The following is a 141,099-nucleotide window of genomic DNA, read 5'->3' on the forward strand; positions in this document are numbered from 1 at the left end:
TGGTCTAACCAAGGTATGTGGAGACCAGAACTGTGCACAGTGCTCCAGGTGTGGTCTAACCAAGGCATGTGGAGACCAGAACTGTGCACAGTGCTCCAAGTGTGGTCTAACCAAGGTATGTGGAGACCAGAATGGTGCACATTGCTCCAAGTGTGGTCTAACCAAGGTACACGGAGACCAGAACTGTGCACAGTGCTCCAAGTATGGTCTAACCAAGGTATATGGAGACCAGAACTGTGCACAGTGCCCCAAGTGTGGTCTAACCAAGGTATATGGAGACCAGAACTGTGCACAGTGCTCCAAGTGTGGTCTAACCAAGGTATGTGGAGACCAGAACTGTGCACAGTGCTCCAAGTGTGGTCTAACCAAGGTATATGGAGACCAGAACTGTGCACAGTGCTCCAAGTGTGGTCTAACCAAGGTATATGGAGACCAGAACTGTGCACAGTGCTCCAAGTGTGGTCTAGCCAAGGTATATGGAGACCAGAACTGTGCACAGTGCTCCAAGTGTGGTCGAACCAAGGTCCAATACAAGTTTAAGACAATGTATCAATATCAACCACCTCCCCTGCTGAGAGCCCGGACCAGTCATTGGATGTAACGGTCGGACAAGTGGTGGTGGACTCCGATATCGCAGCCAACCGACAGGATGCTCGACCTTGGTGGGCATCGCAACAATGGACCTCTCACCCCACAATGCACTGCTCCACCCACAATGCACTGCCTCACCCACAATGCATCACACCACCCACAATGCACCGCTCGTCTCCCAGGACTGAAGCAACAGAAAAACGTAAAATATAAAACCTCAACTAATGATTGAATATCGCCCAATCTACTAATCTAATCTCACTCCGTCCAATGCGATCCGGTATAACTTCTCATTCGAAAGGTAACCCCTCCGACAGTGCAGCCCTCCCTCAGTACTGTCCCTCCGACAGGGCAGCCCTCCATCAGTACTGTCCCTCCGACAGTGCAGCGCTCCCTCAGTACTGCCCCTCCGACAGTGCGGCGCTCCCTCAGTACTGTCCCTCCGACAGTGCGGCACTCCCTCAGTACTGTCCCTCCGACAGTGCGGCACTCCCTCAGTACTGCCCCTCCGAAAGTGCAGCACTCCCTCAGTACTGCCCCTCCGACAGTGCAGCACTCCCTCTGTACTGCCCCTCCGACAGTGCAGCGCTCCCTCAGTACTGCCCCTCCGACAGTGCAGCGCTCCCTCAATACTGCCCCTCCGAGAGTGCAGCGCTCCCTCAGTCCTGCCCCTCCGACAGTGCGGCGCTCCCTCAGTGCTGCACCTCCGACAGTGCGGTGCTCCCTCAGTCCTGCCCCTCCGACAGTGCGGCGCTCCCTCAGTACTGCCGCTCCGACAGTGCGGCGCTCCCTCAGTCCTGCCCCTCCGACAGTGCGGCGCTCCCTCAGTGCTGCCCCTCCGACAGTGCGGCGCTCCCTCAGTGCTGCCCCTCTGACAGTGCGACGCTCCCTCAGTCCTGCCCTTCAACAGTGCGGCGCTCCCTCAGTACTGCCCCTCCGACAGTGCGGCGCTCCCTCAGTACTGCCCCTCCGACAGTGCGGCGCTCCCTCAGTACTGCCCCTCCGACAGTGCGGCGCTCCCTCAGTACTGCCCCTCCGACAGTGCCGCGCTCCCTCAGTGCTGCCCCTCCGACAGTGCGGCGCTCCCTCAGTACTGCCCCTCCGACAGTGCGGCGCTCCCTCAGTACTGCCCCACCGACAGTACGGCGCTCCCTCAGTACTGCCCCTCCGACAGTGCAGCGCTCCCTCAGTACTGCCCCTCCGACAGTGCGGCGCTCCCTCAGTACTGCCCCTCCGACAGTGCAGCACTCCCTCAGTACTGCCCCTCCGATAGTGCGGCGCTCCCTCAGTACTGCCCCTCCGACAGTACGGCGCTCCCTCAGTACTGCCCCTCTGACAGTGCGGCGCTCCCTCAGTACTGCCCCTCCGACAGTACAGCGCTCCCTCAGTACTGCCCCTCTGACAGTACGGCGCTCCCTCAGTACTGCCCCTCTGACAGTGCGGCGCTCCCTCAGTATTGTCCCTCCGACAGTGCAGCACTCCCTCAGTACTGCCCCTCCAACAGTGTGGCGCTCCCTCAGTACTGCCCCTCCGACAGTGCGGCGCTCCCTCAGTATTGTCCCTCCGACAGTGCGGCGCTCCCTCAGTATTGTCCCTACGACAGTGCAGCGCTCCCTCAGCACTGCCCCTCCGACAGTGAAGTGCTCTCTCAGTACTGCCCCTCCGACAGTGCGGCACTCCCTCAGTACTGTCCCTCCGACAGTGCAGTGCTCCCTCAGTACTGCCCCTCCGATAGTGCAGCGCTCCCTCTGTACTGTCCCTCCGACAGTGAAGCGCTCCCTCAGTACTGCCCCTCCGACAGTGCGGCGCTCCCTCAGTACTGCCCCTCCAACAGTGCAGCGCTCAGTACTGCCCCTCCAACAGTGCGGCACTCCCTCTGTACTGCCCCTCCTACAATGCAGATCTCCCTCAGTACTGCCCCTCAGAATGTGCGGCGCTCCCTCAGTACTGCTTCTCCGACAGTGCCGCACTCCCTCAGTACTGACCCTCCGACAGTGTGGCACTCCCTCAGTACTGCCCCTCCGACAATGCAGCTCTCCCTCAGTACTGCCCCTCCGACAGTGCGGCTGTCCCTCAGTACTGCCCTTCCGACAGTGCAGCGCTCAGTACTGCCCCTCCGACAGTGCGGCGCTCCCTCAGTACTGCCCCTCCGACACTGCAGCGCTCCCTCAGTACTGGCCCTCCGACTGCCGCGCTCCCACTGTACTGCCCCTCCAACAGTGCGGCGCTCCGTCAGTACTGTCCCTCCGACAGTGCAGCGCTCACTCAGGACTGCCCCTCCGACAGTGCGGCATTCCCTCAGTACTGTCCCTCCGACAGTGCAGCGCTCCCTCAGGACTGCCCCTCTGACAGTGCGGCACTCCCTCAGTACTGCCCCTCCGACAGTGCGGCGCTCCCTCAGTACTGCCCCTCCGACAGTGCAGCTCTCCCTCAGTACTGCCCCTCTGACAGTGCGGTTCTCCCTCAGTACTGCTCCTCCGACAGTGCAGCGCTCCCTCAGTACTGCCCCTGCAACAGTGCTGCGCTCCCTCCGTACTGCCCCTCCGACAGTGCGGCGCACCCTCAGTACTGCCCCTCCGACAGTGTGGTGCTCCCTCAGTACTGCCCCTCCGACAGTGCGGCGCTCCCTCAATACTGCCACTCCGACAGTGCAGCACTCCCTCAGTACTGCCCCTCCAACAGTGCAGCACTCCCTCAGTACTGCCCCTCCGACAGTGCAGCGCTCACTCAGGACTGCCCCTCTGACAGTGCGGCACTCCCTCAGTACTGCCCCTCCGACAGTGCAGCGCTCCCTCAGTTCAGCCCCTCTGAAAATGCGGCACTCCCTCAGTACTGCCCCTCCGACAGTGCGGCGCTCCCTCAGTACTGCCCCTCCGACAATGCAGCTCTCCCTCAGTACTGCCCCTCCGACAGTGCTGCGCTCCCTCGGTACAGCACCTCCGACAGTGCAGCGCTCCCTCAGTACTGCACCTCCGACACTGCTGCGCTCCCTCAGTACTGCCCCTCCGACAGTGCAGCGCTCCCTCAGTACTGCCCCTCCAACAGTGCAGCGCTCCCTCAGTACTGCCCCTCCGACAGTGCGGCACTCCCTCAGTTCTGCCCTTCCGAAAGTGCAGCGCTCCCCCAGTACTGCCCCTCCGACAGTGCCGCGCTCGCTCAGTACTGCCCCTCCGACAGTGCAGCGCTCCCCCAGTACTGCCCCTCGAACAGTGCGGCGCGCCCTCAGTACTGCCCCTCTGACAGTACAGTGCTCCCTCAGTACTGCCCCTCCGACAGTGTGGCGCTCCCTCAGTACTGCCCCTCCGACAGTGCGGCGCTCCCTCAGTACTGACGCTCTGACAGTGCGGCGCTCCCTCAGTACTGCACTGGAGTGTCAGATTTTGCTGCTCCAGTCCCTGGAGTGGGATTTGAATGCACAACTGTTTGACTCAGAGTTGAAGGTGCCACGGCTGAACTGTGCACAGTGCTCCAAGTGTGGTCTAACCAAGGTATGTGGAGACCAGAACTGTGCACAGTGCTCCAGGTGTGGTCTAACCAAGGCATGTGGAGACCAGAACTGTGCACAGTGCTCCAAGTGTGGTCTAACCAAGGTATGTGGAGACCAGAATGGTGCACAGTGCTCCAAGTGTGGTCTAACCAAGGTACACGGAGACCAGAACTGTGCACAGTGCTCCAAGTATGGTCTAACCAAGGTATATGGAGACCAGAACTGTGCACAGTGCCCCAAGTGTGGTCTAACCAAGGTATATGGAGACCAGAACTGTGCACAGTGCTCCAAGTGTGGTCTAACTAAGGTATGTGGAGACCAGAACTGTGCACAGTGCTCCAAGTGTGGTCTAACCAAGGTATATAGAGACCAGAACTGTGCACAGTGCCCCAAGTGTGGTCTAACCAAGGTATATGGAGACCAGAACTGTGCACAGTGCTCCAAGTGTGGTCTAACCAAAGTATATGGAGACCAGAAATGTGCACAGTGCTCCAAATGTGATCTAACCAAGGAATATGGAGACCAGAACTGTGCACAGTGCTCCAAGTGTGGTCTAACCAAGGTATATGGAGACCTGAACTGTGCACAGTGCTCCAGGTGTGGTCTAACCAAGGTTTATGGAGACCAGAACTGTGCACAGTGCTCCAAGTGTGGTCTAACCAAGGTATATGGAGACCAGAACTGTGCACATTGCTCCAAGTGTGGTCTAACCAAGGTATATGGAGACCAGAACTGTGCACAGTGCTCCATGTGTGGTCTAACCAAGGTATATGGAGACCAGAACTGTGCACAGTGCTCCAAGTGTGGTCTAACCAAGGTATATGGAGACCAGAACTGTGCACAGTGCTCCAAGTGTGGTCGAACCAAGGCCCAATACAAGTTTAAGACAATGTATCAATATCAACCACCTCCCCTGCTGAGAGCCCGGACCAGTCATTGGATGTAACGGTCGGACAAGTGGTGGTGGACTCCGATATCGCAGCCAACCGACAGGATGCTCGACCTTGGTGGGCATCGCAACAATGGACCTCTCACCCCACAATGCACTGCTCCACCCACAATGCACTGCCTCACCCACAATGCATCACACCCCCCACAATGCACCGCTCGTCTCCCAGGACTGAAGCAACAGAAAAACGTAAAATATAAAACCTCAACTAATCATTGAATATCGCCCAATCTACTAATCTAATCTCACTCCGTCCAATGCGATCCGGTGTAACTTCTCATTCGAAAGGTAACCCCTCCGACAGTGCAGCCCTCCCTCAGTACTGTCCCTCCGACAGGGCAGCCCTCCATCAGTACTGTCCCTCCGACAGTGCAGCGCTCCCTCAGTACTGCCCCTCCGACAGTGCGGCGCTCCCTCAGTACTGTCCCTCCGACAGTGCGGCACTCCCTCAGTACTGTCCCTCCGACAGTGCGGCACTCCCTCAGTACTGCCCCTCCGAAAGTGCAGCACTCCCTCAGTACTGCCCCTCCGACAGTGCAGCACTCCCTCAGTACTGCCCCTCCGACAGTGCAGCGCTCCCTCAGTACTGCCCCTCCGACAGTGCAGCGCTCCCTCAATACTGCCCCTCCGAGAGTGCAGCGCTCCCTCAGTCCTGCCCCTCCGACAGTGCGGCGCTCCCTCAGTGCTGCACCTCCGACAGTGCGGTGCTCCCTCAGTCCTGCCCCACCGACAGTGCGGCGCTCCCTCAGTACTGCCGCTCCGACAGTGCGGCGCTCCCTCAGTCCTGCCCCTCCGACAGTGCGGCGCTCCCTCAGTGCTGCCCCTCTGACAGTGCGGCGCTCCCTCAGTGCTGCCCCTCTGACAGTGCGACGCTCCCTCAGTCCTGCCCTTCAACAGTGCGGCGCTCCCTCAGTACTGCCCCTCCGACAGTGCGGCGCTCCCTCAGTACTGCCCCTCCGACAGTGCGGCGCTCCCTCAGTACTGCCCCTCCGACAGTGCGGCGCTCCCTCAGTACTGCCCCTCCGACAGTGCCGCGCTCCCTCAGTGCTGCCCCTCCGACAGTGCGGCGCTCCCTCAGTACTGCCCCTCCGACAGTGCGGCGCTCCCTCAGTACTGCCCCACCGACAGTGCGGCGCTCCCTCAGTACTGCCCCTCCGACAGTGCAGCGCTCCCTCAGTACTGCCCCTCCGACAGTGCGGCGCTCCCTCAGTACTGCCCCTCTGACAGTGCAGCACTCCCTCAGTACTGCCCCTCCGATAGTGCGGCGCTCCCTCAGTACTGCCCCTCCGACAGTACGGCGCTCCCTCAGTACTGCCCCTCTGACAGTGCGGCGCTCCCTCAGTACTGCCCCTCCGACAGTACGGCGCTCCCTCAGTACTGCCCCTCTGACAGTACGGCGCTCCCTCAGTACTGCCCCTCTGACAGTGCGGCGCTCCCTCAGTATTGTCCCTCCGACAGTGCAGCACTCCCTCAGTACTGCCCCTCCAACAGTGTGGCGCTCCCTCAGTACTGCCCCTCCGACAGTGCGGCGCTCCCTCAGTATTGTCCCTCCGACAGTGCGGCGCTCCCTCAGTATTGTCCCTACGACAGTGCAGCGCTCCCTCAGCACTGCCCCTCCGACAGTGAAGTGCTCCCTCAGTACTGCCTCTCCGACAGTGCGGCACTCCCTCAGTACTGTCCCTCCGACAGTGCAGTGCTCCCTCAGGACTGCCCCTCCGATAGTGCAGCGCTCCCTCTGTACTGTCCCTCCGACAGTGAAGCGCTCCCTCAGTACTGCCCCTCCGACAGTGCGGCGCTCCCTCAGTACTGCCCCTCCAACAGTGCAACGCTCAGTACTGCCCCTCCAACAGTGCGGCACTCCCTCTGTACTGCCCCTCCTACAATGCAGATCTCCCTCAGTACTGCCCCTCAGAATGTGCGGCGCTCCCTCAGTACTGCTTCTCCGACAGTGCGGCACTCCCTCAGTACTGACCCTCCGACAGTGTGGCACTCCCTCAGTACTGCCCCTCCGACAATGCAGCTCTCCCTCAGTACTGCCCCTCCGACAGTGCGGCTGTCCCTCAGTACTGCCCCTCCGACAGTGCAGCGCTCAGTACTGCCCCTCCGACAGTGCGGCGCTCCCTCAGTACTGCCCCTCCGACACTGCAGCGCTCCCTCAGTACTGGCCCTCCGACTGCCGCGCTCCCACTGCACTGCCCCTCCAACAGTGCGGCGCTCCGTCAGTACTGTCCCTCCGACAGTGCAGCGCTCACTCAGGACTGCTCCTCCGACAGTGCGGCATTCCCTCAGTACTGTCCCTCCGACGGTGCAGCGCTCCCTCAGTACTGCCCCTCTGACAGTGCGGCACTCCCTCAGTACTGCCCCTCCGACAGTGCGGCGCTCCCTCAGTACTGCCCCTCCGACAGTGCAGCTCTCCCTCAGTACTGCCCCTCTGACAGTGCGGTTCTCCCTCAGTACTGCTCCTCCGACAGTGCAGCGCTCCCTCAGTACTGCCCCTGCAACAGTGCTGCGCTCCCTCCGTACTGCCCCTCCGACAGTGCGGCGCTCCCTCAGTACTGCCCCTCCGACAGTGTGGCGCTCCCTCAGTACTGCCCCTCCGACAGTGCGGCGCTCCCTCAATACTGCCACTCCGACAGTGCGGCGCTGCCTCAGTACTGCCCCTCCAACAGTGCAGCACTCCCTCAGTACTGCCCCTCCAACAGTGCAGCACTCCCTCAGTACTGCCGCTCCGACAGTGCAGTGCTCCCTCAGCACTGCCCCTCTGACAGTGCGGCACTCCCTCAGTACTGCCCCTCCGACAGTGCAGCGCTCCCTCAGTACAGCCCCTCTGAAAATGTGGCACTCCCTCAGTACTGCCCCTCCGACAGTGCAGCGCTCCCTCAGTACTGCCCCTCCGACAATGCAGCTCTCCCTCAGTACTGCCCCTCCGACAGTGCTGCGCTCCCTCGGAACAGCACCTCCGACAGTGCAGCGCTCCCTCAGTACTGCACCTCCGACACTGCTGCGCTCCCTCAGTACTGCCCCTCCGACAGTGCAGCGCTCCCTCAGTACTGCCCCTCCAACAGTGCAGCGCTCCCTCAGTACTGCCCCTCCGACAGTGCGGCGCTCCCTCAGTTCTGCCCTTCCGAAAGTGCAGCGCTCCCCCAGTACTGCCCCTCCGACAGTGCGGCGCTCGCTCAGTACTGCCCCTCCGACAGTGCAGCGCTCCCCCAGTACTGCCCCTCGAACAGTGCGGCGCGCCCTCAGTACTGCCCCTCTGACAGTACAGTGCTCCCTCAGTACTGCCCCTCCGACAGTGTGGCGCTCCCTCAGTACTGCCCCTCCGACAGTGCGGCGCTCCCTCAGTACTGACGCTCTGACAGTGCGGCGCTCCCTCAGTACTGCACTGGAGTGTCAGATTTTGCTGCTCCAGTCCCTGGAGTGGGATTTGAATGCACAACTGTTTGACTCAGAGTTGAAGGTGCCACGGCTGAACTGTGCACAGTGCTCCAAGTGTGGTCTAACCAAGGTATGTGGAGACCAGAACTGTGCACAGTGCTCCAAGTGTGGTCTAACCAAGGTATATAGAGACCAGAATTGTGCACAGTGCCCCAAGTGTGGTCTAACCAAGGTATATGGAGACCAGAACTGTGCACAGTGCTCCAAGTGTGGTCTAACCAAAGTATATGGAGACCAGAACTGTGCACAGTGCTCCAAATGTGATCTAACCAAGGTATATGGAGACCTGAACTGTGCACAGTGCTCCAGGTGTGGTCTAACCAAGGTTTATGGAGACCAGAACTGTGCAAAGTGCTCCAAGTGTGGTCTAACCAAGGTATATGGAGACCTGAACTGTGCACAGTGCTCCAAGTGTGGTCTAACCAAGGTATACGGAGACCAGAACTGTGCACAGTGCTCCAAGTGTGGTCTAACCAAGGTATACGGAGACCAGAACTGTGCACAGTGCTCCAAATGTGGTCTAACCAAGGTATACGGAGACCAGAACTGTGCACAGTGCTCCAAGTGTGGTCTAACCAAGGTATATGGAGACGAGAACTGCGCACAGTGCTCCAAGTGTGGTCTAACCAAGGTATATGGAGACCAGAACTGTGCACAGTGCTCCAAGTGTGTTCTAACCAAGGTATACGGAGATCAGAACTGTGCACAGTGCTCCAAGTGTGATCTAACCAAGGTATACGGAGACCAGAACTGTGCACAGTGCTCCAAGTGTGGTCGAACCAAGGTCCAATACAAGTTTAAGACAATGTATCAATATCAACCACCTCCCCTGCTGTGAGCCCGGACCAGTCATTGGATGTAACGGTCGGACAGGTAGTGGCGGACTCCGATATCGCAGCCAACCGACAGGATGCTCGACCTTGGTGGGCATCGCAACAATGGACCTCTCACCCCACAATGCACTGCTCCACCCACAATGCACTGCCTCACCCACAATGCATCACACCCCCCACAATGCACCGCTCGTCTCCCAGGACTGAAGCAACAGAAAAACGTAAAATATAAAACCTCAACTAATGATTGAATATCGCCCAATCTACTAATCTAATCTCACTCCGTCCAATGCGATCCGGTATAACTTCTCATTCGAAAGGTAACCCCGCCGACAGTGCAGCCCTCCCTCAGTACTGTCCCTCCGACAGGGCAGCCCTCCATCAGTACTGTCCCTCCGACAGTGCAGCGCTCCCTCAGTACTGCCCCTCCGACAGTGCGGCGCTCCCTCTGTACTGTCCCTCCGACAGTGCGGCACTCCCTCAGTACTGACCCTCCGACAGTGCGACGCTCCCTCAGTACTGCCCCTCCGACAGTGCAACACTCCCTCAGTACTGCCCCTCCGACAGTGCAGCACTCCCTCAGTACTGCCCCTCCGACAGTGCAGCGCTCCCTCAGTACTGCCCCTCCGACAGTGCAGCGCTCCCTCAATACTGCCCCTCCGAGAGTGCAGCGCTCCCTCAGTCCTGCCCCTCCGACAGTGCGGCGCTCCCTCAGTGCTGCACCTCCGACAGTGCGGCGCTCCCTCAGTCCTGCCCCTCCGACAGTGCGGCGCTCCCTCAGTACTGCCGCTCCGACAGTGCAGCGCTCCCTCAGTCCTGCCCCTCCGACAGTGCGGCGCTCCTTCAGTGCTGCACCTCCGACAGTGCGGCGCTCCCTCAGTCCTGCCCCTCCGACAGTGCGGCGCTCCCTCAGTGCTGCCCCTCTGACAGTGCGGCGCTCCCTCAGTGCTGCCTCTCTGACAGTGCGACGCTCCCTCAGTCCTGCCCTTCAACAGTGCGGCGCTCCCTCAGTACTGCCCCTCCGACAGTGCGGCGCTCCCTCAGTACTGCCCCTCCGACAGTGCGGCGCTCCCTCAGTACTGCCCCTCCGACAGTGCAGCGCTCCCTCAGTACTGCCCCTCCGACAGTGCCGCGCTCCCTCAGTGCTGCCCCTCCGACAGTGCGGCGCTCCCTCAGTGCTGCACCTCCGACAGTGCGGCGCACCCTCAGTGCTGCCCCTCTGACAGTGCGGCGCTCCCTCAGTACTGCCCCCTCCGAAAGTACAGCGTTCCCTCAGTTTTGTTCCAACGACAGTGCGGCACTCCCTCACTACTGCCCCTCCAACAGTGCAGCGCTCCCTGAGTACTGCCCCTCCGACAGTGCAACGCTCCCTCAGTACTGCCCCTCCGACAGTGCAGCACTCCCTCAGTACTGTCCCTCCGACAGTGCAGCGCTCACTCAGGACTGCCCCTCCGACAGTGCGGCATTCCCTCAGTACTGTCCCTCCGACAGAGCAGTGCTCCCTCAGCACTGCCCCTCTGACATTGCGGCACTCCCTCAGTACTGCCCCTCCGACAGTGCAGCGCTCCCTCAGTACAGCCCCTCTGAAAGTGCGGCACTCCCTCAGCACTGCCCCTCCGACAGTGCGGCGCTCCCTCAGTACTGCCCCTCCGACAATGCAGCTCTCCCTCGGTATTGTCCCTCCGACAGTGCGGCGCTCCCTCAGTATTGTCCCTACGACAGTGCAGCGCTCCCTCAGCACTGCCCCTCCGACAGTGAAGTGCTCCCTCAGTACTGCCCCTCCGACAGTGCGGCACTCCCTCAGTACTGTCCCTCCGACAGTGCAGTGCTCCCTCAGTACTGCCCCTCCGATAGTGCAGCGCTCCCTCTGTACTGTCCCTCCGACAGTGAAGCGCTCCCTCAGTACTGCCCCTCCGACAGTGCGGCGCTCCCTCAGTTCTGCCCTTCCGAAAGTGCAGCGCTCCCCCAGTACTGCCCCTCCGACAGTGCGGCGCTCGCTCAGTACTGCCCCTCCGACAGTGCAGCGCTCCCCCAGTACTGCCCCTCGAACAGTGCGGCGCGCCCTCAGTACTGCCCCTCTGACAGTACAGTGCTCCCTCAGTACTGCCCCTCCGACAGTGTGGCGCTCCCTCAGTACTGCCCCTCCGACAGTGCGGCGCTCCCTCAGTACTGACGCTCTGACAGTGCGGCGCTCCCTCAGTACTGCACTGGAGTGTCAGATTTTGCTGCTCCAGTCCCTGGAGTGGGATTTGAATGCACAACTGTTTGACTCAGAGTTGAAGGTGCCACGGCTGAACTGTGCACAGTGCTCCAAGTGTGGTCTAACCAAGGTATGTGGAGACCAGAACTGTGCACAGTGCTCCAAGTGTGGTCTAACCAAAGTATATGGAGACCAGAACTGTGCACAGTGCTCCAAGTGTGATCTAACCAAGGAATATGGAGACCAGAACTGTGCACAGTGCTCCAAGTGTGATCTAACCAAGGTTTCTGGAGACCTGAACTGTGCACATGCTCCAAGTGTGGTCTAACCAAGGTATATGGAGACCTGAACTGTGCACAGTGCTCCAGGTGTGGTCTAACCAAGGTTTATGGAGACCAGAACTGTGCAAAGTGCTCCAAGTGTGGTCTAAGCAAGGTATATGGAGACCTGAACTGTGCACAGTGCTCCAAGTGTGGTCTAACCAAGGTATACGGAGACCAGAACTGTGCACAGTGCTCCAAGTGTGGTCTAACCAAGGTATACGGAGACCAGAACTGTGCACAGTGCTCCAAATGTGGTCTAACCAAGGTATACGGAGACCAGAACTGTGCACAGTGCTCCAAGTGCGGTCTAACCAAGGTATACGGAGACCAGAACTGTGCACAGTGCTCCAAGTGTGATCTAACCAAGGTATATGGAGACCAGAACTGTGCACAGTGCTCCAAGTGTGATCTAACCAAGGTATACGGAGACCAGAACTGTGCACATTGCTCCAAGTGTGGTCTAACCAAGGTATACGGAGACCAGAACTGTGCACAGTGCTCCAAGTGTGGTCTAACCAAGGTATATGGAGACCAGAACAGTGCACAGTGCTCCAAGTGTGGTCTAACCAAGGTATACGGAGACCAGAACTGTGCACAGTGCTCCAAGTGTGGTCTAACCAAGGTATACAGAGACCAGAACTGTGCACAGTGCTCCAAGTGTGGTCTAACCAAGGTATACAGAGACCAGAACTGTGCACAGTGCTCCAAGTGTGGTCTAACCAAGGTATATGGAGACCAGAACTGTGCACAGTGCTCCAAGTGTGGTCTAACCAAGGTATACGGAGACCAGAACTGTGCACAATGCTCCAAGTGTGGTCTAACCAAGGTATAGAGAGACCAGAACTGTGCACAGTGCTCCAAGTGTGGTCTAACCAAGGTATACAGAGACCAGAACTGTGCACAGTGCTCCAAGTGTGGTCTAACCAAGGTATACGGAGACCAGAACTGTGCACAGTGCTCCAAGTGTGGTCTAACCAAGGTATACGGAGACCAGAACTGTGCACAGTGCTCCAAGTGTGGTCTAACCAAGGTATATGGAGACCAGAACTGTGCACAGTGCTCCAAGTGTGGTCTAACCAAGATATACGGAGACCAGAACTGTGCACAGTGCTCCAAGTGTGGTCTAACCAAGGTATATGGAGACGAGAACTGCGCACAGTGCTCCAAGTGTGGTCTAACCAAGGTATATGGAGACCAGAACTGTGCACAGTGCTCCAAGTGTGGTCTAACCAAGGTATATGGAGACCAGAACTGTGCACAGTGCTCCAAGTGTGGTCTAACCAAGGTATATGGAGACCAGAACTGTGCACAGTGCTCCAAGTGTGGTCTAACCAAGGTATATGGAGACCAGAACTGTGCACAGTGCTCCAAGTGTGGTCTAACCAAGGTATACGGAGACCAGAACTGTGCACATTGCTCCAAGTGTGGTCTAACCAAGGTATACGGAGACCAGAACTGTGCACAGTGCTCCAAGTGTGGTCTAACCAAGGTATACGGAGACCAGAACTGTGCAGTGCTCCAAGTGTGTTCTAACCAAGGTATACGGAGATCAGAACTGTGCACAGTGCTCCAAGTGTGATCTAACCAAGGTATACGGAGACCAGAACTGTGCACAGTGCTCCAAGTGTGGTCTAACCAAGGTATACGGAGACCAGAACTGTGCACAGTGCTCCAAGTGTGGTCGAACCAAGGTATATGGAGACCAGAACTGTGCACAGTGCTCCAAGTGTGGTCGAACCAAGGTCCAATACAAGTTTAAGACAATGTATCAATATCAACCACCTCCCCTGCTGAGAGCCCGGACCAGTCATTGGATGTAACGGTCGGACAAGTGGTGGTGGACTCCGATATCGCAGCCAACCGACAGGATGCTCGACCTTGGTGGGCATCGCAACAATGGACCTCTCACCCCACAATGCACTGCTCCACCCACAATGCACTGCCTCACCCACAATGCATCACACCCCCCACAATGCACCGCTCGTCTCCCAGGACTGAAGCAACAGAAAAACGTAAAATATAAAACCTCAACTAATGATTGAATATCGCCCAATCTACTAATCTAATCTCACTCCGTCCAATGCGATCCGGTATAACTTCTCATTCGAAAGGTAACCCCGCCGACAGTGCAGCCCTCCCTCAGTACTGTCCCTCCGACAGGGCAGCCCTCCATCAGTACTGTCCCTCCGACAGTGCAGCGCTCCCTCAGTACTGCCCCTCCGACAGTGCGGCGCTCCCTCTGTACTGTCCCTCCGACAGTGCGGCACTCCCTCAGTACTGACCCTCCGACAGTGCGACGCTCCCTCAGTACTGCCCCTCCGACAGTGCAACACTCCCTCAGTACTGCCCCTCCGACAGTGCAGCACTCCCTCAGTACTGCCCCTCCGACAGTGCAGCGCTCCCTCAGTACTGCCCCTCCGACAGTGCAGCGCTCCCTCAATACTGCCCCTCCGAGAGTGCAGCGCTCCCTCAGTCCTGCCCCTCCGACAGTGCGGCGCTCCCTCAGTGCTGCACCTCCGACAGTGCGGCGCTCCCTCAGTCCTGCCCCTCCGACAGTGCGGCGCTCCCTCAGTACTGCCGCTCCGACAGTGCAGCGCTCCCTCAGTCCTGCCCCTCCGACAGTGCGGCGCTCCCTCAGTGCTGCACCTCCGACAGTGCGGCGCTCCCTCAGTCCTGCCCCTCCGACAGTGCAGCGCTCCCTCAGTGCTGCCCCTCTGACAGTGCGGCGCTCCCTCAGTGCTGCCTCTCTGACAGTGCGACGCTCCCTCAGTCCTGCCCTTCAACAGTGCGGCGCTCCCTCAGTACTGCCCCTCCGACAGTGCGGCGCTCCCTCAGTACTGCCCCTCCGACAGTGCGGCGCTCCCTCAGTACTGCCCCTCCGACAGTGCAGCGCTCCCTCAGTACTGCCCCTCCGACAGTGCCGCGCTCCCTCAGTGCTGCCCCTCCGACAGTGCGGCGCTCCCTCAGTGCTGCACCTCCGACAGTGCGGCGCACCCTCAGTGCTGCCCCTCTGACAGTGCGGCGCTCCCTCAGTACTGCCCCCTCCGAAAGTACAGCGTTCCCTCAGTTTTGTTCCAACGACAGTGCGGCACTCCCTCACTACTGCCCCTCCAACAGTGCAGCGCTCCCTGAGTACTGCCCCTCCGACAGTGCAACGCTCCCTCAGTACTGCCCCTCCGACAGTGCAGCACTCCCTCAGTACTGTCCCTCCGACAGTGCAGCGCTCACTCAGGACTGCCCCTCCGACAGTGCGGCATTCCCTCAGTACTGTCCCTCCGACAGAGCAGTGCTCCCTCAGCACTGCCCCTCTGACATTGCGGCACTCCCTCAGTACTGCCCCTCCGACAGTGCAGCGCTCCCTCAGTACAGCCCCTCTGAAAGTGCGGCACTCCCTCAGCACTGCCCCTCCGACAGTGCGGCGCTCCCTCAGTACTGCCCCTCCGACAATGCAGCTCTCCCTCGGTATTGTCCCTCCGACAGTGCGGCGCTCCCTCAGTATTGTCCCTACGACAGTGCAGCGCTCCCTCAGCACTGCCCCTCCGACAGTGAAGTGCTCCCTCAGTACTGCCCCTCCGACAGTGCGGCACTCCCTCAGTACTGTCCCTCCGACAGTGCAGTGCTCCCTCAGTACTGCCCCTCCGATAGTGCAGCGCTCCCTCTGTACTGTCCCTCCGACAGTGAAGCGCTCCCTCAGTACTGCCCCTCCGACAGTGCGGCACTCCCTCAGTACTGCCCCTCCAACAGTGCAGCGCTCAGTACTGCCCCTCCGACAGTGCGGCACTCCCTCTGTACTGCCCCTCCTACAATGCAGATCTCCCTCAGTACTGCCCCTCCGAATGTGCGGCGCTCCCTCAGTACTGCTTCTCCGACAGTGCGGCACTCCCTCAGTACTGACCCTCCGACAGTGTGGCACTCCCTCAGTACTGCCCCTTCGACAGTGCGGCTGTCCCTCAGTACTGCCCCTCCGACAGTGCAGCGCTCAGTACTGCCCCTCCGACAGTGCGGCGCTCCCTCAGTACTGCCCCTCCGACACTGCAGCGCTGCCTCAGTACTGGCCCTCCGACTGCCGCGCTCCCACTGTGCTGCACCTCCAACAGTGCGGCGCTCCCTCAGTGCTGTCCCTCCGACAGTGCAGCGCTCACTCAGGACTGCCCCTCCGACAGTGCGTCATCCCCTCAGTACTGTCCCTCCGACAGTGCAGCGCTCCCTCAGTACTGCCCCTCTGACAGTGCGGCACTCCCTCAGTACTGCCCCTCCGACAGTGCGGCGCTCCCTCAGTACTGCCCCTCCGACAGAGCAGTGCTCCCTCAGTACTGCCCCTCCGACAGTGCAGCACTCCCTCAGTACTGTCCCTCCGACAGTGCAGCGCTCACTCAGGACTGCCCCTCCGACAGTGCGGCATCCCCTCAGTACTGTCCCTCCGACAGTGCAGCGCTCCCTCAGTACTGCCCCTCTGACAGTGCGGCACTCCCTCAGGACTGCCCCTCCGACAGTGCGGCGCACCCTCAGTACTGCCCCTCCGACATTGCAGTGCTCCCTCAGTACTGCCCCTCCGACAGTGCAGCGCTCCCTCAGTACTGCCCCTGCAACAGTGCTGCGATCCCTCAGTACTGCCCCTCCGACAGTGTGGCGCTCCCTCAGTACAGCCCCTCTGACAGTGCGGCACTCCCTCAGTACTGCCCCTCCGACAGTGCGGCGCTCCCTCAGTACTGCCCCTCCGACAGTGTGGCGCTCCCTCAGTACTGCCCCTCCGACAGTGCGGCGCTCCCTCTATACTGCCACTCCGACAGTGCGGCGCTGCCTCAGTACTGACCCCCCAACAGTGCAGCACTCCCTCAGTACTGCCCCTCCGACAGTGCAGCACTCCCTCAGTACTGTCCCTCCGACAGTGCAGCGCTCACTCAGGACTGCCCCTCCGACAGTGCGGCATTCCCTCAGTACTGTCCCTCCGACAGTGCAGTGCTCCCTCAGCACTGCCCCTCTGACAGTGCGGCACTCCCTCAGTACTGCCCCTCCGACAGTGCAGCGCTCCCTCAGTACAGCCCCTCTGAAAGTGCGGCACTCCCTCAGTACTGCCCCTCCGACAGTGCGGCGCTCCCTCAGTACTGCCCCTCCGACAGTGCAGCTCTCCCTCAGTACTGCCCCTCTGACAGTGCGGTTCTCCCTCAGTACTGCTCCTCCGACAGTGCAGCGCTCACTCAGTACTGCCCCTCCGACAGTGTGGCGCTCCCTCAGTACTGCCACTCCGACAGTGCGGCGCTCCCTCAGTACTGCCCCTCCGATAGTGCAGCACTCCCTCAGTACTGTCCCTCCGACAGTGCAGCGCTCACTCAGGACTGCCCCTCCGACAGTGCGGCGCTCCCTCAGTACTGCCCCTCCGACAATGCAGCTCTCCCTCGGTACTGCCACTCCGACAGTGCGGCGCTCCCTCAGTACTGCCCCTCCGACAGTGCTGCGCTCCCTCAGTACTGCCCCTCCGACAGTGCGGCGCTCCCTCAGTATTGTCCCTCCGACAGTGCAGCACTCCCTCAGTACTGCACCTCCGACAGTGCGGCGCTCCCTCAGTACTGCCCCTCCGACAGTGCGGCGCTCCCTCAGTACTGCCCCTCCGACAGTGCGGCGCTCCCTCAGTACTGCCCCTCCGACAGTGCAGCGCTCCCTCAGTACTGCCCCTCCGACAGTGCGGCGCTCCCTCAGTACTGCCCCTCCGACAGTGCAGCACTCCCTCAGTACTGCCCCTCCGATAGTGCGGTGCTCCCTCAGTACTGCCCCTCCGACAGTGCGGCGCTCCCTCAGTATTGTCCCTCCGACAGTGCAGCACTCCCTCAGTACTGCCCCTCCGACAGTGCGGCGCTCCCTCAGTACTGTCCCTCCGACAGTGCAGTGCTCCCTCAGCACTGCCCCTCTGACAGTGCGGCACTCCCTCAGTACTGCCCCTCCGACAGTGCAGCGCTCCCTCAGTACAGCCCCTCTGAAAGTGCGGCACTCCCTCAGTGCTGCCCCTCCGACAGTGCGGCGCTCCCTCAGTACTGCCCCTCCGACAATGCAGCTCTCCCTCGGTACTGCCACTCCGACAGTGCAGCGCTCCCTCAGTACTGCCCCTCCGACAGTGCGGCGCTCCCTCAGTACTGCCCCTCCGACAGAGCAGCATTCCCTCAGTACTGCCCCTCCGATAGTGCAGCGCTCCCTCAGTACTGCCCCTCCGACAGTACGGCGCTCCCTCAGTACTGCCCCTCTGACAGTGCGGCGCTCCCTCAGTACTGCCCCTCCAACAGTGTGGCGCTCCCTCAGTACTGCCCCTCCGACAGTGCGGCGCTCCCTCAGTATTGTCCCTCCGACAGTGCGGCGCTCCCTCAGTATTGTCCCTACGACAGTGCAGCGCTCCCTCAGCACTGCCCCTCCGACAGTGAAGTGCTCCCTCAGTACTGCCCCTCCGACAGTGCGGCACTCCCTCAGTACTGTCCCTCCGACAGTGCAGTGCTCCCTCAGTACTGCCCCTCCGATAGTGCAGCGCTCCCTCTGTACTCTCCCTCCGACAGTGAAGCGCTCCCTCAGTACTGCCCCTCCGACAGTGCGGCACTCCCTCAGTACTGCCCCTCCAACAGTGCAGCGCTCAGTACTGCCCCTCCGACAGTGCGGCACTCCCTCTGTACTGCCCCTCCTACAATGCAGATCTCCCTCAGTACTGCCCCTCCGAATGTGCGGCGCTCCCTCAGTACTGCTTCTCCGACAGTGCGGCACTCCCTCAGTACTGACCCTCCGACATTGTGGCACTCCCTCAGTACTGCCCCTCCGACAATGCAGCTCTCCCTCAGTACTGCCCCTCCGACAGTGCGGCTGTCCCTCAGTACTACCCCTCCGACAGTGCAGCGCTCAGTACTGCCCCTCTGACAGTGCGGCGCTCCCTCAGTACTGCCCCTCCGACACTGCAGCGCTCCCTCAGTACTGGCCCTCCGACTGCCGCGCTCCCACTGTACTGCCCCTCCAACAGTGCGGCGCTCCCTCAGTACTGTCCCTCCGACAGTGCAGCGCTCACTCAGGACTGCCCGTCCGACAGTGCGGCATCCCCTCAGTACTGTCCCTCCGACAGTGCAGCGCTCCCTCAGTACTGCCCCTCTGACAGTGCGGCACTCCCTCAGTACTGCCCCTCCGACAGTGCAGCGCTCCCCCAGTAATGGCCCTCTGACAGTGCGGCACTCCCTCAGTACTGCCCCTCCGACAGTGCGGCGCTCCCTCAGTACTGCCCCTCTGACAGTGCGGCGCTCCCTCAGCACTGCCCCTCCGACAGTGCGGCGCTTCCTCAGTACTGACCCTCCAACAGTGCGGCGCTCCCTCAGTACTGCCCCTCCGACAGTGCGGCGCTCCCTCAGTACTGCCCCTCTGACAGTGCGGCACTCCCTCAGTACTGTCCCTCCGACAGTGCAGCGCTCCCCCAGTAATGGCCCTCTGACAGTGCGGCACTCCCTCAGTACTGCCACTCCGGCAGTGCGGCGCTCCCTCAGTACTGCCCCTCCGACAGTGCGGCGCTTCCTCAGTACTGACCCTCCAACAGTGCGGCGCTCCCTCAGTACTGCCCCTCCGACAGTGCGGCGCTCCCTCAGTACTGCCCCTCCGACAGTGCGGCGCTCCCTCAGTACTGCCCCTCTGACAGTGCAGCGCTCCCTCAGTACTGCCCCTCTGACAGTGCAGCGCTCCCTCAGTACTGACCCTCCGACAGTGCGGCGCTCCCTCAGTACTGACCCTCCGACAGTGCGGCACTCCCTCAGTACTGCCCCTTCGACAGTGCAGCGCTCCCTCAGTACTGCCCCTCCGACAGTGCAGCGCTCCCTCAGTACTGCCCCTCCGACAGTGCGGCGCTCCCTCAGTACTGCCCCTCTGACAGTGCAGCGCTCCCTCAGTACTGCCCCTCTGACAGTGCAGCGCTCCCTCAGCACTGCCCCTCCGACAGTGCGGCGCTCCCTCAGTACTGGCCCTCCGACAGTGCAGCGCTCCCTCAGTACTGGCCCTCCGACAGTGCAGCGCTCCCTCAGTACTGCCCCTCTGACAGTGCTTCCCACTGAGCCTGGACTGGGAGAGTGTTGGGGGTTGGTCGGTGCTCGTTCTGTGCAGTTCTGCTGATGGTTTTTGTCCTGCGATCTGCCAGGTGTTACTGCGAGGTGATGTGCGCGATAGAGCACTGCCTGCGGATTTGGGCCTGTCGATGGAGACTGATGCACCACAGGCTGCTGCTGGCTGTCTTCCTGGTCACCCTGTTCATGCTGTTCTACAGTATCTCCACCGCCAAGTGAGTGAGTGACAGGCAGAGTGGATCGGGAGCAGAGGGATGGAGTGGGGAGGGGAGTGAGAGAGAGGGAGGGAGGGAGGGGAGGGCATGGAAGAGGGAGAGAGAGGGGGCAGGAATAGAGGGAGAGACGAAGGGAAGAACAGGATGGAGGGAAGGAGAGGGGAGAGAGCGAGAGGCAGGTAAGCAGGAATGCCTGACGGAGAGACTCCCTCTTTAAACAGGGTCCCTGACGGAGAGACTCCCTCTTTAAACAGGGTCCCTGACGGAGAGACTCCCTCTTTAAACAGGGTCTCTGACGGAGAGACTCCCTCTTTAAACAGGGTCCCTGACGAAGAGACTCCCTCTTTAAACAGGGTCCCTGACGGAGAGACTCCCTCTTTAAACAGGGTCCCTGACGGAGAGACTCCCTCTTTAAACAGGGTCCCTGACGGAGAGACTCCCTCTTTAAACAGGGTCCCTGACGGAGAGACTCCCTCTTTAAACAGGGTCCCTGACGGAGAGACTCCCTCTTTTAACAGGGTCCCTGACGGAGAGACTCCCTCTTTAAACAGGGTCCCTGACGGAGAGACTCCGGCCTAGAAATTGGGTTTTGGCGCAGCGACGGCTTTAGCGCCGGAAGTTAGTGCCGGAGCTAAGTCGCGCTGGGCGGGCCAAAAATTCACTACTTCTGCGCCCAAACGGCTGCCGGCGCTGCTGAAAGCTGTTAGCGCCTGAAAACTGGCGCTATGCGCTGAATTTCGGCGCTATTCCGGCGCTGCGGCGCCCGCTGCGGTGCGGCAGGTTCGGGAAGTGCAGGCCTCCTCCTTCCCTTAAGGAGGAGCTGCCTGCACCCGGCCGCGGCCCGCGATAATCTTTTTAAAAATGAGCCCGGCACCTCGGACAAGTGCCGGGCTTGCTTCTGTTCCGGGGGGGGGGGGGGGGGGGGGAAGTCCGGGGAGGGAGCTGCGGCCAGGCGGGCGGCGGGAAGGCGGCCGGCCGCCGCGGGGCCTTTAATGCGCCGGCGCAACGTTCTGTAAGGCACCTCTGCCAGAACGTTGCTTGCGGCTGCCACGGGCGAGGCGGCCGCAACTCAATTTCCGAGTTCGGGCGGGTTACCATGGCAACCGGGACGCTGCGCACACCGATGACGTCATCGGTGCCGGCGCAGCGCTACCGGCCTAACGCCGATTTAGGGCCCCTGTCAATTTCAAAACTGGCCATAACTTCGCCGCTAGGCCCTCTAGCGCCTCAAAAGCGGCGCTAAGGCCAGTGAATTTCTAGGCCATCCTCTTTAAACAGGGTCCCTGACGGAGAGACTCCCTCTTTAAACAGGGTCCCTGACGGAGAGACTCCCTCTTTAAACAGGGTCCCTGACGGAGAGACTCCCTCTTTAAACAGGGTCCCTGACGGAGAGACTCCCTCTTTAAACAGGGTCCCTGACGGAGAGACTCCCTCTTTAAACAGGGTCCCTGACGGAGAGACTCCCTCTTTAAACAGGGCCTCTGACGGAGAGACTCCCTCTTTAAACAGGGTCCCTGACGGAGAGACTCCCTCTTTAAACAGGGTCCCTGACGGAGAGACTCCCTCTTTAAACAGGGACCCTGACGGAGAGACTCCCTCTTTAAACAGGGTCCCTGACGGAGAGACTCCCTCTTTAAACAGGGTCCCTGACGGAGAGACTCCCTCTTTAAACAGGGTCCCTGACGGAGAGACTCCCTCTTTAAACAGGGTCCCTGACGGAGAGACTCCCTCTTTAAACAGGGTCCCTGACGGAGGGACTCCCTCTGTAAACAGGGTCCCTGACGGAGAGACTCCCTCTTTAAACAGGGTCCCTGACGGAGAGACTACCTCTTTAAACAGGGTCCCTGACGGAGAGACTCCCTCTTTAAACAGGGTCCCTGACGGAGAGACTCCCTCTTTAAACAGGGTCCCTGACGGAGAGACTCCCTCTTTAAACAGGGTCCCTGACGGAGAGACTCCCTCTTTAAACAGGGTCCCTGACGGAGAGACTCCCTCTTTAAACAGGGTCCCTGACGGAGAGACTCCCTCTTTAAACAGGGTCTCTGACGGAGAGACTCCCTCTTTAAACAGGGTCCCTGACGGAGAGACTCCCTCTTTAAACAGGGTCCGTGACGGAGAGACTCCCTCTTTAAACAGGGTCCCTGACGGAGAGACTCCCTCTTTAAACAGGGTCCCTGACGGAGAGACTCCCTCTTTAAACAGGGTCCCTGACGGAGAGACTCCCTCTTTAAACAGGGTCCCTGACGGAGAGACTCCCTCTTTAAACAGGGTCCCTGACGGAGAGATTCCCTCTTTAAACAGGGTCCCTGACGGAGAGACTCCCTCTTTAAACAGGGTCCCTGAGGGAGAGACTCCCTCTTTAAACAGGGTCCCTGACGGAGAGACTCCCTCTTTAAACAGGGTCCCTGACGGAGAGACTCCCTCTTTAAACAGGGTCCCCGACGGAGAGACTCCCTCTTTAAACAGGGTCCCTGACGGAGAGACTCCCTCTTTAAACAGGGTCCCTGACGGAGAGACTCCCTCTTTAAACAGGGTCCCTGACGGAGAGACTCCCTCTTTAAACAGGGTCCCTGAGGGAGAGACTCCCTCTTTAAACAGGGTCCCTGACGGAGAGACTCCCTCTTTAAACAGGGTCCCTGATGGAGAGACTCCCTCTTTAAACAGGGTCCCTGACGGAGAGACTCCCTCTGTAAACAGGGTCCCTGACGGAGAGACTCCCTCTTTAAACAGGGTCCCTGACGGAGAGACTCCCTCTTTAAACAGGGTCCCTGACGGAGAGACTCCCTCTTTAAACAGGGTCTCTGACGGAGAGACTCCCTCTTTAAACAGGGTCCCTGACGGAGAGACTCCCTCTTTAAACAGGGTCCCTGACGGAGAGACTCCCTCTTTAAACAGGGTCCCTGACGGAGAGACTCCCTCTTTAAACAGGGTCCCTGACTGGGAGACTCCCTCTTTAAACAGGGTCCCTGACGGAGAGACTCCCTCTTTAAATAGGGTCCCTGATGGAGAGACTCCCTCTTTAAACAGGGTCCCTGACGGAGAGACTCCCTCTTTAAACAGGGTCCCTGACGGAGAGACTCCCTCTGTAAACAGGGTCCCTGACGGAGAGACTCCCTCTTTAAACAGGGTCCCTGACGGAGAGACTCCCTCTTTAAACAGGGTCCCTGACAGAGAGACTCCCTCTTTAAACAGGGTCCCTGACGGAGAGACTCAATACAATACAATACAATACAAATCGCTTTATTGGCATGATAAGGTACATCTTATGTTGCCAAAGCATCAAAATACATTTATGGTTGAACACATAAACGCGGTTCCATTCATACAGTGTATAAACAGGTATATCCCTGAGTTTATAAATATATTTTCGCCTTGTTTATATATACTCTTGTCTTAGTTTACTGGTTGTCCCTCTGTTCATGGCAAGCTGTAACATAGTGTGCCGCCAGTGTTACACAGCTTCTCTCCTCTCCCAGTAGGAATGGGAGTTTTTGGTTGTCAGTCAGATTTCTGAATTCAGGGCATATTTGTGAGAATTTTTGATAGAAATTCTCTCTGATGCCCTGATATTTTCCACAGGCTGTGAGGAAGTGCATCTCTGTCTCAACTACTCCCTGACTGCAGTGAGAGCATATCCTGTCTTCTCTTGGCAGCCTGGTCTGCCTGTGTCTGCCTTTTTCGATCGCTAGGCTATGTTCGCTAAGTCTGTACCTTGTCAAGGTTCTTCTCAGTTTGTTATCCTTTACCATGGTCAGGTAATCAGCTATGTTGTATTGTCTGTTTAGGGCCAAGTAGCAATTGAGTTTGCTTTGGGTTTTTGTTGTTTCTGCCCAATATGACAGATATTTTTCCTTTTGCTTAGCGACGATTGTGTTGGGTCGAATTCTTTGTGTTACCCTGTCACTGTCCTGGGGCTGGTTATTGTTAGTATTGTTATTAGTTACTTTATTGAGTCCCAGGACTAGTTGACTGAGGGTATTCTTCTTTATGGTCAGCTCTTGGCATTTCAGGGCGTCGTAGTGATAGCATTGGGGGTTGCTCATTTGTAGGTGATTCCAAAATTTGGTGGCTCTTTTTTGGATAGTGATTATTAATGGGTATTGGCCTAGTTCCGCCCTGCATGCGTTGTTTACTGTTTTCCTTTGAGTCCGGAGGATACTTTTACAGAATTCCACATGTAGGATCTCAATTGGGTGTTTGTCCCATTTTGCAAAATCTTGTTGTGTTAGTGGTCCCCAGACCTCACTGCCATAGAGTGCAATTGGTTCAATTACTGATTTGAAAATTTTGAGCCAAATGCTAATTGGGATTTCTATTTGGATTGATTTTTTGATGGCATAGAAAGCCCTTCTTGCTTTCTCTTTCAGTTCATTCACAGCCAGTTTGAAGTTTCCCGTAGAACTGATTTTTAAGCCCAAGTATGTGTAGTGAGTGGTTTGTTCAATTTTGGTTGTTCCTACTGTGAAATTTATTGTGGGTCCATGTTGTTTGGATCTTTGCTGGAACACAAGGACTTTGGTTTTTTGGGGATTTATTGTCAGGGCCCAAGTCTGGCAGTACGACTCCAGCAGGTCCAGGTTCTGCTGTAGACCCTCCTTAGTTGGTGACAGCAGAACCAGGTCGTCGGCATAGAGGAGGAATTTAACCTTGGATTCATATAGGGTGAGGCCGGGTGTTGTAGATTGTTCAAGTAGTTTTGCCAATCCATTAATGTAAATATTAAAGAGTGTCGGTGAGATTGGCGAGCCCTGCGTCACCCCCCGCCCCTGTGGGAAGTATTTTGTTTGTTTGTCTCCAATTTTAACTGCACATTTATTGTTTGTATACATTGATTTAATTACATCATATGTTTTACCTCCTACCCCGCTTTCGATAAGTTTCAGGAATAAACCGTCATGCCAGATGGAGTCGAAAGCCTTCTGGAAATCTACAAAGCATGCGTAGATTTTGCTTTTGTTATGGTGAACGTGTTTGTCAATTAGGGTCTGTAGGGTGAAGATATGATCGGATGTTCTATAGTTTGGCAGGAATCCAATTTGGCTTTTACTCAAGACATTGTGCTCTTCAAGGAAGTTTATAAGTCTTTTGTTTATGATGCTACAGAATACCTTCCCCAGGTTACTGTTTACACAGATGCCTCGATAGTTGTTTGGGTCGATTTTGTCCCCACTTTTGTATATGGGTGTTATGAGTCCTTTGTTCCAGATGTCAGGGAAATAACCGACACTCAGAACCAAGTTGAAGAGTTTTAGGATAGCCAGTTTCAGTTTGTCGTCTGCGTGTTTAATCATCTCGTTTAGTATGCCGTCTGTCCCGCAAGCTTTTCCTGGTCGCAGGTCCTTGAGTTTTTCAAGAAGTTCTTTTTCTGTTATTATGGCGTCTAGCGGGTTTTGGTTATCTTTTATGGCCATTTCAAGCTTTTCAAGTTTTTTGCGTATTTGGTGTTGCTCTGGTCCTAGTGTGTTTTTCTGGTATAATTTTTCAAAGTGGTTTACCCATGTGTCCCCATTTTGAATGGACAAATCGTCGTGTTGTTTTTTGTGTAGTGTTTTCAAGTTGTCCCAGAAACAATTCGACTCAATGGATTCCTCCATGGAGCTGAGTGTATTCTTAATAAATTGCTCTTTTTTGGTCCTGAGTGTGTTTCTGTATTGTGTTAGCGTCTGACAATAAGTAAGGCGTAATTCCTCGTTTTCTGGATGTCTGTGTTTTTGGTTTGATAGTTTTCTAAGTTTTTTCCTCATGTTATGGCAATCATGGTCAAACCATTTTTCATAGTTTTTTGTTTTGGGTTTGTTCTTGCGAGCTTTCAAGTTTGCATTTGTTGCCAAATTATCAAAAATATTGTTTAGTTTACTAACTGCCCGGTTTACGCCGCCTTTATTGTGAGTGTATATGTTATCCAGAAAGGTGTCTAAGAGAGCTTGAGTTGATGCATTGCTAATTGTTTTCTGGTATTTTTCCGTGTCGTTTTTGGCCCATCTGTACGATTTTTTGGTGTTGTACAGTTTACTGGGTTGTGTTTCTATGTTGTTTGTTTCTGTCTTTTTGAGAAACATAGTAATTTGACTGTGGTCTGACAGTGTTTGTGGTTTGACTGTGAATGCTCTGAAAGAGGATGGGTCCAAGTCTGTAATCATATAGTCTACTGTGCTGCAGCCAAGAGGTGAGCAGTAGGTCGATCTTCCTAGGAGGTCTCCTATGAACCTACCATTGACAATGTACAGACCCAGGTTTCGACAGAGCTGTAGTAGCTGTTTACCGTTGGTATTTGACTGCTTGTCGCAGTTATGCCTGTATGGAAGGGAAGGGATGTCAAAGTGGTTATTCCCGAATACGTAATTGTTTCCCTGATTATTGGTGAAGTCTGGTTCTTCGCCCGTTCTTGAATTGAGGTCCCCACAGATCAACACGTTCCCCTGGGCCTGGTATTGGATAATTTCCCCCTCCATGTTGGAGAAGGTGTCCTCTTTGTAGTACGGGGAATCGATTGGAGGGATATAAAGTGCGCAAATGTAAACATCTTGGGTGTTTGAGATAATCTCCCTCTCAAGTTTGAGCCACATATGGTTTTCGCCCTTTTTTATAAATTTGATGTAATTCTTAAGTTCTGTTTTAAACCAGATCAGTATGCCTCCGGAGTCTCTGCCTTGGGTTACACTTGGTAATTTATTGGAGGGGACCACTAGCTCAGTGTACCCTTGGGGACAGCCGGTGTGTCCTTTTCCTTTATACCAAGTTTCCTGTAAAATGATAATATCTAGATCTTTAGTTTCCTCTATGAACTCTGGGGTCCTACTCTTCACTTCTCGCAGTGAAGAGCGTAGACCTTGGATATTCCAGGTCGAAATATATAAGGATTTCATGTTAAGTTTTATCTTTTTCTATGATAGGTTAAAGAGTGGTACGTGTTTGTCGTGTCTAAGTGTGGGGAAAAAAAAAGATCACCCCAGTTGTCTACAAAAGTTAATACAATTTGGTTACAGTTCTTTCTATTAATTAGTCCTTGATCCATAAGGCGGAAGTAGATGCTGCTGCACATCTGCTTATTGTCTCTTAATGGATTGTTTCTGTCTGAGGTATTGCGTACGTCCTGTGCATCTCTCCCTCTGTCTGGCTGGTAGCGGTCCTATTCCCCTGTGGGACAGGAGTGGTGCAGGTCTGATAATGTTGTTTTGCATGGGGATCCTCTCCGGTCTCGGTTGGTGTGGTGGTGGTCTTTGTAGTGTTCCTGATATGTACCCCGCTGATCTCTGGTGGTCGGGGGGGGGTCCTCTTGGAGTCTGGGTATGGACCCGGTTAAAAGCGACGTCCTTCAGGGCTTTAGCAAAGATCGATATTTTTTGCCTTTGGATGTGGACGTGGTCGTAAAGACATTCTTCATCGAGGGTGGGGTGTTGGGCCAGGTGTACGTTGTGGTTTGATTCGCATTCTGTTGCTATGCTGGCATTTATCTCATGAATTGTGTTGTTGTTGAAGTCTGTTCTCGGCAATATTGTGGAAACAGTGATTCTAGTGTTTGGAAATGTACTGCTTGCCTTCCTAATCATTGCTCTGAGCGATGTTGCTACCTCTTTCTGTTTGGCCTTTAGGTCATTTGTGCCCGTGTGTATTATTATGTGTTGGGGGGAGCCTAATCTGGCTTTGGTCAGCCATCCCATGGCTCTGTCTGTTGTTGGGCACCAAATCTTTTCTACTTTACTTCTAGGGAAGAGCTTTTTCTCCCATAGAAATTTCCCATTTGAGTCTATGAGTATTACGACGTCAGCCTTGTTTGTGTTTACTGTCTGGTGGCTTTCGCCTGGACTCATAGTGTGTGTGCTGGGCTGGGGTGTCTGGTGTGTGCGTACCTCTTGTGAGCGGCTCGCTTGTGGTTCCATGGTGGTGGGGGAAGATTGCGAGTCAGCATGCTGGTCGGTCTGTGTGGCACCCCTTGTATTGTGTGTCTGTTGCTTTTGTTCCGTGTGGGAGTGCAGCCGTTCCGTCCGGCTCTGTCTTGTCTTATCTCTAGTCTCTGGTTGCTGGTCTAATGGTGTTTTCTCTCCTCTATGGCTCTCTTCTTTTTCCTGCAGCTCTTTCACCTGATTCTTAAGTAGATTCACCTGGTTATCAAGTCTATTCAGCTCTCTCTTGTGTCTCTCCCTCTCCTGCTTTTGTTTGTCATTCAATTTGAGGACCTCCTCTCTAAGTTTAACCATCTCTATCTCTAATTGATAAAATTTATCTTTTGGTTGTATCTGGCTGTGTGATCCCGGGGTATGTGTCTGGTCGGCCCTGGAAGGCTCACTCACTTCCTGGCTATGCTGCTCTTCTCTTGGTGGGCTGGGAATGGTAGGGGAACTATGTGTGGCTTCCTCCGTGGTAGTTATGCTGGGGTTTGTCAGTTGTATCGTGTGGCTGTGGTTCCCCGGGGTTAGTGTCTGGTTTGAACTGTGTGGCTCGTTCATCCCTTGACCATGCAGATTTTCTCCTGGTAAGTTGTCAATGTTGGGGGGAGTGCGGGCCACTCTGGGGCTGTTCATTCCCCTCATAGTTGATCTTTTCAGTGTCCTGAAGGCCGTTGCAAATTTGTCGAGGTTGCCTTGCACTAATATTGTTCCGGTATTGTACGCGTTGACAGTCGTGATTGAACTGTCTCCTGGTGTGTTAATTTTCATTATGGACCCATTTGCGGTATTTTTTAGCTTAACACTGGTATAGTGTGATTTTATTGCTCTGATCCAAGCCGCTGGCTGATCTGAGTAGAATATGAGGTTACTTTTTGTCCCATTGTTGTAACAGTCAGTAAAGAGAGTTTCTGGTTTTTCTCTCATCTGAGCATGCTTGATCGTTTTTATAGCTTTTTTTGTGGTGTTGGGGGGAATCTGGAAGCGGGGCTGTTGTGGATCTTCTGATTCGCTCATTTTTGGTAAAGTATTGTTGATCTTAGAATAAGCTTTTCTGGGGCCCCGGGTTTGGTGTTACCCTCTCCCTGTTCGCGAACTTTCCCGGTCCCCCTCTCCGACCCCGTGGTCCCTGGGCCTCGGCTCCTGGGTTCACCCTTCTCAGGTCTGAGTCTGTGAGCCACTGTTTCCCGGTGCCTTCGGGCTGTTCCCCTCCCCCTCAGAGGTCTCTGGGCCTCTGTTTCGGCCTGGCTCCTCGGGCCTTTCCCTGGGCCTCCCTCCCTGGGCCCTGTACTCACGGTCTTGGTTGCGAGCCTTCTGGTTGCTCTCCTTCTCCTCAGAGGTCTCTGTGCCTGCTGGCCTGGCTCCTCGGGCCTTTCCCGTGCTGGATTGTTGGGCTGTGGCCCGAGTCCCCTCGGCTGTGCTGATTGCTGGATTTCCGGGCTGCGTTCCGAATCTCCTCGGCTGTGCCGATTTCTGCGATGCGGCCCGAGTCCTCTCCGCTGTGCTGATTGCCGGGCTGCGTTCCGGATCTCCTCGGCTGTGCCGATTTCTGGGATGCAGCCCGAGTCCCCTCGGCTGTGCCGGTTGCTGGACCGCTGGGCTGCGGCCCGAGTCACCTCGCCTCCTTGAACTCGGTCCCGATGCCGCCGACTCAACCACCGCTGCTGAAGCCCCGTGTGGCTGCCGTTCACTGGTTTGTGTAGTTCTTCTCTTGTTTCTTTTTTTTTTTGCTTTGGCTTTTTTTTTCCTCTATTTTCCTCTGGGTTTTTTTTTTTCTTTGGTAGTCTTTCTGGCGGTCTTTTCCTTCTCTACTTTGTCTAGACTAATCTAAACTTAAACTAACCTAAACTAAACTAACTTAACTAGAACTAAATTTAATTTTAAAACATTTTTAAAAATTGATACGAAATGAAACTTTTTTTCCCCACTTTAGACACTAAAAACACTAAAATCTCAGCAGCCCATCTTCAGCATGTGTATTCACTCCGTCTGCAATTCTCTCTTTAAACAGGGTCCCTGACGAAGAGACTCCCTCTTTAAACAGGGTCCCTGACGGAGAGACTCCCTCTTTAAACAGGGTCCCTGACGGAGAGACTCCCTCTTTAAACAGGGTCCCTGACGGAGAGACTCCCTCTGTAAACAGGGCCTCTGACGGAGAGACTCCCTCTTTAAACAGGGTCCCTGACGGAGAGACTCCCTCTTTAAACAGGGTCCCTGACGGAGAGACTCCCTCTTTAAACAGGGTCCCTGACGAAGAGACTCCCTCTTTAAACAGGGTCCCTGACGGAGAGACTCCCTCTTTAAACAGGGTCCCTGACGGAGAGACTCCCTCTTTAAACAGGGTCCCTGACGGAGAGACTCCCTCTGTAAACAGGGTCCCTGACGGAGAGACTCCCTCTTTAAACAGGGTCCCTGACGGAGAGACTCCCTCTTTAAACAGGGTCCCTGACGGAGAGACTCCCTCTGTAAACAGGGTCCCTGACGGAGAGACTCCCTCTTTAAACAGGGTCCCTGACGGAGAGACTCCCTCTTTAAACAGGGTCCCTGACGGAGAGACTCCCTCTGTAAACAGGGTCCGTGACGGAGAGACTCCCTCTTTAAACAGGGTCCCTGACGGAGAGACTCCCTCTTTAAACAAGGTCCCTGACAGAGAGACTCCCTCTTTAAACAGGGTCCCTGACGGAGAGACTCCCTCTGTAAACAGGGTCCCTGACGGAGAGACTCCCTCTTTAAACAGGGTCCCTGACGGAGAGACTCTCTCTTTAAACAGGGTCCCTGACGGAGAGACTCCCTCTTTAAACAGGGTCCCTGACGGAGAGACTCCCTCTTTAAACAGGGTCCCTGACGGAGAGACTCCCTCTTTAAACAGGGTCCCTGACGGAGAGACTCTCTCTTTAAACGGGGTCCCTGACGGAGAGACTCCCTCTTTAAACAGGGTCCCTGACGGAGAGACTCCCTCTTTAAACAGGGTCCCTGACGGAGAGACTCCCTCTTTAAGCAGGGTCCCTGACGGAGAGACTCCCTCTTTAAACAGGGTCCCTGACGGAGAGACTCCCTCTTTAAACAGGGTCTCTGACGGAGAGACTCCCTCTTTAAACAGGGTCCCTGACGGAGAGACTCCCTCTTTAAACAGGGTCTCTGACGGAGAGACTCCCTCTTTAAACAGGGTCCCTGACGGAGAGACTCCCTCTTTAAACAGGGTCCCTGACGGAGAGACTCCCTCTTTAAACAGGGTCTCTGACGGAGAGACTCCCTCTTTAAACAGGGTCCCTGACGGAGAGGCTCCCTCTTTAAACAGGGTCCCTGACGGAGAGACTCCCTCTTTAAACAGGGTCCCTGACGGAGAGACTCCCTCTTTAAACAGGGTCCCTGACGGAGAGACTCCCTCTTTAAACAGGGTCCCTGACGGAGAGACTCCCTCTTTAAACAGGGTCCCTGACGGAGAGACTCCCTCTTTAAACAGGGTCCCTGACGGAGAGACTCCCTCTTTAAACAGGGTCCCTGACGGAGAGACTCCCTCTTTAAACAGGGTCCCTGACGGAGAGACTCCCTCTTTAAACAGGGTCCCTGACGGAGAGACTCCCTCTTTAAACAGGGTCCCTGACGGAGAGACTCCCTCTTTAAACAGGGTCCGTGACGGAGAGACTCCCTCTTTAAACAGGGTCCCTGATGGAGAGACTCCCTCTTTAAACAGGGTCCCTGACGGAGAGACTCCCTCTTTAAACAGGGTCTCTGACGGAGAGACTCCCTCTTTAAACAGGGTCCCTGACGGAGAGACTCCCTCTTTAAACAGGAACAGTTGTAGGACTGGAAGAGATTACAGTGGTAGGGAGGGTTGCAGGGGTTGGAGGAGATTACAGAGATAGGGAGTGTTGTAGGGCTGGAGGAGGTTACAGAGATAGGGAGGGTTGTAGGAGCTGGAGGAGGTTACAGAGATAGGGAGGGTTGTAGGGGCTGGAGGAGTTTACAGAGATAGGGAGGGTTGTAGGGGCTGGAGGAGTTTACAGAGATAGGGAGGGATGTAGGGCTGGAGGAGGTTACAGAGATAGGGAGGGTTGTAGGGCTGGAGGAGGTCACAGAGATAGGGAGGGTTGTAGGGTCTGGAGGAGGTTACAGAGATAGGGAGGGTTGCAGGTCTGGAGGAGGTTACAGAGATGGGGAGGGATGTAGGGGCTGGAGGAGGTTACAGAGATAGGGAGGTTTGTAGGGCTGGTGGAGGTTCCAGAGATAGGGAGGGCTGTAGGGCTGGAGGAGGTCACAGAGATAGGGAGGGTTGTAGGGGCTGGAGGAGGTTACAGAGATAGCGAGGGTTGTAGGGGCTGTTGGAGTTTACAGAGATAGGGAGGGTTGTAGGGGCTGGAGGAGGTTACAGAGATAGGGAGTGTTGTAGGGGCTGGAGGAGGTTACAGAGATGGGGAGGGTTGTAGGGGCTGGAGGAGGTTACAGAGATGGGGAGGGTTGTAGGGGCTGGAGGAGGTTACAGAGATAGGGAGGGTTGTAGGGGCTGGAAGAGGTTACAGAGATGGGGAGGGTTGTAGTGGCTGGAGGAGGTTACAGAGATAGGGAGGGTTGTACAGGCTGGAGGAGGTTATAGAGATAGGGAGCGTTGTAGGGGCTGGAGGAGGTTACAGAGATAGGGAGTGTTGTAGGGGCTGGAGGAGTTTACAGAGATAGGGAGGGTTGTAGGGACTGGAGGATGTTACAGAGATAGGGAAGGTTGTAGGGGCTGGAGGAGTTTACAGAGATAGGGAGGGTTGTAGGGGCTGGAGGAGGTTACAGAGGTAGGGAGGGTTGTAGGGTCTGTTGGAATTTACAGAGATAGGGAGGGTTGTAGGGGCTGGAGGAGGTTACAGAGATAGGGTGTGTTGTAGGGGCTGGAGGAGGTTACAGAGATAGGGAGGTTTGTAGGGCTGGTGGAGGTTACAGAGATAGGGAGGGCTGTAGGGCTGGAGGAGGTCACAGAGATAGGGAGGGTTGTAGGGGCTGGAGGAGGTTACAGAGATAGCGAGGGTTGTGGGGCCTGTTGGAGTTTACAGAGATAGGGAGGGTTGTAGGGGCTGGAGGAGGTTACAGAGATAGGGAGTGTTGTAGGGGCTGGAGGAGGTTACAGAGATGGGGAGGGTTGTAGGGGCTGGAGGAGGTTACAGAGATGGGGATGGTTGTAGGGGCTGGAGGAGGTTACAGAGATAGGGAGGGTTGTAGGGGCTGGAAGAGGTTACAGAGATGGGGAGGGTTGTAGGGGCTGGAGGAGGTTACAGAGATAGGGAGGGTTGTACAGGCTGGAGGAGGTTATAGAGATAGGGAGGGTTGTAGGGGCTGGAGGAGGTTACAGAGATAGGGAGTGTTGTAGGGGCTGGAGGAGTTTACAGAGATAGGGAGGGTTGTAGGGACTGGAGGATGTTACAGAGATAGGGAAGGTTGTAGGGGCTGGAGGAGTTTACAGAGATAGGGAGGGTTGTAGGGGCTGGAGGAGGTTACAGAGGTAGGGAGGGTTGTAGGGGCTGTTGGAGTTTACAGAGATAGGGAGGGTTGTAGGGGCTGGAGGAGGTTACAGAGATAGGGAGTGTTGTAGGGGCTGGAGGAGTTTACAGAGATAGGGAGGGTTGTAGGGGCTGGAGGAGGTTACAGAGATAGGGAGGGTTGTAGGGGCTGGAGGAGGTTACAGAGGTAGGGAGGGTTGTAGGAGGCTGGAGGAGGTTACAGAGATAGGGAGGGTTGTAGGGCTGGAGGAGGTTACAGAGATAGGGAGAGTTGTAGGGCTAGAGGAGGTTACAGAGATAGGGAGGGTTGTAGGGGCTGGAGGAGGTTACAGAGATAGGGAGGGCTGTAGGGGCTGGAGGAGGTTACAGAGATAGTGAGGGTTGTAGGGGCTGGAGGAGGTTACAGAGATAGGGAGGGTTGTAGGGGCTGGAGGAGGTTACAGAGATAGGGAGGGTTGTAGGGCTGGAGGAGGTTACAGAGATAGGGAGGGTTGTAGGGGCTGGAGGAGGTTACAGAGACGAGTTGATGATTACGAAGGGTAGAAACTGCGAGGCTGGTCAGCAAGAGCGTTTGGGAATAAAAATGGGACGTTTGTTTGTTTTTTGTCTTTCTCCCCCCAGCGACCCACTCCCCAAAACCTGCTCGCGCCAAGCCAAGTCTGCCGGTGACCAGACCGCCGCCCGTTGCTACCCGCACTGGGACCTGATGTTCCTGAAGATCCACAAGACCGGGAGCAGCACCCTGCTGAACGTCCTGCTCCGCTACGGGGAGAAGCACCGGCTGAAGTTCGCCTTCCCCGCGGGCGGGCGCAACGACTTCGCCTACCCGGCCCCCTTCGACCGCCGTTCCATCTCCGGCTACTCCCCCTCCGCCTGCTACAACGTGATCGCCAACCACCTGCGCTTCGAGCCGGGCGAGGTGGGCAGCCTGCTGCCGCGGGAGAGGGTCTACTTCACCATCCTGCGCCAGCCCGCCAGCCTCTTCGAGTCTAGCTTCCACTACTACGGCCCCGCCGTACCCTTGACCTGGCGCATCCCGGGCCGGGACAAACTGGCCGCCTTCCTGCGCGATCCCTGGGCCTACTACAGCCCGGGAGCCTTCAACGGGCACTACCTGCGCAACCTGCAGTTCTTCGACCTGGGCTACGACAAGGACATGGACCCCCTGGATCCCCTGCTGCCGGGCATCTTCCAGGAAATCGAGGCCAAGTTCTCCCTGGTCATGTTGACCGAGTATTTCGACGAGTCCTTGGTCCTCCTGAAGGACCTGCTGTGCTGGGAGCTGGAGGACGTGCTCTACTTCCGCCTCAACGCCCGGGCCCCCTCCGACGTGGCCCGCCTGTCCCCAGCGCTGGAGGCCCAGGCCCGGTCCTGGAACCGGATCGACGCCCTCCTCTACGCCCACTTCAACCGCACCTTCTGGCGCAAGGTGGAGAGCTTCGGCCGCCGGCGCATGGCGTGGGAGGTGGCCGAGCTGCGCTGGCTCAACTCCCAGATGGCGGAGGCCTGCATCGAGGGAGGAGGGCCGGTCGAGGCCGGTCGGGTCCGGGAGGCCGCCTTCCGGCCCTGGCAGCCGGCCGGCAAGCACAGCATCGTGGGCTACAACCGCAAGGCCAACGTCGCCGAGCCTTACCGCGACCTGTGCGAGGCCATGCTCAGCCCCGAGATGCAGTACATGGGCAAGATGGGCGCCAGCCTCTGGAAGATGAGGCTTTGGGCCTACTTCCGCGACCTCGTGAACTGGTAGGCCGCGGGGACGGGGGGGGCGGGGGGCGGGGGGCCGGGGGAGGCCTCTTGGGGCCCACAATGGAGGTGGGAGTGGCACAGGAGTAGGCCCATTCGGCCTTCCTCTCTCTCTCGCCCTTCACCATAGGAACAGGAGTAGACCCATTCAGCCCTTTCTCTCCCTCTCTCTCGCCCCTCACCATAGGAACAGGAGTAGACCAATTCGGCCCTCCTCTCTCTCTCTCTCTCTCTCACCCCTCACCATGGGAACAGGAGTCGGCCCATTCGGCCCTTCCTCTCTCTCTCGCCCCTCACCATGGGAACAGGAGTCGGCCCATTCGGCCCTTCCTCTCTCTCTCACCCCTCACCATGGGAACAGGAGTCGGCCCATTCGGCCCTTCCTCTCTCTCTCACCCCTCACCATGGGAACAGGAGTAGGCCCATTCGGCCCTCTCTCTCTCTCTCTCACCCCTCACCATGGGAACAGGAGTCGGCCCATTCAGCCCTTTCTCTCCCTCTCTCTCACCCCTCACCATAGGAACAGGAGTAGGCCCATTCAGCCCTTTCTCTCCCTCTCTCTCGCCCCTCACCATAGGAACAGGAGTAGACCCATTCAGCCCTTTCTCTCTCTCTCTCTCGATCCTCACCATGGGAACAGGAGTAGGCCCATTTGGCCTTTCTCTCTCTCTCAGCCCTCACCATGGGAACAGGAGTAGGCCCATTCAGCCCTTTCTCTCCCTCTCTCTCGCCCCTCACCATAGGAACAGGAGTAGGCCCATTCAGCCCTTTCTCTCTCTCTCTCTCGATCCTCACCATGGGAACAGGAGTAGGCCCATTTGGCCTTTCTCTCTCTCTCAGCCCTCACCATGGGAACAGGAGTAGGCCCATTCAGCCCTTTCTCTCCCTCTCTCTCGCCCCTCACCATAGGAACAGGAGTAGGCCCATTCAGCCCTTTCTCTCCCTCTCTCTCGCCCCTCACCATAGGAACAGGAGTAGGCCCATTCAGCCCTTTCTCTCCCTCTCTCTCGCCCCTCACCATAGGAACAGGAGTAGACCAATTCGGCCCTTCCTCTCTCTCTCCCTCACCCCTCACCATGGGAACAGGAGTAGGCCCATTTGGCCCTCTCTCTCTCTCCCTCACCCCTCACCATCGGAACAGGAGTCGGCCCATTCGGCCCTTCCTCTGTCTCTCTCACCCCTCACCATGGGAACAGGAGTAGGCCCATTCGGCCCTCTCTCTCTCTCTCTCTCGATCCTCACCATGGGAACAGGAGTAGGCCCATTTGGCCTTTCTCTCTCTCTCAGCCCTCACCATGGGAACAGGAGTAGGCCCATTCGGCCCTTTCTCTCTCTCTCTCTCGATCCTCACCATGGGAACAGGAGTAGGCCCATTCGGCCCTCTCTCTCCCTCTCACCCCTCACCATGGGAACAGGAGTGGGCCCATTCGGCCCTTTCTCTCTCCCTCTCACCCCTCACCATGGGAACAGGAGTAGGTCCATTCGGCCCTCTCTCTCTCTCTCTCACCCCTCACCATGGGAACAGGAGTCGGCCCATTCGGCCCTTTCTCTCTCTCTCACCCCTCACCATGGGAACAGGAGTAGGCCCATTCGGCCTTTCTCTCTCTCTCACCCCTCACCATGGGAACAGGAGTGGGCCCATTCGGCCCTCTCTCTCCCTCTCACCCCTCACCATGGGAACAGGAGTAGGCCCATTCGGCCCTCTCTCTCCCTCTCACCCCTCACCATGGGAACAGGAGTGGGCCCATTCGGCCCTCTCTCTCTCTCTCTCACCCCTCACCATGGGAACAGGAGTGGGCCCATTCGGCCCTTTCTCTCTCCCTCTCACCCCTCACCATGGGAACAGGAGTAGGCCCATTCGGCCCTCTCTCTCCCTCTCACCCCTCACCATGGGAAAAGGAGTCGGCCCATTCGGCCCTTTCTCTCTCTCTCACCCCTCACCATGGGAACAGGAGTGGGCCCATTCGGCCCTCTCTCTCCCTCTCACCCCTCACCATGGGAACAGGAGTAGGCCCATTCGGCCCTCTCTCTCCCTCTCACCCCTCACCATGGGAACAGGAGTAGGCCCATTCGGCCCTCTCTCTCCCTCTCACCCCTCACCATGGGAACAGGAGTGGGCCCATTCGGCCCTCTCTCTCCCTCTCACCCCTCACCATGGGAACAGGAGTAGGCCCATTCGGCCCTCTCTCTCCCTCTCACCCCTCACCATGGGAACAGGAGTGGGCCCATTCGGCCCTTCCTCTCTCTCTCACCCCTCACCATGGGAACAGGAGTAGGCCCATTCGGCCCTCTCTCTCCCTCTCACCCCTCACCATGGGAACAGGAGTGGGCCCATTCGGCCCTTCCTCTCTCTCTCGCCCCTCACCATGGGAACAGGAGCAGGCCCATTCGGCCCTTCCTCTCTCTCTCTCTCGCCCCTCACCATGGGCACAGGAGTGGGCCCATTCGGCCTTTCTCTCTCCCTCTCACCCCTCACCATGGGAACAGGAGCAGGCCCATTCGGCCCTTCCTCTCTCTCTCACCCCTCACCATGGGAACAGGAGTAGGCCCATTCGGCCTTTCTCTCTCTCTCACCCCTCACCATGGGAACAGGAGTGGGCCCATTCGGCCTTTCTCTCTCTCTCACCCCTCACCATGGGAACAGGAGTAGGCCCATTCGGCCCTTCCTCTCTCTCTCTCAGCCCTCACCATGGGAACAGGAGTAGGCCCATTCGGCCCTTCCTCTCTCTCTCGCCCCTCACCATGAGAACAGGAGTAGGCCCATTCGGCCCTTCCTCTGTCTCTCTCACCCCTCACCATGGGAACAGGAGTAGGCCCATTCGGCCCTCTCTCTCCCTCTCACCCCTCACCATGAGAACAGGAGTCGGCCCATTCGGCCCTTCCTCTCTCTCTCACCCCTCACCATCAGAACAGGAGTAGGCCCATTCGGCCCTCTCTCTCCCTCTCACCCCTCACCATGGGAACAGGAGTAGGCCCATTCGGCCCTCTCTCTCTCTCACCCCTCACCATGGGAACAGGAGTAGGCCCATTCGGCCCTCTCTCTCCCTCTCACCCCTCACCATGAGAACAGGAGTCGGCCCATTCGGCCCTTCCTCTCTCTCTCACCCCTCACCATCAGAACAGGAGTAGGCCCATTCGGCCCTCTCTCTCTCCCTCTCACCCCTCACCATGAGAACAGGAGTCGGCCCATTCGGCCCTTCCTCTCTCTCTCACCCCTCACCATCAGAACAGGAGTAGGCCCATTCGGCCCTCTCTCTCTCCCTCTCACCCCTCACCATGGGAACAGGAGTAGGCCCATTCGGCCTTTCTCTCTCTCTCACCCCTCACCATGGGAACAGGAGTGGGCCCATTCGGCCTTTCTCTCTCTCTCACCCCTCACCATGGGAACAGGAGTAGGCCCATTCGGCCCTTTCTCTCTCTCTCGCCCCTCACCATGAGAACAGGAGTCGGCCCATTCGGCCCTTCCTCTCTCTCTCAGCCCTCACCATGGGAACAGGAGTAGGCCCATTTGGCCCTTCCTCTCTCTCTCACCCCTCACCATCAGAACAGGAGTAGGCCCATTCGGCCCTCTCTCTCTCTCACCCCTCACCATGGGAACAGGAGTAGGCCCATTCGGCCCTCTCTCTCCCTCTCACCCCTCACCATGAGAACAGGAGTCGGCCCATTCGGCCCTTCCTCTCTCTCTCACCCCTCACCATGAGAACAGGAGTAGGCCCATTCGGCCCTCTCTCTCTCCCTCTCACCCCTCACCATGGGAACAGGAGTGGGCCCATTTAGCCTCCCATCTCAAGCCTGTTCTCACAGGAACAGAAGGAGGCCATTCAGCCCCTCGATACTGCTCCGCCATTCAATTAGATCATCCGTATCTTAACGCCATCTACCCGCCTTGGTTCCGTAACCCTTAATACTCTCACCTAACAAAAATCTACCAATCTCAGTTTTGAAATTTTCAATTGACCCCCGGCCTCGACAGCTTGTTGGGGAGAGAGTTCCAGATTTCCACCAGCCTTTGTATGAAGAAGTGCTTCCTGACATCACCCCTGAACGGCCGGGCTCTAATTTTAAGGTTCTGCCCCCTTGTTCTGGACTCCCCCCATCAGAGGAAATAGTTTCTCTCGATCGAACCCATCAACTCCTTTAATCATCTTCAACACCGCGATTCGATCACCCCTTAATCTTCGACACTCGAGGGAACACAGGCCCAGTCTGTGCCACCTGCCCTCGGAATTTAACCCTTTTAGCTCCGGGATCATTCTGGTCAATCTTCGCTGCCCCCACTCCGAGGACAGTATATCCTTCCTGAGGTGCGGGGCCCAGAACTGAACCCAGTTACTCCCGATGGGGGAAGGCCAGAGCTTTATTTAAACTGTAACGTCATTTCCAGCCCTCTTCAGATGACAGCCAACGTTCCATTAGCCTCGTCGATGATACTTCCTACCGGTCCACTGGCTTGTAGTGATTTCAGTTCTTGGGCCCACGAAATCTCCCCGCTCCTCCGCCGTTTCCCCGTCTCTCGCCACTTGGACCAGACTCTAATCTGTCTTTCTTGGAGCCTAAGTGGAGGACCTCGCACTTTCCCAATGCCGCAGTTTTTGCCCACTCACTTCGTCCATCAGGGTCCCTTTGCAACTTTCTCCCCCCCCATCTTATGGTACTTACTGCGCCGCCTAACTTGGCGTTGTCAGCAAGTTTGGATATACGTCTCGCTATTCCATCATCGAAATCGTTAATAAGAACACAAGAAATAGGAGCTGGAGTCGGCCGTTCAGCCCCTCGAGCCTGCTCCACCATTCAATGAGATCATGGCTGATCTTCTGCCTCAACTCCATTCACCGGCCCTATCGCCATATCCCTTGATGCCTTTACTAGTCAGAAATCTATCGACTTCTGTTTTGAATATACCCAACGACTGAGCCTCCACAGCCCTCTGGGGTAGAGAATCCCAAAGATTCACCACCTTCTGTGTGAAGAAATGTCTTCTCATCTCAGTCCTGAATGGCCGACCCTTTATCCTGAGGCTGTGGCCCCTGGTTCTAGGCTCCCCAGCCAAGGGAAACATTCTCCCAGCATCCACCCTATCAAGCCCTGTAATAATTCTGTATGCTTCAATGAGATCCCCTCTCATTCTTCTGAATTCAAGAGAACACAGGCCTAGTTTACTCAATCTCTTCTCATACGACAGGCCCGCCATCCCAGGAATCAATCTCGTGAACCTTCGTTGCACTCCCTCTATGGCAAGTATATCCTTCCTTAGGTAAGGAGGCCAAATAAATACGGTGAATAATGGTCACCTCAACACAGATTCCCAGGGGACATCACGAGTCGCCCCCTGCCAAACTTGAGTATGTGCCCAGGAACTATGGAGGTCCAGAGAGATTATGGGGTCCACGTACAGATTGGACTGGTAGTTGGGTATGAAAAAAATAATCTAAAAGGCTCATAGAAACATGGAAAAATAGGAGCAGGAGTCGGCCATTCGGCCCTTCGAGCCTGCTCCGCCATTCAATATGATCATGGCTGATCCTCTATCTCAATACCATATTCCCGCTCTCTCCCCATACCCCTTGATGCCTTTTGTGTCTAGAAATCTATCGATCTCCTTCTTAAATATATTCAGTGACTTGGCCTCCACAGCCTTCTGTGGTAGAGAATTCCACAGGTTCACCACCCTCTGAGTGAAGAAATTTCTCCTCATCTCAGTCCTAAATGTCCTACCCCGTATCCTGAGGCTGTGACCCCTCGTTCTAGACCCCCCCAGGAATGTTAGCCTTTATAACTCGAGGGCTCTAATATAAAGGGGAGGAAGGTTTTGCTCGAGTGATACCAAAGCCCCGGTTAGACCACAGCTGGAGTACGGTGTACAGTTCTGGGCTCCGCACCTTCGAATGGATGCACTGGCCTCGGAAGACGTGCAGCTCAGATTCACCAGAATACATAAGACAGTAGGAGCAGGAGTCGGCCATTCGGCCCCTCGAGCCTGCTCCGCCATTTAATGAGATCATGGCTGATCTGATCTTGGCCTCAAAGCCACTTCCCTGCCCGCTCCCCATAACGCTCGACTCCCTTATCGTTCAAAAATCTATCTACCTCCACCTTGAATATATTCAATGACCCAGCCTCCACAGCTCTCTGGGGAAGAGAATTCCAAAGATTCACGACCCTCCGAGAGAAGAAATTCCTCATTTCCGTTTTAAATGGCCGACCCCTTATTCTGAGACTATGCCCCCTAGTTCTAGATTTCCCCACGAGGGGGAAACATCCTCTCTGCATCTACCCTGTCAAGCCCCCTCAGAATCTTTTATGTTTCAATAAGATCACCTCTCATTCTTCTAAACTCCAATGAGTGTCGGCCCAGCCTGCTCAACCTTTCCTTATAAGTCAAACCCCTTCATCTCAGGAATCAACCTCGTGAACCTTCTCTGAACTGCCTCCAATGCAAGTATATCCTTCCTTAAATAAGGAGACCAAAACTGTCCGCAGTACTCCAGGTGTGGTCTCACCAACGCCCTGGAGAATGATACCCGGGCTCCGAGGGTTAGATTACAAGGAGAGATGACATAAACTAGGCTTGTATTCCCTGGAATATAGAAGGTTAAGGGAGTGAACCGATTGAGGTCTTTTAGGAATTTTGAAAGGAAGTGATAGGGCTAGACAGAGAGAAAGGTTTTCCACTGGTGGGGAGAGTCTCGGACAAGGGGGTCAGAACCTTAAAATTCAGGATGGAAGTTAGGAAACGCTCCTTCAGGCAAAGGGTGGTAGAAGTGTGGAACCCTCTCCTACGAAAAGCAGTAAGACGCTAGCTCAATGAATCGTTTTAAATCTGAGGTCGATAGATTTTTACTGGACAAGGGTATTCAGAGATATGGAGCCAAGCCGGGTGGATGGAGTTAGGTCGCAGACCAGCCACGATCTCATTGAATGGCGGAACAGGCTCGAGAGGGCTGAATGGGCCTCCTCCTGTTCCTGTGTAACGGGCTCGAGGGGCTGAATGGCCTCCTCCTGTTCCTGTGTAACGGGCTCGAGGGGCTGAATGGCCTCCTCCTGTTCCTGTGTAACAGGCTCGAGGGACTGAATGACCTCCTCCTGTTCCTGTGTAACAGGCTCGAGGGGCTGAATGGCCTCCTCCTGTTCCTGTGTAACAGGCTCGAGGGACTGAATGACCTCCTCCTGTTCCTGTGTAACAGGCTCGAGGGGCTGAATGACCTCCTCCTGTTCCTGTGTAACAGGCTCGAGGGACTGAATGGCCTCCTCCTGTTCCTGTGTAACAGGCTCGAGGGGCTGAATGACCTCCTCCTGTTCCTGTGTAACAGGCTCGAGGGACTGAATGGCCTCCTCCTGTTCCTGTGTAACAGGCTCGAGGGGCTGAATGGGCCTCCTCCTGTTCCTGTGTAACAGGCTCGAGGGGCTGAATGGGCCTCCTCCTGTTCCTGTGTTTTCTGTCTCCTACTGCCCAATCGACTCCCTGTCAATGGATTGCCTCCAATTCCACGTCCATTAGCTTTGGGGATACGTCGGTGGGGATGGGGAACAGTTGACGATCTCCAATTGCCCCAAGAATGGTTCAGTGAAAGTTGATTGCCATTAGGGGGGGGCGGTGGGGTTGGGAGGGATAGATATTCCTAAATGTTCCGCAATGAGGGATGAGATAACCAAACTCTATGGATATATGTTGGCTTCTCTTTTGTATCCAGTCACAACTCCCCAAAAAAAAACCTCCCCCAAAGTGTTGTTTGAGTTTATGATCAATAAAAAATGTCAAAATTCAACTGAGGCCTTGGTTTTCTGGTCGGCGAGTTAATCCGTAATAATCACCGCGCCCGACAATTGCGTTGGTTCCTGTCCCAATCCTTGCGATCAAGGTCAAATTCAGGCCCGTGGGAATGGGACCAGAGGTCAAATTCACGCCCGGGGATGGGGGCGGTGAGGGTAGGGGACCTGGGGTGCCCACTCAGTTAGATTCGAGATCACCCTGAGTGCAATTGCTGCATTATACACACACCCTCTAGTGTCCAATCACCAATATGCACGTACAACACACACACCAGCCGGTGGGGTCCTGGGTGAGTGGCAGTTTGTGTGGGCATCATTCGATTCGAGGTCACCCTGAGTGCAATTGCTGTATTGTACACACGCCCTCTGGTGTCCAATCACCAATATGCAAGTACAACACACACCAGCCGGTGGGGTCCTGGGTGAGTCGCAGTTTGTGTGGGAATCATGCGATTCGAGGTCACCCTGAGTGCAATTGCTGCATTATACACACGCCCTCTAGTGTCCAATCACCAATATGCAAGTACAACACACACCAGCCGGTGGGGTCCTGGGTGAGTCGCAGTTTGTGTGGGCATCATTCGATTCGAGGTCACCCTGAGTGCAATTGCTGCATTATACACACGCCCTCTAGTGTCTAATCACCAATATGCAAGAACGACACACACACCAGCCGGTGGGGTCCTGGGTGAGTCGCAGTTTGTGTAGGCACCATTCGATTCGAGGTCACCCTGAGTGCAATTGCTGCATTGTACACACGCCCTCTGGTGTCCAATCACCAATATGCAAGTACAACACACACCATTTGTACCCTAGCTCCTGTCACTGACGGCTCGCAGGGTAAAGGCTACCCAGAGGTGAGAGGTCAGCGCCTGACCTTTACCCCGCTAATGAAATCAGGTATTTATCTTTTAAGACAAGTATTTTTATTGACAATTTTTTTAAGCAAACATTTTCTATCAAATGGTCACGTGATATTCAACAGCTATTAACGCGCCCACACTCAGCCTCTTAACACGGAGACTACACCTTATCGACTGTCTCAACCTCAGGTGCCTAATCTGATCGCAGGGTCAGGGTTAGGGTACAGAGGGAATCGTGGGATCACCCTGTGCTGGGGGTCAGCCTGTACCCAGTGCTGGGGGTCAGCCTGTACCCTGTGCTGGGGGTCAGCCTGTACCCAGTGCTGGGGGTCAGCCTGTACCCTGTGCTGGGGGTCAGCCTGTACCCAGTATTGGGGGTCAGCCTGTACCCAGTATTGGGGGTCAGCCTGTACCCAGTGCTGGGGGTCAGCCTGTACCCTGTGCTGGGGGTCAGCCTGTACCCAGTGCTGGGGGTCAGCCTGTACCCTGTGCTGGGGGTCAGCCTGTACCCAGTATTGGGGGTCAGCCTGTACCCAGTATTGGGGGTCAGCCTGTACCCAGTGCTGGGGGTCAGCCTGTACCCAGTGCTGGGGGTCAGCCTGTACCCAGTGCTGGGGTTCAGCCTGTACCCTGTGCTGGGGCTCAGCCTGTACCCAGTATTGGGGGTCAGCTTGTACCCAGTGCTGGGGTTCAGCTTGTACCCAGTGCTGGGGGTCAGACTGTACCCAGTGCTGGGGGTCAGCCTGTACCCTGTGCTGGGGGTCAGCCTGTACCCTGTGCTGGGGGTCAGCTTGTACCCAGTGCTGGGGGTCAGCTTGTACCCAGTGCTGGGGTTCAGCCTGTACCCTGTGCTGGGGGTCAGCTTGTACCCAGTGCTGGGGGTCAGCCTGTACCCAGTGCTGGGGGTCAGCTTGTACCCAGTGCTGGGGGTCAGCCTGTACCCAGTGCTGGGGGTCAGCCTGTACCCAGTATTGGGGGTCAGCTTGTACCCTGTGCTGGGGGTCAGCCTGTACCCTGTGCTGGGGGTCAGCCTGTACCCTGTGCTGGGGGTCAGCCTGTACCCTGTGCTGGGGGTCAGCCTGTACCCTGTGCTGGGGGTCAGCCTGTACCCTGTGCTGGGGGTCAGCCTGTACCCAGTGCTGGGGGTCAGCCTGTACCCAGTGCTGGGGGTCAGCTTGTACCCAGTGCTGGGGGTCAGCCTGTACCCAGTGCTGGGGTTCAGCCTGTACCCAGTGCTGGGGGTCAGCTTGTACCCAGTGCTGGGGGTCAGCCTGTACCCAGTATTGGGGGTCAGCTTGTACCCAGTATTGGGGGTCAGCCTGTACCCAGTATTGGGGGTCAGCCTGTACCCAGTATTGGGGGTCAGCCTGTACCCAGTATTGGGGGTCAGCCTGTACCCTGTGCTGGGGGTCAGCCTGTACCCTGTATTGGGGGTCAGCCTGTACCCAGTATTGGGGGTCAGCTTGTACCCAGTGCTGGGGGTCAGCCTGTACCCAGTGCTGGGGTTCAGCCTGTACCCAGTGCTGGGGGTCAGCTTGTACCCAGTGCTGGGGGTCAGCCTGTACCCAGTATTGGGGGTCAGCTTGTACCCAGTATTGGGGGTCAGCCTGTACCCAGTATTGGGGGTCAGCCTGTACCCAGTATTGGGGGTCAGCTTGTACCCAGTATTGGGGGTCAGCCTGTACCCAGTATTGGGGGTCAGCCTGTACCCAGTATTGGGGGTCAGCCTGTACCCTGTGCTGGGGGTCAGCCTGTACCCAGTGCTGGGGTTCAGCCTGTACCCAGTATTGGGGGTCAGCCTGTACCCAGTGCTGGGGGTCAGCCTGTACCCAGTGCTGGGGTTCAGCCTGTACCCAGTATTGGGGGTCAGCCTGTACCCAGTAATGGGGGTCAGCCTGTACCCAGTATTGGGGGTCAGCCTGTACCCTGTGCTGGGGGTCAGCCTGTACCCAGTATTGGGGGTCAGCCTGTACCCAGTGCTGGGGTTCAGCCTGTACCCAGTATTGGGGGTCAGCCAGTACCCTGTATTGGGGGTCAGCCTGTACCCTGTGCTGGGGGTCAGCCTGTACCCAGTATTGGGGGTCAGCCTGTACCCAGTATTGGGGGTCAGCCTGTACCCAGTGCTGGGGTTCAGCCTGTACCCTGTGCTGGGGGTCAGCCTGTACCCAGTATTGGGGGTCAGCCTGTACCCAGTATTGGGGGTCAGCCTGTACCCAGTATTGGGGGTCAGCTTGTACCCTGTATTGGGGGTCAGCCTGTACCCTGTATTGGGGGTCAGCCTGTACCCAGTATTGGGGGTCAGCCTGTACCCAGTATTGGGGTTCAGCCTGTACCCAGTATTGGGGGTCAGCCTGTACCCTGTATTGGGGTTCAGCCTGTACCCAGTGCTAGGGTTCAGCCTGTACCCAGTATTGGGGGTCAGCCTGTACCCAGTATTGGGGGTCAGCCTGTACCCAGTATTGGGGTTCACCTCTCTTGGTAGTTTCTCTGATTCGGGACGTCCCAAAGCACTTCACAGCCAATGAAGTATTTTTGAAGTGTAGTCACTGTTGTAATGTAGGAAACGCGGGAGCCAATTTGCGCACAGCAAGATCCCCCGAACAGTACTGCCCCACTAACAGTGGAGCACTCCCCTTGTTCTGTCCCTCCAACAGTGCAACATTCCCTCCAATCTGCCCCTCCGACAGTGCAGTGCTCCCTCAGCATTGCCCCTCCGACAGTGCGACGCTCCCTCAGTACTGCCCCTCCGACAGTGCAGCGCTCCCTCAGTACTGCCCCTCCGACAGTGCAGCGCTCCCTCAGTACTGCCCCTCCGACAGTGCAGCGCTCCCTCAGTACTGCTCCTCCGACAGTGCAGTGCTCCCTCAGTACTGCCCCTCCGACAGTGCAGCGCTCCTTCTGTACTGCCCCTCCGACAGTGCAGTGCTCCCTCAGTACTGCCCCTCCGACAGTGCATCACTCCCTCAGTACTGCCCCTCCGACAGTGCGGCGCTCCCTCAGTACTGCCCCTCCGACAGTGCAGCGCTCCTTCTGTACTGCCCCTCCGACAGTGCAGTGCTCCCTCAGTACTGCCCCTCCAACAGTGCAGTGCTCCCTCAGTACTGCCCCTCCCACAGTGCAGCGCTCCCTCAGTACTGCCCCTCCGACAGTGCAGCGCTCCCTCAGTACTGTCCCTCCGACAGTGCGGCACTCCCTCAGTACTGGGCCACCAGTATTGGCCTGGGATAATGGGACTCGAGTCCCTGGAGTTAGAGGGGCTCGAAGCCATGACCTTCTGGATCCGAGGGCGAGAGAGGGGTGACAAGAATTCCTGTCGGAGAGGGGAGGGTCGTGGGGGAAAAGGGAGGGGGTGAAATTCCAGTGTCCACTTCGCATTGTCCCAACATTCCATGGGGAGGCAGATGACCGGAAGTCTTTGAGGTGAAGTGATTCGGCATCCAAAGAATTGTCCTTTGTTCCGGAGTTAGAGGGAGGACCGCTTCCCCCAGCCTCGTCCTTGCCCTCCCGTGCCTCCCTTAGAAGTATGTGTCTGCAAAGAGGGGTTCGGAGCTGCGTTTCGAACTCAGAGTCTCCCCCTCACCCCCCACGGTTGCCGCGCAGTCCCTGACCGGGACCTGGGGTGCCTTTGCCTTGCGTTGGACGTAGAAGGTCCTGGACCTGACGGCGGGCTTGTTCCTCGACCCTTCTCCGTCCCTCTCCGTCCTCCTCCTCCTCTCCTCCTCTTTGGAGGACTCGCTGGTGGCCGGGGGGCTGGGCTCCCACACCACGATGGAGGGCATCCCCGGGCCCGTGGCCAGGTTCTCCTCCCGCCTCTGGGCGGGCTTGCGCGATCGCCCCAGCTCGTAGACCGCGCGGGCCCCGGAGAGGCGGTCTGCCGGTGGACTCTTCAGCTCCCCGCGCGTCTTGCGCCATTTCTTCAGCTGCCTGGCGCACTCCCGCTCAATGGCGCTCTGCGAGATCGGCAACTCGCTGATCTGCCCATGGGAGTGAGAGAGAGAGAGAAAGAGACAGTGTGAGAATCCATGGACTGTACAAACAACAATACCTAGCATTTATACAGCGCCTTTAACAAAGTAAAACATAAGAACATAAGGAATAGGAGCAGGAGTCGGGCAATTGGCCCCTCGAGCCTGCTCCGCCATTCAATAAGATCATGGCTGATCTGATCTTGAGCCCAGCTCCACTTCCCTGCCCGCTCCCCATAACCCTCGACTCGCTTATCGTTCAAAAATCTGTCTATCTCCACCTTAAATATCTTCAATGTCCCAGCCTCCACTGCTCTCTGGGGTAGAGAATTCCACAGATTCACGACCCTCTGAGAAGAAATTCCTCCTCATCTCCGTTTTAAATGGGTGCCCCCTTATTCTGAATCTGTGCCCCCTAGTTCTAGATTTCCCCACGAGGGGAAACATCCTCTCTGCATCTACCCTGTCGAGCCCCCTCAGTATCTTTATATGTTTCAATAAGATCCCCTCCCATTCTTCTAAACTCCAGTGAGTATCGGCCCAACCTGCTCAACCTTTCCTCATAACTCAAACCCCTTCATTTCCGGAATCAACCTCGTGAACCTTCTCTGAACTGCCTCCAATGCAAGTATATCCCTGCTTATGCCTCAGCTCCGATGGACGGGTCACATCGCCCGCATGCCCGATACGAGACTCCCAAAACAAGCGCTCTACTCGGAGCTCCGACACGGCAAGAGCGCCCCAGGTGGGCAGAGGAAACGCTTCAAGGACACCCTCAAAGCCTCCTTGAAAAAGTGCAACATCCCCACCGACACCTGGGAATCCCTGGCCCAAGACCGCACAAAGTGGAGGAGAAGCATCCGGGAAGGCGCCGAACACCTCGAGTCTCTTCGCCGGGAGCAAGCGGAAGCCAAGCGCAGGCAGTGCAAGGAGCGCACATCAACCCAAGCACCCCACCCACCCGCCCCTTCAACCACTGTCTGCCCCACCTGTGACAGAGACTGTAGGTCCCGCATTGGACTCATCAGTCACCTGAGAACTCATTGTTAGTGTGGAAGCAAGTCTTCCTCGGTTCCGAGGGACTGCCTAAGAGGGAAGAGATCCCTCCTTAAATAAGGAGACCAAAACTGTACGCAGTACTCCAGGTGTGGTCTCACCAATACCCTGTGCAGTTGTAACAGGACTTCCCCACTTTTATACTCCAACCCCCTTTGCAATAAAGCCAACATTCCATTTGTTATCCTAATTAATTGCTGTACCTGCATGCTAACTTTTTGTGTTTCATGCACAAGAACCGCCAGGAGCTTCACAGGATCAACAGTCAAAGAAAATTTGACACCGAGCTACATAAAGAGATATTAGGAGAGATGTCCAAAAGTTGTCAGGTTTTAAGGAGCGTCTTAAAGGTGGAAGAGGAGGTGGAGAGGTTTAGGTAGCGAATTCCAGAGCTCAGGGCCCTGGCAGCTGAAGGCACGGCCACCAAAGGTGCAGAGATCTCGGAGGGTTGTAGGGGCTGGAGGAGGTTACAGAGATAGGGAGGGTTGTAGGGGCGGGAGGAGGTTACAGAGATAGGGAGGGTTGTAGGGGCTGGAGGAGGTTACAGAGATAGGGAGGATTCTAGGGGCTGGAGGAGGTTACAGAGATAGAGAGGTTTGTAGGGGCTGGAGGAGGTTACAGAGATAGGGAGGATTGTAGGGCTGGAGGATGTTACAGAGATAGGGAGGGTTGTAGGGGCTGGAGGAGGTTACAGAGATAGGGAGGGTTGTGGGGGCTGGAGGATGTTACAGAGATAGGGAGGGTTGTAGAGGCTGGAGGTGGTTACAGAGATAGCGAGTGTTGTAGGGGCTGGAGGAGGTTACAGAGATTGGGAGGATTGTAGGGGCTGGAGGAGGTTACAGAGATAGGGAGGATTGCAGGGGCTGGAGGAGGTTACAGAGATAGGGAGGGTTGTGGGGGCTGGAGGAGGTTACAGAAATAGGGAGGGTTGTAGGGCTGGAGGATGTTACAGAGATAGGGGGGGTTGTAGGGCTGGAGGAGGTTACAGAGATAGGGAGGGTTGTAGGGCTGGAGGAGGTTACAGAGATAAGGAGGGTTGTAGGGGCTGGAGGAGGTTACAGAGATAGGGAGGGTTGTAGGAGCTGGAGGAGGTTACAGAAATAGGGAGGGTTGTAGGGCTGGAGGAGGTTACAGAGATAGGGAGGGTTGTAGGGGCTGGAGGAGGTTAGAGAGATAGGGAGGGTTGTAGTGACTGGAGGGTGTTACAGAGATAGGGAGGGTTGTAGGGGTTGGAGGAGGTTACAGAGATAGGGAGGGTTGTAGGGCTGGATGAGGTTACAGATACAGGGAATGTTGTCGGGGCTGTAGGAGGTTACAGAGATAGGGAGGGTTGTAGGGGCTGGAGGTGGTTACAGAGATACGGAGGGTTGTGGGGGCTGGAGGAGGTTACAGATATAGGGAGGGTTGTAGGGGCTGGAGGATGTTACAGAGATAGGGAGGGTTGTAGGGCTGGAGGAGGTTACAGAGATAGGGAGGGTTGTAGGGCTGGAGGAGGTTACAGATATAAGGAGGGTTGTAGGGGCTGGAGGAGGTTACAGAGATAGGGAGGGTTGTAGGAGCTGGAGGAGGTTACAGAGATAGGGAGGGTTGTAGGGCTGGAGGAGGTTACAGAGATAGGGCGGGTTGTAGGGGCTGGAGGTGGCTACAGAGATAGGGAGGGTTGTAGGGCTGGAGGAGGTTACAGAGATAAGGAGGGTTGTAGGGGCTGGAGGAGGTTACAGAGATACGGAGGGTTGTAGGGCTGGAGGAGGTTACAGAGATAGGGAGGGTTGTAGTGACTGGAGGAGGTTACAGAGATAGGGAGGGTTGTAGGGGTTGGAGGAGGTTACAGAGATAGGGAGGGTTCTAGGGCTGGATGAGGTTACAGATATAGGGAGTCTTGTAGGGGCTGGAGGAGGTTACAGAGATAGGGAGGGTTGTAGGGGCTGGAGGTGGTTACAGAGATAGGGAGGGTTGTGGGTGCTGGAGGAGGTGACAGATACAGGGAGGGTTGTAGGGGCTGGAGGATGTTACAGAGATAGGGAGGGTTGTAGGGCTGGAGGAGGTTACAGAGATAGGGAGGGTTGTAGGGCTGGAGGAGGTTACAGAGATAAGGAGGGTTGTAGGGTCTGGAGGAGGTTACAGAGATAGGGAGGGTTGTAGGAGCTGGAGGAGGTTACAGAGATAGGGAGGGTTGTAGGGCTGGAGGAGGTTACAGAGATAAGGAGGGTTGTAGGGGCTGGAGGAGGTTACAGAGATAAGGAGGGTTGTAGGGGCTGGAGGAGGTTACAGAGATAGGGAGGGTTGTAGGGGCTGGAGGAGGTTACAGAGATAGGGAGGGTTGCAGAGGCTGGAGGAGGTTAGAGAGATAGCGAGGGTTGTAGTGACTGGAGGGTGTTACAGAGATAGAGAGGGTTGTAGGGGTTGGAGGAGGTTACAGAGATAGGGAGGGTTGTAGCGCTGGATGAGGTTACAGATATAGGGAATGTTGTCGGGGCTGTAGGAGGTTACAGAGATAGGGAGGGTTGTAGGGGCTGGAGGTGGTTACAGAGATAGGGAGGGTTGTCGGGGCTGGAGGAGGTTACAGAGATAGGGAGGGTTGTAGAGGCTGGGGGAGGTTCCAGAGATAAGGAGGGTTGTAGGGGCTGGAGGAGGTTACAGAGATAGGGAGGGTTGTAGGGGCTGGAGGAGGTTACAGAGATAGGGACGATTGTTGGGGCTGGAGGAGGTTACAGAGATAGGGAGGGTTGTAGGGGCTGGAGGAGGTTACAGAGATAGGGAGGGTTGTAGGGGCTGGAGGAGGTTACAGAGATAGGGAGGGTTGTAGGGGCTGGAGGAGGTTACAGAGATAGGGAGGGTTGTAGGGGCTGGAGGAGGTTACAGAGATAGGGAGGGTTGTAGGGGTTGGAGGAGGCTACAGAGATAGGGAGGGTTGTAGGGGCAGGAGGAGGTTACAGAGATAGGGAGGGTTGTAGGGGCTGGAGGAGGTTACAGAGATAGGGAGGGTTGTAGGGGCTGGAGGAGGTTACAGAGATAGGGAGGATTGTACGGGCTGGAGGAGGTTACAGAGATAGAGAGGATTGTAGGTGCTGGAGGAGGTTACAGAGATAGGGAGGATTGTAGGGGCTGGAGGAGGTTACAGAGATAGGGAGGATTGTCGGGGCTGGAGGAGGTTACAGAGATAGGGAGGGTTGTGGGGGCTGGAGGATGTTACAGAGATAGGGAGTGTTGTAGGGGCTGGAGGAGGTTACAGAGATAGGGAGGATTGTAGGGGCTGGAGGAGGTTACAGAGATAGGGAGGATTGCAGGGGCTGGAGGAGGTTACAGAGATAGGGAGGGTTGTGGGGGCTGGAGGAGGTTACAGAAATAGGGAGGGTTGTCGGGCTGGAGGATGTTACAGAGATAGGGGGGGTTGTAGGGCTGGAGGAGGTTACAGAGATAGGGAGGGTTGTAGGGCTGGAGGAGGTTACAGAGATAAGGAGGGTTGTAGGGGCTGGAGGAGGTTACAGAGATAGGGAGGGTTGTAGGAGCTGGAGGAGGTTACAGAAATAGGGAGGGTTGTAGGGCTGGAGGAGGTTACAGAGATAGGGAGGGTTGTAGGGGCTGGAGGAGGTTACAGAGATAGGGAGAGTTGTAGGGTCTGGAGGAGGTTACAGAGATAAGGAGGGTTGTAGGGGCTGGAGGAGGTTACAGAGATAGGGAGGGTTGTAGGGGCAGGAGGAGGTTACAGAGATAGGGAGGGTTGTAGGGGCTGGAGGAGGTTACAGAGATAGCGAGGGTTGGAGAGGCTGGAGGAGGTTACAGATATAGGGAGGGTTGTAGGGGCTGGAGGAGGTTACAGAGATAGCGAGGGTTGGAGAGGCTGGAGGAGGTTACAGATATAGGGAGGGTTGTAGGGGCTGGAGGATGTGACAGAGATAGGCGGGGTTGTAGGGCTGGAGGAGGTTACAGAGATAGGGAGGGTTGTAGGGGCTGGAGGAGGTTACAGAGATAGGGAGGGTTGTAGGAGCTGGAGGAGGTTACAGATACAGGGAATGTTGTCGGGGCTGTAGGAGGTTACAGAGATAGGGAGGGTTGTAGGGGCTGGAGGTGGTTACAGAGATAGGGAGGGTTGTGGGGGCTGGAGGAGGTTACAGATATAGGGAGGGTTGTAGGGGCTGGAGGATGTTACAGAGATAGGGAGGGTTGTAGGGCTGGAGGAGGTTACAGAGATAGGGAGGGTTGTAGGGCTGGAGGAGGTTACAGATATAAGGAGGGTTGTAGGGGCTGGAGGAGGTTACAGAGATAGGGAGGGTTGTAGGAGCTGGAGGAGGTTACAGAGATAGGGAGGGTTGTCGGGCTGGAGGAGGTTACAGAGATAGGGCGGGTTGTAGGGGCTGGAGGTGGTTACAGAGATAGGGAGGGTTGTAGGGCTGGAGGAGGTTACAGAGATAAGGAGTGTTGTAGGGGCTGGAGGAGGTTACAGAGATACGGAGGGTTGTAGGGCTGGAGGAGGTTACAGAGATAGGGAGGGTTGTAGTGACTGGAGGAGGTTACAGAGATAGGGAGGGTTGTAGGGGTTGGAGGAGGTTACAGAGATAGGGAGGGTTCTAGGGCTGGATGAGGTTACAGATATAGGGAGTCTTGTAGGGGCTGGAGGAGGTTACAGAGATAGGGAGGGTTGTAGGGGCTGGAGGTGGTTACAGAGATAGGGAGGGTTGTGGGTGCTGGAGGAGGTTACAGATATAGGGAGGGTTGTAGGGGCTGGAGGATGTTACAGAGATAGGGAGGGTTGTAGGTCTGGAGGAGGTTACAGAGATAGGGAGGGTTGTAGGGCTGGAGGAGGTTACAGAGATAAGGAGGGTTGTAGGGTCTGGAGGAGGTTACAGAGATAGGGAGGGTTATAGGAGCTGGAGGAGGTTACAGAGATAGGGAGGGTTGTAGGGCTGGAGGAGGTTACAGAGATAAGGAGGGTTTTAGGGGCTGGAGGAGGTTACAGAGATAAGGAGGGTTGTAGGGGCTGGAGGAGGTTACAGAGATAGGGATGGTTGTAGGGGCTGGAGGAGGTTACAGAGATAGGGAGGGTTGTAGAGGCTGGAGGAGGTTAGAGAGATAGGGAGGGTTGCAGTGACTGGAGGGTGTTACGGAGATAGGGAGGGTTGTAGGGGTTCGAGGAGGTTACAGAGATAGGGAGGGTTGTAGCGCTGGATGAGGTTACAGATATAGGGAATGTTGTCGGGGCTGTAGGAGGTTACAGAGATAGGGAGGGTTGTAGGGGCTGGAGGTGGTTACAGAGATAGGGAGGGTTGTGGGGGCCGGAGGAGGTTACAGATATAGGGAGGGTTGTAGGGGCTGGAGGATGTTACAGAGATAGGGAGGGCTGTAGGGCTGGAGGAGGTTACAGAGATAGGGAGGGTTGTAGGGCTGGAGGAAGTTACAGATATAAGGAGGGTTTTAGGGGCTGGAGGAGGTTACAGAGATAGGGAGGGTTGTAGGAGCTGGAGGAGTTTACAGAGATAGGGAGGGTTGTAGGGCTGGAGGAGGTTACAGAGATAGGGCGGGTTGTAGGGGCTGGAGGAGGTTACAGAGATAAGGAGGGTTGTAGGGGCTGGAGGAGGTTACAGAGATACGGAGGGTTGTAGAGGCTGGAGGAGGTTACAGAGATAGGGAGGGTTGTAGGGCTGGAGGAGGTTACAGAGATAGGGAGGGTTGTAGGGCTGGAGGAGGTTACAGATATAAGGAGGGTTTTAGGGGCTGGAGGAGGTTACAGAGATAGGGAGGGTTGTAGGAGCTGGAGGAGTTTACAGAGATAGGGAGGGTTGTAGGGCTGGAGGAGGTTACAGAGATAGGGCGGGTTGTAGGGGCTGGAGGTGGTTACAGAGATAGGGAGGGTTGTAGGGCTGGAGGAGGTTACAGAGATAAGGAGGGTTGTAGGGGCTGGAGGAGGTTACAGAGATACGGAGGGTTGTAGAGGCTGGAGGAGGTTACAGAGATAGGGAGGGTTGTAGGGCTGGAGGAGGTTACAGAGATAGGGCGGGTTGTAGGGGCTGGAGGTGGTTACAGAGATAGGGAGGGTTGTAGGGCTGGAGGAGGTTACAGAGATAAGGAGGGTTGTAGGGGCTGGAGGAGGTTACAGAGATACGGAGGGTTGTAGGGCTGGAGGAGGTTACAGAGATAGGGAGGGTTGTAGTGACTGGAGGAGGTTACAGAGATAGGGAGGGTTGTAGGGGTTGGAGGAGGTTACAGAGATAGGTAGGGTTGTAGGGCTGGATGAGGTTACAGATATAGGGAGTCTTGTAGGGGCTGGAGGAGGTTACAGAGATAGGGAGGGTTGTAGGGGCTGGAGGTGGTTACAGAGATAGGGAGGGTTGTGGGTGCTGGAGGAGGTTACAGATATAGGGAGGGTTGTAGGGGCTGGAGGATGTTACAGAGCTAGGGAGGGTTGTAGGGCTGGAGGAGGTTACAGAGATAGGGAGGGTTGTAGGGCTGGAGGAGGTTACAGAGATAAGGAGGGTTGTAGGGTCTGGAGGAGGTTACAGAGATAGGGAGGGTTGTAGGAGCTGGAGGAGGTTACAGAGATAGGGAGGGTTGTAGGGCTGGAGGCGGTTACAGAGATAAGGAGGGTTGTAGGGGCTGGAGGAGGTTTCAGAGAGAGGGAGGGTTGTAGGGGCTGGAGGAGGTTACAGAGATAGGGAGGGTTGTAGGGGCTGGAGGAGGTTACAGAGATAGGGAGGGTTGTAGAGGCTGGGGGAGGTTACAGAGATAGGGAGGGTTGTAGGGGCTGGAGGAGGTTACAGAGATAGGGAGGGTTGTAGGGGCTGGAGGAGTTTACAGAGATAGGGACGATTGTAGGGGCTGGAGGAGGTTACAGAGATAGGGAGGGTTGTAGGGGCTGGAGGAGGTTACAGAGATAGGGAGGGTTGTAGGGGCTGGAGGAGGTTACAGAGATAGGGAGGGTTGTAGGGGCTGGAGGAGGTTACAGAGATAGGGAGGGTTGTAGGGGCTGGAGGAGGTTACAGAGATAGGGAGGATTGTAGGGGCTGGAGGACGTTACAGAGATAGGGAGGGTTGTAGGGGCTGGAGGAGGTTACAGAGATAGGGAGGGTTTTAGGTGTTGGAGGAGGTTGCAGAGATAGGGAGGGTTGTAGGGGTTGGAGGAGGTTACAGAGATAGGGAGGGTTGTAGGGGCAGGAGGAGGTTACAGAGATAGGGAGGGTTGTAGGGGCTGGAGGAGGTTACAGAGATAGGGAGGGTTGTAGGGGCTGGAGGAGGTTACAGAGACAGGGAGGATTGTAGCGGCTGGAGGAGGTTACAGAGATAGAGAGGATTGTAGGGGCTGGAGGAGGTTACAGAGATAGGGAGGATTGTAGGGGCTGGAGGAGGTTACAGAGCTAGGGAGGATTGTAGGGGCTGGAGGAGGTTACAGAGATAGGGAGGGTTGTGGGGGCTGGAGGATGTTACAGAGATAGGGAGTGTTGTAGGGGCTGGAGGAGGTTACCGAGATAGGGAGGATTGTAGGGGCTGGAGGAGGTTACAGAGATAGGGAGGATTGTAGGGGCTGGAGGAGGTTACAGAGATAGGGAGGGTTGTGGGGGCTGGAGGAGGTTACAGAGATAGGGAGGGTTGTAGGGCTGGAGGAGGTTACAGAGATAGGGAGGGTTGTAGGGCTGGAGGAGGTTACAGAGATAAGGAGGGTTGTAGGGTCTGGAGGAGGTTACAGAGATAGGGAGGGTTGTAGGAGCTGGAGGAGGTTACAGAGATAGGGAGGGTTGTAGGGCTGGAGGCGGTTACAGAGATAAGGAGGGTTGTAGGGGCTGGAGGAGGTTTCAGAGAGAGGGAGGGTTGTAGGGGCTGGAGGAGGTTACAGAGATAGGGAGGGTTGTAGGGGCTGGAGGAGGTTACAGAGATAGGGAGGGTTGTAGAGGCTGGGGGAGGTTACAGAGATAGGGAGGGTTGTAGGGGCTGGAGGAGGTTACAGAGATAGGGAGGGTTGTAGGGGCTGGAGGAGTTTACAGAGATAGGGACGATTGTAGGGGCTGGAGGAGGTTACAGAGATAGGGAGGGTTGTAGGGGCTGGAGGAGGTTACAGAGATAGGGAGGGTTGTAGGGGCTGGAGGAGGTTACAGAGATAGGGAGGGTTGTAGGGGCTGGAGGAGGTTACAGAGATAGGGAGGGTTGTAGGGGCTGGAGGAGGTTACAGAGATAGGGAGGATTGTAGGGGCTGGAGGACGTTACAGAGATAGGGAGGGTTGTAGGGGCTGGAGGAGGTTACAGAGATAGGGAGGGTTTTAGGTGTTGGAGGAGGTTGCAGAGATAGGGAGGGTTGTAGGGGTTGGAGGAGGTTACAGAGATAGGGAGGGTTGTAGGGGCAGGAGGAGGTTACAGAGATAGGGAGGGTTGTAGGGGCTGGAGGAGGTTACAGAGATAGGGAGGGTTGTAGGGGCTGGAGGAGGTTACAGAGACAGGGAGGATTGTAGCGGCTGGAGGAGGTTACAGAGATAGAGAGGATTGTAGGGGCTGGAGGAGGTTACAGAGATAGGGAGGATTGTAGGGGCTGGAGGAGGTTACAGAGCTAGGGAGGATTGTAGGGCTGGAGGAGGTTACAGAGATAGGGCGGGTTGTAGGGGCTGGAGGATGTTACAGAGATAGGGAGTGTTGTAGGGGCTGGAGGAGGTTACCGAGATAGGGAGGATTGTAGGGGCTGGAGGAGGTTACAGAGATAGGGAGGATTGTAGGGGCTGGAGGAGGTTACAGAGATAGGGAGGGTTGTGGGGGCTGGAGGAGGTTACAGAGATAGGGAGGGTTGTGGAGGCTGGAGGAGCTTACAGAGATAGGGAGGGTTGTAGGGGCAGGAGGAGGTTACAGAGATAGGGAGGATTGTAGGGGCTGGAGGAGGTTACAGAGATAGCGAGTGTTGGAGAGGCTGGAGGAGGTTACAGATATAGGGAGGGTTGTAGGGGCTGGAGGATGTTACAGAGATAGGGAGGTTTGTAGGGCTGGAGGAGGTTACAGAGATAGGGAGGGTTGTAGGGCTGGAGGAGGTTACAGAGATAAGGAGGGTTGTCGGGGCTGGAGGAGGTTACAGAGATAGGGAGGGTTGTAGGAGCTGGAGGAGGTTACAGAAATAGGGAGGGTTGTAGGGCTGGAGGAGGTTACAGAGATAAGGAGGGTTGTAGGGGCTGGAGGAGGTTAGAGAGATAGGGAGGGTTGTAGTGACTGGAGGATGTTAGAGATAGGGAGGGTTGTAGGGGTTGGAGGAGGTTACAGAGATAGGGAGGGTTGTGGGGGCTGGAGGAGGTTACAGATATAGGGAGGGTTGTAGGGGCTGGAGGATGTTACAGAGATAGGGAGGGTTGTAGGGCTGGAGGAGGTTACAGAGATAGGGAGGGTTGTAGGGCTGGAGGAGGTTACAGATATAAGGAGGGTTGAAGGGGCTGGAGGAGGTTACAGAGATAGGGAGGGTTGTAGGGGCAGGAGGAGGTTACAGAGATAGGGAGGGTTGTAGGGGCTGGAGGAGGTTACAGAGATAGCGAGGGTTGGAGAGGCTGGAGGAGGTTACAGATATAGGGAGGGTTGTAGGGGCTGGAGGAGGTTACAGAGATAGCGAGGGTTGGAGAGGCTGGAGGAGGTTACAGATATAGGGAGGGTTGTAGGGGCTGGAGGATGTTACAGAGATAGGCGGGGTTGTAGGGCTGGAGGAGGTTACAGAGATAGGGAGGGTTGTAGGGGTTGGAGGAGGTTACAGAGATAGGGAGGGTTCTAGGGCTGGATGAGGTTACAGATATAGGGAGTCTTGTAGGGGCTGGAGGAGGTTACAGAGATAGGGAGGGTTGTAGGGGCTGTAGGTGGTTACAGAGATAGGGAGGGTTGTGGGTGCTGGAGGAGGTTACAGATATAGGGAGGGTTGTAGGGGCTGGAGGATGTTACAGAGATAGGGAGGGTTGTAGGTCTGGAGGAGGTTACAGAGATAGGGAGGGTTGTAGGGCTGGAGGAGGTTACAGAGATAAGGAGGGTTGTAGGGTCTGGAGGAGGTTACAGAGATAGGGAGGGTTATAGGAGCTGGAGGAGGTTACAGATATAGGGAGGGTTGTAAGGGCTGGAGGATGTTACAGAGATAGGGAGGGCTGTAGGGCTGGAGGAGGTTACAGAGATAGGGAGGGTTGTAGGGCTGGAGGAGGTTACAGATATAAGGAGGGTTTTAGGGGCTGGAGGAGGTTACAGAGATAGGGAGGGTTGTAGGAGCTGGAGGAGTTTACAGAGATAGGGAGGGTTGTAGGGCTGGAGGAGGTTACAGAGATAGGGCGGGTTGTAGGGGCTGGAGGTGGTTACAGAGATAGGGAGGGTTGTAGGGCTGGAGGAGGTTACAGAGATAAGGAGGGTTGTAGGGGCTGGAGGAGGTTACAGAGATACGGAGGTTTGTAGAGGCTGGAGGAGGTTACAGAGATAGGGAGGGTTGTAGGGCTGGAGGAGGTTACAGAGATAGGGCGGGTTGTAGGGGCTGGAGGTGGTTACAGAGATAGGGAGGGTTGTAGGGCTGGAGGAGGTTACAGAGATAAGGAGGGTTGTAGGGGCTGGAGGAGGTTACAGAGATACGGAGGGTTGTAGGGCTTGAGGAGGTTACAGAGATAGGGAGGGTTGTAGTGACTGGAGGAGGTTACAGAGATAGGGAGGGTTGTAGGGGTTGGAGGAGGTTACAGAGATAGGGAGGGTTCTAGGGCTGGATGAGGTTACAGATATAGGGAGTCTTGTAGGGGCTGGAGGAGGTTACAGAGATAGGGAGGGTTGTAGGGGCTGGAGGTGGTTACAGAGATAGGGAGGGTTGTGGGTGCTGGAGGAGGTTACAGATATAGGGAGGGTTGTAGGGGCTGGAGGATGTTACAGAGCTAGGGAGGGTTGTAGGGCTGGAGGAGGTTACAGAGATAGGGAGGGTTGTAGGGCTGGAGGAGGTTACAGATATAAGGAGGGTTGTAGGGTCTGGAGGAGGTTACAGAGATAGGGAGGGTTGTAGGAGCTGGAGGAGGTTACAGAGATAGGGAGGGTTGTAGGGCTGGAGGAGGTTACAGAGATAAGGAGGGTTGTAGGGGCTGGAGGAGGTTTCAGAGATAGGGAGGGTTGTAGGGGCTGGAGGAGGTTACAGAGATAGGGAGGGTTGTAGGGGCTGGAGGAGGTTACAGAGATAGGGAGGGTTGTAGAGGCTGGGGGAGGTTACAGAGATAGGGAGGGTTGTAGGGGCTGGAGGAGGTTACAGAGATAGGGAGGGTTGTAGGGGCTGGAGGAGTTTACAGAGATAGGGACGATTGTAGGGGCTGGAGGAGGTTACAGAGATAGGGAGGGTTGTAGGGGCTGGAGGAGGTTACAGAGATAGGGAGGGTTTTAGGTGTTGGAGGAGGTTGCAGAGATAGGGAGGGTTGTAGGGGTTGGAGGAGGTTACAGAGATAGGGAGGGTTGTAGGGGCAGGAGGAGGTTACAGAGATAGGGAGGGTTGTAGGGGCTGGAGGAGGTTACAGAGATAGGGAGGGTTGTAGGGGCTGGAGGAGGTTACAGAGACAGGGAGGATTGTAGGGGCTGGAGGAGGTTACAGAGATAGAGAGGATTGTAGGGGCTGGAGGAGGTTACAGAGATAGGGAGGATTGTAGGGGCTGGAGGAGGTTACAGAGATAGGGAGGATTGTAGGGGCTGGAGGAGGTTACAGAGATAGGGAGGGTTGTGGGAGCTGGAGGATGTTACAGAGATAGGGAGTGTTGTAGGGGCTGGAGGAGGTTACAGAGATAGGGAGGATTGTAGGGGCTGGAGGAGGTTACAGAGATAGGGAGGGTTGTGGGTGCTGGAGGAGGTTACAGATATAGGGAGGGTTGTAGGGGCTGGAGGATGTTACAGAGATAGGGAGGGTTGTAGGGGCTGGAGGAGGTTACAGAGATAGGGAGGGTTGTAGGGGCTGGAGGAGGTTACAGAGATAGGGGGGTTGTAGGGGCTGGAGGAGGTTACAGAGATAGGGAGGGTTGTAGGGGCTGGAGGAGGTTACAGAGATAGGGAGGATTGTAGGGGCTGGAGGACGTTACAGAGATAGGGAGGGTTGTAGGGGCTGGAGGAGGTTACAGAGATAGGGAGGGTTTTAGGTGTTGGAGGAGGTTGCAGAGATAGGGAGGGTTGTAGGGGTTGGAGGAGGTTACAGAGATAGGGAGGGTTGTAGGGGCAGGAGGAGGTTACAGAGATAGGGAGGGTTGTAGGGGCTGGAGGAGGTTACAGAGATAGGGAGGGTTGTAGGGGCTGGAGGAGGTTACAGAGACAGGGAGGATTGTAGGGGCTGGAGGAGGTTACAGAGATAGAGAGGATTGTAGGGGCTGGAGGAGGTTACAGAGATAGGGAGGATTGTAGGGGCTGGAGGAGGTTACAGAGATAGGGAGGATTGTAGGGGCTGGAGGAGGTTACAGAGATAGGGAGGGTTGTGGGAGCTGGAGGATGTTACAGAGATAGGGAGTGTTGTAGGGGCTGGAGGAGGTTACAGAGATAGGGAGGATTGTAGGGGCTGGAGGAGGTTACAGAGATAGGGAGGGTTGTGGGTGCTGGAGGAGGTTACAGATATAGGGAGGGTTGTAGGGGCTGGAGGATGTTACAGAGATAGGGAGGGTTGTAGGTCTGGAGGAGGTTACAGAGATAGGGAGGGTTGTAGGGGCTGGAGGTGGTTACAGAGATAGGGAGGGTTGTGGGTGCTGGAGGAGGTTACAGATATAGGGAGGGTTGTAGGGCCTGGAGGATGTTACAGAGATAGGGAGGGTTGTAGGAGCTGGAGGAGGTTACAGAGATAGGGAGGGTTGTCGGGCTGGAGGAGGTTACAGAGATAGGGCGGGTTGTAGGGGCTGGAGGTGGTTACAGAGATAGGGAGGGTTGTAGGGCTGGAGGAGGTTACAGAGATAAGGAGTGTTGTAGGGGCTGGAGGAGGTTACAGAGATACGGAGGGTTGTAGGGCTGGAGGAGGTTACAGAGATAGGGAGGGTTGTAGTGACTGGAGGAGGTTACAGAGATAGGGAGGGTTGTAGGGGTTGGAGGAGGTTACAGAGATAGGGAGGGTTCTAGGGCTGGATGAGGTTACAGATATAGGGAGTCTTGTAGGGGCTGGAGGAGGTTACAGAGATAGGGAGGGTTGTAGGGGCTGGAGGTGGTTACAGAGATAGGGAGTGTTGTGGGTGCTGGAGGAGGTTACAGATATAGGGAGGGTTGTAGGGGCTGGAGGAGGTTACAGAGATAGGGAGGGTTGTAGGGGCTGGAGGAGGTTACAGAGACAGGGAGGATTGTAGGGGCTGGAGGAGGTTACAGAGATAGAGAGGATTGTAGGGGCTGGAGGAGGTTACAGAGATAGGGAGGATTGTAGGGGCTGGAGGAGGTTACAGAGATAGGGAGGATTGTAGGGGCTGGAGGAGGTTACAGAGATAGGGAGGGTTGTGGGAGCTGGAGGATGTTACAGAGATAGGGAGTGTTGTAGGGGCTGGAGGAGGTTACAGAGATAGGGAGGATTGTAGGGGCTGGAGGAGGTTACAGAGATAGGGAGGGTTGTGGGTGCTGGAGGAGGTTACAGATATAGGGAGGGTTGTAGGGGCTGGAGGATGTTACAGAGATAGGGAGGGTTGTAGGTCTGGAGGAGGTTACAGAGATAGGGAGGGTTGTAGGGGCTGGAGGTGGTTACAGAGATAGGGAGGGTTGTGGGTGCTGGAGGAGGTTACAGATATAGGGAGGGTTGTAGGGCCTGGAGGATGTTACAGAGATAGGGAGGGTTGTAGGAGCTGGAGGAGGTTACAGAGATAGGGAGGGTTGTCGGGCTGGAGGAGGTTACAGAGATAGGGCGGGTTGTAGGGGCTGGAGGTGGTTACAGAGATAGGGAGGGTTGTAGGGCTGGAGGAGGTTACAGAGATAAGGAGTGTTGTAGGGGCTGGAGGAGGTTACAGAGATACAGAGGGTTGTAGGGCTGGAGGAGGTTACAGAGATAGGGAGGGTTGTAGTGACTGGAGGAGGTTACAGAGATAGGGAGGGTTGTAGGGGTTGGAGGAGGTTACAGAGATAGGGAGGGTTCTAGGGCTGGATGAGGTTACAGATATAGGGAGTCTTGTAGGGGCTGGAGGAGGTTACAGAGATAGGGAGGGTTGTAGGGGCTGGAGGTGGTTACAGAGATAGGGAGGGTTGTGGGTGCTGGAGGAGGTTACAGATATAGGGAGGGTTGTAGGGGCTGGAGGATGTTACAGAGATAGGGAGGGTTGTAGGTCTGGAGGAGGTTACAGAGATAGGGAGGGTTGTAGGGCTGGAGGAGGTTACAGAGATAAGGAGGGTTGTAGGGTCTGGAGGAGGTTACAGAGATAGGGAGGGTTATAGGAGCTGGAGGAGGTTACAGAGATAGGGAGGGTTGTAGGGCTGGAGGAGGTTACAGAGATAAGGAGGGTTTTAGGGGCTGGAGGAGGTTACAGAGATAAGGAGGGTTGTAGGGGCTGGAGGAGGTTACAGAGATAGGGATGGTTGTAGGGGCTGGAGGAGGTTACAGAGATAGGGAGGGTTGTAGAGGCTGGAGGAGGTTAGAGAGATAGGGAGGGTTGCAGTGACTGGAGGGTGTTACAGAGATAGGGAGGGTTGTAGGGGTTCGAGGAGGTTACAGAGATAGGGAGGGTTGTAGCGCTGGATGAGGTTACAGATATAGGGAATGTTGTCGGGGCTGTAGGAGGTTACAGAGATAGGGAGGGTTGTAGGGGCTGGAGGTGGTTACAGAGATAGGGAGGGTTGTGGGGGCCGGAGGAGGTTACAGATATAGGGAGGGTTGTAGGGGCTGGAGGATGTTACAGAGATAGGGAGGGCTGTAGGGCTGGAGGAGGTTACAGAGATAGGGAGGGTTGTAGGGCTGGAGGAGGTTACAGATATAAGGAGGGTTTTAGGGGCTGGAGGAGGTTACAGAGATAGGGAGGGTTGTAGGAGCTGGAGGAGTTTACAGAGATAGGGAGGGTTGTAGGGCTGGAGGAGGTTACAGAGATAGGGCGGGTTGTAGGGGCTGGAGGTGGTTACAGAGATAGGGAGGGTTGTAGGGCTGGAGGAGGTTACAGAGATAAGGAGGGTTGTAGGGGCTGGAGGAGGTTACAGAGATACGGAGGTTTGTAGAGGCTGGAGGAGGTTACAGAGATAGGGAGGGTTGTAGGGCTGGAGGAGGTTACAGAGATAGGGCGGGTTGTAGGGGCTGGAGGTGGTTACAGAGATAGGGAGGGTTGTAGGGCTGGAGGAGGTTACAGAGATAAGGAGGGTTGTAGGGGCTGGAGGAGGTTACAGAGATACGGAGGGTTGTAGGGCTGGAGGAGGTTACAGAGATAGGGAGGGTTGTAGTGACTGGAGGAGGTTACAGAGATAGGGAGGGTTGTAGGGGTTGGAGGAGGTTACAGAAATAGGGAGGGTTCTAGGGCTGGATGAGGTTACAGATATAGGGAGTCTTGTAGGGGCTGGAGGAGGTTACAGAGATAGGGAGGTTTGTAGGGGCTGGAGGTGGTTACAGAGATAGGGAGGGTTGTGGGTGCTGGAGGAGGTTACAGATATAGGGAGGGTTGTAGGGGCTGGAGGATGTTACAGAGCTAGGGAGGGTTGTAGGGCTGGAGGAGGTTACAGAGATAGGGAGGGTTGTAGGGCTGGAGGAGGTTACAGAGATAAGGAGGGTTGTAGGGTCTGGAGGAGGTTACAGAGATAGGGAGGGTTGTAGGAGCTGGAGGAGGTTACAGAGATAGGGAGGGTTGTAGGGCTGGAGGAGGTTACAGAGATAAGGAGGGTTGTAGGGGCTGGAGGAGGTTTCAGAGATAGGGAGGGTTGTAGGGGCTGGAGGAGGTTACAGAGATAGGGACGATTGTAGGGGCTGGAGGAGGTTACAGAGATAGGGAGGGTTGTAGGGGCTGGAGGAGGTTACAGAGATAGGGAGGGTTTTAGGTGTTGGAGGAGGTTGCAGAGATAGGGAGGGTTGTAGGGGTTGGAGGAGGTTACAGAGATAGGGAGGGTTGTAGGGGCAGGAGGAGGTTACAGAGATAGGGAGGGTTGTAGGGGCTGGAGGAGGTTACAGAGATAGGGAGGGTTGTAGGGGCTGGAGGAGGTTACAGAGACAGGGAGGATTGTAGGGGCTGGAGGAGGTTACAGAGATAGAGAGGATTGTAGGGGCTGGAGGAGGTTACAGAGATAGGGAGGATTGTAGGGGCTGGAGGAGGTTACAGAGATAGGGAGGATTGTAGGGGCTGGAGGAGGTTACAGAGATAGGGAGGGTTGTGGGAGCTGGAGGATGTTACAGAGATAGGGAGTGTTGTAGGGGCTGGAGGAGGTTACAGAGATAGGGAGGATTGTAGGGGCTGGAGGAGGTTACAGAGATAGGGAGGGTTGTGGGTGCTGGAGGAGGTTACAGATATAGGGAGGGTTGTAGGGGCTGGAGGATGTTACAGAGATAGGGAGGGTTGTAGGGGCTGGAGGAGGTTACAGAGATAGGGAGGGTTGTAGGGGCTGGAGGAGGTTACAGAGATAGGGGGGTTGTAGGGGCTGGAGGAGGTTACAGAGATAGGGAGGGTTGTAGGGGCTGGAGGAGGTTACAGAGATAGGGAGGATTGTAGGGGCTGGAGGACGTTACAGAGATAGGGAGGGTTGTAGGGGCTGGAGGAGGTTACAGAGATAGGGAGTGTTTTAGGTGTTGGAGGAGGTTGCAGAGATAGGGAGGGTTGTAGGGGTTGGAGGAGGTTACAGAGATAGGGAGGGTTGTAGGGGCAGGAGGAGGTTACAGAGATAGGGAGGGTTGTAGGGGCTGGAGGAGGTTACAGAGATAGGGAGGGTTGTAGGGGCTGGAGGAGGTTACAGAGACAGGGAGGATTGTAGGGGCTGGAGGAGGTTACAGAGATAGAGAGGATTGTAGGGGCTGGAGGAGGTTACAGAGATAGGGAGGATTGTAGGGGCTGGAGGAGGTTACAGAGATAGGGAGGATTGTAGGGGCTGGAGGAGGTTACAGAGATAGGGAGGGTTGTGGGAGCTGGAGGATGTTACAGAGATAGGGAGTGTTGTAGGGGCTGGAGGAGGTTACAGAGATAGGGAGGATTGTAGGGGCTGGAGGAGGTTACAGAGATAGGGAGGGTTGTGGGTGCTGGAGGAGGTTACAGATATAGGGAGGGTTGTAGGGGCTGGAGGATGTTACAGAGATAGGGAGGGTTGTAGGTCTGGAGGAGGTTACAGAGATAGGGAGGGTTGTAGGGGCTGGAGGTGGTTACAGAGATAGGGAGGGTTGTGGGTGCTGGAGGAGGTTACAGATATAGGGAGGGTTGTAGGGCCTGGAGGATGTTACAGAGATAGGGAGGGTTGTAGGAGCTGGAGGAGGTTACAGAGATAGGGAGGGTTGTCGGGCTGGAGGAGGTTACAGAGATAGGGCGGGTTGTAGGGGCTGGAGGTGGTTACAGAGATAGGGAGGGTTGTAGGGCTGGAGGAGGTTACAGAGATAAGGAGTGTTGTAGGGGCTGGAGGAGGTTACAGAGATACGGAGGGTTGTAGGGCTGGAGGAGGTTACAGAGATAGGGAGGGTTGTAGTGACTGGAGGAGGTTACAGAGATAGGGAGGGTTGTAGGGGTTGGAGGAGGTTACAGAGATAGGGAGGGTTCTAGGGCTGGATGAGGTTACAGATATAGGGAGTCTTGTAGGGGCTGGAGGAGGTTACAGAGATAGGGAGGGTTGTAGGGGCTGGAGGTGGTTACAGAGATAGGGAGTGTTGTGGGTGCTGGAGGAGGTTACAGATATAGGGAGGGTTGTAGGGGCTGGAGGAGGTTACAGAGATAGGGAGGGTTGTAGGGGCTGGAGGAGGTTACAGAGACAGGGAGGATTGTAGGGGCTGGAGGAGGTTACAGAGATAGAGAGGATTGTAGGGGCTGGAGGAGGTTACAGAGATAGGGAGGATTGTAGGGGCTGGAGGAGGTTACAGAGATAGGGAGGATTGTAGGGGCTGGAGGAGGTTACAGAGATAGGGAGGGTTGTGGGAGCTGGAGGATGTTACAGAGATAGGGAGTGTTGTAGGGGCTGGAGGAGGTTACAGAGATAGGGAGGATTGTAGGGGCTGGAGGAGGTTACAGAGATAGGGAGGGTTGTGGGTGCTGGAGGAGGTTACAGATATAGGGAGGGTTGTAGGGGCTGGAGGATGTTACAGAGATAGGGAGGGTTGTAGGTCTGGAGGAGGTTACAGAGATAGGGAGGTTTGTAGGGGCTGGAGGTGGTTACAGAGATAGGGAGGGTTGTGGGTGCTGGAGGAGGTTACAGATATAGGGAGGGTTGTAGGGCCTGGAGGATGTTACAGAGATAGGGAGGGTTGTAGGAGCTGGAGGAGGTTACAGAGATAGGGAGGGTTGTCGGGCTGGAGGAGGTTACAGAGATAGGGCGGGTTGTAGGGGCTGGAGGTGGTTACAGAGATAGGGAGGGTTGTAGGGCTGGAGGAGGTTACAGAGATAAGGAGTGTTGTAGGGGCTGGAGGAGGTTACAGAGATACAGAGGGTTGTAGGGCTGGAGGAGGTTACAGAGATAGGGAGGGTTGTAGTGACTGGAGGAGGTTACAGAGATAGGGAGGGTTGTAGGGGTTGGAGGAGGTTACAGAGATAGGGAGGGTTCTAGGGCTGGATGAGGTTACAGATATAGGGAGTCTTGTAGGGGCTGGAGGAGGTTACAGAGATAGGGAGGGTTGTAGGGGCTGGAGGTGGTTACAGAGATAGGGAGGGTTGTGGGTGCTGGAGGAGGTTACAGATATAGGGAGGGTTGTAGGGGCTGGAGGATGTTACAGAGATAGGGAGGGTTGTAGGTCTGGAGGAGGTTACAGAGATAGGGAGGGTTGTAGGGCTGGAGGAGGTTACAGAGATAAGGAGGGTTGTAGGGTCTGGAGGAGGTTACAGAGATAGGGAGGGTTATAGGAGCTGGAGGAGGTTACAGAGATAGGGAGGGTTGTAGGGCTGGAGGAGGTTACAGAGATAAGGAGGGTTTTAGGGGCTGGAGGAGGTTACAGAGATAAGGAGGGTTGTAGGGGCTGGAGGAGGTTACAGAGATAGGGATGGTTGTAGGGGCTGGAGGAGGTTACAGAGATAGGGAGGGTTGTAGAGGCTGGAGGAGGTTAGAGAGATAGGGAGGGTTGCAGTGACTGGAGGGTGTTACAGAGATAGGGAGGGTTGTAGGGGTTCGAGGAGGTTACAGAGATAGGGAGGGTTGTAGCGCTGGATGAGGTTACAGATATAGGGAATGTTGTCGGGGCTGTAGGAGGTTACAGAGATAGGGAGGGTTGTAGGGGCTGGAGGTGGTTACAGAGATAGGGAGGGTTGTGGGGGCCGGAGGAGGTTACAGATATAGGGAGGGTTGTAGGGGCTGGAGGATGTTACAGAGATAGGGAGGGCTGTAGGGCTGGAGGAGGTTACAGAGATAGGGAGGGTTGTAGGGCTGGAGGAGGTTACAGATATAAGGAGGGTTTTAGGGGCTGGAGGAGGTTACAGAGATAGGGAGGGTTGTAGGAGCTGGAGGAGTTTACAGAGATAGGGAGGGTTGTAGGGCTGGAGGAGGTTACAGAGATAGGGCGGGTTGTAGGGGCTGGAGGTGGTTACAGAGATAGGGAGGGTTGTAGGGCTGGAGGAGGTTACAGAGATAAGGAGGGTTGTAGGGGCTGGAGGAGGTTACAGAGATACGGAGGTTTGTAGAGGCTGGAGGAGGTTACAGAGATAGGGAGGGTTGTAGGGCTGGAGGAGGTTACAGAGATAGGGCGGGTTGTAGGGGCTGGAGGTGGTTACAGAGATAGGGAGGGTTGTAGGGCTGGAGGAGGTTACAGAGATAAGGAGGGTTGTAGGGGCTGGAGGAGGTTACAGAGATACGGAGGGTTGTAGGGCTGGAGGAGGTTACAGAGATAGGGAGGGTTGTAGTGACTGGAGGAGGTTACAGAGATAGGGAGGGTTGTAGGGGTTGGAGGAGGTTACAGAAATAGGGAGGGTTCTAGGGCTGGATGAGGTTACAGATATAGGGAGTCTTGTAGGGGCTGGAGGAGGTTACAGAGATAGGGAGGGTTGTAGGGGCTGGAGGTGGTTACAGAGATAGGGAGGGTTGTGGGTGCTGGAGGAGGTTACAGATATAGGGAGGGTTGTAGGGGCTGGAGGATGTTACAGAGCTAGGGAGGGTTGTAGGGCTGGAGGAGGTTACAGAGATAGGGAGGGTTGTAGGGCTGGAGGAGGTTACAGAGATAAGGAGGGTTGTAGGGTCTGGAGGAGGTTACAGAGATAGGGAGGGTTGTAGGAGCTGGAGGAGGTTACAGAGATAGGGAGGGTTGTAGGGCTGGAGGAGGTTACAGAGATAAGGAGGGTTGTAGGGGCTGGAGGAGGTTTCAGAGATAGGGAGGGTTGTAGGGGCTGGAGGAGGTTACAGAGATAGGGAGGGTTGTAGGGGCTGGAGGAGGTTACAGAGATAGGGAGGGTTGTAGAGGCTGGGGGAGGTTACAGAGATAGGGAGGGTTGTAGGGGCTGGAGGAGGTTACAGAGATAGGGAGGGTTGTAGGGGCTGGAGGAGTTTACAGAGATAGGGACGATTGTAGGGGCTGGAGGAGGTTACAGAGATAGGGAGGGTTGTAGGGGCTGGAGGAGGTTACAGAGATAGGGAGGGTTGTAGGGGCTGGAGGAGGTTACAGAGATAGGGAGGGTTGTAGGGGCTGGAGGAGGTTACAGAGATAGGGAGGGTTGTAGGGGCTGGAGGAGGTTACAGAGATAGGGAGGATTGTAGGGGCTGGAGGACGTTACAGAGATAGGGAGGGTTGTAGGGGCTGGAGGAGGTTACAGAGATAGGGAGGGTTTTAGGTGTTGGAGGAGGTTGCAGAGATAGGGAGGGTTGTAGGGGTTGGAGGAGGTTACAGAGATAGGGAGGGTTGTAGGGGCAGGAGGAGGTTACAGAGATAGGGAGGGTTGTAGGGGCTGGAGGAGGTTACAGAGATAGGGAGGGTTGTAGGGGCTGGAGGAGGTTACAGAGACAGGGAGGATTGTAGGGGCTGGAGGAGGTTACAGAGATAGAGAGGATTGTAGGGGCTGGAGGAGGTTACAGAGATAGGGAGGATTGTAGGGGCTGGAGGAGGTTACAGAGATAGGGAGGATTGTAGGGGCTGGAGGAGGTTACAGAGATAGGGAGGGTTGTGGGGGCTGGAGGATGTTACAGAGATAGGGAGTGTTGTAGGGGCTGGAGGAGGTTACAGAGATAGGGAGGATTGTAGGGGCTGGAGGAGGTTACAGAGATAGGGAGGATTGTAGGGGCTGGAGGAGGTTACAGAGATAGGGAGGGTTGTGGGGGCTGGAGGAGGTTACAGAGATAGGGAGGGTTGTGGGGGCTGGAGAAGCTTACAGAGATAGGGAGGGTTGTAGGGGCAGGAGGAGGTTACAGAGATAGGGAGGGTTGTAGGGGCTGGAGGAGGTTACAGAGATAGCGAGGGTTGGAGAGGCTGGAGGAGGTTACAGATATAGGGAGGGTTGTAGGGGCTGGAGGATGTTACAGAGATACGGAGGTTTGTAGGGCTGGAGGAGGTTACAGAGATAGGGAGGGTTGTAGGGCTGGAGGAGGTTACAGAGATAAGGAGGGTTGTCGGGGCTGGAGGAGGTTACAGAGATAGGGAGGGTTGTAGGAGCTGGAGGAGGTTACAGAAATAGGGAGGGTTGTAGGGCTGGAGGAGGTTACAGAGATAAGGAGGGTTGTAGTGGCTGGAGGAGGTTAGAGAGATAGGGAGGGTTGTAGTGACTGGAGGATGTTAGAGATAGGGAGGGTTGTAGGGGTTGGAGGAGGTTACAGAGATTGGGAGGGTTGTGGGGGCTGGAGGAGGTTACAGATATAGGGAGGGTTGTAGGGGCTGGAGGATGTTACAGAGATAGGGAGGGTTGTAGGGCTGGAGGAGGTTACAGAGATAGGGAGGGTTGTAGGGCTGGAGGAGGTTACAGATATAAGGAGGGTTGAAGGGGCTGGAGGAGGTTACAGAGATAGGGAGGGTTGTAGGAGCTGGAGGAGGTTACAGAGATAGGGAGGGTTGTAGGGCTGGAGGAGGTTACAGAGATAGGGCGGGTTGTAGGGGCTGGAGGTGGTTACAGAGATAGGGAGGGTTGTAGGGCTGGAGGAGGTTACAGAGATAAGGAGGGTTGTTGGGGCTGGAGGAGGTTACAGAGATACGGAGGGTTGTAGGGCTGGAGGAGGTTACAGAGATAGGGAGGGTTGTAGTGACTGGAGGAGGTTACAGAGATAGGGAGGGTTGTAGGGGTTGGAGGAGGTTACAGAGATAGGGAGGGTTGTAGGGCTGGATGAGGTTACAGATGTAGGGAGTCTTGTAGGGGCTGGAGGAGGTTACAGAGATAGGGAGGGTTGTAGGGGCTGGAGGTGGTTACAGAGGTAGGGAGGGTTGTGGGTGCTGGAGGAGGTTACAGAGATAGGGAGGGTTGTCGGGGCTGGAGGTGGTTACAGAGATAGGGAGGGTTGTGGGTGCTGGAGGAGGTTACAGATATAGGGAGGGTTATAGGGGCTGGAGGATGTTACAGAGATAGGGAGGGTTGTAGGGCTGGAGGAGGTTACAGAGATAAGGAGGGTTGTAGGGTCTGGAGGAGGTTACAGAGATAGGGAGTGTTGTAGGAGCTGGAGGAGGTTACAGAGATAGTGAGGGTTGTCGGGCTGGAGGAGGTTACAGAGATAGGGAGGGTTGTAGGGGCTGGAGGAGGTTACAGAGATAGGGAGGGTTGTAGGGGCTGGAGGAGGTTACAGAGATAGGGAGGGTTGTAGGGGCTGGAGGTGGTTACAGAGATAGGGAGGTTTGTAGGGGCTGGAGGAGGTTACAGAGATAGGGAGGGTTGTAGGGGCTGGAGGAGGTTACAGAGATAGGGATGGTTGTTGGGGCTGGAGGAGGTTACAGAGATAGGGAGCGATGAGGCCATGGAGAGATTTGAAAACAATGATGATAATTTTAAAATCGAGGCGCTGAGAGACTGGGAGCCAATGTAGGTCAGCAGACACAAGAACATCAGAGAGAGGAGATGGAGCAGGCCACACGATTCCTCGAGCCTGCTCTGCCATGGCTGATCTTCTACCTTTAAAAAAAATTAATTCATGGGATCTGGGCATCGCTGGCAAGACCAGCATTTATTGCCCATCCCTAGTCGCCCTTGAGAAGGTGGTGGTAAGCCGCCTTCTTGAACCGCTGCAGTCCGTGTGGTGAAGGTGCTCCCACAGTGCTGTTAGGGAGGGAGTTCCTGGATTTTGACCCAGCGACGATGAAGGATCAGCCGATATATTTCCAAGTCAGGATGGTGTGTGACTTGGAGGGGAACTTGGAGGTTTTTGGTGTTCCCGTGCGCCTGCTGCCCTTGTCCTTCTAGGTGGAAGAGGTCGCGGGTTTGGGAGGTGCTGCCGAAGAAGCCTTGGCGAGTTGCTGCAGTGCATCTTGTAGATGGTCCACACTGCAGCCACGGTACGCCGGTGGTGGAGGGAGTGAATGTTTAAGGTGGTCGATGGGGTGCCAATCAAGCGGGCTGCTTTGTCCTGGGTGGTGTAGAGCTTCTTGAGTGTTGTTGGAGCTGCACTCATCCAGGCAGGTGGAGAGTGTTTCATCACACTCCTTACTTGTGCCTTGTAGATGGTGGAAAGGCTTTGGGGAGTCAGGAGGTGAGACACTCGCCGCGGAATACCCAGCCTCTGACCTGCTCTTGTTGCCACAGTATTTATGTGGCTGGTCCAGTTAAGTTTCTGGTCAATGGTGACCCCCAGATGTTGATGGTGGGGGATTCGGCGATGGTAATGCCGTTGAATGTCAAGGGGCGGTGGTTAGACTCTTGCTTGTTATAGGCAGTCATTGTTGTTGCTGTACTGGAACAGCTTGGCTAGAGGCACGGCTAGTTCTGGGGCACAAGTCTTCAGCACGATAGCCGGGATGTTGTCGGGGCCCACAGCCTTTGCTGTATCCAGTGAGTTCAGCCGTTTCTTGATATCACGTGGTGTGAGTCGAATTGGCTGAAGACTGGCTCCTGTGATAGTGGTGACCTCAGGAGGAGGCCGATATGGATCATCCACTCGGCACTTCTGGCTGAAGATGGTTGCAAACGCTTCAGCCTTGTCTTTTGCACTCGCGTGCTGGGCTCCACCATCATTGAGGATGGGGATATTCATGGAGCCTCCTCCTCCCGTTAGTTGTTTAATGGTCCACCACCATTCACGACTGGATGTGGCAGGGCTGCAGAGCCTTGATCAGATCGTTGATTGTGGGATCGCTTAGCCCTGTCTATAGCATACTGCTTCTGCTTTTTAGCATGTAGCCCTGTGTTGCAGCTTCCCCAGGCTGGGACCTCATTTTTAGGTACGCCTGGCGCTGCTCCGGGCATGCTCTTCCACACTCAGGGTTGGTCCCCTGGCTTGGTGGTAATGGTAGAATGAGGGATATGCCGGGCCATGAGGTTACAGATCGTGGTGGAATACAATTCTGCTGCTGATGATGACCCACAGTGCTTCTTGGATGCCCAGTTTTGAGCTGCTAGATCTGTTCTGAATCTATCCCATTTAGCACGGTGGTAGTGCCACACAACAGAACAAAGGAACATAAGAAATAGGAGCAGGAGCCGGCCATTTGGCCCCTCGAGCCTGCTCCGCCATTCAATAAGATCATGGCTGATCTGATCTTGGCCTCAGCCTCCAGCCCCTACAACCCTCCCTATCTCTGGAACCTCCTCCAGCCCCGACAACCCTCCCTATCTCTGTAACCTCCTCCAGCCCCTACAACCCTCCCTATCTCTGTAACCTCCTCCAGCCCCTACAACCCTCCCTATCTCTGTAACCTCCTCCAGCCCTACAACCCTCCCTATCTCTGTAACCTCCTCCAGCTCCTACAACCCTCCCTATCTCTGTAGCCTCCTCCAGCCCCTACAACCCTCCCTATCTCTGTAGCCTCCTCCAGCCCCTACTATACGCCCTATCGCTAACCTCCTCCAGCCCCTACAACCCTCCCTATCTCTGTAACCTCCTCCAGCCCCTACAACCCTCCCTATCTCTGTAGCCTCCTCCAGCCCCTACTATACGCCCTATCTCTAACCTCCTCCAGCCCCTACAACCCTCCCTATCTCTGTAACCTCCTCCAGCCCCTACAACCCTCCCTATCTCTGTAACCATCTCCAGCCCCTACAACCCTCCCTATCTCTGTAACCTCCTCCAGCCCCTACAACCCTCCCTATCTCTGTAACCTCCTCCAGCCTCTACAACCCTCCCTATCTCTGTAACCTCCTCCAGCCCCTACAATCCTCCCTATCTCTGTAACCTCCTCCAGCCCCTACAACCCTCCCTATCTCTGTAACCTTCTCCAGCCCCTACAACCCTCCCTATCTCTGTAACCTCCTCCAGCCCCTACAACCCTCCCTATCTCTGTAACCTTCTCCAGCCCCTACAACCCTCCCTATCTCTGTAACCTCCTCCAGCCCCTACAACCCTCCCTATCTCTGTAACCTCCTCCAGCCCCTACAACCGTCCCTATCTCTGTAACCTCCTCCAGCTCGCCAGCCCTCTGAGATTTCTGCACCTTTGACGGCCGGGCCTTCAGCTGCCTGGGCCCCAAGCTCTGGAATTCCCTCCCTAAACCTCTCCACCTCCCTTTCCTCGTTTAAGATGCTCCTTAAAACCTGACAAACTTTTGGACATCTCTCCTAATATCTCTTTATGTGGCTCGGTGTCAAATTTTCTTTGACTGTTGATCCTGTGAAGCTCCTGGTGGTCCTTGTGCATGAAACACAAAAAGATAGCATGCAGGTACAGCAATTAATTAGGAAGGCAAATGGAGTATTGGCTTTATTGCAAAGGGGATGGAGTATAAAAGCAGGGAAGTCCTGTTACAACTGCACAGGGTATTGGTGAGACCTCACCTGGAGTACTGCGTACAGTTTTGGTCTCCTTATTTAAGGAGGGATCTCTTCTTCTCTCTTAGGCAGTCCCTCGGAACCGAGGATAACTTGCTTCCACACTAAAAATGAGTTCTCAGGTGACTGATGAGTCCGATGCGGGACCTACAGTCTCTGTCACAGGTGGAGCAGACGGTGGTTGAAGGGGCGGGTGGGGTGCTTGGGTTGACGTGCGCTCCTTGCGCTGCCTGCGCATGGCTTCCGCTTGCTCCCGGCAAAGAGACACGAGGTGTTCGGCGCCTTCCCGGATGCTTCTCCTCCACTTTGTGCGGTCTTGAGCCAGGGATTCCCAGGTGTCGGTGGGGATGTTACACTTTTTCAAGGAGGCTTTGAGGGTGTCCTTGAAGCGTTTCCTCTGCCCACCTGGGGCTCTCTTGCCGTGCCGGAGCTCCGAGTAGAGCGCTTGTTTTGGGAGTCTCGTATCGGGCATGCGGACAATGTGACCCATCCATCGGAGCTGGTCGAGTGTGGTCAGAGCTTCAATGCTGGGGATGTTGGCCTGAGCGAGAACACTGACGTTGGTGCACCTATCCTGCCAATGGATTTGCAGGATCTTGCGGAGGCAGCGTTGGTGGTACCTCTCCAGTGCTTTGTGGTGCCTGCTGTACATGGTCCATGCCTCTGAGGCATACAGCAGGGCGGGTATCACTGCTGCCCTGTAGACCATGAGCTTCGTGCCGGGTTTGAGGTCCTGGTCTTCAAACACTCTCTTCCTCAGGCGACCGAAGGCTGCACTGGCACACTGAAGGCGGTGTTGGACTTCGCCATCGAGGCCTGCCCTTGTTGACAGTAGGCTCCCGAGGTATGGAAACTGGTCCACGTTGTATCGTGTACAAGGACCCTCAAATCCCTCTGCATACCAACATTTGCTGGACTCTCACCTTTGAAAACCTGTTCTGCTTTTCAGAGGGAGGGGGTGCGAGTGTGAGAATACAGGGAGTGCGCGCGCACTGGGCTAAGAGAGCGAGACGTGTGCGAGAACACAGAGAGCGAATGGGACAGTGAGTGCACAGGCTGAGAGAGAGAGAGACGAGTGTGAGAATACAGGGAGTGCGCGCGCACTGGGCTAAGAGGGCGAGACGTGTGCGAGAACACGGAGAGCGGACGGGACAGTGAGTGCACAGACTGAGAGAGAGAGAGAGACGAGTGTGAGAATACAGGGAGTGCGCGCGCACTGGGCTAAGAGAGCGAGACGTGTGCGAGAACACAGAGAGCGAACGGGACAGTGAGTGCACAGACTGAGAGAAAGAGAGACGAGTGTGAGAATACAGGGAGTGCGCGCGCACTGGGCTAAGAGAGCGAGACGAGTGTACCCGACAGGATGTACCAGGTGTGGGAGCTGATTTTGAAGGTGCTAAAGGGATTTTTTCTCAATATCTTATCCGCCCCCAACCGCCCCTTCCCCGGAGCTTTCTGCATCCCGGCGTTCCCGCCTACCTCGTGAATGAGGAAGTTCTCCCGCATGAACCTGGGTGGAATGTTCCGCAGCTTTTCCAGGGTCTCCACCAGCCCCTGACAGTCCTTCAGCTTGTCTGAGGATCCCAGGGTGATCTTGAGGAGGACGAGGGCCACTCGGAACATTATCTTCACCCCTGGAGAACATGGGAGCTCACCGTTAATATCCGCACCGCGGGCCACAGACAGTCTCTCTCTCCGTCTCTCTCTCTGTCTCACTCTCTCACTCCCTCTCTCTGTTTCACTCTCTCTCTCTGTCTCACTCTCCCCCTCTCTCTCGCTCTGTCTCTCTGTCTCATTCTCTCTGTCTCGCTCCCTCTCTCTGTCGCTCTCCATCTCTCTCTCTCCCGGTCTCTCTCTCTTTCATTGTCTCTCTTTCTTTCATTCCCTCTCCTTCTCTCTCTCCCTCCCTCCTCTTCTCTCCCTCCCCCTAACTCTCTCTCCCTCCCCCTCCTCTCTCTCTCACCCCTTTCTCTCTCTCTCTCCCTCCTCTCTTTCTTGCCCCCCCACTCCTCTCTCTCCCTCCCCTCCTCTCTCCCTCTTCCCCCAGTCCACTCTCTCTCTCCCCTCCTCTCTCTCTCACCACCCTCACTCTCTCACCACCTCCTCTCCCTCTTTCTCTCTCCCCCTCCTCTCTCTCTCCCCCTCTTTCTCTCTCCCCCTCCCTCTTCCCCCACTCCTTTCTCTCCCTCCCCTCCTCGCTCCCTCTTCCCCCAGTCCTCTCTCTCCCCAATGTAGGGGTTCGCAAAATCCCCTCAGCCCCCCGAAGATCGGGAAATATTAATCCACATCGTGGACGAAGACTTGTGTGATTTAAATTGTCTCTGGGTTGGACAATGTTTTAAAACATACCCGGAACCGGAAAAAAAAAGGCTGCGTTAAAAGCTTGTAAAAGGGCAGCGCTTGGACACTGGAATCAAAGAACTTTGTGAAAATCGCACACTTTAAGATTGTACATTTTATTAAAGGATGTACTCTTGAGTTTTGAACGGTTTAAATTACCCAGGGCTAAAAATGGCCACCAGAAAGCATGGCCAAGGACAAAGGACTTGGAAGCAGCTCGTGTATGTCTGTGAAAAGGGGAGGATCAAAGATGGCTGACTAAACTGCCAATCAAAGGCAGTTTGGAAGTTCCCTCCCTGCAGAGATAATCGATTTGTTTACAGAAACTGCTACAAGGATGTTTGCACAAGGGATTAAACCACTTGACTGCGGTTTCGGGTTGACCACAGGATAATGACTTTCTGTTTACAATGCCTTCAAGGCTGTTTACTCAAGCAAGCAAGGAAATGGACACATTCAAATCACTGCAGCTTTATTGGAAAGCCCATTCACATTTAAGTAAGGCACATTTAAACTGAAAAGAAAACAGTTTAAACAATGGGTTTGGATGAATCACCCATTATTGGACAATGGGGACAGTTGGATCCCTTTTCTTTTAGCCCAGGAACCTCCAGATCTGGGCGGGAACATTTCAGCCCCAAAATTGGGGTATAAGAGATAGCTTCTCAGGGGCATCTCTCTCTCTCTGGCTTGCCTCCGTGTGCCCTCGACAGCATGGAGTCTGTCTGAAGAAGTAAAACACCAGCAGTTTACTTTTAAAACACTGGGGTGTTTCTTTAGTTCAGGGCAGTGAAGATCTCGTGGGGCACGGAGCTGGCATTGCAGTGGTGAGCATATATTTTTCTGGCCTTCCACAAGGCAACTTCGGATAGGCTTAGGGGTGGGAGTAAAGTGGGGATTTCGTTAGAATTGTATTTTAGTCAGTTTCCCTCGTTGTGTCTGTTTTTCCTCCCCTATTTAAGCAATTTTACCGTGAGTACTTTGATCGTGTGGTGTAGTTTCTTAGTTTTAATAAAATTTGACTTTCTTGCATCCAGACCATTTGTCCGTTTTAAGATATCATTAATTATAAGTTCCTCCAGTCAGAACTGGAAGGAGGGGTTTAGCGATTTGAAACCGCTGATTGGAATTGGTCACAGTAGAAAAAGGCTGCCTGACCAGGTAAATTACCGTAAACCAGGTAAAGGATGCCCCCCTACACCTCCTCTCTCTCACCACCCTGCCTCTATCACTGTGATGAAATATGCCATTCATCACTCATCTGTATTCTCTGTGTGTGATTGTGCCTGTGACTGTGGTTTAGTTTCAGTTTCATTTCCCTTACCTCAGTTCCGTTTCCTCACCTGTATTGTATTGTGTGTAGGGCTCCGCCCATACCTGGCCCCTATGTAAGCAGGCCCAGCGTGTCTCACATCCAGTACAGCAGACTTCTGGATGGGAGACACCTCTCCACTGTGTGTTACTTTCTAAGTTAATAAAAGCCTTGTTTTGTTCCGCTAACATTGAGTCTCGGATTTATTGAGGCACATCAATCACCACCTCCTCTCCCTCTTTCTCTCTCCCCCTCCTCTTTCTCTCCCTCCCCTCCTCTCTCTCCCCCCACCCTCTCTTACCTTCACTGAAGAACATGTCCCACACTCTCAGCACTGTGGCCCAGGGCAGGGTGCGGGAGAAGAGACACATGAACCACTCGGTCATGTAGAGCAAAGGGCCGACCTCGTGCTTCTTGAGATGTTTGTAGGCCACAGGACTGACCTTCCTCAGCAGGGCGAACAGGACCTGCCCGTCGAGCTGGACCGCCTCCTGCCCAGAAACAAAAGGCAAAGCAATCAGGGGAGAGCAGCCCGAGAAAGAGGCGACAGCAATCACAGCGCAGGGGAGAACATGAGCAAGCCCGAGAGAGTGGGAACAGCGAGCGCAGCTGGGTGGGAGCAGTCCCTGGTACTCACCAGGCCTTGGCTGTAGTAACCCGGGACGTAGTGTTCACAGATTTGCACCAGGCACCAGAAGGCTTCCTGCAAGTGGCAGAGAGAAGAGGGGCGGGTCATCGAGCTGGAGCAAGGCACCGGGTCAGATCAGAGCCCCTTCTCCCATAGCCCTCAACCCAACCTACCCACCTTCTCCTCATATCCCTCAATCCCACCTTCTCCCCATATCCCTCAACCCCACCTTCTCCCCATATCCCTCAAACCCACCTCCTCCCCATATCCCCCAATCCCATCTTCTCCCCATATCCCTCAACCCAACCTACCCACCTTCTCCCCGTATCCCTCAACCCCACCTTCTCCCCGTATCCCTCAATCCCACCTTCTCCCCATATCCCCCAACCCACCTTCTCCCCATATCCCTCAACCCAACCTACCCACCTTCTCCCCGTATCCCTCAATCCCACCTTCTCCCCATATCCCTCAACCCCACCTTCTCCACATATCCCTCAACCCACCTTCTCCCCATCCCTCAACCCCACCTTCTCCCCATATCCCTCAATCCCACCTCCTCCCCATATCCCCCAATCCCACCTCCTCCCCATATCCCTCAATCCCACCTTCTCCCCATATCCCTCAACCCCACCTTCTCCCCGTATCCCTCAATCCCACCTTCTCCCCATATCCCTCAACCCCACCTTCTCCCCATATCCCTCAATCCCACCTTCTCCCCATATCCCTCAACCCCACCTTCTCCCCCTATCCCTCAATCCCACCTTCTCCCCATATCCCTCAATCCCACCTTCTCCCCATATCCCTCAATCCCACCTTCTCCCCATATCCCTCAATCCCACCTTCTCCCCATATCCGCCAATCCCACCTTCTCCCCATATCCCTCAACCCCACCTTCTCCCCGTATCCCCCAATCCCACCTTCTCCCCATATCCCTCAACCCCACCTTCTCCCCATATCCCTCAACCCCACCTTCTCCCCGTATCCCCCAAACCCACCTTCTCCACATTTCCTCAACCCCACCTTCTCCCCATATCCCTCAACCCCACCTTCTCCCCATATCCCTCAACCCCACCTTCTCCCCGTATCCCTCAATCCCACCTTCTCCCCATATCCCTCAACCCCACCTTCTCCCCATATCCCTCAATCCCACCTTCTCCCCATATCCCTCAACCCCACCTTCTCCCCCTATCCCTCAATCCCACCTTCTCCCCATATCCCTCAATCCCACCTTCTCCCCATATCCCTCAACCCCACCTTCTCCCCGTATCCCTCAATCCCACCTTCTCCCCGTATCCCTCAATCCCACCTTCTCCCCATATCCCTCAATCCCACCAACCCACCATATTCTGCCACTTCTGGCCTCTTGCGCATCCTCTGATTTCCATCGCTCCACCATTGGCGGCCGTGCCTTCAGCTGCCTGGGCCCCGAGCTCAGGGATTCCCTCCCTAAACCTCTCCGCCTCTCTCTCTCTCTCTCCGCCTTTAAGATGCTCCTTAAAACCTCACTCTTTGACCAAGCTTTTGGCCACTTATCCTAATATCTCCGTATGTGGATCGGTGAGAAGTTTTTGCTTGATAATTGCTCCCGTGAAGCGCCTTGCGATGATTGACTACATTTAAAGGAGCTGTATAAATGAGAGTCGAGTAATCCGCAAGACGGAAACCCCTGCAGTTCGAGCTGGCAAACCCCGTCTCCTTACCTCCGCGGGCATCTGCATCAGGAGGACGGCAGCGACAGGTCCCTGTGCTTGGCAATATCCCTCCTCAGGCTTGTACACCGTGTAGGCTTTCAGGATACGATACAGATCCCGCTGACTGCCGGGTGAAGAGAGAAACGTAACCTAGGGCACCTAGGAACAGGAGCTAAGCTCCTTCAGCCCCCCCTGGAGCCCGTTACCATAGGAACAGGAGGAGGCCCATTCAGCCCCTTGATCCTGTTACACAGGAACAGGAGGAGGCCATTCAGCCCCTCGAGCCTGTTACACGGGAACAGGAGGAGGCCATTCAGCCCCTCGAGCCTGTTACACAGGAACAGGAGGAGGCCATTCAGCCCCTCGAGCCTGTTACACAGGAACAGGAGGAGGCCATTCAGCCCCTCGAGCCTGTTACACAGGAACAGGAGGAGGCCATTCAGCCCCTCGAGCCTGTTACACGGGAAAAGGAGGAGGCCATTCAGCATCTCCAGCCTGTTACACAGGAACAGGGGAGGCCATTCAGCCTCTCGAGTCTGTTACACAGGAAGAGGAGGAGGCCATTCAGCCCCTCTAGCCTCTTACACAGGAACAGGAGGAGGCCATTAAGCCCCCTTGAGCCAAGTACACAGGAACAGGAGGAGGCCATTCAGCCCCTCTAGCCTCTTACACAGGAACAGGAGGAGGCCATTCAGCCCCTCGAGCCTGTTACACGGGAACAGGAGGAGGCCATTCAGCCCCTCGAGCCTGTTACACGGGAACAGGAGGAGGCCATTCAGTCCCTCGAGCCTGTTACACGGGAACAGGAGGAGGCCATTCAGTCCCTCGAGCCTGTTACACAGGAACAGGAGCAGGCCATTCAGTCCCTCGAGCCTGTTACACAGGAACAGGAGGAGGCCATTCAGTCCCTCGTGCCTGTTACACGGGAACAGGAGGAGGCCATTCAGCCTCTCCAGCCTGTTACACAGGAACAGGAGGAGGACATTCAGCCCCTCGAGCCTGATACACAGGAACAGGAGGAGGCCATTCAGCCCCTCGAGTCTGATACACAGGAACAGGAGGAGGCCATTCAGCCCCCATGAGACTGTTACATAGGAACAGGAGGAGGTCATTCAGCCCCTCGAGCCTGTTACACAGGAACAGGAGGAGGCCATTCAGCCCCTTGTGTCTGTTACACAGGAACAGGAGGAGGCCATTCAGCCCCACGAGCTTGTTACACAGGAACAGGAGGAGGCCATTCAGCCCCTCGAGTCTGTTACACAGGAACAGGAGGAGGCCATTCAGCCCCTCGAGTCTGTTACACAGGAACAGGAGGAGGCCATTCAGCCCCACGAGCCTGTTACACAGGAATAGGAGGAGGCCATTCAAATCCTCGAGTCTTTTACACAGGAACAGGAGGAGGCCATTCAGCCCCTCGAGCCTGTTACACAGGAACAGGAGGAGGCCAGTCAGCCCATCGAGTCTGTTACACAGGAACAGGAGGAGGACATTCAGCCCCTCGAGACTGTTACACAGGAACAGGAGCAGGCCATTCAGCCCCTCGAGCCTGTTACACAGGAACAGGAGGAGGCCATTCAGCCCCTCGAGCCTGTTACATGGGAACAGGAGGAGGCCATTCAGCCTCTCAAGCCTGTTACACGGGAACCGGAGGAGGCCAGTCAGCCTCTCGAATCTGTCACACAGGAACAGGAGGAGGACATTCAGCCCCTCGAGACTGTTACACAGGAACAGGAGCAGGCCATTCAGCCCCTCGAGCCTGTTACACAGGAACAGGAGGAGGCCATTCAGCCCCTCGAGCCTGTTACACAGGAACAGGAGGAGGCCATTAAGGCCCTCGAGTATGTTACACAGGGACAGGAGCAGGCCATTCAGCCCCTCGAGCCTGTTACATGGGAACAGGAGGAGGCCATTCAGCCTCTCAAGCCTGTTACACGGGAACCGGAGGAGGCCAGTCAGCCTCTCGAATCTGTTACACAGGAACAGGAGGAGGCCATTCAGCCACTCGAGCCTGTCACACAGGAACAGGAGGAGGACATTCAGCCCCTCGAGACTGTTACACAGGAACAGGAGGAGGCCATTCAGCCCCTCGAGCCTGTTACACAGGAACAGGAGGAGGCCATTAAGCCCCTCGAGCATGTTACACAGGGACAGGAGCAGGCCATTCAGCCCCTCGAGCCTGTTACACAGGAACAGGAGGAGGCCATTCAGCCCCTCGAGCCTGTTACACAGGAACAGGAGGAGGCCATTAAGCCCCTCGAGTATGTTACACAGGAACAGGAGGAGGCTATTCAGCCCCTCGAGCCTGTTACACAGGAACAGGAGGAGGCCATTCAGCCCCTCGAACCTGTTACACAGTAACAGGAGGAGGCCCATTCTGCCCCTCGAGCCTGCTACACAGGGACGTAGGGCGGTGCTATCCTGCTCCTTGTGAAGGCTCAGAACCCACTCGTTGTCCACGGATGGGTCCGTCAGATCTCTCAATTACTCGCTTGCTGCATAACGCTCTCCCCGGCCAATCATTCTTACCCGTGTCCTTCGCGTGATACAAACATCTCGTGGAACGGGAACTGCCTGTGGAGATCCTTCTCAATGGAATCTAACCATTGCCTGTCTCCAGGCGCCTGGTCCAGCTCCTGCAAGACAAACACAAGGCGAACCAAGGCTCAGGAACAACACCACCAACAACAACAACTTGTATCTATATAGCGCCTTTAACATAGTAACACGTCCCGAGGCGCTTCACAGGAGTATTATAAGACAACAAATTTGACACCGAGCCACATAAGGAGATATTAGGATAGGTGACCAAAAGCTTGGTCAAAGAAGTAGGTTTAAGGAGCGTCTGAAAGGAGGAGAGTGAGGCGGAGAGGTTTAGGGAGGGAATTCCAGAGCTCAGGGCCCAGGCAGCACAAGGCACGGCCGCCGATGGTGGAGCGATGGAAATCGAGGGATGCGCAAGAGGGCAGAATTGGAGGAGCGCAGAGATCTTAGAGGGCTGTTTGGCTGGTGGAGGTTACAGAGATAAGGAGGGTTGTAGGGGCTGGAGGAGGTTACAGAGATAGGGAGGGTTGTAGGGGCTGGAGGAGGTTACAGAGATAGGGAGGGTTGTAGGGGCTGGAGGAGGTTACAGAGATAGGGAGTGTTGTAGGGGCTGGAGGAGATTACAGAGATAGGGAGGGTTGTAGGGGCTGGAGGAGGTTACAGAGATAGGGAGGGTTGTAGGGGCTGGAGGAGGTTACAGAGATAGGGAGGGTTGTAGGGGCTGGAGGAGGTTACAGAGATAGGGAGTGTTGTAGGGGCTGGAGGAGGTTACAGAAATAGGGACGTTTGTAGGCGATGGAGGAGTTTACAGAGATAGGGAGGGTTGTAGGGGCTGGAGAAGGCTACAGAGATAGGGAAGGTTGTAGGGCTGGAGGAGGTTACAGAGATAGGGAGGGTTGTCGGGGCTGGAGGAGGTTACAGAGATAGGGAGGGTTGTAGGGGCTGGAGGAGGTTACAGAGATAGGGAGGGTTGTAGGGGCTGGAGGAGTGTTTGATGGGACAGTGTAGAGGGAGCTTTACACTGTATCTAACCCGTGCTGTACCTGCCCTGGGAGTGTTTGATGGGACAGTGTAGACGGAGCTTTACTCTGTATGTAACCCGTGCTTTACCTGCCCTGGGAGTGTTTGATGGGACAGTGTAGAGGGAGCTTTACACTGTATCTAACGCATGCTGTACCTGCCCTGGGAGTATTTGATGGGACACTGTAGAGGGAGCTTTACTCTGTATCCACCCTGTGATGTACCTGCCCTGGGAGTGTTTGATGGGACAGTGTCGAGGGAGCTTTACTCTGTATCTAACCCCGTGCTGTACCTGCCCTGGGAGTGTTTGATGGGAGAGTGTAGAGGAACTTTACTCTGTATCTAACCCGTGCTGTACCTGCCCTGTGAGTGTTTGATGGGACAGTGTAGAGGGAGCTTTACTCTGTATCTAACCCCGTGCTGTACCTGCCCTGGGAGTGTTTGATGGGAGAGTGTAGAGGAACTTTACTCTGTATCTAACCCGTGCTGTACCTGCCCTGGGAGTGTTTGATGGGACAGTGTAGAGGGAGCTTTACTCTGTATCTAACTCGTGCTGTACCTGCCCTGGGAGTGTTTGATGGGACAGTGTAGAGGGAGCTTTACTCTGTATCTAACCCCGTGCTGTACCTGCCCTGGGAGTGTTTGATGGGACAGTGTAGAGGGAGCTTTACTCTGTATCTAACCCGTACTGAACCTGCCCTGGGAGTGTCCACATACCTTAAATTTATTTCTGTTCTCCCCCATTTTAACCGTTCCCCCACAAAGCATTGGCCAACTTCGAGCGCGCATCGAAGCGGGAATGCCCTTCCGACACCGTAATGTGACCTAGAGGTTGAAGGGCAGAGGTTATAAGGGCTGTCGATGACTTTAACTTACAAGGAGCCAATCAAGAAGGAGCTCCCTCCATTTTCAGAACCCCCTGGTTGTCCTAGGAACCTCCCCTCAGGGGTCCCAGAACCTTCTGGTTGTCCATGGATTGTCCACTTATGGTCCAGAACCTTCTGGTTGTCCATGGATGGTCCACTTAGGTCCCAGAACCTTCTGGTTGTCCATGGATGGTCCACTTAGAACCCAGAGCCTTCTTGTTGACAATTGATGGGCCTCATAGTCCCCGGAACCATCTGGTTGTCCAGGGAAGATCTTCTCAGTGTTCCAGAAATGTTTGGTTCTCTATGGATGGTCCCCTCTGGGTCCCAGAACGTTCTTGTTGACAACACATCGTCCCCTTACGGAAAATAAACTGCTGATTGTCCAAGAATGCTCATCTCAGTCTCCCAGAACCCTCTGGTTATCCAGAAACACAAATTACATAGAATTCACAGCACAGAAACAGGTAATTCGGCCCAACCATTCAGTGCCGGTGTTAATGCTCCACACGAGCATCCTCCCAACCCTCTTCATCTCACCCCATCAACATATCCCTCTATTCCTTTCTCCCTCATGTGTTTATCTAGCTTCCCCTTAAATGTATCTATACTATTCGCTTCAACCACTCCCTGTGGTAGCGAGTTCCACATTCTCACCACTCTCTGGGTAAAGGAGTTTCTCCTGAATTCCCGATTGGATTTATTAGTGACGATCTTATATTTATGGCCCCTAGTTCTGGTCTCGCCCACAAGTGGAAACATCTTCTCTACGTCTACCCTATCGAACCCCTTCATTATCTTAAAGACCTCTATCAGGTCCCCCCTCAGTCTTCTCTTTTCAAAGAAAAGAGACCCCGCCCATTCAATCTTTCCTCATGTGTATAGCCTCTCAGTTCTGCTATCATTCTTGTCAATCTTTATTGCACCTTCTCCAGTGACTCTATATCGTTTTTGTAATGTGGAAACCAGAACTGTGCACAGTGCTCCAAATGTGGTCTAGCCAAGGTATATGGAGACCAGAACTGTGCACAGTGCTCCAAGTGTGGTCTAACCAAGGTATATGGAGACCAGAACTGTGCACAGTGCTCCAAGTGTGGTCTAACTAAGATATATGGAGACCAGAATTGTGCACAGTGCTCCAAGTGTGGTGTAACCAAGGTATATGGAGACCAGAACTGTGCACAGTGCTCCAAGTGTGGTCAAACCAAGGTATATGGAGACCAGAATTGTGCACAGTGCTCCAAGTGTGGTCTAACCAAGGTATATGGAGACCAGAACTGTGCACAGTGCTCCAAGTGTGGTCTAACCAGGGTATATGGAGACCAGAACTGTGCACAGTGCTCCAAGTGTGGTCTAACCAAGGTATATGGAGACCTGAACTGTGCACAGTGCTCCAAGTGTGGTCTAACCAAGGTATACGGAGACCAGAATTGTGCACAGTGCTCCAAGTGTGGTCTAACCAAGGTATATGGAGACCAGAACTGTGCACAGTGCTCCAAGTGTGGTCTAACCAAGGTATACGGAGACCAGAACTGTGTGCAGACTGAAAGACTCACCTTTTTATGTTTTTTGGCAATCCACTTCTCCCAGTTGCGACCCATCTGCACCCATTTCATTTCCCTCTGCCGGATAACATCTGTCGAGACCTCATCTCCCCTGAAATGGCAAATGACTGATGCTGAGTAAAACGAATCCCTCCTCTCACAAAGTTCTGTAAAATGGGAGTCAGCGGGAAAGGGTTTGCTACATCAGGACGGGGCACAATTCCAAATTTGGGTATTGTGGACTCCAGTCTCAGAGTCAGAAGGCCGTGGCTTTGAACTGCCACGCCAGAGAATTGAGCCCCATAATCCCAGGCCGACACTCCCTCAGTTACCCAGTATTGAGGGAACGCCGCACTGTCGGAGGGACAGTACTGAGGGAGTGCCGCACTGTCGGAGGGGCAGTACTGAGGGAGTGCCGCACTGTCGGAGGGGCAGTACTGAGGGAGCGCCGCACTGTCGGAGGGGCAGTACTGAGGGATTGCTGCACTGTCGGAGGGGCAGTACTGAGGGAGCGCTGCACTGTCGGAGGGGGCAGTACTGAGGGAGTGCCGCACTGTCGGAGGGGCAGTACTGAGGGAGCGCTGCACTGTCGGAGGGGGCAGTACTGAGGGAGTGCCGCACTGTCGGAGGGGCAGTACTGAGGGAGTGCTGCACTGTCGGAGGGGCAGTACTGAGGGAGCGCCGCACTGTCGGAGGGGCAGTACTGAGGGAGCGCTGCATTGTCGGAGGGGCAGTACTGAGGGAGTGCTGCACTGTCGGAGGGGCAGTACTGAGGGAGCGCCGCACTGTGGGAGGAGCAGTACTGAGGGAGTGCCGCACTGTCGGAGGGGCAGTACTGAGGGAGCGCCGCACTGTCGGAGGGGCAGTACTGAGGGAGTGCCGCACTGTCGGAGGGGCAGTACTGAGGAAGCGCCGCACTGTGGGAGGAGCAGTACTGAGGGAGTGCCGCACTGTCGGAGGGGCAGTACTGAGGGAGCGCCGCACTGTGGGAGGAGCAGTACTGAGGGAGTGCCGCACTGTCGGAGGGGCAGTACTGAGGGAGCGCCGCACTGTCGGAGGGGCAGTACTGAGGGAGCACTGTACTGTCGGAGGGGCAGTACTGAGGGAGCGCCGCACTGTCAGAGGGGCAGTACTGAGGGAGCGCTGCACTGTCGGAGGGACAGTACTGAGGGAGTGCCGCACTGTCGGAGGGGCAGTACTGAGGGAGTGCCGCACTGTCGGAGGGGCAGTACTGAGGGAGTGCTGCACTGTCAGAGGGGCAGTACTGAGGGAGTGCCGCACTGTCGGAGGGGCAGTACTGAGGGAGCGCTGCACTGTCCGAGGGGCAGTACTGAGGGAGCGCCGCACAGTTGGAGGGGCAGTACTGAGGGAGCGCTGCACTGTCGGAGGGGCAGTACTGAGGGAGCGCCGCACTGTCGGAGGGGCAGAACTGAGGGAGCGCTGCACTGTCAGAGGGGCAGTACTGAGGGAGCGCCGCACTGTCGGAGGGGGCAGTACGGAGGGAGCGCCGCACTGTCAGAGGGGGCAGTACTGAAGGAGTGCTGCACTGTCGGATAAGATGTTAAAGTGAGGTCCCATCTGCCCTCTCAGCTGGATGTAAAACGTCCCACGGCCACTATTGGGAGATGATGGCGGGGAGTTATCCCCAGTGTCCAGGGGCAAATATTTATCCCTCAACCAACATCACTAAAATACAGATAATGTGGCCATTTATCATATTTCTGTTTCTGGGAGCTTGCTGTGCGGAAATTGCCTGCCGCGTTTCCGACATTACAATCGCGACTACACTTCAAATAAAAAATACTTCATTGGCTGTTAAGGCCTTTGAGACATCCTGAGGTTGTGAAAGACGTGATACAGGAACAGGAGGAGGCCATTCAGCCCCTCGAGCCTGTTACACGGGAACAGGAGGAGGCCATTCAGCCCCTCGAGCCAGTTACACAGGAACAGGAGGAGGCCATTCAGCCCCTCGAGCCTGTTACACAGGAACAGGAGGAGGCCATTCAGCCCCTCGAGCCTGTTACACAGGAACAGGAGGAGGCCATTCAGCCCCTCGAGCCTGTTACACAGGAACAGGAGGAGGCCCATTCAGCCCCTCGAGCCTGTTACACAGGAACAGGAGGAGGCCATTCAGCCCCTCGAGCCTGTTACACAGGAACAGGAGGAGGCCATTCAGCCCCTCAAGCCTGTTACACAGGAACAGGAGGAGGCCATTCAGCCCCTCGAGCCTGTTACACAGGAACAGGAGGAGGCCATTCAGCCCCTCGAGCCAGTTACACAGGAACAGGAGGAGGCCATTCAGCCCCTCGAGCCTGTTACACAGGAACAGGAGGAGGCCATTCAGCCCCTCGAGCCTGTTACACAGGAACAGGAGGAGGCCATTCAGCCCCCTCGAGCCTGTTATACAGGAACAGGAGGAGGCCCATTCAGCCCCCTCGATCCTGTTACACAGGAACAGGAGGAGGCCATTCAGTCCCTCGAGCCTGTTACACAGGAACAGGAGGAGGCCATTCAGTCCCCTCGAGCCTGTTACACAAGAACAGGAGGAGGCCATTCAGCCCCTTGAACCTGTTACACAGGAACAGAAGGAGGCCATTCAGCCCCTCGAGCCTGTTACACAGGACAGGAGGAGGCCAGTCAGCCCCTTGATCCTGTGACAGAGGAACAGAAGGAGGACATTCAGCCCCTCGAGCCTGTTACACAGGAACAGGAGGAGGCCATTCAGCCCCTCGAGCCTGTTACACAGGAACAGGAGGAGGCCATTCAGCCCCTCGAGCCTGTTACACAGGAACAGGAGGAGGCCTTTCAGCCCCTCGAGCCTGTTACACAGGAACAGGAGGGGGCCTTTCAGCCCCTTGAGCCTGTTACACAGGACAGGAGGAGGCCAGTCAGCCCCTTGATCCTATGACAGAGGAACAGAAGGAGGACATTCAGCCCCTCGAGCCTGTTACACAGGAACAGGAGGAGGCCATTCAGCCCCTCGAGCCTGTTACACAGGAACAGGAGGAGGCCATTCAGCCCCTCGAGCCTGTTACACAAGAACAGGAGGAGGCCGTTCAGCCCCTCGAGCCTGTTACACAGGAACAGGAGGAGGCCATTCAGCCCCTCGAGCCTGTTCCGCCATTCCATGGGACCATGGCTGATCTGTCTCCTGACTCCATCCACCCGCCTTTGCTCCATAGCTTTTTATACCCTTGTCACGCCAACATTGGGCGCAGTTTTTTAACTATTTACACCCGGATTCCCAAATGTGGGAACTGGCTAATTGCTCTCCTTGCCTGAGGAAGAGCTCCCTCATTAAAATGACATTTCCGCTCTCTCGACTATCTAGCAGAGAAATAGAATCGTCCAAACCACAGGTCGTGTGTAACCAAGGTTACTAACACTCCAATGACAGGATGTGGTGAGGGTTCGGGGTGGAGCAGTGTCTGCTGGCAAATAAAACGCTCTCAGACACAACACAGCTCCTCTTCTGATGCTCCCCGGGCCTATGGCAAAAGGCTCGTGTGGGGCCGAACGGGCCTACTACTGTTCCTATGACAACAGGCTCGAGTGGGGCCGAACGGGCCTACTACTGTTCCTATGGCAAAAGGCTCGTGTGGGGCCGAACGGGCCTGCTACTGTTCCTATGGCAACAGGCTCGTGTGGGGCCGAATGGGCCTACTACTGTTCCTATGGCAACAGGCTCGTGTGGGGCCGAATGGGCCTACTACTGTTCCTATGGCAAAAGGCTCATGTGGGGCCGAACGGGCCTACTACTGTTCCTATGGCAAAAGGCTCGTGTGGGGCCGAACGGGCCTACTACTGTTCCTATGGCAACAGGCTCGAGTGGGGCCGAACGGGCCTACTGCTGTTCCTATGACAACAGGCTCGAAGAGAGCCAAACGGGCCGACTACTGTTCCTATGATAACATAGGAAGATAGAAGATAGGCGCAGGAGTCGGCCATTCGGCCCCTCGAGCCTGCTCCGCCATTCAATGCGATCATGGCTGATCATCCAAACTCAGTACCCTGTCCCTGCTTTCTCCCTTGATCCCCTTAGCCTTAAGAAATATATCTAACTCCTTCTTGAATATATTTAATGAATATTACTGTTCCTTTGATAACAGGCTCGAGGGGCCGAACGGCCCTCCTCTCATTCCTATGGTAACAGGCTCGAGGGGCCGAACGGGCCTCCTCCCATTCCTATGGCAACAGGCTCGAGGGGCCGAACAGGCCTCCTCCCGTTCCTATGGTAACAGGCTCGAGGAGGGCTGATCGGGCCTCCTCCCATTCCTATGGTAACAGGCTCGAGGAGGGCTGATCGGGCCTCCTCCCATTCCTATGGCAACAGGCTCGAGGAGGACCGAACGGGCCTACTACTGCTCCTTTGACCACAGGCTCGAGTGGGGCCGAACGACCCTCCTCCCGTTCCTAAGACAACAGGTTTGAGGGGCTGAATGGCCTCCTCCTGTTCCTATAGACCCCCCGGGCCGGGTTTTACTCACTCGCCCGTGCACTGGGCCCCTCCGATGAACCCATATTTGTCCGTTTTCCGGTAGGCCGCGGACCCGTTGACCTCCGAGTCGGATCCAATCGAGCTCCCGTCGTCCGCGTTGAGGTCCAGCCCCATGTCCAGCTCGTCCATCGCGCTACTCAGGCTGATCGAGTCCCGGAAGCTCCCCTTGGAGAGGGCGCCGCGCTGCATGGTATCATCCCACGGTCAAGGTTCAGGGTTTGTGGTGCTATCTGAGAGAGAGAGCGCAAGGGAGAGAGAGAGAGAGAGAGAGGAGAGGTTAATGGGAGATTGGCCAGAATGGCTAGGATACAGATCAGCCAAGATCTCACTGAATGGCAGAACAGGCTAGAGGGGCTGAATGGCCACCTCCTGTTCCTACATCATGTCTTCCACCAACTCGGAACATCCCAAAGGGCTTCACAGCCAATGAAGTACTTTCTTTTGAACTGTGGCCACTGTTGTGCAACGGGCCAGTCAATTTATGCACAGCAAGCTCCCACAGCAATGTGATAAATGACCAGATAATCAGTTTATATTGATGTTGTTCAAGGGATCAATATTGGTCCCAGGACAACAGGGAGAACTCCTCCCCTGCTCTTCTTCCAATAGTGGCCATGGGATCTTTTCCATCCAACTGAGAGGGCAGATGTGGCCTCGGTTTAATGTCTCATCTGAAAAACGGCACCTCCAACAGTGCGGCACTCCCTCAGTACTGACCCTCTGACAGTGCAGCGCTCCCTCAGTACTGACCCTCCGACAGTGCAGCGCTCCCTCAGTACTGCCCCTCCGACAGTGCAGCACTCCCTCAGTACTGCCCCTCCGACAGTGCGGTGCTCCCTCAGTACTGCCCCTCCAACAGTGCGGCGCTCCCTCAGTACTGCCCCTCCGGCATTGCAGCACTCCCTCAGTACTGCCTCTCCGACAGTGCAGCGCTCCCTCAGTACTGCCCCGCCGACAGTGCGGCGCTCCCTCAGTACTGCCCCTCCGACAGTGCGGCACTCCCTCAGTACTGCCCCTCCGACAGTGCAGCGCTCCCTCAGTACTGCCCCTCTGACAGTGCAGCGCTCCCGCAGTACTGCCCCTCCGACAGTACAGCTCTCCCTCAGTACTGCCCCTCCGACAGTACAGCACTCCCTCAGTACAGCCCCTCCGACAGTGCGGCGCTCCCTCAGTACTGCCCCTCCGACAGTGCGGCACTCCCTCAGTACTGCCCCTCCGACAGTACAGCTCTCCCTCAGTACTGCCCTTCCGACAGTCCGGCACTCCCTCAGTACTGCCCCTCCGACAGTGCGGCACTCCCTCAGTACTGTCCCTCCGACAGTGCAGCGCTCCCTCAGTACTGCCCCTCCGACAGTGCAACGCTCCATCAGTACTGCCCCTCTGACAATGCAGCACTCCCTCAGTACTGCCCCTCCGACAGTGCGGCACTCCCTCAGTACTGCCCCTCCGACAGTGCAGCGCTCCCTCAGTACTGCCCCTCCGACAGTGCAGCGCTCCCTCAGTACTGTCCCTCCGACAGTGCAGCGCTCCCTCAGTACTGCCCCTCCGACAGTGCGGCGCTCCCTCAGTACTGCCCCTCCAACAGTGCGGCGCTCCCTCAGTACTGGGCAACTGGGGAGTGTCGGCCATCGGATTATGACTCAGAGATGAGAGAAATAGAGGGAGGACGACCCATTGAGCAATGGCTGACACGGAGAGAAGGAGCTGGTGTTATAGGGCAAGGGTCATTAATCGCCCATAAGGCAAATAGCTCGCTACGCTGTATTATCAGGACAATCAAAAGAATTGTGGGTTCTCCTGTGAGTTGCCAGGTATTAACTTCCTTTGGAAGAGCCGCCTCACACATTGGGGACATGGAGAGGACCTGGGGATAGCTTTGAGACAGACCTTCGATATTAAAGGCCCTAAGCTTTCTCGACATCTGACTGAGGTCTTTGAATTAATGAAAGGATAATACACATTTCAAAATTTCAAGGGTTTAAAATTCTATACCCTCATTTTCATATCCCTTCCATGGTCCTTGCCCGCCACCCTCCTTATCTCCCAAACCTCCTCCAGCCCCTACAACCCTCCCTATCTCTCTAACCTCCTGAAGTCCTACAACCCTCCCCATCTCTGCAACCTCCTCCAACAACTACAACCTTCCCTATCTCCCTAACATCCTCCAGCCCTACAACCTTCCCTATCTCTGTAATCTCCTCCAGCCCTACAACCTTCCCTATCTCTGTAACCTCCTCCAGCCCCTACAACCCTCCCTATCTCTGTAACCTACTCCAGCACCGACAACCCTCCCTATCTCTGTAACCTCCTCCAGCCCCTACAACACTCCCTATCTCTGTAACCTCCTCCAGCCCCTACAACCCTCCCTATATCTGTAACCTCCTCCAGCCCCTACAACCCTCCCTATCTCTGTAACCTCCTCCAGCCCCTACAACCCTCCCTATCTCTATAACCTCCTCCAGCCCCGACAACTCTCCCTATCTATGTAACCTCCTCCAGCCCCTACAACCCTCCATATCTCTGTAAACTCCTCCAGCCGCTACAACCCTCCCTATCTCTGTAACCTCCTCCAGCCCCTACAACTCTCCCTATCTATGTAACCTCCTCAAGCCCCTACAACCCTCCCTATCTCTGTAAAATCCTCCAGCCGCTACAACCCTCCCTATCTCTGTAACCGCCTCCAGCCCCTACAACGCTCCCTATCTCTGTTACCTCCACCGGCCCCTACAACCCTCCCTATCACTGTAACCTCCTCCAGCCCTACAGCCCTCCCTATCTCTGTAACCTCCTCCAGCCCTACAACCCTCCCTATCTCTGTACCCTCCTCCAGCCCTACAACCCTCCCTATCACTGTAAACTCCTCCAGCCCCTAGAACCATGCCTATCTATATAAACTCCTCCAGTTCCTACAACCCTCCCTATCTCTGTAACCTCCTCCAGCCCCTACAACCCTCCCTATCTCTCTAACCTCCTCCAGCCCCTACAACCTATCTATCTCTGTAACCTCCTCAAGTCCTACAACCCTTGCTATCTCTGTAACCTCCTCCAGCCCCTACAACCCTCCCTATCTCTGTAACCTCCTTTAGTCCTACAACCCTCCCTATCTCTGTAACCTCCTCCAGCCCCTACAACCCTCCCTATCTCTGTAAACTCCTCCAGCCCTACAACCCTCCCTATCTCTGCAACCTCCTCTAGCCCCTACAACCCTCTCTATATCTGTAACCTCCTCCAGCCCTACAACCCTCCCTATCTCTGTAAACTCCTCCAGCCCCTACAACCCTCCCTATCTCTGCAACCTCCTCCAGCCCCTACAACCCTCCCTATCACTGGAACCTCCTCCAGCCCCTACAACCCTCCCTATCTCTGTAACCTCCTCCAGCCCCTACAACACTCCCTATCTCTGTAACCTCCTCCAGCCCCTGGAACCCTCCCTATCTCTGTAACCTCCTCCAGCCCCTAAAACCCTCCTTATCCCTGTAACCTCCTCCAGCCCCCTACAACCCAGCCTATCTCTGTAACCTACTCCAGCACCTACAACCCTCCCTATCTCTGTAACCTCCTCCAGCCTTTACAACCCTCCCTATCTCTGTAACCTCCTTCATGCCCTACAACCCTCCCTATGTCTTTAACCTCCTCCAACCCCTACAACCCTCCCTTTCTCCCTAATCTCCTCCAGCCCCTACAACACTCCCCATCTCCCTAAGCTCCTCCAGCCCCTACAACCCTCCCTATCTCTGTAACCTCCTCCAGCCCCTACAACCCACCCTATCTCCCTAACCACCTCCAGGCCCTACAATCCTCCCTATCTCTGCAACCTACTCCAGCCCCGACAACCCTCCCTATCTCTGTAACCTCCTCCAGCCCCGACAACCCTCACTATCTCTGTAACCTACTCCAGCCCCGACAACCCTCCCTATGTCTGTAATCTCCTCCAGCCCCTACAACCCTCCCTATCTCTGTAACCTCCTCCAGCCCCTACAACTCTCCCTATCTCTGTAAATCCTCCAGCCCTACACCCTCCCCCTCTCTGTAACCTCCTCCAGCCCCTACAACCCTCCCGATCTCTGTAACCTCCTCCAGCCCCTACAACCCTCCCTGTCTCTGTAACGTCCTCCAGCCCCTACAACCCTCCCTATCTCTGTAACCTCCTCCAGCCCCTATAACCCTCCTTATTTCTGTAACCTCCTCCAGCCCTACAAGCCTCCCTATCTCTGTAAACTCCACCAGCCCCTACAACATTCCCTATCTCTGTAAACTCCTCCAGCCCTACAACCCTCCCTATCTCTGTAACCTCTTCCAGCCCTCCAAACCTCCCTATCTCTGTAACCTCCTCCAGCCCACAACCCTCCCTATCTCTGTACCCGCCTCCAGCCCCTACAACCCTCCCCATCTGTGTAACTTCCTCGAGCACCTACACCCCTCCCTATCTACATAACCTCCTCCAGCCCTACAACACACCCTATCTCTGTAAACTTATTCAGCCCCTACAACTCTCCCTATCTCTGTAACCTCCTCCAGCCCCGACAACCCTCCCTACCTCTCTAACCTCCTCCAGCCCTACAACCCTCCCCATCTCTGTAAACTCCACCAGCCGCTACAACCCTCCCTATCTCTGTAACCTCCTCCAGCTCCTACAACCCTCCCTATCTCTGTAACCTCCTCCAGCCGCTACAACCCTCCCTTTCTCTGAATCCTCCTCCAGCCCCTACAACCCTCCCTAGCTCTCGAAACTCCTCCAGCCCCTACAACCCTATCTATCTCTGTAACCTCCTCTAGTCCTACAACACTCCCTATCTCTGTAACCTCCTCCAGCCCTTACAACCCTCCCTACCTCTGTAACCTCCTCTAGTCCTACAACCCTCCCTATCTCTGTAACCTCCTCCAGCCCCTACAACCATCCCTATCTCAGTAAACTCCTCCAGCCCTACAACCCTCCCTATCTCTGTAACCTCCTCCAGCCCCTACAACCCTCCCTATCTCTGCAACCTCCTCCAGCCCCTACAACCCTCCCTATCTCTGTAACCTCCTCCAGCCCCTAAAACCCTCCCTATCTCTGTAACCTCCTCCAGCGCCTACAACACTCCCTATCTCTGTAACCTCCTCCAGCCCCTAAAACCCTCCCTATCTCTGGAACCTCCTACAGCCCCTACAACCCTCCCTATCTCTGTAACCTCCTCCAGACTTTACAACCCACCCACTGTCTGTAACCTCCTCCACACCCTACAATCCTCCCTATCTGTGTAACCTCCTCCAGCCCCGACAACCCTCCCTATCACGGTAACCTCCTCCAGCCCCTACAACCCTCCTATTTCTGTAACCTCCTCCAGCCCTCCAACCCTCCCGATCTCTGGAACTTCCTCCAGCCCTGCAAGACTCCCTATCTCTGTAAACTCCTCCAGCCCTACAACCCTGCCTATCTCTGTAACCTCCTCCAGCCCTACAACGCTCCCAATCTCTGTAATCTCCTCCAGCCCTACAACCCTCCCTATCTGTGTAACCTCCTCCACTCCGTTCAAACCTCCCTATCTCTGTAACCTCCTCCAGCCCCTACAACCCTCCCTATCTCTGTAACCTCCTGCAGCCCCTACAAAACTCCCAATCTCTGTAACCTCCTCCAGCCCTACAACCCTCACTATCCCCTACAACCCTCCCTATCTCTGCAAACCTCCTGCAGCCCCTACAAAACTCCCTATCTCTGTAACCTCCTCCAGCACCTACAACCCTCACTATCCCTGTAACCACCTCCAGCCCCTACAACCGTCCCTATCTCTGTAACCTCTTCCAGCCCCTAAAACCCTCCCAATCACTGTAAACTCCTCCAGCCCTACAACCCTCCCTATCTCTGTAACCTCCTCCAGCCCTACAACATTCCTATTTCTGTAATCTCCTCCAGCCCCGACAACCCTCCCTATCTCTGTAACCTACTCCAGCCCCGACAACCCTCGCTATCTCTGTAACCTCCTCCAGCCCCTACAACCCTCCCTATCTCTGTAACCTCCTCCAGCCCCGACAACCCTCCCTATCTCTGTAACCTCCTCCAGCCCCTACAACCCTCCCTTTCTCTGTAACCTCCTCCAGCCCCTACAACCCTCCCTATCTCCCTAACCTCCCCCAGCCCCTACAACCCTCCCTATCTCTGTAACCTCCTCCAGCCCCTACAACCCTCCCTATCTCTTTAACCTCCTCCAACCACTACAACCCTCCCTATCTCCCTAACATCCTCCAGCCTCTACAACCCTCCCTATCTCTGTAACCTCCTCCAGCCCCGACAACCCTCCCTATCTCTGTAACCTCCTCCAGCCCCGACAACCCTCCCTATCTCTGTAACCTACTCCAGCCCCGACAACACTCCCTATCTCTGTAACCTCCTCCAGCCCCTACAACCCTCCCTATCTCTGTAACCTCCTCCAGCCCCGACAACCCTCCCTATCTCTGTAACCTCCTCCAGCCCCTACAACCCTCACTTTCTCTGTAACCTCCTCCAGCCCCTACAACCCTCCCTATTTCTATAACCTCCTCCAGCCCCTACAACTCTCCCTATCTATGTAGCCTCCTCCAGCCCCTACAACCCTCCCCATCTCCCTAACCTCCTCCAGCCCCAACAACACTCACTATCACTGTAAACTCCTCCAGCCCCTAGAATGATGCCTATCTATATAACCTCCTGCAGTTCCTACAACCCTCCCTATCTCTGTAACCTCCTCCAGCTCCTACAACCCTCCCTATCACTGTAAACTCCTCCAGCCCCTAGAACCATGCCTATCTATATAACCTCCTGCAGTCCCTACAACCCTCCCTATCTCTGTAACCTCCTCCAGCCCCGACAACCCTCCCTATCTCTGTAACCTCCTCCAGCCCCTACAACCCTCCCTGTCTCTGTAACGTCCTCCAGCCCCTACAACCCTCCCTATCTCTGTAACCTCCTCCAGCCCCTATAACCCTCCTTATTTCTGTAACCTCCTCCAGCCCTACAAGCCTCCCTATCTCTGTAAACTCCACCAGCCCCTACAACATTCCCTATCTCTGTAAACTCCTCCAGCCCTACAACCCTCCCTATCTCTGTAACCTCTTCCAGCCCTCCAAACCTCCCTATCTCTGTAACCTCCTCCAGCCCACAACCCTCCCTATCTCTGTACCCGCCTCCAGCCCCTACAACCCTCCCCATCTGTGTAACTTCCTCGAGCACCTACACCCCTCCCTATCTACATAACCTCCTCCAGCCCTACAACACACCCTATCTCTGTAAACTTATTCAGCCCCTACAACCCTCCCTATCTCTATAACCTCCTCCAGCCCCGACAACCCTCCCTACCTCTCTAACCTCCTCCAGCCCTACAACCCTCCCCATCTCTGTAAACTCCACCAGCCGCTACAACCCTCCCTATCTCTGTAACCTCCTCCAGCTCCTACAACCCTCCCTATCTCTGTAACCTCCTCCAGCCCCTACAACCCTCCCTATCTCTGAATCCTCCTCCAGCCCCTACAACCCTCCCTAGCTCTCGAAACTCCTCCAGCCCCTACAACCCTATCTATCTCTGTAACCTCCTCTAGTCCTACAACACTCCCTATCTCTGTAACCTCCTCCAGCCCTTACAACCCTCCCTACCTCTGTAACCTCCTCTAGTCCTACAACCCTCCCTATCTCTGTAACCTCCTCCAGCCCCTACAACCATCCCTATCTCAGTAAACTCCTCCAGCCCTACAACCCTCCCTATCTCTGTAACCTCCTCCAGCCCCTACAACCCTCCCTATCTCTGCAACCTCCTCCAGCCCCTTCAACCCTCCCTATCTCTGTAACCTCCTCCAGCCCCTACAACCCTCCCTATCTCTGTAACCTCCTCCAGCGCCTACAACACTCCCTATCTCTGTAACCTCCTCCAGCCCCTAAAACCCTCCCTATCTCTGGAACCTCCTACAGCCCCTACAACCCTCCCTATCTCTGTAACCTCCTCCAGACTTTACAACCCACCCACTGTCTGTAACCTCCTCCACACCCTACAATCCTCCCTATCTGTGTAACCTCCTCCAGCCCCGACAACCCTCCCTATCACGGTAACCTCCTCCAGCCCCTACAACCCTCCTATTTCTGTAACCTCCTCCAGCCCTCCAACCCTCCCGATCTCTGGAACTTCCTCCAGCCCTGCAAGACTCCCTATCTCTGTAAATTCCTCCAGCCCCTACAACCCTCCCTATCTCTTTAAACTCCTCCAGCCCTACAACCCTGCCTATCTCTGTAACCTCCTCCAGCCCTACAACGCTCCCAATCTCTGTAATCTCCTCCAGCCCTACAACCCTCCCTATCTGTGTAACCTCCTCCACTCCGTTCAAACCTCCCTATCTCTGTAACCTCCTCCAGCCCCTACAACCCTCCCTATCTCTGTAACCTCCTGCAGCCCCTACAAAACTCCCAATCTCTGTAACCTCCTCCAGCCCTACAACCCTCACTATCCCCTACAACCCTCCCTATCTCTGTAACCTCCTGCAGCCCCTACAACCCTCCCTACCTCTCTAATCTCCTCCAGCCACACAACCCTCCCTATCTCTGCAAACCTCCTGCAGCCCCTACAAAACTCCCTATCTCTGTAACCTCCTCCAGCACCTACAACCCTCACTATCCCTGTAACCACCTCCAGCCCCTACAACCGTCCCTATCTCTGTAACCTCTTCCAGCCCCTAAAACCCTCCCAATCACTGTAAACTCCTTCAGCCCTACAACCCTCCCTATCTCTGTAACCTCCTCCAGCCCTACAACATTCCTATTTCTGTAATCTCCTCCAGCCCCGACAACCCTCCCTATCTCTGTAACCTACTCCAGCCCCGACAACCCTCGCTATCTCTGTAACCTCCTCCAGCCCCTACAACCCTCCCTATCTCTGTAACCTCCTCCAGCCCCGACAACCCTCCCTATCTCTGTAACCTCCTCCAGCCCCTACAACCCTCCCTTTCTCTGTAACCTCCTCCAGCCCCTACAACCCTCCCTATCTCCCTAACCTCCCCCAGCCCCTACAACCCTCCCTATCTCTGTAACCTCCTCCAGCCCCTACAACCCTCCCTATCTCTTTAACCTCCTCCAACCACTACAACCCTCCCTATCTCCCTAACATCCTCCAGCCTCTACAACCCTCCCTATCTCTGTAACCTCCTCCAGCCCCGACAACCCTCCCTATCTCTGTAACCTCCTCCAGCCCCGACAACCCTCCCTATCTCTGTAACCTACTCCAGCCCCGACAACCCTCCCTATCTCTGTAACCTCCTCCAGCCCCTACAACCCTCCCTATCTCTGTAACCTCCTCCAGCCCCGACAACCCTCCCTATCTCTGTAACCTCCTCCAGCCCCTACAACCCTCACTTTCTCTGTAACCTCCTCCAGCCCCTACAACCCTCCCTATTTCTATAACCTCCTCCAGCCCCTACAACTCTCCCTATCTATGTAGCCTCCTCCAGCCCCTACAACCCTCCCCATCTCCCTAACCTCCTCCAGCCCCGACAACCCTCAGTATCTCTGTAACCTCCTCCAGCCCCAACAACACTCCCTATCACTGTAAACTCCTCCAGCCCCTAGAATGATGCCTATCTATATAACCTCCTGCAGTTCCTACAACCCTCCCTATCTCTGTAACCTCCTCCAGCTCCTACAACCCTCCCTATCACTGTAAACTCCTCCAGCCCCTAGAACCATGCCTATCTATATAACCTCCTGCAGTTCCTACAACCCTCCCTATCTCTGTAACGTCCTCCAGTCCCAACAACCCTCCCTATTTCTATAACCTCCTCCAGCCCCTCCAATTTTCCCTAACTCTGAAAACTCCTCCAGCCCCTACAACCCTCCCTATCTCTCTAACCTCCTCCAGCCCCTACAACCCTATCTATCTCTGTAACCTCCTCAAGTCCTACAACCCTCCCTATCTCTGTAACCTCCTCCAGCCCCTACAACCCTCCCTATCTCTGTAACCTCCTTTAGTCCTACAACCATCCCTATCTCTGTAACCTCCTCCAGCCCCTTCAACACTGCCTATCTCTGTAAACTCCTCCAGCCCTACAACCCTCCCTAACTGTGTAACCTCCTCCAGCCCCTACAACCCTCCCTATATCTGTAACCTCCTCCAGCCCTACAACCCTCCCTATCTTTGTAAACTCCTCCAGCCCCTACAACCCTCCCTATCTCTGCAACCTCCTCCAGCCCCTACAAACCTCCCTATCTCTGTAACCTCCTCCAGCCCCTACAACCTTCCCTATCTCTGTAACCTCCTCCAGCCCCTACAACACTCCCTATCTCTGTAACCTCCTCCAGCCCCTGGAACCCTCCCTATCTCTGTAACCTCCTCCAGCCCCTAAAACCCTCCCTATCTCTCTAACCTCCTCCAGCCCCCTACATCCGAGCCTATTTCTGTAACCTACTCCAGCACCTACAACCCTCCCTATCTCTGTAAACTCCTCCAGCCTTTACAACCCACCCACTGTCTGTAACCTCCTCCACACCCTACAATCCTCCTTATCTCTGTAACCTCCTCCATGCCTACAACCCTCCCTATCTCTCTAACCTCCTCCAGCCCCTACAACACTCCCCATCTCCCTAAGCTCCTCCAGCCCCTACAACCCTCCCTATCTCTGTAACCTCCTCCAGCCCCTACAACCCACCCTATCTCCCTAACCTCCTCCAGGCCCTACAACCCTCCGTATCTCTGCAACCTACTCCAGCCCCGACAACCCTCCCTATCTCTGTAACCTCCTCCAGCCCCGACAACCCTCCCTATCTCTGTAACCTCCTCCAGCCCCCACAACCCTCCCTATCTCTGTAACCTCCTCCAGCCCCTACAACCCTCCTATCTCTGTAACCTACTCCAGCCCTACAACCCTCCCTATCTCTGGAACATCCTCCAGCCCCTACAAACCTCCCTATCTCTCTAACCTCCTCCAGCCCCTACAACCCTCCCTATCTCTGTAACCTCCTCCAGCCCCTACAACCCTCCCTATCTCTGTAAACTCCTCCAGCCCCTATAACCCTCCTTATCTCTGTAACCTCCTCCAGCCCTACAAGCCTCCCTATCTCTGTAAACTCCACCAGCCCCTACAACCCTCCTATCTCTGTAACCTACTCCAGCCCTACAACCCTCCCTATCTCTGGAACATCCTCCAGCCCCTACAAACCTCCCTATCTCTCTAACCTCCTCCAGCCCCTACAACCCTCCCTATCTCTGTAACCTCCTCCAGCCCCTACAACCCTCCCTATCTCTGTAACCTCCTCCAGCCCCTATAACTCTCCTTATCTCTGTAACCTCCTCCAGCCCTACAAGCCTCCCTATCTCTGTAAACTCCTCCAGCCCGACAACCCTCCCTATCTCTGTAACCTCTTCCAGCCCTCCAACCCTCCCTATCTGTGAAACCTCTTCCAGTCCGTACAACCCTCCCTATCTCTGTAACCTCCTCCAGCCCACAACCCTCCCTATCTCTGTAACCTCTTCCAGCCCCTACAACCCTCCCCATCTTTGTAACTTCCTCGAGCACCTACACACCTCCCTATCTACATAACCTCCTCCAGCCCTATAACACACCCTATCTCTGTAAACTTATCCAGCCCCTACAACCCTCCCTATCTCTGTAACCTCCTCCAGCCCCTACAACCCTCCCTACCTCTCTAACCTCCTCCAGCCCTACAACCCTCCCTATCTCTGTAACCTCCTCCAGCCCTACAGCCCTCCCTATCTCTGTAACCTCCTCCAGCTCCTACAACCCTCCCTATCGCTGTAAACTCCTCCAGTCCCTACAACCCTCCCTATTTCAAGAACCTCCTCCAGCCCCTACAACCCTCCCTATCTCTGAATCCTCCTCCAGCCCCTACAACCCTCCCTAGCTCTCGAAACACCTCCAGCCCCTACAACCCTATCTATCTCTGTAACCTCCTCTAGCCCTACAACCCTCCCTATCTCTGTAACCTCCTCCAGCCCTTACAACCCTCCCTATCTCTGTAACCTCCTCTAGTCCTACAACCCTCCCTATCTCTGTAACCTCCTCCAGCCCCTACAACCATCCCTATCTCTGTAAACTCCTCCAGCCCTACAACCCTCCCTATCTCTGTAACCTCCTCCAGCCCCTACAACGCTCCCTTTCTCTGCAACCTCCTCCAGCCCCTACAACCCTCCCTATCTCTATAACCTCCTCCAGCCCCTACAACCCTCCCTATCTCTGTAACCTCCTCCAGCCCCTACAACACTCCCTATCTCTGTAACCTCCTCCAGCCCCTAAAACCCTCCCTATCTCTGTAACCTCCTCCAGCCCCCTACAACCCTCCCTATCTCTGTAACCTACTCCAGCACCTACAACCCTCCCTATCTCTGTAACCTCCTCCAGACTTTACAACCCACCCACTGTCCGTAACCTCCTCCAGCCCCCTACAATCCTCCCTATCTCTGTAACCTCCTCCAGCCCCGACAACCCTTCCTATCTCGGTAACCTCCTCCAGCCCCTACAACCCTCCTATTTACGTAACCTCCTCCAGCCCTACAACCTTCCCTATCTCTGGAGCTTCCTCCAGCCCTACAACCCTCCCTATCTCTTTAAACACCTCCAGCCCTACAACCCTGCCTATCTCTGTAATCTCCTCCAGCCCTACAACGCTCCCAATCTCTGTAATCTCCTCCAGCCCTACAACCCTCCCTATCTGTGTAACCTCCTCCAGTCCGTTCAATCCTCCCTATCTCTGTAACCTCCTCCAGCCCTACAATCCTCACTATCTTTGTAACCTCCTCCAGCCTCTACAACCCTCCCTATCTCTGTAACCTGCTCCAGCCCCTACAACTCTCCCTATCTCAGTAACCTCCTCCAGCCCCTACAACCATCCCTATCACAGTAACCTCCTCCAGCCCCTACAACGCTCCCTATCTCTGTAACCTCCTCCAGCACCTACAACCCTCACTATCTCTGTAACCACCTCCAGCCCCTACAACCGTCCCTATCTCTGTAACCTCTTCCAGCCCCTACAAACCACCCTATCTCTGTAAACTCCTCCAGCCGCTACAACCCTCCCTATCTCTGTAACCTCCTCCAGCCACTACAACCCTCCCTATCTCTGTAACCTCCTCCAGCCCTACAACTCTCCCTATCTCTGTAACCTCCTCCAGCCCCTAAAACCCTCCCTATCTCTGTACCCACCTCCAGCCCCTACAACCCTCCCTATCACTGTAAACTCCTCCAGCCCTACAACCCTCCCTATCTCTGTAACCTCCTCCAGCCCTACAACATTCCTATTTCTGTAACCTCCTCCAGCCCCGACAACCCTCCCTATCTCTGTAACCTACTCCAACCCCGACAACCCTCCCTATCTCTGTAACCTCCTCCAGCCACTACAACCCTCCCTATCTCTGTAACCTCCTCCTGCCCCGACAACCCTCCCTATCTCTGTAACCTCCTCCAGCCCCTACAACCCTCCCTTTCTCTGTAAACTCCTCCAGCCCCTACAACCCTCCCTATCTCTGTAACCTCCTCCAGCCCCTACAACTCTCCCTATCTATGTAACCTCCTCCAGCCCCGACAACCCTCCCCATCTCCCTAACCTCCTCCAGCCCCTACAACCCTCCCTATCACTGTAAACTCCTCCAGCCCCTAGAACCATGCCTATCAATATAACCTCCTCCAGTTCCTACAACCCTCCCTATTTCTATAACCTCCTCCAGCCCCTACAACCCTCCCTATCTCTGAAACCTCCTCCAGCCCCTACAACCCTCCCTATCTCTCTAACCTCCTCCAGCCCCTACAACCCTATCTATCTCTGTAACCTCCTCTAGCCCTACAACCCTCCCTATCTCGGTAACCTCCTCCAGCCCCTACAACCCTCCCTATCTCTGTAACCTCCTCTAGTCCTACAACCCTCCCTATCTCTGTAACCTCCTCCAGCCCCTACAACCCTCCCTATCTCCGTAAACTCCTCCAGCCCTACAACCCTCCCTATCTCTGTAACCTCCTCCAGCCCCTACAACCCTCCCTATCTCTGTAACCTCCTCCAGCCCTACAACCCTCCCTATCTCTGTAAACTCCTCCAGCCCCTACAACCATCCCTATCTCTGCAACCTCCTCCAGCCCCTGCAACCCTCCCTAACTCTGTAACCTCCTCCAGCCCCTACAAACCTCCCGATCTCTGTAACCTCCTCCAACCCCTACAACACTCCCTATCTCTGTAACCTCCTCCAGCACCTGGAACCCTCCCTCTCTATGTAACCTCCTCCAGCCCCTAAAACCATCCCTATCTCTGTAACCTCCTCCAGCCCCCTACAACCCTCCCTATCTCTGTAACCTACTCCAGCACCTACAACCCTCCCTATCTCTGTAACCTCCTCCAGCCTTTACAACCCACCCTATCTCTGTAACCTCCTCCTGCCCCTACAACCCTCCCTATCTCTGTAACCTCCTCCATGCCCTACAACCCTCCCTATTTCTTTAACCTCCTCCAACGCCTACAACCCTCCCTATCTCCCTAACCTCCTCCAGCCCCTACAACACTCCCCATTTCCCGAAACCTCCTCCAGCCCCTACAACGCTCCCTATCTCTGTAACCTCCTCCAGCCCCTACAACCGACCCTATCTCCCTAACCTCCTCCAGACCCTACAACCCCCCATATCTCTGTAACCTACTCCAGCCCCGACAACCCTCCCTATCTCTGTAACCTCCTCCAGGCCTGACAACCCTCCCTATCTCTGTAACCTACTCCAGCCCCGACAACCCTCCCTATCTCTGTAATCTCCTCCAGCCCCTACAACCCTCCCTATCTCTGTAACCTCCTCCAGCCTCTACAACCCTCCCTATCTCTGTAATATCCTCCAGCCCCTACAACCCTCCCCATCTCCCTAACCTCCTCCAGCCCCTAAAACCCTCCCCATCTCTGTAACCTCCTCCAGCCCCTACAACACTCCCTATCTCTGTAAATCCTCCAGCCCTCCACCCTCCCTATCTCTGTAACCTCCTCCAGCCCCTACAACCCTCCCTATCTCTGTAACCTCCTCCAGCCCCTACAATCCTCCCTATCTCTGTAACCTCCTTCAGACCCTACAACCCTCCCTATCTCTGTAACCTCCTCCAGCCCCTACAACCCTCCTATCTCTGTAACCTACTCCAGCCCTACAACCCTCCCTATCTCTGGAACATCCTCCAGCCCCTACAACCCTCCGTATCTCTCTAACCTCCTCCAGCCCCTACAACCCTCCCTATCTCTGTAACCTCCCCCAGCCCCTACAACCCTCCCTATCTCTGTAACCTCCTCCAGCCCCTATAACCCTCCTTATCTCTGTAACCTCCTCCAGCCCTACAAGCCTCCCTATCTCTGTAAACTCCACCAGCCCCTACAACCCTCCCTATCTCTGTAAACTCCTCCAGCCCTACAACCCTCCCTATCTCTGTAACCTCCTCCAGCCCTACAACCCTCCCTATCTGTGTAACATCTTCCAGCCCCTACAACCCTCCCTATCTCTGTAACCTCCTCCAGCCCACAACCCTCCCTATCTCTGTACCCTCCTGCAGCACCTACAACCCTCCGTATCTCTGTAACCTCCTCCAGCCCCTAAAAACCTCCCTATCTCTGTAACCTCCTCCAGCCCTACAACCCTCCCCATCTCTGTAACCTCCTCCAGCCCCTACAACCCTCCCTACCTCTCTAACCTCCTCCAGCCGTACAACACTCCCTATCTCTGTAAACTCCTCCAGCCACTACAACCCTCCCTATCTCTGTAACCTCCTCCAGCCCCTACAACACTCCTTATCTCTGTAACCTCCTCCAGCCCCTACAAACCGCCCTATCTCTGTAAACTCCTCCAGCCCCTACAAACCGCCCTATCTCTGTAAACTCCTCCAGCCGCTACAACCCTCCCTATCTCTGTAAACTCCTCCAGCCCCTACAAACCGCCCTATCTCTGTAAACTCCTCCAGCCGCTACAACCCTCCCTATCTCTGTAACCTCCTCCAGTCCCTACAACCCTCCCTATCTCTGTAACCTCCACTGGCCCCTACAACCCTCCCTATCACTGTAACCTCCTCCAGCTCCTACAACCCTACCTATCACTGTAAACTCCTCCAGCCCCTAGAACCATGCCTATCTATATAACCTCCTCCAGTTCCTACAAACCTCCCTATATCTGTAACCTCCTCCAGCCCCTAGAACCCTCCCTATCTCTCTAACCTCCTCCAGCCCCTACAACCCACCCATTCTCTGTAACCTTCTCCACACCCTACAACCCTCCCTATCTATGTAACCTCCTCCAGCCCCTACACCCCTCCCTATCTCTGTGAACTCCTCCAGACCCTACAACCCACCCTATCTCTGGAACCCCCTCCAGCCCCTACAAACCTCCCTATCTCTGTAACCTCCTCCAGCCCCTACAACCCTCTCTATCTCTGTAACCTCCTCCAGTCCTACAACCCTCCCTATTGCTGTAACCTCCTCCAGCCCCTACAACCCCCCAAATCTCTGTAACTTCCTCCAGCCCCTACAACCCTCCCAATCTCTGTAACCTCCTCCAGCCCTACAACCCTCCCTATCTCTGTAACCTCCTCCAGCCCCTACAACCCTCCCTATCTCTGTAACCTCCTCCAGCCCCTACAACCCTCCCTATCGATGTAACCTCCTCCAGCCCCTACAACAATCCCTATCTCTATAACCTCCTCCGGCCCCTACAACCCTCCCTATCTCTGCAACCTCCTCCAGCCCCTACAATCCTCCCTATCTCTGTAACCTCCTCCAGCCCCTACAACCCTCCCTACCTCTGTAACCTCCTCCAGCCCCTACAACCCTCCCTATCTCTGTAACCTCCTCCAGCCCTCCAACCCTCCCTATCTCTGTAACCTCCTCCAGCCCCTACAACCCTCCCAATCTCTCTAACCTACTCCAGCCCTACAACCCTCCCCATCTATGTAACCTCCTCCAGCCCTACAACCCTCCCTATCTCTGTAATCACTTCCAGCCCTACATCCCTCCCAGATCTCTGCGCTCCTCTAATTCTGGCCTCTTACGCATCCCTAATTTTAATCGCTCTACCATTGGCGTTCGTGCCTTCAGCTGCCTGGGCCCTAAGTTCTGGAATTCCCTCCCTAAACCTCTCCGCCTCTCTCTCCTCCTTTAAGAGTCACCTTAACACCTCCCTCTTTGACCAAGCTTTTGGTCATCTCTCCTAATATCTCATTATATGGCACGGTGTCAAATTTTGTTTGATAATCGATCCTGTGAAGCGTCTTGGGACGGTTTACTACATTAAAGGCGCTATATAAATGCAAGTTATTGATGTTATATCCGTGTTGCTAGGATATTTGAGTTAAGGTCAAGGAGGATCGGAGATCATGTAAGCATTGAGCTAGGTTACAAAAGCAACCAAGTTATTGCTAAGCCTTTATAAACCACTGGTTAGGCCTCAGCAGGAGTATTGTGTCCAATTCTGGGCCCCGCACTTTAGGAAGGATGTCAAGGCCTTGGAGAGGGTGCAGAGGAGAGTTTGACCAGAATGGTACCAGGGATGAGGGACTTCAGTTACGTGGAGAGACTGGAGAAGCTGGGATTGTTCTCCTTAGAGCAGAGAAGGTTAAGGGGAGATTGACCAGAATGGTACCAGGGATGAGGGACTTCAGTTACGTGGAGAGACTGGAGAAGCTGGGATTGTTCTCCTTAGAGCAGAGAAGGTTAAGGGGAGATTGACCAGAATGGTCCCAGGGATGAGGGACTTCAGTGATGTGGAGAGACTGGAGAAGCTGGGGTTGTTCTCCTTAGAGCAGAGAAGGTTAAGGGGAGATTGACCAGAATGGTACCAGGGATGAGGGGCTTCAGTTACGTGGAGAGACTGGAGAAGCTGGGATTTTTCTCCTTAGAGCAGAGAAGGTTAAGGGGAGATTGACCAGAATGGTACCAGGGATGAGGGACTTCAGTGATGTGGAGAGACTGGAGAAGCTGGGGTTGTTCTCCTTAGAGCAGAGAAGGTTAAGGGGAGATTGACCAGAATGGTACCAGGGATGAGGGGCTTCAGTTACGTGGAGAGACTGGAGAAGCTGGGATTTTTCTCCTTAGAGCAGAGAAGGTTATGAGGAAATTTAGTAGGGATGTTCAAAATCCTAAAGGGTTTTGATAGAGTAGATAAGGAGAAACTGTTTCCAGTGGCAGGAGGGTCGGTAACCAGAGGACACAGATTGAAGATAATCGGGCAAAGAACCAGGGGGGAGATGAGGAGAATGTTTTTACGCAGCGAGTTGTTGTGATCTGGAACGCGCTGCCTGAAAGGGCGGTGGGAGCAGATTCAATAGGAACTTTCAAAAGGGGAATTGGAGAAATACTTGGCAGAGCCGGCACAGGCTGCTGGGCTGAATGGCCTCGTTCTGTGCTGTGAATCCCCTCGTACAACTAACAATTGCGACCCCGGATCCTCCCTATGAAACTGCAACGAGCAGTCAACCAGAACACAAACTATTCCCTTTATCATCTTCTAAACCTCAGTCTACATCTACACTGCACAAGTCAGGAGTGTGATGGAATACTCTCCACTTGCCTGGATGAGAGCAGCTCCAACAACACTCAAGAAGCTCGACACCATCCAGGACAAAGCAGCCCGCTTGATTGGCACCCCATCCACCACCTTAAACATTCACTCCCTCCACCACCGGCGCACCGTGGCTGCAGTGTGGACTATCTACAAGATGCACTGCAGCAACTCGCCAAGGCTTCTTCGGCAGCACCTTCCAAACCCACGACCTCTTCCAACTAGAAGGACAAGGGCAGCAGGCGCACGGGAACACCGCCACCTCCAAGTTCCCCTCCAAGTCACACACCATCCTGACTTGGAAATATATCGGGCCGTTCCTCCATCGTCGCTGGGTCAAAATCCTGGAACTCCCTCCCTAACAGCATTGTGGGAGTAACATCACCACACGGACTGCAGCGGTTCAAGAAGGAGGCTTACCACCACCTTCTCAAGGGCAACTAGGGATGGGCAATAAATGCTGGCCTTGCCAGCGATGTCCTGATCCCATAAAAACAAATAAAAAATAAAAAATCTGCCCTCTCAGACATAGAAACATAGAAGATAAGAGCAGGAGTCGGCCATTCGACCCCTCGAGCCTGCTCCGCCATTCAATGCGATCATGGCTGATCATCCAAATTCAGTACCCTGTCCCTGCCTTCTCCCCATATCCCTTGATCCCTTTAGCCTTAAGAAATATATCTAACTCCTTCTTGAATATATTTAATGAATTGGCCTCAACTGCCTTGTGTGGTAGAGAATTCCACAGGTTCACCACTCTCTGGGTGAAGAAATTCCTCCTCATCTCTGTCCTAAATGGCCTACCCCTTATCCTTAGACTGTGACCCCTGGTTCTGGACTCCCCGGCCATCGGGAACATCCTTCCTGCATCTAGTCTGTCCAGTCCTGTCAGAATTTTATAAGTTTCAATAAGATCCCCTCTCATTCTTCTAAACTCCAGCGAGTACAAGCCCAATCTCTCCTCATACGTCATTCCTGCCATCCCAGGTATCAGCCTGGCGAATCTTCGCTGAACTCCTTCCATGGCAAAAACATCCTTCCTCAGATAAGGCGACCAATACTGCACACAATAGTCAAGATGTGGTCTCACCAAGGCCCTGCACAACTGCAGCAAGACATCCTTGTTCCTTGTTCCTGTACTCAAACCCTCTCAAAACCTCTCGCTACACCTGCATGCTTACAGATGTAAAAGATCCCACAGCCGCTTTTTCGAAGAGAAGGGGAGGGAGACCTCCAGGGGCCAACATATGTCCCTCAATCAACATCATAAAAACCAGACGAGCTGCTCATTGATCACATTGATACCAATCGACGGCCACAGGACATAGAAAGGCTAGCAGAATGGGCAGACAAGTGGCAGATGGAATTTAATACAGAGAAGTGTGAGGTGATGCATTTTGGCAGAAGGAACAGGGAGAGGCAATATACATAAGAAATAGGAGCAGAAGTCGGCCATTCGACCCTTCGAGCCTGCTCCGCCATTCAATGAGATCATGGCTGATCTTCTGCCTCATCTCCATTCACCGACCCTATTGCCATATCCCTTGATGCCTTTCCTAGTCAGAAATCTATCGACTTCTGTTTTGAATATACCCAATGACTGAACCTCCAGAGCCCCCTGGGGTAGAGAATCCCAAAGATTCACCACCCTCTGTGTGAAGAAATTTCTTCTCATCTCAGTCCTGAATGGCCTACCCTTTATCTTGAGGCTGTGGCCCCTGGTTCTGGACTCCCCAGCCAAGGGAAACATTCTCCCAGCATCCACCTTATCAAGCCCTGTAATAATTTTGCATGCTTCAATGAGATCCCCTCTCATTCTTCTGAATTCAAGAGAATACAGGCCTAGTTTACTCAATCTCTTCTCATACGACAGTCCCGCCATCCCAGGAATCAATCTCCTGAACCTTCGTTGCACTCCCTCTATGGCAAGTATATCCTTCCTTAGGTAAGGAGACCAAAATTGTACACAGTACTCCAGGTGTGGTCTCACGAAGGCCCTATATACACTTAACGGCACAGTTTTAAAGAGTGTGCAGGGACAGAGGGACCTGGGAGTTAATGTGCATAGGTCCCTGAAGGTGGCGGGACATATTGCGAGAGTGGTTAGCAAAGCATATGGGATCTTGGGCTTCATAAATAGAGGTATTGAGTACAAAAGTAGAGAAGTTATGCTGAACCTTTATAAAGCGCTGGTTAGGCCACAACTGGAGTATTGCGTCCAGTTCTGGTCACCACACTTTAGGAAGGATGTGAAGGCCCTTGAGAGGGTGCAGAGGAGATTTACCAGAATGGTTCCGGGGATGGGGGATCTTCGCTACAAGGACAGGTTGGAGAAGCTGGATTTGTTTTCATTAGAGCAAAGGAGGTTGAGGGGTGATTTGATCGAGGTGTACAAGATTATGACGGGTTTGGATAGGCTAGACGGGGAAAGGCTGTTCCCACTAGTTGATGGTACAAGGACTAGGGGACACAGATTGAAGGTTTTGGGCAAGAGATACAGGGGGGACGTGAGGAAAAACTTTTTTATGCAGCGAGTGGTGAGGACCTGGAACTCGCTGCCGACGGAAGTGGTGGAAGCGGAGACACTCGATGTTTGGCAGACCAATTAAATACATATTTTGGTTCTGTCTTCACAAAGGAGGACACAAATAATCTCCCAGAGATGTCGGGGAACATAGGGTCTGATGAAAGGGAGGAACTGAAAGAAATCAGTATTTGTAGGGAAATGGTGTTAGGGAAATTGATGGATTGAAGACCGATAAATCCCCAGGGCCTGAAAATCTACATCCTAGGGTACTTAAGGAAGTGGCCCTAGAAATAGTAGATGCATTGCTGGTCATCTTCCAAAATTCTATAGACTCTGGAACAGTTCCCATGGATTGGAGGGTAGCTAATGTTACCCCACTATTCAAAAAAGGTGGTAGAGAGAAAACGGGGAATTATAGACCGGTAAGCCTGACATCGGTAGTGGGGAAAATGCTAGAGTCCATTATAAAAGATGTAATAGCAGAGCACTTGGAAAACAGTGACAGGATCGGACAAAGTCAACATGGATTTACAAAAGGTAAATCGTGCTTGACTAATCTACTGCAATTTTTTGAGGGTGTAACTAGTAAAATAGATAAGGGAGAACCAGTGGATGTGGTGTATTTGGACTTTCAGAAGGATTTCGATAAGTTCCGACATAAGAGATTAGCGTGTAAAGTTAAAGCACATGGGATTGGGGGCAAGGTATTGACTTGGATAGAGAACTGGTTGGCAGATAGAAAGCAAAGAGTTGGAATAAACAGGTCTTTTTCCGAGTGGCAGGCAGTGACTAGTGGGGTACCGCAGGGATCGGTCCTTGGACCCCAGCTATTCACAATATATATTAATGATCTAGACAAGGGAACTAGATGTAATATCTCCAAATTTGCAGACGACACAAAGCTGGGTGGGCGTGTGTGCTGTGAGGAGGATGCCGAGAAACTCCAGGATGATTTGGACAGGTTGGGTGATTGGGCAGAAGCATGGCAGATGCAATATAACGTGGATAAATGTGAGGTTATCCACTTTGGTGGCAAAAACAGGAAGGCAGATTATTATCTGAATGGCAATAGATTGGGAGAAGGGGAAGTGCAACGAGACCTGGGTGTCCTTGTGCACCAGTCGCTGAAGGTAAGCATGCAGGTGCAGCAGGCGGTTAAGAAGGCAAATGGTATGTTGGCCTTCGTAGCGAGAGGGTTCGAGTAAAGGAACAAGGATGTCTTGCTGCAGTTGTACAGGGCCTTGGTGAGACCACACCTTGAGTATTGTGTGCAGTTTTGGTCGCCTTATCTGAGGAAGGATATTCTTGCCATGGAAGGAGTTCAGCGAAGATTCACCAGGCTGATACCTGGGATGGCAGGAATGATGTATGAGGAGAGATTGTGTCGATTGGGCTTATACTCGCTGGGGTTTAGAAGAATGAGAGGGAATCTCATTGAAATTTATAAAATTCTGGCAGGACTGGACAGACTAGATGCAGGGAGGATGTTCCCGATGGTCGGGGAGTCCAGAACCAGGGGTCACAGTCTAAGGATAAGGGGTAAGCCATTTAGGACAGAGATGAGGAGGAATTTCTTCACCCAGAGAGTGGTGAACCTGTGGAATTCTCTACCACAGAAGGCAGTAGAGGCCAATTCATTAAATATATTCAAGAAGGAGTTGGATATATTTCTTAAGGCTAAAGGGATCAAGGGATATGGGGAGAAGGCAGGGACAGGGTACTGAGTTTGGATGATCAGCCATGATCTCATTGAATGGCGGAGCAGGCTCGAGGGGCCGAATGGCCTACTCCTGCTCCTATCTTCTATGTTTCTATGTTTCTATATTTTCAGGGGGAGACTGGATAGGCACTTGGGGGGAAATAAACTTGCAGGGCTACGGGGATAGAGCGGGGGGGATGGGACTGACTGGATCGCTCTGCAGAGAGCCGGCACGGACTCGATGGGCCGAATGGCCTCCTGCTGGGCCGCTATGACTCTACGACATTGCCGTTTGTGGGAGCTTGCTGTGCGCAAATTGGCTGGCGCGTTTCCTACATTACAACCGTGACCACACGTCAAAATCGATTAGGCGCTCTACAGCCCGCTGGATTCAACATCGAGTTCAACCATTTCAGATCATAACCTCGACCCCTATCACATATATATATATATATTTTTTCCCCACTTTTGTTTGGTCTTTTTTGCTTCCCTCCCACAGGGCAGCTGTCCCTCACTCTCCCAGCGCAATTCACACCCCATCTCGAGCCATCCTTTGTTCCTTTACCTGTCCCATTACCATCTCCTCCCGCCTTCAATATCTCTTAATGTCTCTCAATGTCTCTTTCTCTCTCCTGCTTTCTATCCTATCACTGACCTTTCCTTTTGCTCTTTCATCCCCTCCCCCTTTTCCCAGCCCCCTAAACTTGCTTTCCGTTTCCTGCATTTTTTTCCAGTTCTGACGAAGGGTTTCGACCTGAAACGTTGACTCGGTTTCTCTCTCCACCGATGCTGCCCGGGCCTGCTGAGTATTGCCAGCCTTTTCTGTTGTAATTTCAATGATCTCATTGGCTGTCAAGCACTTTGGGACGTCCTGAGGTGGGGAAAGGCGCCGGAGAAAATCCACGTTCTTTCTATCGATCAGATCGCAAACCCCCCCCACACGCCCCCCCACCCCGCCCCACCCAACTGTGACTGCGCTCCTCTAAAGCGTAGAGACGGATCTCTCACCGCCTCGCTTGAATGTTCGAGGCAGGCTAAAGATAGACGCACCTGCCATCTTGCTCGCTTCCTGTCACTGCGGACGATTGCGAAGATGTCTGGTCACGTCACGCTCACTCTAACCCAGGGTGGCGCTTACCTGAGACCGAGGGCGCAGCTGGCTTACGATCCAGGAGAGCTATCCCAAGCGGTTTCCTCGCCCCCTCCTCGGCTTTTGGTTTCAGGTACGGGAGGGAGGGACGGGACGGGCAGCTGAGCGAGTGAGGGGCACGGGTGGTTGGGGGTGGATGGGGGGAGGAGGAAGCAGCTCGCCGCAGGAGAAGCTGGTCTTGGCGGAGAGATGAGCAGTTTAAGGGGCGGCGCGGAGGATGCGGAGTCTGAGAGCAGGGCGTGGGAGAGAAACCAACAGCATTTGATTCGACGGTTGGCCACGAGCGTCTGAGGGGGGAAAACCTGGGAGGGAGGGCGGCGCGGAACAATTGTTCCCCTCTGTCAGTGCCCCTGACAAGCGAGAGAGGGAAAGAGATAGCGAGAGACGGAGACAGAGACTAAGAAAAAGAGAGAGAGAGAGAGAGACAGAGAGACAGACAGAGAGAGAGAGAGACAGAGAGAGAGAGAGAGAGACAGAGAGAGACAGTGAGAGAGACAGTGAGAGAGACAGAGAGAGAGAGACAGAGAGAGAGAGACAGGGAGAGAGAGACAGAGAGAGAGAGACAGAGAGAGAGAGAGAGACAGAGAGAGAGAGACAGAGAGAGAGAGAGAGAGAGAGAGAGAGAGAGAGAGAGAGAGAGAGAGGCAGAGAGAGAGACAGAGAGAGACAGAGAGAGAGACAGAGAGAGAGAGAAAAAAGAGAATATAAACTGGCAGACTATCTCTCGACCATCAGAGACACAAAACAGAGACAGACCCTCACCAGGTACAGACTAAGCGACCACCAACTAGCAATTGAAAAAGGAAGATACAAGAAATCCTGGCAGCCTAGAGAGAATAGAATATGTGATCAATGTCTGGCCGGCGAGGTTGAGACAGAGATGCATTTCCTCCTAAAATGCGAAAAATTCAACACATCAAGAAACATATTATTTGACAAGCTCAGCCAAACAACCCCAGATTTCAAGGAATTGGATGACCTGTCAAAATTAAGATTAGTCCTGGGAGAAGGAGACAGACCATACCTTGGTGCCAAATATGTAACAACATGTCACAACCTGAGGACTGTTTAAAATTAATACTGAATGTACCCAATGATGTACAACGACTGTTTAAATTAATATTGTTTAAAGTAATATTGTATGTACCCAACGAAGGTCAAAATTGTTTGACACCTACAGAATGTTGGAAAACTACTTTTTGTTATGTAAGCTTTGGCAATATGGTTCCCTGTAAACTTTCATGCCAATAAAGCATTTGAATTGAATTGAATTGAAATTGACAGAGAGAGAGAGAGACAGAGAGAGAGAGAGAGACAGAGAGAGGGAGACAGGGAGAGACAGTGAGAGAGAGAGAGACAGAGAGAGAGAGAGAGACAGAGAGAGAGAGAGAGAGGCAGAGAGAGAGAGAGAGAAAGACAGAGAGAGAAAGACAGAGAGAGAGAGACAGAGAGAGAGAGACAGAGAGAGAGAGAGAGAGAGAGAGCAAACTCTTATTTCTCCAGCGCCTTTCACCACCTCAGGACGACCCAAAGCGCTTCACAGCCAATGAAGTACTTTTTGAAGAGTAGTCACTGTTGGAATGCAGGAAACGTGGCAGACTTATTGCACACAGCAAGCTCCCACTAACAGCAATGTGATCAATGGGCAGATAATCTATATTTTTGTTTCAGTGATGTTGGTTGAGGGATAAATGATGGTCCCAGGACACCGGGTAGAACTTCTTTCAATAGTGGCCTTGGGATCTTTTACATCCATCTAAGCGGGCAGACGGGGCCTCGGTTTAAAATCACATCCCCAAAGATGGCACCGCCGACAGTGCGGCGCTTCCTCAGTGCTGCCCCTCCGACAGTGCAGCACTCCCTCAGTACTGCCCCTCCGACAGTGCAGCGATCCCTCAGTACTGCCCCTCCGACAGTGCGGCGCTCCCTCAGTACTGCCCCTCCGACAGTGCAGCGCTCCCTCAGTACTGCCCCTCCGACAGTGCGGCGCTCCCTCAGTACTGCCCCTCCGACAGTGCAGCGCTCCCTCAGTACTGCCCCTCCGACAGTGCAGCGCTCCCTCAGTACTGCCCCTCCGACAGTGCGGCACTCCCTCAGTACTGCACCTCCGACAGTGCAGCGCTCCCTCAGTACTGCCCCTCCGACAGTGCGGCACTCCCTCAGTACTGCCCCTCCGACAGTGCAGCACTCCCTCAGTACTGCCCCTCCGACAGTGCAGCGCTCCCTCAGTACTGACCCTCCGACAGTGCGGCGCTCCCTCAGTACTGCCCCTCCGACAGTGCGGCGCTCCCTCAGTACTGCCCCTCCGACAGTGCAGCGTTCCCTCAGTACTGCCCCTCCGACAGTGCAGCGCTCCCTCAGTACTGCCCCTCCGACAGTGCAGCGCTCCCTCAGTACTGCCCCTCCGACAGTGCAGCACTCCCTCAGTACTGCCCCTCCGACAGTGCAGCACTCCCTCAGTACTGCCCCTCCGACAGTGCAGCTCTCCCTCAGTACTGCCCCTCCGACAGTGCAGCGCTCCCTCAGTACTGCCCCTCCGACAGTGCAGCGCTCCCTCAGTACTGCCCCTCCGACAGTGCAGCGCTCCCTCAGTACGTAGAATGTCGGCCTGGGATTATGTGGCTCAAGTCTGTGGAGTGCGAGGGGCTCGACCGCACGACCTTCTGACTCAGAGGCGAGAGCGCGCTACGCACCGAGACACGGTTGAGCGGCTCAGGCGCGGGCGTCGACGAGAAACAAGAGAGGATTTACGCTCCGCCCAGAATCATTCAAATGCTTCATCACTTACCGCTTGTGGTCTTTGCTTCCTGTCGCATCACAGGAACCTGCTGCTTCGGGGCAGAGAGAGATTGTGTCTAACCTCGCGAGGCACAGACTGAGAGAGAGCAACATAGGAACAGGTGGAGGCCATTCAGCCCCTCCATCCCGTTCTGCCATTCAGCTGTGACTCAGTGGGTAGCACAATCACCTCTGAGTCAGAAGGTTCCACTCCAGAGAACTGGGCACAGAAATCTAGGCTGACACTCCAGTGCAGTACTGAGGGAGCGCTGCACTGTCGGAGGGGCAGTACTGAGGAAGCGCTGCACTGTCGGAGGGGCAGTACTGAGGGAGCGCTGCACTGTCAGAGGGGCAGTACTGAGGGAGCGCCGCACTGTCGGAGGGGCAGTACTGAGGGAGCGCCGCACTGTCGGAGGGGCAGTACTGAGGGAGCGCTGCACTGTCAGAGGGGCAGTACTGAGGGAGCGCCGCACTGTCGGAGGGGCAGTACTGAGGAAGCGCTGCACTGTCGGAGGGGCAGTACTGAGGGAGCGCTGCACTGTCGGAGGGGCAGTACTGAGGGAGCGCTGCACTGTCGGAGGGGCAGTACTGAGGAAGCGCTGCACTGTCGGAGGGGCAGTACTGAGGGAGCGCTGCACTGTCGGAGGGGCAGTACTGAGGGAGCGCTGCACTGTCGGAGGGGCAGTACTGAGGGAGCGCCGCACTGTTGGAGGGACAGTTCTGAGGGAGTGCCGCACTGTCGGAGGGGCAGTACTGAGAGGCAGTACTGAGGGAGCGCCACACTGTCGGAGGATCAGTACTGAGGGAGCGCCGCACTGTCGGAGGGGCAGTACTGAGGGAGCGCCGCACTCTTGGAGGGGCAGTACTGAGGGAGCGCTGCACTGTCGGAGGGGCAGTACTGAGGGGCAGTACTGAGGGAGCGCCGCACTGTCGGAGGGGCAGTACTGAGGGAGCACCGCACTGTCGGAGGGGCAGTGCTGAGAGAGTGCCGCACTGTCGGAGGGGCAGTACTGAGGGAGCGCCGCACTGTCGGAGGGACAGTTCTGAGGGAGTGCCACACTGTCGGAGGGGCAGTACTGAGGGGCAGTACTGAGGGAGGGCCACACTGTCGGAGGATCAGTACTGAGGGAGCGCTGCACTGTCGGAGGGGCAGTACTGAGGGAGCGCTGCACTCTTGGAGGGGCAGTACTGAGGGAGCGCTGCACTGTCGGAGGGGCAGTACTGAGGGGCAGTACTGAGGGAGCGCCGCACTGTCGGAGGGGCAGTACTGAGGGAGCGCTGCATTGTCGGAGGGGCAGTACTGAGGGAGCGCTGCACTGTCGGAGGGGCAGTACTGAGGGATCACCGCACTGTCGGAGGGGCAGTGCTGAGGGAGCGCTGCTCTGTCGGAGGGGCAGTACTGAGGGATCACCGTACTGTCGGAGGGGCAGTACTGAGGGAGTGCTGCACTGTCGGAGGGGCAGTACTGAGGGATCACCGCACTGTCGGAGGGGCAGTACTGAGGGAGCGCCGCACTCTTGGAGGGGCAGTACTGAGGGATCACCGCACTGTCGGAGGGGCAGTACTGAGGGGCAGTACTGAGGGAGCGCCGCACTGTCGGAGGGGCAGTACTGAGGGAGCGCTGCATTGTCGGAGGGGCAGTACTGAGGGAGCGCTGCACTGTCGGAGGGGCAGTACTGAGGGATCACCGCACTGTCGGAGGGGCAGTACTGAGGGAGCGCCGCACTGTCGGAGGGGCAGTACTGAGGGATCACCGCACTGTCGGAGGGGCAGTACTGAGGGAGCGCCGCACTGTCGGAGGGGCAGTACTGAGGGATCACCGCACTGTCGGAGGGGCAGTACTGAGGGAGCGCTGCCCTGTCGGCGGTGCCTTCTTTGGGGATGTGATTTTAAACCGAGGCCCCGTCTGCTCTCTCAGGTGGACGTGAAAGATCCCATGGCCTCTAATTGAAGAAGAGCAGGGGTCCGTCTCCTGGATGGAGAAGTGAAATCCCTGTTCTATGCGGACGACCTGGTTCTGCTGTCTCCCACAGAACAGGGATTACAGCAACAACTAGACCTACTCGACAAATACTGCCAAAATTGGGCTCTAACAGTAAATCTAAAGAAAACCAACATCATGATTTTTCAAAAAAGGCCCAGATGTCAGGAAAACAAATACCAGTTTACCCTCAGTGATACCACTATAGGACACACTATGAGCTACACCTACCTTGGTCTAACTATTACAGCATCAGGGAGCTTCAGCATAGCAGTGAATGCACTAAAAGAAAAAGCCCGAAGAGCCCTATATGCAATAAAAAGAAAATTCTACAACATCCAAATCCCAATCAAAATCTGGCTCAAAATATTTGACAGCATAATCCTGCCCATTGCACTGTACGGTAGTGAAGTATGGGGCCCGCTAAATCACCAAAGCTACACTAAATGGGAAAAACACACAATAGAAGCCCTACATGCAGAATTCTGCCGAAGCATCCTTCGCACCCAAAGAAAAACGCCAACAAATGCATGCAGAGCCGAACTAGGCAGATACCCACTGATAATAAACATCCAAAAACGAGCACTAAACTTCCTAAATCACCTCAAATCTAGCTCCCCAGACACCCTTCATTTCAAAGCCTTTCAGACCCAAGAGCTAAACCCAGAAAAGAGTCCCCTGAGTCAGCTGCTACTGAAACTAAGTACTCAGCCGGACCCTGACCAGCCCCAGACCAACACAGCCGTCCAAACACCAATCCGAGTGAACCAAATCATTAAACAATGCAAAGAAACCTACCTGGAACATTGGAACAAAATAACCGAAAGCCAAAGCAGATTAGAATGTTACCGGGCCCTAAAAAGAGAATATAAACTGGCAGACTACCTCACGACCATCAGAGACACAAAACAGAGACAGACCCTCACCAGGTACAGACTAAGCGACCACCAACTGGAAATTGAAAAAGGCAGATACAAGAAATCCTGGCAGCCTAGAGAGAATAGAACATGCGATCAATGTCTGGCCGGCGAGGTTGAAACAGAAATGCATTTCCTCCTAAAATGCGAAAAATTCAACACATCAAGAAACATATTATTCAACAAGCTAAGCCAAACAACCCCAGATTTCAAGGAATTGGATGACCTGTCAAAATTGAGATTAGTCCTGGGAGAAGGAGACAGACCATAACTTTGGGCCAAATATGTAACAACATGTCACAACCTGAGGACTGTTTAAAATTAAGACTGTTTAAAATTAATATTGAACGTATCAAATGAAGTACAAAGACCGTTTAAAAATTAATATTGTTTAAAAGTAATATTGTATGTACCCAACAAATGTCAAATCGATTGACACCTACAGAATGTTGGAAAACTGTACCTTTTTGCTATGTAAGCTTTGGCAATATGGTTCTCTGTAAACTTTCATGCCAATAAAGCATTTGAATTGGAATTGGAATTGGGTGTTCTCCCCGGTGTCCTGGGGCCGATATTTACCTCAATACCTCTATTTATGAAGCCCAAGATCCCATATGCTTTGCTAACCACTCTCTCAATATGTCCCGCCACCTTCAGGGGCCTATGCACATTAACTCCCGGGTCCCTCTGAGGTGAGGAGGAATTTCTTCACTCAGAGGGCGGTGAATCTTTGGAATTCTCTACCCCAGAGGGCTGTGGAGGCTCAGTCGTTGAGTATATTCAAGACAGAGAGCGATAGATTTTTGGATCTTAAGGGAATCAAGGGATATGGGGATCGGGCAGGAAAGTGGAGATGGGGTAGAAGATCAGCCGTGATCTCAGTGAATGGCGGAGCAGGCTCGAGGGGCCGAATGGCCGACTCCTGCTCCTAATTTTCTTACTTTCTTATATAAAGCTCTGGTCAGTCCCCCCAATCTGGAGTAACGGCATTCCGTTCTGGGCCCCGCACCTCAGGAAGGATATATTGGCCTTGGGGTGGGCGGAGCAGAGTTACCCGGGGCTGAAAGGGTTAAATTCCGAGGGCAGGTGGCACAGACTGGGCTTGTGTTCCCTCGAGTGTAGAAGATTAAGGGGCGGTCGAATCGCGGTGTTTAAGATGATTAAAGGAGTCGATGGGATCGATCGAGACAAACTATTCCTCTGGTGGGGGGAGTCCAGAACAAGGGGGCCGAACCTTAAAATTAGAGCCAGGCCGTTCAGGGGTGATGTCAGGAAGCACTTCTTCACACAAAGGGGAGTGGAAATCTGGAACTCTCTCCCCCCTCCAACAAGCTGTTGAGGCCGGGGGTCAATTGAAAATTTCAAAACTGAGATTGATAGATTTTTGTTGGGTGAGGGTATTAAGGGTTACGGAAACAAGGTGGGGAGATGGACATAGAATACAGATCAGTGCTCCCTCAGTACTGCCCCTCCGACAGTGCAGCGCTCCCTCAGTACTGCCCCTCCGACAGTGCAGCGCTCCCTCAGTACTGCCCCTCCGACAGTGCAGCGCTCCCTCAGTACTGCCCCTCCGACAGTGCAGCGCTCCCTCAGTACTGCCCCTCCGACAGTGCAGCGCTCCCTCAGTACTGCCCCTCCGACAGTGCGGCGCTACCTCAGTACTGACCCTCCGACAGTGCGGTGCTCCCTCAGTACTGCCCCTTTCCACAGTGCAGCGCTCCCTCAGTACTGCCCCTCCGACAGTGCTGCGCTACCTCAGTACTGACCCTCCGACAGTGCGGCGCTCCCTCAGTACTGCCCCTCCAACAGTGCAGCGCTCCCTCAGTACTGACCCTCCGACAGTGCGGCGCTCCCTCAGTACTGCCCCTCCGACAGTGCAGCGCTCCCTCAGTACTGCCCCTCCGACAGTGCAGCGCTCCCTCAGTACTGCCCCTCCGACAGTGCAGCGCTCCCTCACTACTGCCCCTCCGACAGTGCAGCGCTCCCTCAGTACTGCCCCTCCGACAGTGCAGCGCTCCCTCAGTACTGCCCCTCCGACAGTGCGGCACTCCCTCAGTACTGCCACTCCGACAGTGCGGCGCTCCCTCAGTACTGCCCCTCCAACAGTGCAGTGCTCCCTCAGTACTGCCCCTTTCCACAGTGCAGCGCTCCCTCAGTACTGCCCCTCCGACAGTGCAGACCTCCCTCAGTACTGCCCCTTTCCACAGTGCAGCGCTCCCTCAGTACTGCCCCTCCGACAGTGCAGCGCTCCCTCAGTACTGCCCCTCCGACAGTGCGCCGCTCCCTCAGTACTGCCCCTCGGACAGTGCGGCGCTCCCTCAGTACTGCCCCTCCGACAGTGCAGCGCTCCCTCAGTACTGCCCCTCCGACAGTGCGGCGCTCCCTCAGTACTGCCACTCCGACAGTGCGGCGCTCCCTCAGTACTGCCCCTCCGACAGTGCAGTGCTCCCTCAGTACTGCCCCTTTCCACAGTGCTGCGCTCCCTCAGTACTGCCCCTCCGACAGTGCTGCGCTCCCTCAGTACTGCCCCTCCGACAGTGCAGACCTCCCTCAGTACTGCCCCTCTGACAATGCAGCGCTCCCTCAGCACTGCCCCTCCGACAGTGCTGCGCTCCCTCAGTACTGCCCCTCCGCAAGTGCGGTGCTCCCTCAGTACTGCCCCTTTCCACAGTGCTGCGCTCCCTCAGTACTGCCCCTCCGACAGTGCTGCGCTCCCTCAGTACTGACCCTCCGACAGTGCGGCGCTCCCTCAGTACTGCCCCTTTCCACAGTGCAGCGCTCCCTCAGTACTGCCCCTCCGACAGTGCGGCGCTCCCTCAGTACTGTCCCTCCCACAGTGCAGCGCTCCCTCAGTACTGCCCCTCCGACAGTGCGGCGCTCCCTCAGTACTGCCCCTCCGACAGTGCAGCACTCCCTCAGTACTGTCCCTCCCACAGTGCAGCGCTCCCTCAGTACTGCCCCTCCGACAGTGCAGCGATCCCTCAGTACTGCCCCTCTGACAGTGCGGCGCTCCCTCAGTACTGCCCCTCCGACAGTGCAGCGCTCCCTCAGTACTGCCCCTCCGACAGTGCGGCGCTCCCTCAGTACTGCCCCTCCGACAGTGCGGCACTCCCTCAGTACTGCCCCTCCGACAGTGCAGCGCTCCCTCAGTACTGCCCCTCTGACAGTGCAGCGCTCCCTCAGTACTGCCCCTCCGACAGTGCAGCGCTCCCTCAGTACTGCCCCTCCGACAGTGCGGCACTCCTTCAGTACTGCCCCTCCGACAGTGTGGCGCTCCCTCAGTACTGGACAACCTGGGAGTGTTTTGGCCTGGGATTCTGGGTCCCACATCTCTGGACTCGGGGCTCGAACGCATGACCTTCTGACTCAGAAACGAGAGAGTGTGAGACTGACTGAGCCTCAACTAACACTGAGCTACCATCTGCACCAGTTAATCAGCTTGGACACAATCACCATTTCTGCTAATCTCCAAAGCCCTTGATTACCCTCTGTCGCAGCTCAGCAACGGCTCCACTCGCATCAGAGGCTTCGACCATGTCCATGAAAGGGAGCGAGAGAGCAGGCACCTCTGGCCGGGGGGGAAAGGGGAAGAAGAAGGAACAGGAGGAGGAGGAGGAGGAGGGGGCGGGGAAGAAACAGAGGGAAGGAGAGGCCCCAGCAGAGAAGACCAGCAAATCGGTACTGCGACAGAACTCCATCAAGGATTCGCGGGGTGGGGAGGCGAGGGAGGAGGAGGGCGGGCGGGAGCGGGACGGAGCCAGGGCGGAGCCGGCAGCAGGAACAAGCCAGAGTTCACTCTCCCGGGGCAAGAACAGGTGGAGGAGCAGCGAGACTCCCTCAACCACCTCAAAGAACATGAGGAGGACCAGCGAGACTCCCTCAATCACCTCAAAGAACACGAGGAGGACCAGCGAGACTCCCTCTCTGACCTCCAAGATGTACACACCATTCCTCAATTCACTCTTCAGTCAAGTGAGTGCATCAGAGTGTTACAGTGAGGGGTGTGAGGTATATCAGTGTCACAGTGAGGGGTGTGGGTATATCAGTGTGTTACACTGAGGGGTGTGGGGTATATCAGTGTTACAGTGAGGGGTGTGGGGTATATCAGTGTTACAGTGAGGGATGTGGGGTATATCAGTGTTACAGTGAGGGGTGTGGGGTATATCAGTGTTACAGTGAGGGATGTGGGGTATATCAGAGTGTTACAGTGAGGGGTGTGGGGTATATCAGAGTGTTACAGTGAGTGGTGTGGGGTATATCAGAGTGTTACAGTGAGGGATGTGGGGTATATCAGTGTTACAATGAGGGGTGTGGGGTATATCAGAGTGTTACAGTGAGTGGTGCGGGGTATATCAGTGTTACAGTGAGGGGTGTGGGGTATATCAGTGTGTTACACTGAGGGGTGTGGGGTATATCAGTGTTACAGTGAGGGGTGTGGGGTATATTAGTGTTACAGTGAGGGGTGTGGGGTATATCAGTGTTACAGTGAGGGGTGTGGGGTATATCAGTGTGTTACACTGAGGGGTGTGGGGTATATCAGTGTTACAGTGAGGGGTGTGGGGTATATTAGTGTTACAGTGACGGGTGTGGGGTATATCAGAGTGTTACAGTGAGGGGTGTGGGGTATATCAGAGTGTTACAGTGAGGGGTGTGGGGTATATCAGAGTGTTACAGTGAGGGGTGTGGGGCATATCAGAGCGTTACAGTGAGGGGTATGGGGTATATCAGAGTGTTACAGTGAGGGCTGTGGGGTATATCAGAGTGTTCCAGTGAGGGGTGTGGGGTATATCAGAGTGTTACAGTGAGGGGTGTTGGGTATATCAGAGTGTTACAGTGAGGGGTGTGGGGTATATCAGGGTGTTACAGTGAGGGGTGTGCAGTATATCAGAGTGTTACAGTGAGGGGTGTGGGGTATATCAGAGTGTTACAGTGAGGTGTGTGGGGTATATCAGTGTTACAGTGAGGGGTGTGAGGTACATCAGAGTGTTACAGTGAGGGGTGTGAGGTATATCAGTGTGTTACAGTGAGGGGTGTGGGGTATATCAGAGTGTTACAGTGAGGTGTGTGGGGTATATCAGTGTTACAGTGAGGGGTGTGCGGTATATCAGAGTGTTACAGTGAGGGGTGTGGGGTATATCAGAGTGTTACAGTGAGGTGTGTGGGGTATATCAGTGTTACAGTGAGGGGTGTGGGGTATATCAGAGTGTTACAGTGAGGGGTGTGGGGTATATCAGAGTGTTACAGTGAGGGGTGTGGGGTATATCAGAGTGTTACAGTGAGGGGTATGGGGTATATCAGAGTGTTACAGTGAGGGGTGTGGGGTATATCAGAGTGTTACAGTGAGGGGTGTGGGGTATATCAGAGTGTTACAGTGAGGGGTGTGGGGTATATCAGAGTGTTACAGTGAGGGGTGTGGGGTATATCAGTGTTACAGTGAGGGGTGTGAGGTATATCAGTGTGTTACAGTGAGGGGTGTGGGGTATATCAGTGTTACAATGAGGGGTGTGGGGTATATCAGAGTGTTACAGTGAGGGGTGTGGGTTATATCAGAGTGTTACAGTGAGGGGTGCGGTGTATATCAGAGTGTTACAGTGAGGGGTGTGGGGTATATCAGAGTGTTACAGTGAGGGGTGTTGGGTATATCAGAGTGTTACAGTGAGGGGTGTGGGGTATATCAGAGTGTTACAGTGAGGGGTGTGGGTATATCAGAGTGTTACAGTGAGGGGTGTGGGGTATATCAGAGTGTTACAGTGAGGGGTGTGGGGTATATCAGAGTGTTACAGTGAGGGGTGTGGGGTATATCAGAGTGTTACAGTGAGCGGTGTGGGGTATATCAGAGTGTTACAGTGAGCGGTGTGGGGTATATCAGAGTGTTACAGTGAGGGGTGTGGGGTATATCAGAGTGTTACAGTGAGGGGTGTGGGGTATATCAGAGTGTTACAGTGAGGGGTGTGGGGTTTATCAGAGTGTTACAGTGAGCGGTGTGGGGTATATCAGAGTGTTACAGTGAGGGGTGTGGGGTATATCAAAGTGTTACAGTGAGGGGTGTGGGGTATATCAGAGTGTTACAGTGAGGGGTGTGGGGTATATCAGAGTGTTACAGTGAGGGGTGTGGGGTATATCAGAGTGTTACAGTGAGGGGTGTGGGGTATATCAGAGTGTTACAGTGAGGGGTGTGTGGTATATCAGAGTGTTACAGTGAGGGGTGTGGGGTATATCAGTGTGTTACAGTGAGGGGTGTGGGGTATATCAGTGTTACAGTGAGGGGTGTGGGGTATATCAGAGTGTTACAGTGAGGGGTGTGTGGTATATCAGAGTGTTACAGTGAGGGGTGTGGGGCATATCAGTGTGTTACAGTGAGGGGTGTGGGGTATATCAGTGTTACAGTGAGGGGTGTGGGGTATATCAGAGTGTTACAGTGAGGGGTGTGGGTATATCAGTGTTACAGTGAGGGGTGTGGGGTATATCAGAGTGTTACAGTGAGGGGTGTGAGGTATATCAGAGTGTTACAGTGAGGGGTGTGAGGTATATCAGGGTGTTACAGTGCGGGGTGTGGGGTATATCAGGGTGTTACAGTGAGGGGTGTTGGGTATATCAGAGTGTTACAGTGAGGGGTGTTGGGTATATCAGAGTGTTACAGTGAGGGGTGTGGGGTATATCAGTGTGTTACAGTGAGGAGTGTGGGGTATATCAGAGTGTTACAGTGAGGGGTGTTGGGTATATCAGAGTGTTACAGTGAGGGGTGTGGGGTATATCAGTGTGTTACAGTGAGTGGTGTGGGGTATATCAGAGTGTTACAGTGAGGGGTGTGTGGTATATCAGTGTTACAGTGAGGGGTGTGGGGTATATCAGAGTGTTACAGTGCGGGGTGTGGGGTATATCAGAGTGTTACAGTGAGGGGTGTGGGGTATATCAGGGTATTACAGTGAGGGGTGTTGGGTATATCAGAGTGTTACAGTGAGGGGTGTGGGGTATATCAGAGTGTTACAGTGAGGGGTGTGGGGTATATCAGAGTGTTACAGTGAGGGGTGTGGTGTATATCAGAGTGTTACAGTGAGGGGTGTGGGGTCTATCAGTGTGTTACAGTGAGGGGTGTGGGGTATATCAGAGTGTTGCAGTGAGGGGTGTGGGGTATATCAGTGTGTTACAGTGAGGGGTGTGGGGTATATCAGTGTTACAGTGAGGGGTGTGGGGTATATCAGAGTGTTACAGTGAGGGGTGTTGGGTCTATCAGTGTGTTACAGTGAGGGGTGTGGGGTATATCAGAGTGTTGCAGTGAGGGGTGTGGGGTATATCAGTGTGTTACAGTGAGGGGTGTGGGGTCTATCAGTGTGTTACAGTGAGGGGTGTGGGGTATATCAGAGTGTTGCAGTGAGGGGTGTGGGGTATATCAGTGTGTTACAGTGAGGGGTGTGGGGTATATCAGTGTTACAGTGAGGGGTGTGGGGTATATCAGAGTGTTACAGTGAGGGGTGTTGGGTATATCAGAGTGTTACAGTGAGGGGTGTGGGGTATATCAGTGTTACAGTGAGGGGTGTGGGGTATATCAGAGTGTTACAGTGAGGGGTGTGGGGTATATCAGGGTGTTACAGTGAGGGGTGTTGGGTATATCAGAGTGTTACAGTGAGGGGTGTGGGGTATATCAGAGTGTTACAGTGAGGGGTGTGGGGTATATCAGAGTGTTACAGTGCGGGGTGTGGGGTATATCAGAGTGTTACAGTGAGGGGTGTGGGGTATATCAGGGTGTTACAGTGAGGGGTGTTGGGTATATCAGAGTGTTACAGTGAGGGGTGTGGGGTATATCAGAGTGTTACAGTGAGGGGTGTGGGGTATATCAGTGTGTTACAGTGAGGGGTGTGGGGTATATCAGAGTGTTACAGTGAGGGGTGTGGGATATATCAGTGTTACAGTGAGGGGTGTGGGGAATATCAGAGTGTTACAGTGAGGGGTGTGGGGTATATCAGAGTGTTACAGTGAGGGGTGTGGGGTATATCAGAGTGTTACAGTGAGGGGTGTGGGGTATATCAGAGTGTTATAGTGAGGGGTGTGGGGTATATCAGAGTGTTACACTGAGGGGTGTGGGGTATATCAGTGTTACAGTGAGGGGTGTGGGGAATATCAGAGTGTTACAGTGAGGGGTGTGGGGTATATCAGAGTGTTACAGTGAGGGGTGTGGGGTATATCAGAGTGTTACAGTGAGGGGTGTGGGGTATATCAGAGTGTTATAGTGAGGGGTGTGGGGTATATCAGAGTGTTACAGTGAGGGGTGTGGGGTATATCAGAGTGTTACAGTGAGGGGTGTGGGGTTTATCAGAGTGTTACAGTGAGGGGTGTGGGGTATATCAGAGTGTTACAGTGAGGGGTGTGGGGTATATCAGAGTGTTATAGTGAGGGGTGTGGGGTATATCAGAGTGTTACACTGAGGGGTGTGGGGTATATCAGTGTTACAGTGAGGGGTGTGGGGAATATCAGAGTGTTACAGTGAGGGGTGTGGGGTATATCAGAGTGTTACAGTGAGGGGTGTGGGGTATATCAGAGTGTTACAGTGAGGGGTGTGGGGTATATCAGAGTGTTATAGTGTGGGGTGTGGGGTATATCAGAGTGTTACAGTGAGGGGTGTGGGGTATATCAGAGTGTTACAGTGAGGGGTGTGGGGTTTATCAGAGTGTTACAGTGAGGGGTGTGGGGTATATCAGAGTGTTACAGTGAGGGGTATGGGGTATATCAGAGTGTTACAGTGAGGGGTGTGGGGTATATCAGAGTGTTACAGTGAGGGGTGTGGGGTATATCAGAGTGTTACAGTGAGGGGTGTGGGGTTTATCAGAGTGTTACAGTGAGGGGTGTGGGGTATATCAGAGTGTTACAGTGAGGGGTGTGGGGTATATCAGAGTGTTACAGTGAGGGGTGTGGGGTATATCAGAGTGTTACAGTGAGGGGTGTGGGGTATATCAGAGTGTTACAGTGAGGGGTGTGGGGTATATCAGAGTGTTACAGTGAGGGGTATGGGGTATATCAGAGTGTTACAGTGAGGGGTGTGGGGTATATCAGAGTGCTACAGTGAGGGGTGTGGGGTATATCAGAGTGTTACAGTGAGGGGTGTGGGGTATATCAGGGTGTTACAGTGAGGGGTGTTGGGTATATCAGAGTGTTACAGTGAGTGGTGTGGGGTATATCAGAGTGTTACAGTGAGGGGTGTTGGGTATATCAGAGTGTTACAGTGAGGGGTGTGGGGTATATCAGAGTGTTACAGTGAGGGGTGTGGGGTATATCAGAGTGTTACAGTGAGGGGTGTTGGGTATATCAGTGTGTTACAGTGAGGGGTGTGGGGTATATCAGAGTGTTACAGTGAGGGGTGTGGGGTATATCAGGGTGTTACAGTGAGGGGTGTTGGGTATATCAGAGTGTTACAGTGAGGGGTGTGGGGTATATCAGTGTGTTACAGTGAGGGGTGTGGGGTATATCAGAGTGTTACAGTGAGGGGTGTGGGGTATATCAGGGTGTTACAGTGAGGGGTGTGGGGTATATCAGAGTGTTACAGTGAGGGGTGTTGGGTATATCAGAGTGTTACAGTGAGGGGTGAGGGGTATAGCAGAGTGTTACAGTGAGGGGTGAGGGGTTTGGAAGAGTGTTACAGTGCGGGGTGTGGGGTATATCAGAGTGTTACAGTGAGGGGTGTGGGGTATATCAGCGTGTTACAGTGAGGGCTGTGGGGTATATCAGTGTGTTACAGTGAGGGGTGTGGGGTATATCAGAGTGTTACAGTGAGGGGTGTGGGGTATATCAGTGTTACAGTGAGGGGTGTGGGGTATATCAGAGTGTTACAGTGAGGGGTGTGGGGTATATCAGAGTGTTACACTGAGGGGTGTGGGGTATATCAGTGTTACAGTGAGGGGTGTGGGGTATATCAGCGTGTTACAGTGAGGGGTGTGGGGTATATCAGAGTGTTACAGTGAGGGGTGTGGGGTATATCAGAGTGTTACAGTGAGGGGTGTGGGGTATATCAGAGTGTTACAGTGAGGGCTGTGGGGTATATCAGTGTGTTACAGTGAGGGGTGTGGGGTATATCAGAGTGTTACAGTGAGGGGTGTGGGGTATATCAGTGTTACAGTGAGGGGTGTGGGGTATATCAGAGTGTTACACTGAGGGGTGTGGGGTATATCAGGGTGTTACAGTGAGGGGTGCGGGGTATATCAGAGTGTTACAGTGAGGGGTGTGGGGTATATCAGGGTGTTACAGTGAGGGGTGTGGGGTATATCAGGGTGTTACAGTGAGGGGTGCGGGGTATATCAGAGTGTTACAGTGAGGGATGTGGGGTATATCAGAGTGTTACAGTGAGGGGTGTGGGGTATATCAGGGTGTTACAGTGAGGGGTGTGGGGTATATCAGAGTGTTACACTGAGGGGTGTGGGGTATATCAGAGTGTTACAGTGAGGGCTGTGGGGTATATCAGTGTGTTACAGTGAGGGGTGTGGGGTATATCAGAGTATTACAGTGAGGGCTGTGGGGTATATCAGAGTGTTACACTGAGGGGTGTGGGGTATATCAGAGTGTTACAGTGAGGGGTGTGGGGTATATCAGTGTGTTACAGTGAGGGGTGTGGGGTATATCAGAGTGATACAGTGAGGGGTGTGGGGTATATCAGAGTGTTACAGTGAGGGGTGTGGGGTATATCAGAGTGTTACAGTGAGGGGTGTGGGGTATATCAGAGTGATACAGTGAGGGGTGTGGGGTATATCAGAGTGTTACAGTGAGGGCTGTGGGTATATCAGAGTGTTACAGTGAGGGGTGTGGGATATATCAGTGTTACAGTGAGGGGTGTGGGGTATATCAGAGTGTTACAGTGAGGGGTGTGGGGTATATCAGAGTGTTACAGTGAGGGGTGTGGGGTATATCAGTGTTACAGTGAGGGGTGTGGGGTATATCAGTGTGTTACAGTGAGGGGTGTGGGGTATATCAGAGTGTTACACTGAGGGGTGTGGGGTATATCAGTGTGTTCCAGTGAGGGGTGTGGGGTATATCAGAGTGTTACAGTGAGGGGTGTGGGGTATATCAGTGTTACAGTGAGGAGTGTGGGGTATATCAGTGTTACAGTGAGGGGTGTGGGGTATATCAGAGTGTTACAGTGAGGGGTGTGGGGTATATCAGTGTTACAGTGAGGGGTGTGGGGTATATCAGTGTTACAGTGAGGGGTGTGGGGTATATCAGAGTGTTACAGTGAGGGGTGTGGGGTATATCAGAGTGTTACAGTGAGGGGTGTGGGGTATATCAGAGTGTTACAGTGAGGGGTGTGGGGTATATCAGGGTGTTACAGTGAGGGGTGTGGGGTATATCAGAGTGTTACAGTGAGGGGTGTGGGGTATATCAGAGTGTTACAGTGAGGGGTGTGGGGTATATCAGGGTGTTACAGTGAGGGGTGTGGGGTATATCAGAGTGTTACAGTGAGGGGTGTGGGGTATATCAGAGTGTTACAGTGAGGGGTGTGGGGTATATCAGAGTGTTACAGTGAGGGGTGTGGGGTATATCAGAGTGTTACAGTGAGGGGTGTGGGGTATATCAGTGTTACAGTGAGGGGTGTGGGGAATATCAGAGTGTTACAGTGAGGGGTGTGGGGTATATCAGAGTGTTACAGTGAGGGGTGTGGGGTATATCAGAGTGTTACAGTGAGGGGTGTGGGGTATATCAGAGTGTTATAGTGAGGGGTGTGGGGTATATCAGAGTGTTACAGTGAGGGGTGTGGGGTATATCAGAGTGTTACAGTGAGGGGTGTGGGGTATATCAGAGTGTTATAGTGAGGGGTGTGGGGTATATCAGAGTGTTACAGTGAGGGGTGTGGGGTATATCAGAGTGTTACAGTGAGGGGTGTGGGGTTTATCAGAGTGTTACAGTGAGGGGTGTGGGGTATATCAGAGTGTTACAGTGAGGGGTATGGGGTATATCAGAGTGTTACAGTGAGGGGTGTGGGGTATATCAGAGTGTTACAGTGAGGGGTGTGGGGTATATCAGAGTGTTACAGTGAGGGGTGTGGGGTTTATCAGAGTGTTACAGTGAGGGGTGTGGGGTATATCAGAGTGTTACAGTGAGGGGTGTGGGGTATATCAGAGTGTTACAGTGAGGGGTGTGGGGTATATCAGAGTGTTACAGTGAGGGGTGTGGGGTATATCAGAGTGTTACAGTGAGGGGTGTGGGGTATATCAGAGTGTTACAGTGAGGGGTATGGGGTATATCAGAGTGTTACAGTGAGGGGTGTGGGGTATATCAGAGTGCTACAGTGAGGGGTGTGGGGTATATCAGAGTGTTACAGTGAGGGGTGTGGGGTATATCAGGGTGTTACAGTGAGGGGTGTTGGGTATATCAGAGTGTTACAGTGAGCGGTGTGGGGTATATCAGAGTGTTACAGTGAGGGGTGTTGGGTATATCAGAGTGTTACAGTGAGGGGTGTGGGGTATATCAGAGTGTTACAGTGAGGGGTGTGGGGTATATCAGAGTGTTACAGTGAGGGGTGTTGGGTATATCAGTGTGTTACAGTGAGGGGTGTGGGGTATATCAGAGTGTTACAGTGAGGGGTGTGGGGTATATCAGGGTGTTACAGTGAGGGGTGTTGGGTATATCAGAGTGTTACAGTGAGGGGTGTGGGGTATATCAGTGTGTTACAGTGAGGGGTGTGGGGTATATCAGAGTGTTACAGTGAGGGGTGTGGGGTATATCAGGGTGTTACAGTGAGGGGTGTGGGGTATATCAGAGTGTTACAGTGAGGGGTGTTGGGTATATCAGAGTGTTACAGTGAGGGGTGAGGGGTATAGCAGAGTGTTACAGTGAGGGGTGAGGGGTTTGGAAGAGTGTTACAGTGCGGGGTGTGGGGTATATCAGAGTGTTACAGTGAGGGGTGTGGGGTATATCAGCGTGTTACAGTGAGGGCTGTGGGGTATATCAGTGTGTTACAGTGAGGGGTGTGGGGTATATCAGAGTGTTACAGTGAGGGGTGTGGGGTATATCAGTGTTACAGTGAGGGGTGTGGGGTATATCAGAGTGTTACAGTGAGGGGTGTGGGGTATATCAGAGTGTTACACTGAGGGGTGTGGGGTATATCAGTGTTACAGTGAGGGGTGTGGGGTATATCAGCGTGTTACAGTGAGGGGTGTGGGGTATATCAGAGTGTTACAGTGAGGGGTGTGGGGTATATCAGAGTGTTACAGTGAGGGGTGTGGGGTATATCAGAGTGTTACAGTGAGGGCTGTGGGGTATATCAGTGTGTTACAGTGAGGGGTGTGGGGTATATCAGAGTGTTACAGTGAGGGGTGTGGGGTATATCAGTGTTACAGTGAGGGGTGTGGGGTATATCAGAGTGTTACACTGAGGGGTGTGGGGTATATCAGGGTGTTACAGTGAGGGGTGCGGGGTATATCAGAGTGTTACAGTGAGGGGTGTGGGGTATATCAGGGTGTTACAGTGAGGGGTGTGGGGTATATCAGGGTGTTACAGTGAGGGGTGCGGGGTATATCAGAGTGTTACAGTGAGGGATGTGGGGTATATCAGAGTGTTACAGTGAGGGGTGTGGGGTATATCAGGGTGTTACAGTGAGGGGTGTGGGGTATATCAGAGTGTTACACTGAGGGGTGTGGGGTATATCAGAGTGTTACAGTGAGGGCTGTGGGGTATATCAGTGTGTTACAGTGAGGGGTGTGGGGTATATCAGAGTATTACAGTGAGGGCTGTGGGGTATATCAGAGTGTTACACTGAGGGGTGTGGGGTATATCAGAGTGTTACAGTGAGGGGTGTGGGGTATATCAGGGTGTTACAGTGAGGGGTGTGGGGTATATCAGAGTGTTACAGTGAGGGGTGTGGGGTATATCAGAGTGTTACAGTGAGGGGTGTGGGGTATATCAGAGTGTTACAGTGAGGGGTGTGGGGTATATCAGAGTGATACAGTGAGGGGTGTGGGGTATATCAGAGTGTTACAGTGAGGGCTGTGGGTATATCAGAGTGTTACAGTGAGGGGTGTGGGATATATCAGTGTTACAGTGAGGGGTGTGGGGTATATCAGAGTGTTACAGTGAGGGGTGTGGGGTATATCAGAGTGTTACAGTGAGGGGTGTGGGGTATATCAGTGTTACAGTGAGGGGTGTGGGGTATATCAGTGTGTTACAGTGAGGGGTGTGGGGTATATCAGAGTGTTACACTGAGGGGTGTGGGGTATATCAGTGTGTTACAGTGAGGGGTGTGGGGTATATCAGAGTGTTACAGTGAGGGGTGTGGGGTATATCAGTGTTACAGTGAGGGGTGTGGGGTATATCAGTGTTACAGTGAGGGGTGTGGGGTATATCAGAGTGTTACAGTGAGGGGTGTGGGGTATATCAGTGTTACAGTGAGGGGTGTGGGGTATATCAGTGTTACAGTGAGGGGTGTGGGGTATATCAGAGTGTTACAGTGAGGGGTGTGGGGTATATCAGAGTGTTACAGTGAGGGGTGTGGGGTATATCAGAGTGTTACAGTGAGGGGTGTGGGGTATATCAGGGTGTTACAGTGAGGGGTGTGGGGTATATCAGAGTGTTACAGTGAGGGGTGTGGGGTATATCAGAGTGTTACAGTGAGGGGTGTGGGGTATATCAGGGTGTTACAGTGAGGGGTGTGGGGTATATCAGAGTGTTACAGTGAGGGGTGTGGGGTATATCAGAGTGTTACAGTGAGGGGTGTGGGGTATATCAGAGTGTTACAGTGAGGGGTGTGGGGTATATCAGAGTGTTACAGTGAGGGGTGTGGGGTATATCAGAGTGTTACAGTGAGGGGTGTGGGGTATATCAGAGTGTTACAGTGAGCGGTGTGGGGTATATCAGAGTGTTACAGTGAGCGGTGTGGGGTATATCAGTGTTACAGTGAGGGGTGTGGGGTATATCAGAGTGTTACAGTGAGGGGTGTGGGGTATATCAGAGTGTTACAGTGAGGGGTGTGGGGTATATCAGTGTGTTACAGTGAGGGGTGTGGGGTATATCAGAGTGTTACAGTGAGGGGTGTGGGGTATATCAGAGTGTTACAGTGAGGGGTGTGGGGCATATCAGAGTGTTACAGTGAGGGGTGTGGGGTATATCAGAGTGTTACAGTGAGCGGTGTGGGGTATATCAGAGTGTTACAGTGAGCGGTGTGGGGTATATCAGTGTTACAGTGAGGGGTGTGGGGTATATCAGAGTGTTACAGTGAGGGGTGTGGGGTATATCAGAGTGTTACAGTGAGGGGTGTGGGGTATATCAGTGTGTTACAGTGAGGGGTGTGGGGTATATCAGAGTGTTACAGTGAGGGGTGTGGGGTATATCAGAGTGTTACAGTGAGGGGTGTGGGGTATATCAGAGTGTTACAGTGAGGGGTGTGGGGTATATCAGAGTGTTACAGTGAGGGGTGTGGGGTATATCAGTGTGTTACAGTGAGGGGTGTGGGGTATATCAGAGTGTTACAGTGAGGGGTGTGGGGTATATCAGAGTGTTACAGTGAGGGGTGTGGGGTATATCAGAGTGTTACAGTGAGGGGTGTGGGGTATATCAGAGTGTTACAGTGAGAGGTGTGGGGTATATCAGAGTGTTACAGTGAGAGGTGTGGGGTATATCAGAGTGTTACAGTGAGGGGTGTGGGGTATATCAGTGTTACAGTGAGGGGTGTGGGGTATATCAGAGTGTTACAGTGAGGGGTGTGGGGTATATCAGTGTTGCAGTGAGGGGTGTGGGGTATATCAGAGTGTTACAGTGAGCGGTGTGGGGTATATCAGAGTGTTACAGTGAGCGGTGTGGGGTATATCAGTGTTGCAGTGAGGGGTGTGGGGTATATCAGAGTGTTACAGTGCGGGGTGTGGGGTATATCAGAGTGTTACAGTGAGCGGTGTGGCGTATATCAGAGTGTTACAGTGCGGGGTGTGGGGTATATCGGAGCGTTACAGTGAGGGGTGTGGGGTATATCAGAGTTTTACAGCGAGGGGTGTGGGGTATATCAGAGTGTTACAGTGAGGGGTGTGGGTATATCAGAGTGTTACAGTGAGGGGTGTGGGGTATATCAGAGTGTTACAGTGAGGGATGTTGGGTATATCAGAGTGTTACAGTGAGGGATGTGAGGTATATCAGAGTGTTACAGTGAGGGGTGTGAGGTATATCAGAGTGTTACAGTGAGGGGTGTGGGGTATATCAAAGTGTTATAGTGAGAGGTGTGGGGTATATCAGAGTGTTACAGTGAGGGATGTGGGGTATATCAGTGTTACAGTGTGGGGTGTGGGGTATATCAGAGTGTTACAGTGAGGGATGTGAGGTATATCAGAGTGTTACAGTGAGGGGTGTGGGGTATATCAGAGTGTTACAGTGAGGGGTGTGGGGTATATCAGAATGGTACAGTGAGGCGTGTGGGGTATATCAGAGTGTTACAGTGAGGGGTGTGGGGTATATCAAAGTGTTACAGTGAGGGATGTGGGGTATATCAGAGTGTTACAGTGAGGGCTGTGGGGTATATCAGAGTGTTACAGTGAGGGATGTGGGGTATATCAGAGTGTTACAGTGAGGGCTGTGGGGTATATCAGAGTGTTACAGTGAGGGGTGTGGGGTATATCAGAGTGTTACAGTGAGGGGTGTGGGGTATATCAGAGTGTTACAGTGAGGGATGTGGGGTATATCAGAGTGTTACAGTGAGGGCTGTGGGGTATATCAGAGTGTTACAGTGAGGGATGTGAGGTATATCAGAGTGTTACAGTGAGGGGTGTGGGGTATATCAGAGTGTTACAGTGAGGGGTGTGGGGTATATCAGAGTGTTACAGTGAGGGGTGTGGGGTATATCAGAGTGTTACAGTGAGGGGTGTGGGGTATATCAGTGTTACAGTGCGGGGTGTGGGGCATATCAGAGTGTTACAGTGAGGGTGTGGGGTATATCAGAGTGTTACAGTGAGGGGTGTGGGATATATCAGTGTGTTACAGAGAGGTGTGTGGGGCATATCAGAGTGTTACAGTGAGGGTGTGGGGTATATCAGAGTGTTACAGTGAGGGGTGTGTGGTATATCAGTGTGTTACAGTGAGGGGTGTGGGGTATATCAGAGTGTTACAGTGAGGGGTGTGGGGTATATTAGTGTTACAGTGAGGGGTGTGGGGTATATCAGGGTGTTACAGTGAGGGGTGTGGGGTATATTAGTGTTACAGTGAGGGGTGTGGGGTATATCAGAGTGTTACAGTGAGGGGTGTGGGGTATATCAGAGTGTTACAGTGAGGGGTGTGGGGTATATCAGAGTGTTACAGAGAGGTGTGTGGGGTATATTAGTGTTACAGTGAGGGGTGTGGGGTATATCAGAGTGTTACAGAGAGGTGTGTGGGGTATATTAGTGTTACAGTGAGGGGTGTGGGGTATATCAGAGTGTTACAGTGAGGGGTGTGGGGTATATTAGTGTTACAGTGAGGGGTGTGGGGTATATCAGAGTGTTACAGTGAGGGGTGTGGGGTATATCAGAGTGTTACAGTGAGGGGTGTGGGGTATATCAGAGTGTTACAGTGAGGGATGTGGGGTATATCAGAGTGTTACAGTGAGGGCTGTGGGGTATATCAGAGTGTTACAGTGAGGGGTGTGGGGTATATCAGAGTGTTACAGTGAGGGGTGTGGGGTATATCAGAGTGTTACAGTGAGGGATGTGGGGTATATCAGAGTGTTACAGTGAGGGCTGTGGGGTATATCAGAGTGTTACAGTGAGGGATGTGAGGTATATCAGAGTGTTACAGTGAGGGGTGTGGGGTATATCAGAGTGTTACAGTGAGGGGTGTGGGGTATATCAGAGTGTTACAGTGAGGGGTGTGGGGTATATCAGAGTGTTACAGTGAGGGGTGTGGGGTATATCAGTGTTACAGTGCGGGGTGTGGGGCATATCAGAGTGTTACAGTGAGGGTGTGGGGTATATCAGAGTGTTACAGTGAGGGGTGTGGGATATATCAGTGTGTTACAGAGAGGTGTGTGGGGCATATCAGAGTGTTACAGTGAGGGTGTGGGGTATATCAGAGTGTTACAGTGAGGGGTGTGTGGTATATCAGTGTGTTACAGTGAGGGGTGTGGGGTATATCAGAGTGTTACAGTGAGGGGTGTGGGGTATATTAGTGTTACAGTGAGGGGTGTGGGGTATATCAGGGTGTTACAGTGAGGGGTGTGGGGTATATTAGTGTTACAGTGAGGGGTGTGGGGTATATCAGAGTGTTACAGTGAGGGGTGTGGGGTATATCAGAGTGTTACAGTGAGGGGTGTGGGGTATATCAGAGTGTTACAGAGAGGTGTGTGGGGTATATTAGTGTTACAGTGAGGGGTGTGGGGTATATCAGAGTGTTACAGAGAGGTGTGTGGGGTATATTAGTGTTACAGTGAGGGGTGTGGGGTATATCAGAGTGTTACAGTGAGGGGTGTGGGGTATATTAGTGTTACAGTGAGGGGTGTGGGGTATATCAGAGTGTTACAGTGAGGGGTGTGGGGTATATCAGAGTGTTACAGTGAGGGGTGTGGGGTATATCAGAGTGTTACAGTGAGGGGTGTGGGGTATATCAGAGTGTTACAGTGAGGGGTGTGGGGTATATCAGTGTTACAGTGAGGGGTGTGGGGTATATCAGAGTGTTGCAGTGAGGGGTGTGGGGTCTATCAGAGTGTTACAGTGAGGTGTGTGGGGTATATCAGAGTGTTACAGTGAGGGCTGTGGGGTATATCAGAGTGTTACAGTGAGGTGTGTGGGGTATATCAGAGTGTTACAGTGAGGGGTGTGGGGTATATCAGAGTGTTACAGTGAGGGGTGTGGGGTATATCAGTGTTACAGTGAGGCGTGTGGGGTATATCAGTGTGTTACAGTGAGGGGTGTGGGGTATATCAGTGTGTTACAGTGAGGGGTGTGGGGTATATCAGAGTGTTACAGTGAGGGGTGTGGGGTATATCGGAGTGTTACAGTGAGGGGTGTGGGGTATATCAGAGTGTTACAGTGATGGGTGTGGGGTATATCAGAGTGTTACAGTGATGGGTGTGGGGTATATCAGAGTGTTACAGTGAGGGGTGTGGGGTATATCAGAGTGTTACAGTGAGGGGTGTGGGGTATATCAGAGTGTTACAGTGAGGGGTGTGGGGTATATCAGAGTGTTACAGTGAGGGGTGTGGGGTATATCAGAGTGTTACAGTGAGGGGTGTGGGGTATATCAGTGTTACAGTGAGGGGTGTGGGGTATATCAGAGTGTTACAGTGAGGGCTGTGGGTATATCAGAGTGTTACAGTGAGGTGTGTGGGGTATATCAGAGTATTACAGTGAGGGGTGTGGGGTATATCAGAGTGTTACAGTGAGGGGTGTGGGGTATATCAGAGTGTTACAGCGAGGGGTGTGGGGTATATCAGAGTGTTACAGTGAGGGGTGTGGGGTATATCAGAGTGTTACAGTGAGGGGTGTGGGGTATATCAGAGTGTTACAGTGAGGGCTGTGGGTATATCAGAGTGTTACAGTGAGGTGTGTGGGGTATATCAGTGTATTACAGTGAGGGGTGTGGGGTATATCAGAGTGTTACAGTGAGGGGTGTGGGGTATATCAGAGTGTTACAGTGAGGGGTGTGGGGTATATCAGAGTGTTACAGTGAGGGGTGTGGGGTATATCAGAGTGTTACAGTGAGGGGTGTGTGGTATATCAGAGTGTTACAGTGATGGGTGTGGGGTATATCAGAGTGTTACAGTGAGGGGTGTGGGGTATATCAGAGTGTTACAGTGAGGGGTGTGGGGTATATCAGAGTGTTACAGTGAGGGGTGTGGGGTATATCAGAGTGTTACAGTGAGGGGTGTGGGGTATATCAGAGTGTTACAGTGAGGGGTGTGGGGTATATCAGAGTGTTACAGTGAGGGGTGTGGGGTATATCGGAGTGTTACAGTGAGGGGTGTGGGGTATATCAGAGTGTTACAGTGAGGGGTGTGGGGTATATCAGAGTGTTACAGTGAGGGGTGTGGGGTATATCAGAGTGTTACAGTGAGGGGTGTGGGGTATATCAGAGTGTTACAGTGAGGGGTGTGGGGTATATCAGTGTGTTACAGTGAGGGGTGTGGGGTATATCAGAGTGTTACAGTGAGGGGTGTGGGGTATATCAGAGTGTTACAGTGAGGGGTGTGGGGTATATCAGAGTGTTACAGTGAGGGGTGTGGGGTATATCAGAGTGTTACAGTGAGGGGTGTGGGGTATATCAGAGTGTTACAGTGAGGGGTGTGGGGTATATCAGAGTGTTACAGTGAGGGGTGTGGGGTATATCAGAGTGTTACAGTGAGGGGTGTGGGGTATATCCGAGTGTTACAGTGAGGGGTGTGGGGTATATCAGAGTGTTACAGTGAGGGGTGTGGGGTATATCAGAGTGTTACAGTGAGGGGTGTGGGGTATATCCGAGTGT

The 141,099-nt window shown here is 54.5% G+C and overlaps 2 protein-coding genes and 1 pseudogene across 3 annotated transcripts in view; 2 read left to right on the forward strand and 1 right to left on the reverse strand.

Annotated features, from left to right (window-relative positions):
- Positions 1–19,980: 19,980 nt before the first annotated feature.
- Positions 19,981–35,218, forward strand: LOC147092213 (galactosylceramide sulfotransferase pseudogene; annotated as a pseudogene).
- Positions 35,219–46,078: 10,860 nt separating this feature from the next.
- On the reverse strand, positions 46,079–115,187 carry LOC147092214 (TBC1 domain family member 10B-like). 2 transcript variants are annotated; one of them, XM_085975880.1, is made up of 10 exons: positions 115,024–115,187; positions 91,148–91,388; positions 86,673–86,772; positions 84,968–85,075; positions 83,216–83,322; positions 80,699–80,813; positions 79,008–79,073; positions 78,672–78,861; positions 76,198–76,352; positions 46,079–47,821 (listed from the first exon to the last, which is right to left on the reverse strand). In XM_085975880.1, exons 2-10 carry the CDS (start codon positions 91,345–91,347, stop codon positions 47,363–47,365), a joined length of 1,500 nt encoding a protein of 499 aa, XP_085832006.1. In that variant the 5' UTR covers positions 91,348–91,388; positions 115,024–115,187; the 3' UTR covers positions 46,079–47,362. The 2 variants fall into 2 exon arrangements, with proteins under 2 accessions (XP_085832006.1, XP_085832004.1); XM_085975878.1 differs by having other exon boundaries at positions 114,936–115,187.
- Positions 115,188–124,471: 9,284 nt separating this feature from the next.
- Positions 124,472–141,099, forward strand: part of LOC147092215 (calcium-binding protein 2-like) — a 52,630-nt gene continuing 36,002 nt past the window's right edge. Inside the window, exon 1 of the mRNA XM_085975881.1 lies at positions 124,472–124,683. Coding sequence (XP_085832007.1) covers positions 124,567–124,683 — 117 coding nt within the window. The 5' untranslated portion in view covers positions 124,472–124,566. The remainder of the gene's footprint in view (positions 124,684–141,099) is intronic.

Source organism: Somniosus microcephalus, unplaced genomic scaffold, assembly GCF_052327205.1.
Source record: "Somniosus microcephalus isolate GS21.2 unplaced genomic scaffold, FLI_Smic_1.0 unresolved_chr2, whole genome shotgun sequence".
Taxonomy (NCBI): domain Eukaryota; kingdom Metazoa; phylum Chordata; class Chondrichthyes; order Squaliformes; family Somniosidae; genus Somniosus; species Somniosus microcephalus.

Bases quoted from the DNA above. Each gene is read 5' to 3' on its own strand.
- LOC147092214 (XM_085975880.1), bottom strand. From the start codon at position 91,347: ATGCAGCGCGGCGCCCTCTCCAAGGGGAGCTTCCGGGACTCGATCAGC. The intron at 85,076-86,672 runs GTGAGTCTTTCA...TTCAACCTCTAG, and splicing joins TTGCCAAAAAACATAAAAAG to GTCACATTACGGTGTCGGAA. The intron at 47,822-76,197 runs GTAGGCGGGAAC...TCCCATGGGCAG, and splicing joins AGAACTTCCTCATTCACGAG to ATCAGCGAGTTGCCGATCTC.